The 144,179-nt window shown below is 40.3% G+C and overlaps 4 protein-coding genes across 6 annotated transcripts; 1 reads left to right on the top strand and 3 right to left on the bottom strand.

Annotated features, from left to right (window-relative positions):
• Nucleotides 1-490: 490 nt before the first annotated feature.
• abcb7 (ATP binding cassette subfamily B member 7) lies at nt 491-46,955 on the bottom strand. The gene is made up of 16 exons (XM_088343362.1): nt 46,760-46,955; nt 41,464-41,547; nt 41,328-41,405; nt 39,506-39,625; nt 35,012-35,144; nt 28,711-28,979; nt 27,998-28,086; nt 27,824-27,911; nt 23,425-23,599; nt 20,812-20,969; nt 13,645-13,808; nt 13,409-13,538; nt 11,847-12,018; nt 9,739-9,842; nt 8,181-8,288; nt 491-3,370 (listed from the first exon to the last, which is right to left on the bottom strand). The coding sequence occupies exons 1-16, from the start codon at nt 46,907-46,909 to the stop codon at nt 3,152-3,154; spliced, it is 2,241 nt and encodes a 746-aa protein (XP_088199488.1). The 5' UTR covers nt 46,910-46,955; the 3' UTR covers nt 491-3,151.
• A 503-nt stretch (nt 46,956-47,458) lies between these two features.
• On the top strand, nt 47,459-62,280 carry uprt (uracil phosphoribosyltransferase (FUR1) homolog (S. cerevisiae)). Of its 3 annotated transcripts, none has more exons than XM_088343366.1 (9): nt 47,459-47,674; nt 47,786-47,913; nt 51,152-51,260; nt 54,416-54,458; nt 54,533-54,602; nt 54,683-54,745; nt 56,441-56,602; nt 59,115-59,213; nt 61,833-62,280. In XM_088343366.1, the coding sequence occupies exons 2-9, from the start codon at nt 47,793-47,795 to the stop codon at nt 61,937-61,939; spliced, it is 774 nt and encodes a 257-aa protein (XP_088199492.1). In that variant the 5' UTR covers nt 47,459-47,674; nt 47,786-47,792; the 3' UTR covers nt 61,940-62,280. The 3 variants fall into 3 exon arrangements, with proteins under 3 accessions (XP_088199492.1, XP_088199490.1, XP_088199491.1); XM_088343364.1 differs by having other exon boundaries at nt 47,460-47,674; nt 47,760-47,913; XM_088343365.1 differs by having other exon boundaries at nt 47,460-47,674; nt 47,782-47,913.
• zdhhc15b (zDHHC palmitoyltransferase 15b) lies at nt 62,088-81,343 on the bottom strand. Its single transcript, XM_088343363.1, has 11 exons — nt 81,184-81,343; nt 80,813-80,839; nt 78,074-78,168; nt 77,887-78,007; nt 77,610-77,679; nt 71,909-71,941; nt 71,714-71,834; nt 71,518-71,650; nt 70,642-70,768; nt 68,283-68,398; nt 62,088-63,561 (listed from the first exon to the last, which is right to left on the bottom strand). Exons 1-11 carry the CDS (start codon nt 81,299-81,301, stop codon nt 63,518-63,520), a joined length of 1,005 nt encoding a protein of 334 aa, XP_088199489.1. The 5' UTR covers nt 81,302-81,343; the 3' UTR covers nt 62,088-63,517.
• Nucleotides 74,161-77,257, bottom strand: LOC148359929 (uncharacterized). The gene is made up of 2 exons (XM_088344284.1): nt 76,157-77,257; nt 74,161-75,575 (listed from the first exon to the last, which is right to left on the bottom strand). Exons 1-2 carry the CDS (start codon nt 76,959-76,961, stop codon nt 74,161-74,163), a joined length of 2,220 nt encoding a protein of 739 aa, XP_088200410.1. The 5' UTR covers nt 76,962-77,257.
• Nucleotides 81,344-144,179: the final 62,836 nt, after the last annotated feature.

Genomic DNA, 144,179 nt, shown 5'->3' on the forward strand with positions numbered 1-144,179 from the left:
CAAACTTGCTATTCACATTCATCTTTTTTGGCCAATTGCAGGCTTTGTTTTGCCCCTTTAGCCTATGCGAGCCTGTAAATAATAAAAAGGATCCGCCCCCTTTACCTCCGAATAACTTTAGCCAATAGTGATCGATTCAAATGATGATTGACACATTGGCTGGGAAATGAAACGCCGGCATATGTATCCCAGCATACACCACAGACCACATCGCCTACGAGGAAAAATCTAGTCGGCGGCTGCTTGCCTTTGTTGCGAGACCTTGCGACTTAATATTAATCCATATATAAGGCGCACTGTATTATAAGGCGCATGGTCAGTTTTAGAAAAAAATAAAGGCTTTTAGGGGCGCCTTATAGTGCGGAAAATACGGTAGTACCAAGACCCTAGTGTAAAAAAAAAAAAAGTTATTTCCTGAAAACCTTCCAGGGAGTACTTCCCCATCAGTCCCTTCATCACATTGCGAAAGAAATCAGACCCAAGATGAGTATACAGAAGACAATCTTTTTTCATTTTATTAATAAAAACAATACCAGCAGGGGTACAAACAAACTGCTTATCACAAACAAAGCAGTCCTCTGAAAACAAGGGCGCCTGTGTCACTTGTTAAATATTCATATTGACGCCAAAGTCTTCAATGCGCTCCGATCAATACGTCCAATTAGCTGCAGTTAAAACCACAAAGACGAGGAGATGTGCCTGGAAGCCCGGCGATATTACTGCAAAATGTTCCCAGCGGAGCCGTCGCCGCGTGGCTCGCGCTGTGGTGAAAACCATTCATCATTTATTAGACGCTTCGTGCGTTATTTTTACATACACGCGTCTTTGACATTCCGCTAATTCACTCTGGCGCAAGTTTTGTGTGTGCGCGACTCCGAACGCTGAGCTGTAATTGTTACCTTGATGGGGACAATCTGTACGATTTCATGTTTCACTCAAGCAGAAATGTACATAACGTCCAAAGCAAATGGTCACATGATATAAATATCTATATACACGTGCGCTTCATCAAAAAAAAAAAAAATGGATGCAAGTGTGAGTGCCTGTGGGTCAAGGGCGTAAGATAGTTAAGAATGACTGACGTTGACGCAGATAATGCAGAGGGGGTAAACCAGTGTATGCTGTCGGGCTGATGAAGGGATAATGTTCGGTGTCAGGGTGGGAAGAGCAAAGGGAAATTCATTTTGGGGGAGTTTGTGTGTGTTTTTGATTCTTGCCACCTCTCACTAGGGGATTATGGCATCGGTATATTACCAGACTCAAAAAACAGTTGGGGAAAGAACTATTTGGTTTCTCAGCTGATTAAAATGTCAAGAAGTGGATAAGTTCACTGTGTGGATTACTATCAATAAACAATCGACTACTTGGGTCTTTTTGTTAAAGCGACACCGTGTAACATTTGACCACTAGATGTAGCCGTATTGTGTTGTGCAACTGAAAACGAGTGCTACCGAGGACCAAGAAAATTGCAAACTAGAGACTCAACATGAAAAAAACGAACCCATTTTTATCTTCTGACCTTTTTGTCTTTTGTTTACATGGTAGTTCATGTTTTATTGTTTATTATTCAAATCAACATTGATTTTTAGGACCACTAGTAGGCACCAAATACTTCACACTGTTCCTTTAGGACTTTACTTTTTTCAACTCGTATTGTTATCAGGCATAGCTCGTAACTTACTTTCCAGTGAAAGGACGTGGATTTTCATTTTTTAACCACTTGAAGGTGATAAATAATTAACAATGTCACTTTAAAACATACTTTTTGGCGCAAGAAACCCCTCATATTTTCGGTGGTTTTATTTTCAAAAATGGGTCAAAATTACAGAATTTTGAATCATTTTGATAAAACCACCCTCACCCCAAAAATAATTGGGGTTTTGTATTTAAAATTACATTTAGAGAACCATATCATTTGTTGTAGCAAATAACCACCCAAAAGATGGGCCCATTGCATTAAAGAAAATGAAAAATGTATTTTTTTCAGGTGATTTTGTTTAAAACACCCAAAAAATGGTGTTTGTTGATAACACAAAAACTACATTGTATTACACACATCAACCAAGAATAACTAGGTGATACGTTTGTTAATATTGGACCCCTGCAAAGAAGATTGCATAGGATGTAGTTTGTCATTTTGACTGTTATGCACCGTTACATCATTGTCACTATCGGCCAATTAAGTTGCTGTGCTTTATTTTCTTCACACCGTTTACAGTAGATCTGCTTTTTGCAATCTAGTTTTTTTAAAAAGGGCTTAGGGAAGGGCTTTTAGAACGGTTTAGCAAATTGCTATTGTGAGGGTTTTTGTACAGTCTTTTCCTATTGTCCCTGCAAGTTCAAAATTCATTGACGTCTTCTTTTTTTAAGTGTCTACTTAGCAATTAACTAATCAGAAACCCAGATAACTGTGTCATATGTTCAGAGCCGATATCAGCCCAAAATGAGTCTATTGCACAGAATAACCCAAAAGAAAACCTGGAAAATGACACGATTTTTCCCGTAAACCCAACATAATTATATTGTTAGTTCATAACACACACTAAAACTCGTCGTCGTATTGCTCACAAAACAACTCGGAATAACTGGGTCCTTTTCCAAAATATAATTTATGTGAAACCCAATATAATTGATCCAATCTGAGTTCGTTTTGACCAGTGTTTAAGAGCGGAATCAAGTTATATTCATCTAAAAATAATCTTTCATATGGAGCTATATAACGAGTGTAGTATTCTCACATATGTACACGACAACGTTGGTGATCTCGTCTGTTTCCAGTGCAGAGGAAGACGTCAACAAAGCCCAAAGGAAGCAAAGCAAAGACGGGGAACGAAGATGTGACCATGTTGCCGAGCAGATGTCTCGCGTGATCCTCAAGGTCTCTTACACTTGGCTTCAGCTGAAGAGGCTGACATATAGAAGCTCTGGACGCCATCCAGTGTCTGTTCAGCTCCTCAACTTGGCCGTCGAGAGCCTATGAAAAAAAACAGGCGGGGAAGGGAGCGCAACCGCATCGTGTCGCTTGGTTAGGATGCTTAATGAGGGCCGAATCTCCCCCTTCTATTTCCCCCCGCCCATGATCAGGGGAGGGACTCCAGCACAGGCCATCTGCGGTGGGGATGGTGATGAGACTGGTAGGTGTCAGCTCCTCTCAGCAGGAGCAGTTCCCGCAGCCCTTCACACTGTTGAGGATCTCCTCCTGCAGCTTCTTCCTCTCCTCTTCCTTCTGGGAGAGGCGCTCGGGCGCCGGCTGGCCCGAGTTTTTGCTGTCGTTGAGGATTCGGCTGTTCTGAGTGTTCCACAGTTCAGCGTACAAGCTGCCCGCCGTGTCCAGGAGCGTTTGGTGGTTGCCGCGCTCTTTTACTTTACCCTGCCACCACAGAACACAAACCACAAAGCACGGGTGTCAAACTCATTTTAGATCGGGGGCAAGACTAGAGAATTAATGAAAGGTGTGCCTTGACTGGAAGGCTGGGGGTCTTTTCGGAGGCTCAAAATTATAATTTTATTGTAAAACAGCTACAGGAGGGTTTTTTTTCCCAATACAGTAATACCTCTACTAACAAATGTCTCTACAAAACAAAGTTTCTGGTTACAAAGTACCTGAATGGGAAAATATTGCCTCTAGTTAAAAAGGCATTTCAGGATACAAAGTCAAAAGTACAATATAATGCGGGCTTCCATTCGTCGCTCCAAGATTTCTACTTGGAAATCCGATGCGTACGCGTGTATCCCGACCTACTTTTTGTGTCCTCAATTAAAGTAAATGAATATTTTTATTACATTATGTGTAATAAATTATGTTTACGTTATGTGCAGTTATCTAATGTTGACAATTATGTGTTTCATGTTCTGATGCTCTTTTATGATTTATTCAAAAAAGAATCATACTTTTTGCAAGGCTTGCAACAGAATAGCGTATTTAGCATCAAAAGGTGTCTACTTCCAAATGTTTCAGGTTCCTCCCGGAGTGATTTGAAAAAAAAAAAAAATATATATATATATATATATATATATATATATATGTATGTAAATAAACAAATAAATGAAGCAAAACAAGCCATTACTTTTTTCCTACATTTTAAGCGCTGCGGCTTACAATATATTACGGCTTATCTTTTTTTTTTCCCCACAAGGCGGATGGTGGCAACAGTGTTGGCGGCAACTTCAATTGCGCGCCAGGCCCTTCCCTTGGACATCCCCCGGCTGTAAATAGTACAAACCATCGCAAGGACTCGCAGCTAGTTATTACGTGATGTGAATTCTGCCGAGTGCTCTGAATGTCAAAGTGAAGAAATTTAATGAAGCCCGAGACTGGGAGGTCGCTGGTTCGCGCCTCGGCCGAGTCATACCTAATTGGTAAAATGGCGGCGCCCTCTGTTGGCTGCGGCTGCATCGGCTCGCTACAACGGGTCAGGTGTATCGACATTTCGTTCTGTGTACATTGTTACAAAGAATGACAATACAAAGGAAATTATTATTATTATTATTATAAACTGTGAGCCAAACTATGACTCCCTTTGATAGCCAAATGCCTAGTCATCTAATTAGTGACATGCATGAATGGATGAACGAGATGCCCACTGTCCCTATTGAGTTAGATTGCAATCTTGGCAAAATGAGCAGGGGAATGTATAAAACAGAAAATTAGCACATGTCAATCAGCTAGCGCAGCAGTCAATATTAAATTACCATAACATATACGCAGGAATGAATAAAAAAATTCTCAAAACAAAACACAAAGTACTGTAAAATACTAAGTAAAATTCAGGAGCCCATACAATCACATCTGCCTGTACGATTGCTGTGCCATGGCTCTCCCAATCTTTGCACACATGACAAAATGGGGACAGAGAATTGCGATTACTGCATTAAAAAAGTGATACATGCCGACGTTAGTTACCAACTATTTATCAGGCTGACGGTTATCGAACTGATCCCAACCCAATATGATGTCTTGGTTTTCGCCCCCAATAGTAAAGATATACCTGATACACACCTGCTGCCACACTAAAAAATTCAATCAGCCAACGTCAATTTAATCAATATTGATTGCTGCGCTAGTTAATTGAGATTGACAGCTGCGGACAGTCTGCAAATGAGTTTCTTGATCGCGGCGCAATGTGTCAATTTATTGGACTAGACATTTCTCCGCTAATTGTTTTCAAACTTAAGAATTGGATGTGGATGATACAATATTTATACATTTTTAAGGCTGCGGCCTAAAATGCGGTGCTGCTCGTACAAAGTTGAGTTTCCTTTTAAATTTGTACATGCGACTTTTAATCAGGTGCGCTCCGTAGTCCGAAATTTACGGTTGTTTATTTAATTCGGGGGGGAACTCAAGCAGCCTGGAAAGTAGAAGTAAAATTCGGTCTAAAAAAATCCAGCCCAACCTGACCCAGGCCTGCTGGTATTAAAGCCCAACCAAGCCTGAGCCTGACCAATTAACTTAAATTGAGGGACTAAGCCCAGAATGAACCTGAATTTTCCTATTTTATTTGTGTGAACTCGGGAGGAGGATGTGTGTTTTTGACCGACTCCACGCAATAATAATTGAAAATGTTTTCTGCTTTTGATTTTTTAATGAAAATGTTAACCTACATGTGGGAACCTGGCTGTTGGATTCCATATCTTTTATAGAAAGGTGCTAAAGCTTCTTTAAACTTCTGCAAAGACACCCAGGATCTCTTTTTAAATTCCGCTTTTTGCCATAAGAGGAAGAAAAACAAGTTTGCCCAAATCAAAATGCCCGCAATGAGTTTTAATAATAATCTCTCCGCAGTGAGCCAGCTCCCCCCCAGTTGGATCCCTTACGCCTCCTGAACAACTGTTGCATTTCGCGCACAAAAACACTGACTCATAAACACACACACACGGGCGAGTACGCACACCTCCCACGCCGTCCAACACAAATGTAGCCCAGCACCCCCCCATCTCCCATGAGCATGCAGACGTGTCGGCATTATCTTTCGTGAGGCCGAGACGAGCGTTTTTTTTTTTAATGAGCACCCCAGTCGGTCCTCTGCCGGCGACACCTGCATATTCCACGGTGACATCATACGGCAAACGTGCCTCCTCCCCGCGACCCTCTGATCCTCGCCATCTGACTCCAGGAAGACTGAAAGGAAGTGCACGTGCTCAGTGGGAACGCATCAAAAAGAGCTTTTTACTTCGTCAGCGAAGGCAGCGCGGACAGAAAAATGTCACTAGACTGGGGATGGGTTTTACGTTGATGCGTTATAAGAGTGGGATTGATTCCAAGGGCCACCTTTGAGTAGCACAGTGGTTTCCTATCTCAATGCACTGACCACATCACAAAGACTTAATGTTTAGCTAACCCTGGGGTTGCAACCAAAAGTGTTGGAAGAGCCATATCCTACCCAAAAAAGAAAAAATATTTGGAGCGGCGAAAAACAAAACGTCTTATATGAGCCTCATTAGGAAGGCAACACATACAGTGTAAATCTGTATTTATTGAAAAACATGAATAATGTTGGTCCTACTACAGAAATCACATCCTTTTTCATTGTCAAACCATTTTAAAAATTGCCAGAGAGCCACATGCCGGAGCCGCTGTTGCCGACCCAAAGGGGTTTCAGGTGTCCTTAAAAAAGTTGGGAAGAACTCAGAGAGCCACTGCTCCTTTGCGTTGAGAAGAGGGAACTGAGGTGGCTCGGGTATCCTGGAAGGATGCCTCTTGGGCATCTCTCAGGATGTGTTCCTGTGTGTGTCCCACTAGCAGGAGGCCCAAGGAAAGACTCAGACAATGCTGGATAGACCAAACTAGCCTTGATTAGCTGGACTAAGTGGTTGGTGGGTTAGGGTTTACCTGCTAAGGCTGCTGCCCCCGCGACCCTCCCTTGGATAGGCCAAAAATAATGGATGGCTTTTCTCACATTTGAACTTTCAAGAGCTTTATTACTTGACAAAATTAGGGCTGCAACTATCTATTATTTTAATAATCCATGACAATTTTTTTTCGATTGATTAATCTTTTTTTTTTAAAAAACACATTATTTTTTTCCTCTCAATTCAAATTTTGAGGACAGATAACAAAATGGTGCACACAACGGAATATTCTACAATATTGAACAATATAAAAAATTGTGTTTATCAAATAACAAATTACATACCAATGGGTGTTATACACTAGCAAATAAGCTCTACTTTTTTATAAGATGTAAAAAATAGGATCTTGTTTGAGGGACATGAGCTTTTGGAACAAAAAATAATTGCAAATCTGAGACCCAGTGACACATATCAACATCAACATTCTAAGTGTTGGTTAAATAACCTAACAATTAACAAAAATACCTACAAATCAATGGCATACAAATCAATGTAAACGAAAAAAAAATAGGTATTTTTAGATTTCAGTTTCATGTAATCCGTATAAAATGCATGTGAATTCAGAAAAATTAATTTAGATGAGGCTCAATAATTAGGTTGGAAATTCAACAAAAAAAGCAAGATGTCATTTTAAAGTCCCACTTTTGCATTTTTCCCCCATTCTTCCTATAAATATACTGAGAAAAATATTTAAAACATGTGTTTATGGGAATATGAAATGAAATAATTTATGATTCCGCAATCAAAGCCTAGTGGCACAGTTGACGGGCATCATCAGGTCTTCAACAAACTGTTTAACTTACTTGTGATTTGTAATCTATGAGGTTTTGTCGAAACATGTTTAATTAATGTTACAAAATCTGAGGCAAAATAACAAAAAATAGTAACAACACATTTAGAAATGCAAGATCTTCCAATGAATACAATTATATTTGTACATAAATTACTCTTATGATACACTCAAAGTCATTTAGGTTAAGATGAAAAAAGTGCTAATTGGACTGGCCAATAATAGCTAAAATAAACACGTCTTTACATAAAAGATTTGCAATTAGCTGATAAGTTTGCTAAACAACGTATCCACTTTAAACACCAGTTCAAATAGCCACGCAAAGGCGAAAAAATTGCTTTTGCGCTATCTTATAGAATCCCTGTAATAAATACCAAAATTCACATTCAGTCTTTCTTGCCTGAGGACCAATCGGGTAATGATAAACCCTTTGGGACATAAATGACTAACAGTTTTTAAGACTGTGCCTGTGTATTAATGCCTTTTTACCCACATTGTTCATGGTCAAAGACAAAATTAAGACATGGGGGAAACATACCTCACTCAGCACGATAATCTCATCAGCATCCACGACGGTGGAAAGCCGGTGAGCGATGAAGACCGACGTCCTGTCTTTCACCATTTCCTTCATTGCGCTCAGGATGTTCTGAAAGGAAAAACAGCATCATTGCTTTGTTTTTAGCACTCAACTTGGTCCGCAGTGACTACAAATTTAGAATTAATGGCTCATACTGTCCTCATAGGATGTGATAACAATTACAATATCACTACAGGTATGTAAACCTTAGGATGTAATAGATATATGGTGAGGTTGGCAATATTTAAGAACCTTTCAATAATGCATACCGATACACCATAAATTCATATACAAAACAAAATAAAAACTATAGACTAAAATACTGAAGTCGGGGCATCGGCTTATATCTGTACATTTGGTTGTGCGTGACCGTTAGCAAACAACATACATGTTTTAGATTTTGAGTCAATGTGTAGCTTACATTTTCAGCTGCAGGACAATTTCCCAATTATAGTTAAGAACAAACGCTACCTTAAATTTTTACCTGACTTTTAATACATTTCAATAATTGAGGCGTAATTGAACTAATACACAAATGAGGTGATGACACTACATGTGACATTGCCATACAAACTAATGCCAGCTGCTGTTAATCACGAGGAAAGACAAAATGCAGTGGCAAAGTAAAGCCACCAGAGCAACCGTGTTAGTATCATGTTTGAGCAGACTTGTTTTACTTTTTTTCAAATAATGAATGGTCAATTGGGTCAAACTGCTGAGAAACATGGCAACAACTTCAATCAGTTACAAGTAGTTTGCCCAAAATGCCAGCACTTTTCAAACTTTAAAAACACAATTTTAAAATCTAAGGATTTTCAAGGATTTTAAGCACCCGTATGAAGCCTGAACTAAAGGAAAGTCTGGTTAATCGGGACGTCGTGCACTGGCTGTCTAGCTGGTGAAAAAGGGGATATTTCGGAGTGAGCACAGCTTAATTTTAGGGGTGGAACCGAATGTCATGTTAATTTGTGTTCTATGAATTAAATTATTTTCATCGGGTATTTCTTTTTTATGAAAACCAAGCTCTTACTGTAGTTTTAATTCTATGCGCCTTATCATCCTGTACGCCTTATATTTGAATAATATATCACAAACGACTTTCTTTGGGGTGCGCCTTTGTGGTGAGGAATAAATGTTAATTAAAATCAAAACCACTTAAAACCACCCCTGCATATGGTTCACCCAAAAGAATTCAGACAAATACTCACACGAACAAGAAATGATCATTAACACTGTTTACCTTGCCTCTTTTTAACTCCCAAAAGCGGAAATGGCGGGCTGAACTTTCTCATTAAATGTAACATTTACAAAGACTGAGGGGGTTTAAGCCAAGCTGGAGCTTAAGGAGGAGGAAACAGCGGCAGGTGGCAAGGGGGGAATATGTGCAGCGGTGTGTGAATAAGGAGGGTTGGCGAGTGGGGGGGAGAAGGCTGGGCTATGTCACAGTGATGCAGAATTATGTGCACCTTTGTCAGGTGAGCGAGTGGGTGTTTGTTCTGTTAAATATGTATGCAGACACCTCTTCCGTGATGGAGTCCAGAGAAGACGTGGCCTCGTCGTACAGCAGGATGGGCGGGTTCTTCAGTATGGCGCGGGCGATGGCGACACGCTGCTTCTCTCCGCCTGAAATGAAAGAATAGACGTCGCCAAACAATGCAAACAGACCTCAGCGGGTAGGTGTGGAATTATGAGCGAAAGGTCTCCCCCCGCTCTCATCGGATAATCACCTGAAGGCAGAGAGAAAATGTACCACGGCAACAATCCCGCATGACGGGTACAAGGGGACTTTTATTTAATTGTGGAGAAAAATCAGCAGGAGACTTTGGCTCGGAGTCTGACTCAGCCTTTGTTACATACAAGCTGTGTGTGGCCTTTTGAATGCAAGCGGCTTTTAGAGACATTATAAAACGGCGCCAGCAGCAGGGAATGTCAGAGAAGGAAGTTTAGAAACCAGACTGCCGCCAGCTTAATGATAACTTGACAAACTGATTAATGGAACCATTTTTTTGACGAGTGAAAAAAAGAAATGAAATATGGAACATGTGGAGTGCGGTTCAAGACGAGGTTGCAATCATTTATCGCCTCATATTGATCCAGACGCTCTGCTCGGACATCAGAGTGGTGTCCAAATTATGCCCCCGGGGCTTTTTGTTGCCAACAATTTTTCAGTAGCCCACCTAAAAAAACAAATTTTCTACTAAAGTTTTTTAAACACTGTGTACAGCCTTTTTCGTAATTTGCAAAAACAGTAATCTCAATGTATTTACTCTTCAAGGTTTCGATATTTGCGGATCTTTATCGTGCACCGTTTTCAGCAGCAGACAACACAGCAAATGCCATCATGGGGGGAGGCCGCACAGGGCTGTATGCGTGCCGGAATGTGATAGGCTGTTCTATGCTGGGCCGACGCACAAGTCAATGTGTCTACCAAAACAAACCGCGAAGCACGGCGACAGTTGGTATTTTATCGGCTCGTTACATTGAAAATAAATTCCTCAATTGAATCGGACTCTGAGGAAAGTCAGAAGAGCATAAAGAAATGCTGATCATTTTTTATTGGGTCCAGGAACGGACTGAGCCAGCTTCTGGAAAAAAGCAATAGCAGGCTGTAGGTCCAGCTTGCTGCGGCTAGGCCACGCAACAACTTTGACAAGCCACCCCTGCAGAGCCTGTATCTCACTAATGCCAGATCCATTACCCATAAAACGGATAACTTGGAGCTACACCTCATGAGAAGCCACTACATTTGTAACCCATGTATTTAAACAGAGACCAGGCTCAACCCGATAATCCTCGATACTAGTGTGCACCTTGCCGGGCGCTCTCTACATGATCTCTTACACTGAAAGGAGGAGCCCTACATTTCTAGTGACACTTTTAAACAAAGGCCTTTTTTAAAAAAAGACTGTACAAGTATTTGAAAAAACTGTTACGACAAAATCAAAGTGACTGCTGCACCCTCCAAACTTTCTGTATCTGATATGACCCATAACATATTTCTACCACTAGAGCTGGGAGCACTGTTTTGTCCTTTGACCAAAAAACCCATCCTGATCAAATGGGATGAAAGAGTGGCCACTGAAACATGTCCTCAAACTACATTTAAGGCTTTTGTGCATTAATAATACCTCACAGTAGCAATTTCAACTACCTGCTTGAGGAAATCAGTGGGAGCAGTTGCTAATTATGTTTGCCAATTAGAACATATGTTACCACAAAGATATCAATGATGACAGCTGGGAAGTAGAGTGGCTGACAAATAATTACTAAAACCCCGATTGTGAAGTAAAAAATATCTGCAGATTGTATACTGTTGCAGGAATTTATTGATTACCAAAGAATTCTGGGTAGACTGCAATTTATAGTAATTCTTTATGGACCTTGAATATATTCCAGAGAAGCACATTCTTGCTATATGTCGTAAAATGTTTCAAGCTCAAAATACTATTTAGTAGAAAATGTCTTGGAATCAATATTCAGAGATAACGATTGTGCTTTCGCCAACTAATGATTGATTAACTTTTTGATGAATCACGCTTCATTCAATGGGCGACTCTAGCCCGTCTCGCTCCGTGCATCATGTTTCTTTTTTTTTTTTTTTTCTATGATCATCAAAGCACAGCAAACCTGAAAGCTTTAGGCCTCTCTCCCCAACTTGGGTGTCGTAGCCATGCGGCATCTTGAGGATGGCGTCGTGGATGCCCGCGAGACGAGCGACACGGTAAACATCTTCCGCTGTGGCGTTGATGTTTCCGTACTGCAGGTTGTAGAAGATGGTGTTGTGGAACAGAACTGCATCCTGACAACAGAGGCGAAGGGGAAAAAAATAAAAAAGGCTTCAGAGAGAATATTGTTATTGCTGCAGTGACAGGAACAGAGTGCTTCAGATACAAAGACAAAAGTAGGAGGGAGAAAGCAGTATGTAAATGGAAAAAGCGTTGTACCATCTGTTCAGGTTGTATTGTAAGCCGATCGGAGGATAAGCTAAATTGAATTTCAAACATTGATCATGCCAGTATTAATCTAAACAAAGGAAACAAAGAAAACTTCCACCAGTGTGAGTAATGATTAAGTGTGGTGAATGCAGTCTTGGGAGTAATGCATTACAATGGAACGAGTTCCTGCAACGCATTTACTATTCTATTCTATTAATAACATTTTGAAAGTCGACTGTCGTTACAACATGATGCATTACACCGCTACCTTTTGAAAAGAGGCGATGGAACACAAAGTACACCCATATTTTGGCGTTTCTTTCCTACGCTGATTAAGTAACATACAACCCTCACTCCGCCCGCAACACAATGCTAAACACATCAACATGGTAAGGCTGGTAAATGCATTCTGATAATTGGAAAATTGCTTTAAATTAGCAAACGTATCTGATATGGCACATCTTATATAATTTTTAATCGCATCGTCTTTATTGTTAACTGCCTACAAAATACAACTGAATACAGTTACGGTGGCGCCGTCTTGAGCACAGTGTAAGCGGACGCTTAATTTCGCCCCACTGATATTTGATATTTCGACAACCGTATGTAATTGCATCTAAGCCGTATTTACAATTTTAAAATACTGAAATAAGGGGGTCAGTTTCCTTGCACATATTTGATTGGATGTCACCAGTATTGAATGGTAGGCAGCCTATGGGGAGGGAGTGTGGCTTATACAGGAACAATGAAAGCAATGGGGCAAACGTGAACTCAGAATTTACAGTAAAAGAGTGCTGAATTTTGTCTTATTTGTAAAATTATCTTTGCAATACACCATAACTGGGGAAACAACGTCATGGACATGACCCAAAAATCAAAAAGGGAATATTTGAATAGTTTGAAGACCAAAGACAGAACTAATATAGAATGTCTCAACTGTTTGTTTGCAATCTCTCAAGATTGCACAAGCAAAGAAATATGAAGGCTTTATCGCTTCCAAAGGTAGGTTAATACATGTTCTTCTATTTATATTATTACGTGGCCATTTTTAAGCAGTTTTAGTGGGTCGACTTCAATGTGGGTATATAGAGTGGTTTGCAACTAGACAGTTACTTTCAGAGTAACGTGCTACTTTTGGGATAACATAATTACTTTTTTAATGAAGTAACCACTAACTATTTTTATTCAGTGATGCGACTAACACTGGGTAGATGTGGGTGAATCATATTCAGTTTCTTGTCAGACATCTCAGACCTGCGGGACAACCCCCAAAGCCTTCCTCAAGCTCTCAAGGCTGACGTCTCGGATGTTTTGCCCTGCAATATAGATGTTCCCCCGCTGAGGCTCGTAGAAGCGGAACAACAGTCGCACAACTGTGCTCTTCCTGAAAGCAGAAATGGGACCAATCATTAGCGGCAACATTCTTACACTCAAGTGATGACAGCAGGAGGAGATTTCACTATTGCTGTCCTCTATTCCTGGAGACTCACCCCGAGCCGCTTCCACCAACTATGGCCACCTTCTTCCCAGCAGGTACCTCGAAGGACACCCCATTCAGGACTTTCTGGCCTTCCAGGTATTCAAAATGTACATCCTCAAATCTTATGGTGGACTCTTGCGGCGTGATGTTCAAAGGTGGGGCTAGATCCTTCTCCTATGGGCAAATCACAATTAACCAATGATTAAATGCAAAGAATATACACCATATTTTCTGCACTTATAATTCTATTCCGTCTTTCACATCGTCACTGGTTTGTGTGTGTGTCTGTGTTGAGCATAAATATGCAAAATTATTTTTCTTACAAATTACGTCTAAAGTATATGCAGTTACGGTGGAGGACTAACTTAATTTACTTTTTTGCATGCAAGATGGGTGTGTGTGTGTGTGCTCAAACTATTTTTTTTCCTTCTTAGTCAAATGGAACCCAGATCAAGTTTAGCACCACCAGAACATGTTAAGAGAGCGTCAGCTAAATTTATTCAAGAAAAAATGTTTTGGGGATTTTAAGCACATTTTTGCTTCACCTAATCAGGTACTAAACAAACAGGACATTAATTAATCAATTTATTTCACATTATGTTATAGATTTTATAAAATTGTATTATGTATAAAGAATATATATATATATATTACATTTGATAACATGCTTGTTTGTTAATATTCAAAAGAAAGCATTATATTAAAAAAATAATACACAGATATACATTATTGCATATATACACACACACACATAAATACACACACACAGTACCTCTACTTATATATGTCTCTACATACAAAAGTTTAAGGTTACAAAGTACCTGAACGGGAATATACTGCCTCTTGTCACTGAGGCGTTTCAGGAAACAAAGTCACAAATACACTACATTACGTGCTGCCATTCGGGGGCTCCCAAAGATCTACCTGGAAAGCCAGTGCGTATGAGTGAATCCCGACATGCTCTTTGTGTACCTTTCTCGTTCTGTAAACAGTCTACTGTATGGTACCGCTACGAAGAGCTATCATTCACAATGGACCCCATGAAAGACATGCCGAAAAGTGGACAAGAAGAAAAGAGGAAGATACTTTTTCTGCCCATCGAAACAATGGAAGAGATAATGGAAAGGTATGAAAACACACACCGCTGTGCGGGAGGATTTCAGAGATGACGAGGAGAAGGACGCAGCCATCATTCCATCAGCCCAAATCATTCTGGCAAAATTCCACTAAGTCTCGGAATTTGTGGAAAGGAATCACCCAGAAAATGTGTCGACAGTTCGGGCTAACGCTCATTATGATGATGTCTGCCTAGCACGTTTCCGACGGATTGTTAAAATTCGGCAAAAGAAGATGTCATTGGATCCGTTTTTCAAGAAACGCAAAGCAAAAGACACGGCTGAGGACCAGTAATTTTAAACACCTTTTCCACCACACAGTTTGGGCCTTCCTCGCCTCGCCCTGGGTACTTTTTTCCATTATAGGTCAGTGCTCCGTCTTGAACTCATTTCAACATATTTGGCGCGAATCTTCGGCTCAAATCTTCGGTGTGGAAGCCATAATTTCAAAATAGTGTTCTTGCGGCAAAATACAAACATGCGATGCCATTTTAAAAGTTGCACAGAGGACGAACTGAACCTTTTGTACTACCCTCTCTGAACAATCATTGTTAAGCAGTGCCCCAACGTAGCGCACCAATCAGTGGTCGTCAGAGACACACGCAACGTTTTGAGTCCCCGGTCCCGGGTATAGAACCGCAACAGAAAGATTACCTAAGGCGGGCTCCCAGGGACTAAGAATCGGTTACTTTTTCATAATGGAAAACCAAGAAAGGCGATGCAGGACAGAATCATGTAGTGGAAAAGGGGCAAAAGAGGCCAGTTAAAAGGTAATTCAATATTTGTATTATTTATGATTATTATTATTATTTTTTTTTTTTTACATCATGTGCCTCTTCTTTTATGTTTCTTGTGCTGAAATAAAAAAAATATATATATTCTTTTTCTGAGCTTGGACCAGATAAGCACATTTACATTCAAAAGGAGTCTTACAAATGGTTAATGTTACAGACAGACACACATAATATATGTATATATATATATATATATATATATATATATATATATATATATATATATATATATACACACACACATACACATGTATGTATATTTTATATATATATATATATATATATATATATACATACATCCATACACATACAGTGGCATGTGAAACTATTTACCCCCCTTGAACTTTGTGACATTTTGCCACATTTCAGACTTCAAACAGAAAGATATAAACCTGTAATGTCTTGTGAAGTATCAAAAATAAGTGGGACAAAATCATGAAGTGGAAAACACTTTATTGGATATTTTAAACTTTTTTAACAAATAAAAAACAAAAAAGTGGGTGCGCAAAATTATTCAGCCCCAGTGAGTTAATACTTTGCAGCACCACCTTTTGCTGCGATTACAGCTACAAGTCGCTCGGGGTATGTCTTTATCAGTTTTGCACATTGAGAAACTGATTTTTTTGCCCATTGCTCCTTGCAAAACAGCTCAAGTTCAGTAAGGTTGGATGGAAAGCGTTTGTGAACAGCAGTTTTCAGTTCTTTCCACTGATTCTCAATTGGATTGAGGTCTGGACTTTGATTTTGCACCTTGAGATGTTTTTTGGTGAATCATTCCATCGTAGCTTTTGCTTTACGTTTTGGATCATTGTCTTGTTGGAAGACAAATCTCCGTCCCAGTCTCAGGTCTTTTGCGGACCCCATCAGGTTTTTTTCCAGAATGGTCCTGTATTTGGCTCCATCCATCTTCCCATCAATTTTAACCCTCTTCCCTGTCCATGCTGAAGAGAAGCAGGCCCAAACCATGATGCTGCCACCACCATTTTTGACTGTGGGGATGGTGTGTTGAGGGTAATGAGCTGCGCTGCTTTTACGCCAAACATAACGTCTTGCATTGTTGCCAAAAAGTTAAGATTCTGGTCTCATCTGACCAGAGCACCTTCTTCCACATTTTAGGTGTTTCTCCCAGGTGGCTTGTGGCAAACTTTAAACGACATTTTTATGGATATCTTTAAGAAATGGCTTCCTTCTTGCCACTCTTCCACATAGGCCAAATTTGTGCAGTATACGACTGATTGTTGTCCTATGGACAGATTCTCCCACCTCAGCTGTAGACCTCTGCAGTTCATCCAGAGTGATCATGGGCCTCTTGGCTGCATCTCTGATCAGTTTTCACCTTGTATGAGCTGAAAGTTTAGGGGGACGGCCCGATCTTGGTAGATTTTCAGTGGTCTGATATTCCTTCCATTTCAATATTATTGCTTGCGCAGTGCTCCTTGGGATGTTTAAAGCTTAGGAAATCTTTTTGTATTCAAATGCAGATTTAAACTTCTCCACAACAGTATCTCGGACCTGCCTGGTGTGTTCCTCATTCTTCATGATGCTCTCTGCGCTTTAAACAAGCCCCTGAGACTATCACAGTGCAGGTGTATTTATACAGAGATTTGATTACAGACAGGTGGATTCCATTTATCATTGTTAATCATTTAGGTCAACGTTGAATCATTCAGAGCTCCTCATTGACCTTTGGGAGTTTTCTGCACTGAAAGTAAAGAGGCTGAATAATTTTGCACACCCACTTTTTCGTTTATTTGTTAAAAAAGTTTGAAATATCCAATAAAGTGTGTTCCACTTAATGATTGTGTCCCACTTATTGTTGATTCTTCACAAGAAATTACAGTTTTATATCTTTATGTTTAAAGTCTGAGATGTGGCAAATGGTCCCAAAGTTCAAGGGGGCCAAATAGTTTCACATGCCACTGTATGTGTATGGATGTATATATATATATATATATATATATATATATATATATATATATTTGATATAAAACATTTAAAATGAAGTATTTTGATCAGAATTAATGTCAGAATTGGATGGATATTAATCTAGATTAAAATTTGTTTTCAATTTTGTCATTATTTATTTTAGCATTGCCACTATTGCAAGGACACGAAAGAAAGATTGATATACTTTATGAAACATGACTCCAATGCAACACTTTGAAAAAGGTGGATAACAATACTGAAGAAAGGGAATCAAAAAGGGATTTAAGAGGTACTTAAAAAAAAAAAAAGACTGATTCCTCACTCTAGGTTATGAAGGACAGATCAATACACATGAAAACCTTCGGTACACACTGGGCTCGGCTCTCAACCATAGTGTGGCGATAAAGCCAAGGGCAGCAAGAGAAAGAAAAAAAATATTCCTCCGTCCGTACGCCAAGACTGAAAGCCAGTTTTGCACAAACTAATAGAAACATAATCGCTCAAAAGCTGCAGCACAGAGTGTCTAACAGTCATTCGGCTTCTTTTAAGTTGAAAAGCCTCCCCAAAAGTCAAGCCTGTTGGTCGCTAGATATTGAATACAATAAAGATGTGGGCACCATATCAGCACTGCCAATTAAGACAAACAATTCACAATCCATTAGAGCAACCAGAATAGAACATCAGAAGCAGACATGGCAAAATAATTGAATTGGTAGAGTAGTTAAAAGGGTGGTGTGGATTATTTTAAGTACATAATGCAAATGTTGAAAATAATGCATAATGGCCTGCTGGGATGGGCCATACTCATGGGTAAAACAGAAGAGTAGTGTGGATGAGTGTTAAAAAAAAGAAAATACGAATCATGATTACTGCTGCAATTACAGGCCGGACACCTCAATAGTTTTCAGAAGACCAGGCATCAGACACACATTTGCACTTAAGTAGACCCTTCTAGCGTGAGATGGGCTGTCAGGACATTCCATAAAAATAACTGGCAGCCACTTCCCTGGGAGAAACAAAAGGCCGGGCCTGTTAAAGTCAAATCTGCTTTGACAGTGGTTAAACAGTAAACATCTGAATATGTATTTAAGTGCACAAGCAGCAACGTGCCAGGCTTGCTAAAAGACGGGCAAGAAAAAAGGTTCTGAGAACTCCTGCAAGTATTTCTGAAGAACTTTAAAGACCAGATTGCAAAACATTGTAGTTTCTCTGGCAGATCATTTCTGAATATATGTTATTTTGTTTTACAACTTTTCAATTTGTTTCTCTAGTAAATACAAATCAAGGTGAGCACTATGTTTCTGACATATATTGTATAATAAAATTGGAACATTACTTCCAATAAGATAGAAATATTTTTAATTTAATTGTCTGAATTTCCATTCATAACAAATATAACAAAGAATCTCAGCATAAAAAGGCAAAATATTTACAAGGTACTGTTTGGAGACTGGCCTATAGGTTGGCCTAAATTGTGATGTTTGTAAAATAAAGCATCATAAAAGTAGTGCAATAACATTTAGAGCAACAAAAATTCCCAGACAAGGTATGGGAGCCCATTTTTCAATGCACTTTTAAAGATATAATTTGTTCACAGTTTTGCGCGCTTGTTTAGGGTTGTGATGGCCCTGATGAGTAAACTCATTTCAACAACTTTTTTTCCATAAAGATAATTCTTAAAATAAATATTTGTTGAAACAAAGCTTGGAAGTCTACAACAGTAATATTATATACATATATATAAAGAAAAGTCCAGCTACCGCAGCCTCCTCGTGTGGAGTCTGCATGTTCTCCCCATGCCTGCGGGGGTTTCCTCCGGGCATCCTGGTTTCCTTCCACTTTCCAAAAACATGCCTGTAAGGTTAATCGGCCGGTCCAAAATGTCCCTAGATGTGAATGAGCTAGCGAATTGTCTGTCCTGCGACTGACTGCCCACTGCCCGGGGACAGCCAAGATCAGCTCCAGCACCCTTGGGACACTACTGAGGATAAGCGGTGCAGATAATGGATGGATGGATGGATGGATATAGAAGAAAATGATCTCTCGTTGAAAAACACTTTTACTAGCTGAAAAGATCACCTCTTTTCATTTTCTAAATGGACTTTTGAACTTTAATGTGCTGACTGCTGTATTGCATTAATAGTTAACCAAAATGAAAATTAGGTACAGTAAGACCTCGGTTATAGCGGTTAATGGGGACCAAAACCATCTCCGGGCAGTGGGCAGGGGACACCCTGAACTGGTTGCCAGCCAATCGCAGCTGCAAATCACATTAGTTCTTGCAGCTGCTTCATCGACGCACGAGCCGAGTGATCCACCGCTAAGAGTCGTACAGCTGGGCGATTTTACGTCCGCCTGGGACGATCGGAGACAAATTCACGACATTGTTTTTACCGCGGGTACTTTCGGGCGCAATACGAGGTCACTAGTCACTGAAATAGGTCATGCCACATATCATTGGAAACCCTAAAACTCTTGGGATTCAAGATCGTCTCAACAAAGAAACATTACGATCAGCCTGAAACAAGATACCCGAAAACTATAAAGCCACGGTAACTCAGCATTCCGTCCGCTGGCCGTCTTCAACTTCTTTGACGGTCCACGAAAATGGCTTTGTTACATCAAGGACAATCCATAGAATCCAACAGTGTAAAATATTTACTCCGAAACACACGATAATGCCAACAGATAAATATGAATTCGCCTTTAACCTTTTTTCTTTGTTGGACGCTGCTTCTTGTAATCCGTTCGTTTCGCCAAATTATTTTCGTTTACAAATAAACAGACTCGTAAAATTATTCCCAATGTAGTAGTTAGCCCTCTTTTTTCGATTGACACCTATTCCATGATGAGGCTCTGTTCATGCTCATTAAATTAATGCAAAAAGAGTGAAGTTACATTAAACTTGCGTCTTCCTGAACACATTTATTCCAATACCTCGCGAAAAAATGCATAAATTATCCGCCTCGTTGTATAAGCCGCAGGGCTGGAAGCTTGGGGAAATGTCACGGCTTGTAGTCCAAAATTTAAGGTACGTAAATTCCCCCAAAATATGCACCATCTCTATTTTGCCTAGCCAAGCGCCGAGCTGCAAACCTGATGAAAATGAGCGCTACAGAAAACAAATTTATTTTCAATGGTCGTAAAACTGACTGTAGAGAAACAAATATTTCAAAAATGTTCTTTTCCGTCACAAAGCACCAAGGCTTTTCTGTAAAGCATTTAGTTTAATTGCATACAAACGGAGACTTTGCCAGAATGACACAAGTAAACACACAAAATCCTTTGGTGAATAAACTCAGCGACGCGATGAAATTAAAGTCGACCTGCTGCAGTGGTTACCTTGATCTTGGTGTCAATGCTGAGCAGCGTGAAAAGCGTGTTCATGTCTATGAGAGCCTGCCGTGTCTCTCTGTACACCGTCCCCAGGAAGTGTAGAGGGAGGGAGAGCTGAAACAGGAGTCCGTTCACCATCACCAGGTCACCCACCGTCATCGTACCTATATGCCGGGCGACGCCACAAAATAAATATATGATGGCACAAAAACAACTTAATTACTGTATTTTCTGGACTATAAGGACCCAAAATCCCAAATTGGCCAGAAATTTGAACGTGCGTCTTTAATCTGGTGCACCATATATGCGGACAAAATTGGAACGTTACCATTATTATATATTTATTGATCAGTCAATAGTTATTGTTGACATAATTAGATAACAAATGGAGGCAAAGGGAATCGAACTGAATGGCAATGGTAAGAGCACCAGGCAGCTAGGGACACTGATGGTTTTTCTCATTTGCATTACACTGAATGCAAGAGGAATCGATCCCGCATGGCAGGGGGGAGAGCCCAGTCTCCAAAACCACTAGGTATACAAACGACACAAGAAAAGGCATCCGGTCTTATCTTCCTGTCATACTACTTTAGTCACTGTACCAGATTTGATAAAGAAATGAGAAAACAAAGTGATTAAAAATAGGTATAACATTGTTTCCCTTTTTCTCAACTCAAACCAAGCATTTTAAGTGACATTTCAAAAACGTACAGCCATCCGTTTATATATTTCATGATGGCTTAATTACTTACCACAATTCCTTCATTCAGTTCAGTATCTCGTGCACTCCGTTATAATAGCCTTTTTGTACGGTATATTTTGTTTACATAAACCTTTATCAGTGTTCATCTTACCTCTCAAAAGTGATGGGTCCTGGGGACTCGCATGCTAAAAAAATCTATGGGTCCCAACAGAGATCTATGGCTCCCCAAAATTTTGTGTTATTGGGGTTGAAATTGTAAATCGGGGACAAATATATAAATAAATGTATATATCTATATATTCATTCAGTTTTAATCATCACAGTTAATTGGTAATACAAAGCAGTTATCACTTCAGATTATTCAGTTCACAAAAATATTGTACATTATACAAAATAATATTGCTGAAATATTAGTCTATATATTCATGCAGTTTTAATCACTTCAGATTTTTCAGTTCATATATTCTTCGTGCATTGCTGTCCTGCCACAGTTGTAATGCCTTCTCAATGTCCAATTGCAGCAACGGAATTTCCATAGCTAATTTGTGGTTTTCATGTCGTTGTGCCGATCCAATGTGCTTTTCTGAAAGTTCGTATTGCGAAATGATTTATGCAATCCAGTTTTGTTTGTCACGCTGGGTGCACGCATCACAGAACATGTAGCCTCCATTATCATCCTCCTCATAGCGTAACCAGGAATATAATAGTGTCCATTTTGGCAGAAAAGTCCTTTTCTTGTTAGGAGTATTCGTTTGTTTATTATCTTTCGTCGAATCGTTCGCTTCAAAACACATGTGTTCCTTGCCTTCACGGTCTTCTGAAGAATTCCTCCGCTGTTTTTTCGTGCCAAAATTATTGCCGTTATTACCACTTTCTGTATTATGTTTCGACTTATTATCGACACTGAAGAAATTACTAATTTTTTGTCGATTTGCACCCAATACCAACTGTTTTTTTCGGAGGCATACTTCCCATTCACTCGACAACCACCAAAACAATGAAATCATCTCAAAGCAACGAGATCTCGTTTGGGGAGATCGGCGCGAGACCAAAACAATAATGCCTGATGAAAAGTTGATTCTTTGTTCAAAAAAAAAGTAATCTGGTAATAATGACAATTTGGTGTCAAAAAAGTTGCGTCCCGGAGACGCACGTTGATTTGACACAATGCGTCCCCAGCAAAAATGATGCGTCTAGGAGGCAGGGACGTGGGCAAACGAGAAAACTGCTTTATGTTATGGTGATAGGAAGGAGAAAAAAAAAAAATCAGAGTCTGAAACCCCGCTCAAGCATAAGAGTAAATCACTGTTGTCCAAACTATGGCCCACATGCAATTTGTGACGTGCCATCCACTATAAAGTAGTTCAGAGGATCCACTGATTAAAACACTTCACCTGTGTATACATGGGTTTCCATACAGTGGAACATTTTTTAAAGAAAAAAAGATGAATATTTGTCATATGAAACCCTTGTGGAAAAGTGTTAGGGTAGGACCTCCCTGGGAAAAATGGTGAGGGAAAAGCATCCATATTTCTGGACAGGCGTTTCTGCCTACATTAAAAAACAAATCTGCGTCTCAATCCTGGCCCAATGTTTGCTTGCTTTATGTTATCTCCTTTTGTTTGTGTGGGTTTTGTCAGATATTTAAGATTCCACCCACTTTCTTATAAGTTAATGTCAAACCAGACCTACGGGTTGAGCTTGACTGGTAAACTATCTTTTTTAGACTGGATAAAGACATCGACTGAAAGAGTATTGGTGTACGATCTTGTGAGTAAACACTGCGATGGTGTACCATTCAAAAGGTTTTTTTGACACTAGAGGCTGAGTTAAACAGCTTTTTCAAAAGGCCGACGTTACTGTGCTGACAAATCGACCCATTATACCGACATGACGATCACCATGGTTTTACCCACCTGCTGCGATGCCTTTGCTTGCCAGTAACATGATGCCGGTGAGGCCGACACTGAAGATGGCGCTCTGGCCAAAGTTGAGCATGGCGAGCGAGGATGTGGTTTTTAGTGAGGACGACTCGTAGCTTTTAAGGAAACCATCGTATCTTTTTGCCTCATAATTCTCGTTGTTGAAGTACTGGAGTGGAAAACAGAGAGGGAGATAAGAATAACTCAGACCACCTGAGGCGTCATGATGAAAAAATGTGTATGTTGAGTGCAAACGTGGAGGTTTGTGTCTATCAAATCCACTCTAAAATTTGTTTTGTGAAGACAAACAAGCCATCCACTTTCTCTCACACATCATTAAAACGCATAGAAAACAACTATACAGAGACTGGGGATCGACGATTAGGGTTTTTCTGGGCTGATACTGATTATTAATATTAAGAGGCGGCCAATAATGGAGAGCGAGAAGCATAGCTCTGCCAGCTCCTCTTACCCAGTTTTAAATATATTTAATCGCCCGATTTAATAATGAAAACGCGGTCACCGATATCCGCAGAATTCCCAAATATCTGTGCCGATAATGGGCCAGGCCGATAATGAGCTCTAACAAAGACGCCTCTTGCTAGTTCGCGCTTCTGTTATCGCTGGTTCACTGCTTTGCGGAATTTGAATTGAATTGTCTATACTGTCATTGATATCAACGAATCGTGCATTGTGTTCAGCAGCAGACAGCAAATGTTATCACAGGGGCAGATTAGGGAAGGCGCAGTGTGTTGGGTTGGCGTGGCTGTCTGTCCGCGACTGTGATAGGCTGGTGTATGCTGTCAGTCAAAAAGCAGGGTGAGCGCACCAAACTCAACAGGCGCCAGATGGCTTTTGTTGGCTCATTACATTGAGAAGAAAGTCTGACTCTGACGAAAGACAGAGGAGTGCAAAGAAATGGTGATCACCAGCAGGTGCTCCGGAGATTATTATTGGGTTCAGGATGCGACAAAATAGGCGTCGTCAGAGAAGGCAATAATGAGGCCGGCCGGACCAGGCTGAAGGTCCGACCTACTACTACGGCTAGTCTAGGTCTCTTAAGCCACCCCTGCCGAGCCTATATTTCACAGACGCCAGATCCATTACCCATGAAACAGACGACCTGGAACTAGAGCTTGTGGGAAATTGTTATATTTGGTACCTTTATATTCTAATCATCAAATTGCTTTCTTACTCTGAAAGGAGGAGCACTCCAATTTCATTGTACTTTTCTATAATGACAATAAAGACCATTCATTCAACTGAAATTAGATGTTATTTATACGTCTCTAGTTATTATTTTATCACAGTAGAATAGTCACAGTAAGTAAGGACGCCATCTTTGACCCTTCGGGGCTTTTATGATGGTGCAACATTAGATTGCGGATTTTCACTTTGTGCGAGGGGTTCTGGTCCCCATTAACTGCGATAACTGAGGGATTATTGTCATTTACAAATTGTGGAAGAGTTATAACTGGACAAGCATCCATAGATGCTCCCCTAACTGCTCCCGAAAAATAATGTTTTTAATTGCTGAGTCTCAGCAGCAGCACTAATTTTCCTCAAAACATACAGCCATCATGTCAGGGAAAAGCTTGGCAAATCTGCTCCAATCGCTTTGCTTGAACGTAGGGAATAAAACTCCAACCATAACCAGCTCCCTCCTCCACTCCAGCGCCAATTACCCACTAACTGACAAACATTGCATTTGTTCAGTTGCAGTTTTTTTTTTCGCTCAGGCAAAGTGGGCGATTTGCTTTTTTAGCTACCGACTGTGTGAATGTGGACATGCCATAGAATGAAATGCAAGTGAAAGCAGGGGACCTACAAGGATGGGGGAAGCACATATTTAAGAAAATGTAGCACACCAAGAACAAAAAGAAACGGTGCAAGGAAGGCACTATGTTCAGGTTTCTCATGGAGCCCTTTGTGGAAGTGGAACGGATTCTGAGTGGGCGGAGATCTAATTACATATGCACTCACAGCTCAGAGTGATGCTAAATTCGGCCACATTGACACAGATGATACAAAATAACACAGAACAAAATGTAAAAAGAAAACAGCAAAGGAAATAAGAGGTGCAAAAATATATCCGGAGCAATGAAGAAAAATTCTGTTGGAGACATCTCGAAAAATGATTTGTTCTAGGGTGCGCAAACGTACAAACAACAAAAGAATGAGAGAATGAGGTATAGAATTGAGGTGCATCTTCCCAGAGGTCCTAAGGTATTCTACTTTTTTTTATAGAAATACATGTTCCTGTATTTTCACGCCCATATGTCTGATTTCATTCAAAATGTGAGCAGCGCCCTATCACACAGCGCGCCTTTTTTGGCGGACGTGACAGAAGACAGCAGTGTAGGATTCCCTGCGAAAATTTAAATCGTAGGCGTTGTCGTTAAACGTAAGCAATGTGTGTTTCGCCGCTATCGTTTGAATCGTGGGCATCACCGCTATTGTATACAAAGAAGCAAATGAAAAGGGCTGGAAGGACGAAAGCATGATGAAAGAATGGCTGAGGGATGTTTATGTCAGCAGACCAGGTGTTTGTTTCATGCCGGCCCTTCACTCTTGCTATGTGACTATGCGTACCCATCTGACAGCCGATGTGAAAAAAATAGTGAAGCAAATGAACTCCGTTCTTGCTATCATCCCGAGGAAGCTGATAAAGGAGCTTCAACCGCTAGATATTGATGTCAACAGGTGTTGCGCCGAGAATTGTCCCCCCTGGCTAGAGAGTACACATCACTGGCGCTATGTCACTTAGACCATAAAACCAATTCGGATCTCACTTTTTAGGAATGCCGTAGCGAAATGTCAAAAAACATTTCGTCTCGCATTTGTCGGGAATGTAATAGAACAGTAATGCACATCGTATAGAAATCACTTAGCGAAAATTACTACGTCTCTCATTTTTTTGGAAAATGTAATAAAATGTTTATACACATTTGAGCAAAGTAGCATGTTTATTTTGCCTTTCCATCCCAATATCACTGCTATTGAAAATGTTATATGCTCTACCATAAAGCTTTTCACGCTGAAGTGAACTGTCAAATTATCAACAGATAAAACAGGAGACGAACATTTCTGATTTCTTATCATCAAACAAGATGTAACATTAATAAATTGTTTTCTAATTGAACAAACAGAAGCCGTGTGCTCTCCCGCTAGGGGTACAATTCTCAGCAGGGAGACAATTCCCGGCACATCGACCGTTGAAGGTGTGGCGTGGAACGATGGATGACTGAAGGGGTGCACAGTTTCACAGAGTGGGAGGAAGCCCTGGGCGTGTTGAGCCACAATTTGTGAATAGATTGTGGACACTCGGGTTGGCGTTTCTGCTCGGACTGTCTTTCGATCATTCTCAAAAGCCGGCATAATTCCCGAAGGGCCACACGGCACGGAAAGTGACTCGGAAAATAAAGCTCTGGCGCAGCTTCCATGTCCGAGACGGAGGATAAATAGTCCGAGGGCTTTGAGTAAAATTATGACAGTTTTTTTGTTGTTGTTTTTTTTCCCCATTTTTTTGTAGTCTGGTGTTCTACTTTGTGATAAATAATTAATAATCCGCAATAAAACTCAGTCTTGTTCCCGGTGCTTTCTTTTTTTAGTACGTACACTTGTTGCTGTACTAAAGGCGGTCGCGTGAGACTCTCGTTTAATAGGCCAGTGTTCCATATGCGCCGACAAAAAATTAATTCAAACAAAGGAGAGTGTGCCCTTTAAAACAATGCACCTAATGGGTGTGAAAATATGGTAATTTCATATAATAGCTATAAGCATTAGATCATCTTTCTTATTTGTTGCTTTATTATGTACTAGAGTTTATCATAATATAGTTCAAAATACTAATAAAATAATTGACCATTGGCAGAAATGCCAAGTTAATTCTCTAAAGGGCAGACAGAAAAAACATGATTTAATCCTCTTTTGATAAATTTCTTTTGGATTTAAGAAACAGGATACATTACTAGGTATATTTTTTTATACAATCAGACGTATCGTGTTAAATTGGGATATTATGTTTTGAATTGTACCAATGTGCACCATCCATAAGCAACTCCTGTTGATAGACCTGGGATCGATAAATGTGGCCTATTAAAATGTTATTTGAGTATTCTAGTTTAGACAATGTTAGCAGGGTGCATCTTAATCTAACCAGCAGTCAATATAGCCCATTAATTCCCAAAAGTGCTTTAGGTTCTTGTTATCCCCCAACAGGCCATCTATGGAGAGCAATGTCCAACCGATATCATCTACAGCCCCGTCTCTTTTTTAACCCCATATTTACAAGTCAATTCATATTTTCGCAATTTCCTGTTGTCTTATGTTGGCCCAGGTGACCACCAGGTTGAACAAGTTTTCTGAGAGAAACAGTGTTATTTGATCTCACCTTGACAGTCTCATAGTTGAGGAGCGAGTCGATGGCCGTGTTGCCCGCTTCATTGTCTGCTTTATTCATTTCTATGCGGAAACGAGTCCTGTGCACAGAAAGAAATGGGAACATTTGTTTTCTTTCAAGTGGAAACTAAGAAGTCTTTGAATCAAGTGTACGCCTACATCCTACCTCCACTGCGTCATGAGAATAGTGAAAAGGGTGTATGCTGACAATGTACCCAAGGCCACGGCCGAAAATTCTACACCACACTTGTAGAACTGCAGAGGGATAAAAGAAGTCAGTAAAGAAAAATGTGTCAGCATAAGGAACTTAACAGCCCCAAGGAGAAAGTCAAACAAGCACATCAGACTAGCATGCTCCAGTGCTAGGGTCAAAAGCAGCTTGTGGCTACTTCACTACCAAATAGGGTGTTACAAATGAAGGGGAAAAGACAAAAACTAATGGTGCTAATGCTTTAGCGATGTACGCAAAGAAGTCTGCCCTCATATCATCCAACAGACATCAAATTCCATGGTGGAATAATAATAAGGGGAGCTACAGACGAGAAGGTATTTCAGTGTGTGTGTGAGAGAGAGAGAGAGAGAAGAAAGTTGAGGGGTGGTACACATACACCACAGAATGACATTAAGCAGCAACAAAGTTTCAGGAATCTATATCGACCCCAACAGGCTCAGAGTTTCACACTCAAAAATATATAAAAAAAAATGTAAAATCATCCACTGAAAATGAGACACCCCGACGTTCTGGTGCAAAGTGTGCCAAGGTAATGAAAGGTCCTGACACTGGGAATAATAATGAACGAACACTGTCAGCAGCTTTTTGCCTTTTCAGAGCATTCGATTCGTCACACAGCATGAGAACAATTTTAAAATGGATCTTACCAGGATAGCGCTCACTAGTCCCATCTCAAAAACGGTGGGGCCTAGATTGAAGATGAGGGCACTGAGGACAAATGAGATGCCTCGGGTGCCACGGTCGATGGCCTTGGAAAGTGCTCCTGTCTGGCGGCTGAGATGGAAGCCCAGGTCCAGATTGTGCAAGTGGAGAAAGACATTCCTGGCAATGCGTCGGATGGAGCTCTGGGCCACTTTACCGAACACCATGTTCCGAAGCTCATTGAAGAGGGCCGCGCAGGCCCGTGACAAACCATCTGGGACAGGGCAAGACACAGGCAATTGAACACACTGACACTATAAAGCAGCGAGTTTGACGAGGCTTAAAAAGAGTGTGAGCGAACAAATAACAACGATTAGTGGACATTTCTGACAAATAACGGTAATGGAAATAGTCGACGATGAATTCCATTGTCAACATTTTCCACAGGTAAAATAATCTCTGCTGAGAGTCAATCATGCGCAACAATGTCTTTCTCGAGCTGTAATGCAAACATACAGAAATGTCGGCGTCAACATCAATTTTGCAGTGCAAAACTTTTAAAGTACGGGAGCAGTTTACCCTGAATACAGCAAATAAAAAGACTGTTTGCAACGTTTCCAAAGCAGACCTGGCATATCATGGCAGCTCAGTGACACACGAACATTTAGAGAGCATGTCCGACAGTTGAGCGAAACAGTCAGAAATTTAAGTAACGCTCAAGCCAGCAAGAAAGTTTTGATGACTACCATTATACATTTTATATGCATGGTTCTCTAGAAAATAAACCTTGAGTCAGACGGTGCCTGACATACATATTTGGAATTACAGTAAATGCATGCAGTTCGAAGAACAAACATCCTTTGTTATACGTTAAAAAAGACTAACGTTACGTGTTAAATTCGTTTAGTTATTAACTGCAGAGATTGGTTCTTTTGTTGCAGACTGCAAACAGTTGACCACTGAATGTACTTAACAAAATGCACATATTGGTTTTATTTATTGTATTTTCATGGCCATAGGGCGCACATAAAAGTCTTAAATTGTCTTCAAATTGTGCGGGGCACCCGTTCGTGCAGTGTGCCCTGTGTGTGTTGCAAGGCGTACATGATTGAGGAAAGCATGAGACTGCTAAAGAGTGAACCGGCGGTTTTAAGTACGGCTGCCAGCGGCATGGGAACAATAGATGACTGATGGAGACCTCAGTTTTACCAAGAGTGGAAGGCAGCACCGGGCGGGTTACGCCATAATTTGCGAATGGCTTGTAGATGCTTGGGCAATAAGGATGCCGGTAAAAAATGTGAGTACCAAACACATTTATGCAACAGCTCTTTAAAAAAAAAAAAATAATAATCGGAGTTTAAAAAGTGTCAGGACTGTAATGCCCCTAACGTGTAGTCAAAGATGCACACAGTTGCCGAAAAGCCTGATTTTGTTGTGGAAAATAGACTTGCATTTGTAGAATAGAGTTGCATACATTTAGAAAGAAATGTAGAAAGACTTGCTTACAGTGTGACAGAATGTTGACATCATTTCGGGAAGGTCCTTGGGACCTTCAAGGACTCTCTGAGCAAACTGAGGCGAACAACATGTCCTAATAAGGGTACGACAGCATCTTCCTTGTTGTTACTGAGGACTAGGGCCGCCTTTTGGGTTGTACTCAAACTGAAGCTATAAAGCGTTGTTATGTCTGGAGTTCTCTGAGTTTCTTTGGGATGACGAAATAAAGAGCTCGCCCTCATGGCAAGCCCCGGTGTACTTTATTAAATCACGTAAGAAGACTTAAAAGATTATCGAACCTGCATTTTCTCCTACAATTTCTGATTTAATAAACAAATAACAAGCGTTAAAAACACATGACACAGAGCTACTGTTAGGCGCAAGTCACACTTATTCAATCTTCAAACAGACAGAGCTGAACTTCTCCACCAGCCACCTCTCTTTTCCTGACGTCACAACTACCTTCAAGGTTTCATACGTGAACATGAACAAAAGCAACAAACGTAGCAGACATTTCAGTACTTTTTAATCAATAAATAAGCCACAACCAAACTCAGTTTTGCTCCCGCTGTATTTTTAAATACACACACTTGTATGAATGTTGTTGTGAGGCGACAGCAGCAGAAGCCACCCGCGCCAAATAATAAGGTACGCTGTATAGAAATGGAACCAGCTACAGAGACAGTCTTTTAAAATGGTGCGCCCTACAGTGGTAAAAATCGTTTCTACTGCTGCTAATGAGCCTGTTCTTCGTTTGGTTAGTTGGTTATTTGGATCTCTTAACCGCAAGGGATTTAGGGGCACCATTTCCTGTGGTGTACCTTGGACAAGTACTTTACAGGGATAATTTATTTAGGTTTGTTAATGGATTTATAGCTCTACTGACCAAACACTGTGCCTAGTTGGTTTAAAATAGGCTCTTTTTATGTATTATTAATATGTTCACAAAAAGATGTATTTTTCATTGTACCCATTTTTGTGTTTATTATCATTAGCCACATAATTAAAATTAACTTCGTGCTAATTTCAGGAAATAAAATCTGAATATCATTTCAATAGTTGGTGACCAGTCAAATATTAAACGAGTCAAGAGTTGCAGCCAAACTAACAAGTTGTGACGAATTACATTTTGCCTAAACGTCAGCTTTTTTTAATCCAAAACATTTCCGACATGAGAATTTTTCAGCCTAAAATATTTTTTTATGTCCCAAATGTTTAGTGGTGCCACAACAAGTTATTTGCATAGTTTCCAGGCTTTCTTGAAAAGACTAGTTTGTGTGTACACTGGAATCGGTTATTCGAATCCAAGATGGTATGCGAAATTTTACAGCGTGTCTCACGAGATTTGACAAATGAAAAGTGGCATCGTGACCAATAGAGCAGATGTGGTATTTTGCTGCTGGTGATTTTTTTTTTTCTAAATCGTGTGAGGATCGAGCTCATTTTAACCACTGTATGAGAACAATCTAGTAGTCATCAGAAATCCAATCCAACAGTTGCAAAAGGGTCACTTACAAATTTGTATTACGCAAGCCAAATCTGAATGACACCAGTCTTCTCGAGGCAATTTTACAGCAAATACATGGCTTGTTTTATGGGACCAAGAGTCAGGTAGTAATTGTTCTGTCTACCTGTCTTCGTTGGGCCGTAATGTAGCGTTAAATAGGAATGCTCATCAAATGAACAATGTGTCCACATCTGACAAGGTAGGATAAGCACCCGGCTACCATTTCTGCCAGATTACACACCCTGCCACAGACACCAACGGGGCTCCAGAGCACTGCGGGAAAGGGTGCGAAGAATAAAACTCCATTCTAGAAGAGCGTCTTGTACATTCTTCCTTGTCATCCCGTTTCATCTTGTCTGGAGTCCTGTTCGTACACTCCAATTATTCGCCAAGCACTACTGAGCAAGATATAAGTGGGCTCATTAAAATAAGTGCCTACAGGGCTAAGTGTATCCAAGCTGATCTCACTCAAACACAGAGACTTGCAGTAGGTGTCAGGCCACTATTTTCACTATGTATTTATGCGTCCGCTACCACCAAGAGGGGAGGAAAAAAAAAACTAATCAGAAAAGAGCTTCCCTCAACAGCTGCACCTCACCTCCGAATCCTCTTTTGTGCAGAGACGATTAGAGCAACGACAGATGAGGAGCACAAAGAACATGCAGAGAAAAAACGTACCATACTTTCTGGACTACAGGGCACACCCTAAAATTGGCCAGAAATTTGAATGTACGACTTATAACCTGTTGCACCTTGTGTATGGAAGATATTGGAAGTGGTACCTGGTGCATTATGGATTTATTAAAAAGTCCACAGTTGCATGACAATGGTGACATTGGTGGCAACGGGGAAAAAACCCGGATAATGGGGATAAGGAGGACCAAATCCTGAGGACCAGGCCACTACAGACATAAATGGCATATGTAAAGGCAATGGGTGTCATATCATTACAACAGTATTTTTAGTCACTGTTCCAGACAAATGTTTTTCTTAGCTCAAATTAAGCATTGTAAGTGACAAAGGTTGTTTTCAGAGACAGCCAAAATCACACGTCCCCTCACAAATAAAACTCAGCGCCGTTCGAAGCATACGCTGTTCAGCAACGCTGTCGGACAGGACAAGGCAGGTACACGGCAGGGGAGGGAATGTGGAGTTGTTTTCAAAGACGACCGAAATCAACCTTCCTCCTCACAAAAAAAATATTAGTTTACTTCGGCTCGGTACCTCAATCCAAGTGGCTTTTTTAGGTCTGATCTTACCTCTACTTCACACAGTGCCTTACTCTACATTCACTTAAGAATATATATCAAGACTTTGCAAGTCGGCAATACAATACTGTATTGCAATGGTGCCCAACCTTTTCTGTACGGTTTGTCTGACATTTTTTCTCACGGCCAGGCCGAAAATTAACATCAACCAGGTCGTACCGCAATTAAAAAAAAGACATAAAACCGAATGTTTATTCGATTGTCGTTTGTATCCTAAATATTCCTTGCCGCATCCAATTTTTTCCACTGACCATTCAATGATCAAATATTGTATTTATATTTACTAATAGTGCAACCCAAACCCTTGTTCTAGATGCATTATTGCTCAAATAGGGTACTCATTATTGCAACCCTAACCCTTCTACGCGCATCATTGTCCAGGGCGCTCCATATATGGAATAAAATATCACAAAAGACCAATTTTTTTGGAATGTTGTCATAATACTATGCGCCTTATAGTGTCGAAAATAGGGTATTTTTTGTACATCAGAAACCTGTAAAAAGTCAAACAAGGGTTTGTACATCTTTTTCATGGGTATAGAACTTTTTAAAGATTTCTAAAGCCAATTTTCCAATTTCACCAGTTCATTAAAAGAAGAAATCTGATGTCTTTCATGTATTTTGAAGAGCCGCTTGTATATCTGCATTTAACATGTGTGTTTTTTAATCTTGCTTGTGGATTAATCAAGACGTATGAATTTTAGAAACACAAATATTTTATATATACTTTTTATATACTTTTTTCCCCAAAACAAATATCTCCCTGTATTGGTGTTGACAGTAATATGTAGCTTACATTTTCAGTTGCAGGAATTTATTCCCATTACGATTTACCAATGGGAAAGTCAGCCCATAATAAATATTCATAATTGATATGTAGCCCTTACATGAATACACATTTCAAAGTGCCCTGTTTAGGTGTAACATGCACCTTTCCTTTTTGGTGCGACAGTTGGGGTTTATGTGGCTTTATCGGACAAGTCCACAGAAATGCCAGCTGCCATTAATCATGGGGGTTCTGGAGCCCATCCCAGCCATCCTCACTCAGACAGTGGGCAGGGGACACCCTGAACTGGTTGTCAGCCAGTCGTAGGGCACACAGGGACAGACAATTCGCTTGCTCATTCACACCTAGGGACAATTTGGACCGGCCACTTAACCTGAAATGCATGTGGAGGAAACCCACGTAAGCACGGGGAGAACATGCAAACGCCACACAGGAGTTTCGATCTCATGACCTCTGAACTGTCCCACACACGTGCTAACCACTGTGTCGCAGTGCTGCACACCATTAATCATAAGAGAAGAAATGCAAAGGCAAAGTTAAGCCACTAGAGAGCAGTAACTGTCATTTTTAAGCAGACTTGCTCAGAAAAATGGTAAATGGTCTGCATTTATATAGCGCTTTTCAAGTCAATAAAGACTTCCCAAAGCTCTTTACAATGTGCTTCACACCCATTCACACACACACCAATAGCGGCCGTGCAGCCATGCAAGGTGCCTACCTGCTTATTGGGGGCATTAGGGATTCTGTGTCTTGCCCAAGGACACTTCGACATGTAACACAGAGGAGCCGGGAATCGAACCTGCGATCTCATGATCCCAAGACGAGCGCTCTACCTCCTGAGCTAATGGCAAACAATTTCAAGCATTTCCAAGCACTTCGCTCCAAATTCAAGCATTTTTCAATACCTGACATGACAACATTAAGATTCAAGCATTTAAGGATTTCGAACACTCAAACTATTTTTGAGTTCTTCCTTAGAAAGGTATAAATGTCTAGCGGTTCACCTTGAAGGAGACTGTTAACGCATTGAAAAGTTGTCAGCGTATGTGCGCAGATCAAAATAGGTCAGCTCAGATGCAAGCTGTAACAGTGCACATAATGTAAATACAACGATGATAAGGCAGGGCTTGGGCAACGGCGTTAATGTGTGCGTGCCTGGAAAGGTCAGCCTGGAGATAATAGGCAGTGCCACAGTCCCCTTCTGATGAGCGCGGCACCTGCTAGTGCAACTAAAGTCTCGAACTCACATCCAATCAGCATAGCCGTTGCCATGGTAGCCACAGTGCTTGCAGCATCGTTCAGGTTCAGCATGTGTCCCGACATCTGGTTAAGCTCGTCCACTGCATACTTAAACATGAAGGGCACCGTCACGTTGGTGAGCTGCAAAGGGAGAGGGTGGAGGATTGGTGAGGAAGTCTCAAAAAGTGCATCACACTAAAATACAAAACAATTCTGCGGTCATTTGTAAGATTTTTGATAATCCTGAAAAACTATTCCTGATGTAATCTCACCCAAAACGATTACAGTGGTATCTCTTTATACGATTTCGATATACAACTTTTATTTGGAAGAAAAATCTTGTTCAGCATACAATGGAAAATCCGGGTCACGAGCATTCCTAAAGGCTATCACTACAGACTGTTCACCGCCAGCATCAGCTCCTTCCAGTTTGAGCATGCAAACTACAAGAGGCAACCAAAATATATTCTTCTATACTTTTTTGGGGGGTGCATGTAGATTTTACGTGACAGTACCTTTAGTTTTAGGTATCATGCACTTTCCGGACAAATTTTCAACATGTTACATAGTGTTTACTATGTTTGTGCACTGTAATGCTAAATCTAATTCACCCTGGTCACCCTGAAAGGGGGATTACGACTTATGAGGTCCCTTCTCAAGGTTTCTCTTTTTCCTCACGCTGAGGTTTTTGAGTTGTTCCTTGCCCGCATGTTGGTTTAAGATCGGGTAATTGTGTAATTGTAATCCTGTGCAGTCCTTTGAGACATTTTTGTGATTAAGGGCTATATAAATAAATGTGACTTGACATGTACAATATGTGCTTATGTTTCATTAACAGTATCTAAATCTGATACCTGTCAACCTCAGCCAATTGCTCTACATGCGATTTATCTTAAGTGATAATAAACCTGAAAAACACAATGCAGCACCCATTTACTCACAGCAAGACTGACTATTTAAAATAACTCGACAATATAGGCTATCTGCAATGACATTGTTGTCTGCAACCAGAGACCAAGATGATCCGGATTAAAACAAATGGATAAGAAGAGATAATTCTTTTTCATTTTTTTTTCTGTTTAAAAATGGTTATACAGCAAACACAATTTTTAATGATTAAAAAAAACATCCAAAATACGGAGAAAACTCACAAGTTAACTGGTATGCGATCTCCATCACTCCTCCTTGCAACCCACGTCCCAAAACCGCTTCCTCTGTAACTCGCAGATGCCTTCATTTCGGCGATGGCCTCCATTGGAAGGGTTTATAATAAACTCGTATTTTATTTTATTAAAATCATCTTGTTCATCTCATGATTCTATTTTTTTTATGTTTAATTCATATTTGACTGTGTTTATAGTGATCAGAAAGATGTGTTTTATAGATATTTAGGGTTCATTTGGATACTTTTAGCTTTTAATTATTTCACTATGGGAAAATTCGCTCATTACACGAGCAATTCCAGCTGCGAGCGCGATCCAGGAAGGAATTAAACTCGTATGAAGATACACCACTGTGTTACAGTACTCGAGCTATTGTGTCATTGGACATCGCTTGAGCAGCCCATTATCACAAACTAAAACCGGTTTTAATCTCCAACGTGCGCATGGCAGTTTTACACGCAGTGTGTGCATGGCTGCAAACGCTCCCCGACTGTGCCGTGGTGCTGCCTGGTATTTGCGGCTAATGGAAGCGAATTAGGTATTAGGGCTAATTAAAAGCACAGGGACAGATGTGAGAGTCAACCTGAGCACTTTGTGACACATTAGGGCAGCTAGAGAACACAGGGGCAATGCAGCCAGCCACTTTCCTTTCTGACTTTTTCCCTAGTCAAATGTAGCATGATATAATTAAATATCAAGGAACGGAAATCGAGTACATGCAATTATGTATACATAATTTGCACAATGCATGGAGAGAGCTTTTAACTCACATGCCATAGTTCTCAATTGGTACACTTGATTTAAGAATTGTACTTTCTCAGTCCCAAAAAATAATACTGGTAATTGCTTTTACAAACAGGGATAATAGTCACAACTTTATAACACCCCCTTTATCTAATATAGTTCTTAATAGTAGGATTGGTAAATGTGGATATTTTCCTTACTCATGTCAATCTGTACATGTGATAGCTTACCAATTTATTTCAATTTTGTTGGATGAAATGTTACCCGAAAGGAGAAATCGGGAACCTTTCCTCAGATGTTTAAAAAGTCTACCTAAGACTAAATTACACAGATCTAGAAAATTAGAGTTTAAAAACACAAAAACACCCACGATTGTAGTACAAGCAATTTTCCACAGAACACACTTTTGAAAAAAATAACATGGCAAATACACAAACTAAAACAACATGCCAGATCCATGTTTTTATCGGGTCTGCACACCAGTAACACAGCAGCACTCAGCAAGGATGTAGGTGTGTCAGGTAGCACTTAAGCTCCAACCTTGGATTTTTGCCTGTGAAGCTTTTAATACCAGAAAGAAAGCTTTTACTGTAATTCACAATAATGAAACACTTTGGAGTTTGGAAAGACGATTCAAAATCTATGAAAAAATTCAATGTAATAGCGAAAATGTATGATTTGACTGCATCTTTTTTTGTTGTGTTTTGAAACTATGTACAATTACAGTGGATCACATTTTAGAGGTAAAGACTTGAAAATTTCTGATCTATATAGCCTAATTATTTTAACTAATTTTTTAACTGCCAAACTGTATGAACCGCCATTAAAGAGATTTTGTAACCTGCTGAAACTCAAGTTCTTGATCTAAAAGCTGCTTAAACTTAGTCAGATGCCCCCCGCCCCAACACAAGCCCCGGATTGAAAACACTGAAGATCGTAATGAAGTGAAGTGCCAAGGCTGCTGCGCTAGATGAGTTCCGACTGTGCCAAGCCCATCTAGCGGGTATGGTTGAGCATGGCAGAACACGCTTGGGGCTGTTCCCATCACCTTGGCGCAGCAAGAGCAGAGAGCCAGAATTACAAGGAGGTAAGGGGTGCAGCAGAAAACTGACTGGAATGAGGCAACATGGGATGTTGACAAGGTGAAAACAGTCAATGTCAATAGACTGAAAGTAAAAACACAGACCACCCAACCACATTTTCCAGAAAGGATATTTTGAAACACATCCTGTGCTATGACCCCAAAACATCTCTAGCTGAGAGCCAAGGTCATGAAACGCATTGTAAAAACCATCAGAGGGATTATTAGGATCGGCAGCTGAGAGTGAAACACCATCAGTGATGCAGATACAGTGAAAGGAGGAATGCAGCCAAGTTAGGTACAGAACCTCGAACAACAAAAAAAGAAGTCTAGCTTTGAAAATATTAAACTAAAGTTTGGAGCACACGTGTCAAAGTCATGGCCCCGCCACGTCATTTTGTGGCCTGCGAAACAATGCTGAGAGAAGCAAAAGAGTACAATGGAACACTATGACTTGCAGTTTTAAAAAATGTCCACTGGGTGTCACCAAAGCAAGACATCACTCGCAAAGCACGCGATGTAGCTGTATTTACTCACTACCATTAATCAACAAGGGAATATTGTAGAAACCCATCACGTTGTTATTTAACTTAAAATTAAAAGTCAGACGCGCTGTTTAAGGCAACATGAATAATACAAAAAAAATACCATCTGGTAATCTTTGCAGAAGTTTAAAGAAGGTTTATCTCTTTTCTATAATAGGTATGAAACAGCAAAGTTCCCATATTTAGGGAAACATTTTAAACAAAGATAAAAAGCATGAAGACTTCATTATCATGAGACAACTCATTCAATTCAGTGTTTATATGCCATTTATAGGGCAGCAAGGCGGCACAGTGGTTAGCGCGTGTGTGACACAGTTCTGGGGTCATGATATCGAACCCCCTGTGTGGAGTTTGCATGTTCTCCCCGTGCTTGCATGGGTTTCTTCAGTGCACTCCGGTTTCCTCCCACATTCCAAAAACATGCATGTTAGGTTAATTGGCCGGTCCAAATTGTCCCTAGGTGTGAATGAGCGAGTGAGTTGTCCGTCTCTGTGGCTGGCAACTGGTTCGGGGTGTCCCCCTGCTGGAAGATATGGGCTCCAACACCCCTGTGACCCTACTGAGGATAAGCAGTACAGATAATGGATGGATGGATGGCATTTATATGCTTTTCCAAAGTTAAATAAACTGTAGTGGAAATGAATTTGATTATCATTTTCCTTAATTTATTTTATTTTTTTACAAATGCACAGTTGATAGACTACAAGAGATTAAATCATAGGGAAGATAGATAATATTGAAGGGAAAAACACCTTCAATGATCCTTTTATCATCAAATCTTAAATGTCAGTATCATAATTTTTGTGAGCCTCCAAAAAGACCCACAGCCCTCCAGCAAAGGCACACTCTTTATGCCATTTATTTACTAGTATGGCCCTGTGATAAATTTTTTTCTACAATGTGCCCCCCGAGCTAAAATGAGTTTGAAACACCTGGTTTGGAAGGGAAATAATTAACGTTAGATTGTACCTTGGCTGCAGCCAGCAGGCCCAGGGAGACGGCGACACGGGCTCGTAGGTCAGGCCTGTCCTTTGGCCACACATAAGAAAGCATGGCAGACAGGATGGTAGTCGAATTTACTTCTTTCAGCTTTGGAATGGAGAACAAGAACATTTTTGAAATTTTAGTTACAAAAAATAAAAATGATACTCTTCAAAAAAACATAACATGACCCGACTTAAACATTGTCATAAAACCTGCAAAGTGTAAGTAATTGTTTCCCTTCACATCAGTTTTATTACGGTGTTGTTTGATTTTTATTCATTACCCTATTTTTCCCACTACAAGGTGCACCATATTATAAGGCGGACGCCTACAGATACTGTTTCAAATAAGGTGCGCCGAGTTATAAGGTGCATGAAATTAATGCTACAGTAAAAGAGAAGATTGCAAAAAAAAAAAAAAAAAAAGGTCAGTTTTTGTGCATTGATTGATCAGTCGGAAAATTAGACTGATCACATATGCATAACATTGGATGAAACAGGAATCAAATCCAGATTGCAGCAGGAAGCATGCTATCTACTAGACCACTAAGGATAAAGACAAAAAAATGAAAAGGCATCGAGTTTTATCTTATCTCACTATTTTTAGTTAAGGTACAAATTATTGATATTATCAAACCGGGATGCGTGATTATTGTCAGACACTGAAATACAATATTGTATTGCCGACTCGCAAAGTCTTTAAGACACGCACGAGATTCTGAATGAAGAGAAAGGCATTGTGGGAAGTAATTCAGTCAAAGATCTAAACGCATGACCGCACATATTCCAAACGTTTGTCGCTTACAATGCCTTGTTTGAGACAAGAAAAAAGTGAAACAAAATATTATACCCATTTTTCTTCACCTTGTTGTTTTCTCGGTTCTAACATATCGTGACTAAAAAATAGTATGATCATGAGATGAGACTGCCTTTTCATGAGACTTCTTTATTTCTAGTAGTGTAGTGCATAGGTCATAGCGCTCTTCCTGCAATTGTAACCAATCTGGTTTGACCTTTAATAAAATGCATTTATCAGTAATTGCACAAATTTAGCAACGTAATTCCAATTTTGCCCTTATATAAGGCACACACGTGTTCAAATTTCTGGTCAATGATGGATTTTTGGGTGCACCTTATAGCCCAGAATATATGATACTTATGAATTAGACATAGATTTATTGTCTTTGACTCTATCGCATTGAAAACAAAATGTCCATAGGGTCCTCTTTTGTTATCATCAAAAAGCACCAAACTGAGCTGAACATCAGGCCTGACACTACAAAACCCATGAGACACCTGGGCTGTCATCCCGTCTGATTGCAAGTGCCCAATGCCGCCAGCTTGTTTATTTACCAACACTCCAGTACACACCTGCCACAGGGACTCTCTGCGGGCCAAAGTTGATGCACTAATTCCTCTAATCCATTCAATATGGAAGCTCTGCGGTGCGGGATGGCCGCACGGCAGCAAATTATGTGACCTTGTTCTCAACATCTGCCTTTGATCAAATTCAATTAAGTAATATGCGACGCTGGGAAGAAAAGGATTAACATTTACTGCAATTGTGCTGGTTACAGTCACACTCGTGGGGCTCAGGTTGGGGTTTTAATTTGTAAATTGCAAATGTACCTTTTGGGTGTTGTTTTGGTGGTTTTCCTAATAATTAACATGTATTTGGGAGAGCCTTCCCTTACTTGGTACTAAACCTGTTCACTAATCGACTAATTCTACTTCACTCCAGCGCAAACAGTAGACATTTTCAAAGAATTTCATGTGCCAACACAAGTGGTGAAAACCAGAGCTCTTACCACATTTTTGGGGTCTGCACTGAGACCTTGTCCCGCATTTCCGTGCCAGCATGTTCGTTTCTCTGTCACTTGCAAATGCTGCAAAACATTTACAATTACTATATGCATGATATGGGTATTTTTCAAGTCAACTCACGTTTGCTGCCTCTAAAATGCGGCGACTGCCTTGAGCTATATTCGCATTCCATGTGGCTGTTTGCAGGTGTGGCAGGGTACTCAGCTGAAACATCAGATGTAAATGCACAAATCAAAAATTTGTATAACGCCCCACACCAAATTGTGTGCCTTCAACTTATTTCATGCCAACAGTTTGCCAAAAGCTTTGTACTGATCTTTAAAGTATTTCTGCACATTTTGTGGGCCCTTGAAATAGGGCTGCAACAATGAATCGATTAAGTCGATTAAAATCAACGATTAAAAGCGTTGACAACGAAAATAATCGATGCATTGTGTCCCGCAATTTTTGAGTCACTCAGCAAGTCGCCAAACAAGTGATGTCACATGCAGTGAGAGCCGACGGGTGAGGTGGAGTGCAAACTAAGTCACTATTTCCAAGGCTTTGGTCAATTCAACTAAAGAAACAGGGAGAAAACCTTTCAACCCAAGTCCACAAAAGTGTGGGAGCACTGAACATATCAAAAGACAAAAAAAGTGTGTCACTTGCAAACTAACCAAAAGTGATATTGCTTGGCATGGGAGCACCATGATGGTGAGGCGGCACTACCAAAAACATGGAGTCACTGACAAGGATGAGGGGAGCTCAGTGGCAGGGAAAAACCACTAAGGGCGCTCCCCTACTTACGACCATTCGACTTGCGTAAAACGATAGATGCGAACATTTTTTCAGAATGTCGCAATCCAGACTTAGCTGAAAGTTAGATTTTGTATCGTGTGCACCTTTTTCCGAATACAGGACAAACTGTAGTACTTATTTCCGTCGCGTGGTGGCGCTGTGAAAGCTCACCCAACATCAACCCCGAAGAAGAAATCCGGCTTCTACTTCCTAGTTTGTGTGTAAACATGCAGTACTGTATCTCCAGTGCGCTAAGGACTTTGACACTATTGTTTAATATCTCATGCATCCATTCAAAATGGTTGGTGTAAAGTGTAAATAAGAGGTGAGCCGTTCCTTTTGAAACTAAAATAGAATAAGAAAGCCTAAAACGGTTGAGAAAATGGTCTGAACACTTTTTACGGCTGAAGAGGACCTCTAGGAAGCCCATCTTCCAAAAGTAAGTTAAACTCTACTTTATTCATCTTTATAGAGCATATTATTATATGAAATGTTTATTTTTAGTACAAAACAATACAGGTTACTTATACAAGCCTTAAACATACTTACATAAACCTTAAACATACAAAATATAGCATTGAAGCAACTTATGAACAAATTCAATGATTGTCCGGAACCTATCTTGTCCGTGGGTTGGGCAGCGCCTGTACATCATTTGTTTTTATTAGTTTGTTGTATGTGTTTTTTAGGTGAGGGAACACTGATTAGTGACTGTGTGTGTGTGTGTGTGTGTGAGAGAGAGAGATAGAGGGAGAAAGAGGAGAGATATCTTTTGCTTACATATAATCTTAAGCAATGTTTAATTGTGCTTTATCAAAAAAAAATGACAAAAAAACAACTCAACTATGAAAACCCTTTAAGATTGTATCCCTAAACAACAAAGATCCCTCTTTAAGCACTTTAGACAAAAAAAAAAAAAATTATATATATATATATATATATATATATATATATATATATATATATTATATATACATGCACATACTTGCAAGAATCTAGATCTGTATGTATTTTTGTTTATTATTTGACAAACACTTTGATTTTTTTATTGATTAATACTGTCGAATATTCTTTTTTGTGAACTATTTTTTAAATCATCCAGAAATATTTGAATAAAGAGAAAAAATAATAGTGTTTTATTTAAATTGGATTCCTGATTATTCGAAAAAAATAATCGTCCAGCTTCATCCTTTATTAAAATGATTGTTAGTTGCAGCCCTAATGAAAACATTTTGTTGCATTTTCCCACGATGCCAACATGTTTTGAGTCCATATCAAAAAAGGAATTACGTACCGTGCAATGCACTCACCTTAGTATGTGCAAATAATTTGTTTCACGGTAGTACTTTAACAATAATTGCTAATGCATGCAAGAAACGTGTAAACATGTGAGATTCCGGAAAATACCAACAGTAATTTGGAAAATAAGAGTTATCTGGGTTTAACGTAAAATTTAACTAAAGATGTTAGCAAATCTTATTTTGAACTTCTCTTAGCATGTGAACACACATGAACAAGCATTCAGTGTTAACGTAAATTTCACAACTAATTAGTAATACATTGAGCTGCATTTTTTTCTCCATTTGCTCATTGTGCAGTGGTTACCACATTCGCCTAACACGCTAAAGGTGCCCAGTTCAAAACCAGGGGCAAACATATGTTGGCCTGGAGAAAAACGGGCAGCACCAAGCTGTATTTGCCAAGAAACACCACAGAAAATGGTTTCCTTACGACCCTAGTAGTTAAGGGAACCAACCAACCAACCAAAGAAGAGTATGTTGTGGAAAAAGTACTGATACATTTAAAAAAATGTGCATACATATGCAATAAAAAAAAAAAAGATAAAATTTACATCAACCATTGCGTCAACATCAAATTGATGATACTCAACTCTAAATATGGGGCATCTATATATTTGCCTGAAATGTCACCCGTTGGCTGAACATACAGTAAATTTGTAGTAATAAGTAGTGTATGATGCACTAGACTAGATTTTGCCCAGACCAATTACTACAATATTTTATTGCACCAATATTGATTGAGAATGATTAATATGTTTCACTTGTATAACTACATTTAGAATGTAATAAGAAACGTACATCTTAAAGTGATGAGTACTTCCGAGTAATTTAGTTGGGTCCCTTAAAAAGAAGATGAACAGGCTCGGACAAGGTTTCTTGCCCAGAGCCATTACCATCCTAAAGGCACACAAGACTGGAAAAAAGTAAATAAAATGTGACTGTGTATAAAAAATATTTTCATATTTTGGCACTACCTTTTAAATGTGATTTATCCTGATATTATTTTCATCTTCTAAGTCTTTTTGCGGCTTTATCCTGGAGTGAGATGACTAATCTAGTCATAAACTATGTATGTATATTGAATAAAGACAATTCTTTTCTATTTGAGTTTCACGGGCAATGCAATATAACACTCTGAACAAAAATGTGCACAAACTAAATGAGTGAAAATATATGCAAGCAGTCACAATAATTAAATCTGCAATAAATTGACATACTTTGCACTGGGTGTTGTCTGCACCTCTTTGTCATATCAGGCAATCCATATTTTCACTGTAAATCACCAACAATCTGTGTATAACTAATATTTCTCATTGATCGCTGCCATCGCTATTTGCTGTCTACTGGGTTTTCATTATGTGTTCTGTCTTGTGCTGTGGTAGTTTAGATATATATACATATTAGCATATTGGTAATTGCACAACTTTAAAATTTATGATACTTTTAATTTATATGTGTATAAGTCCACCATATGAGGCAGCTTTGAATTTCATGACACTCTGTAAATAAAGGCGTTCTGTTCTATTCCAAGTGACTTGATTTGGCAACCTTATCAGTAAATACATTAGAATTTCAACAGAACTAACATTACTTATCTTTCACTTCAACCAAAAAAACTAACCAACCAACCAACCAACTGCAGTGTGCGGTGCAGGACCACCAGGTTCTGCAATAGTTTTGCCCCCTGGCCATTAGATTGTTAAATGATCAATCACACACATAAGTAAGTCTACACTGCTGCTAATCTGTACATCTGTTGGTTGTTTTGTTTTTTTGCACGACTAGGAGTTCTTTATACCTAGCCACTCTTTTGCACACCTGCTCTCCTCTGCACTATTGTACTACAGTGTTATTGTTACTGTACAGTGACTTGTTTACCTGACTGCCCATTTGCACATCTGGTTAGCTGCTACTCTTGCACTAATGTATAATACTATACATAGCCATAATTATTTAGTATATTATTAGTACTTCAATACTCCAACTCAATACAACATTTTATTTATATCTGTAAAGTCAAGGAAACTGTGCGGGTCAGATGTACCGACATTTCGTTCTGTATACACGTGTACTAGAATGACAATAAAGTATATCTGAATCTGAAATACAATTAGGTTTAGCAGGAATTCTTATAAAAGGTACATAAAAAACTTTAATAGCTCCCTGAAACGTTACACAGTAAATTAGAACATCAATACAACTAACATGTTTAATCTTTGACTTAAACCAAAAACTCACAGTGCAGGAAATAAAATTATGAGTAGCAGGAACTCGTATAAAAAGGTACAGTAACATTTAAATAGCTCCCTAAAACTTTTTACAATAGATACATTTAAACAAAGCATATGAGGCAGCTTTGAATTTCATGACACTCTGTAAATAAAGGCGTTCTGTTCTATTCTATTTCAAGTGATTTGATTTGGCGACCCCTGATGGGTCAGGCCTCAAGTCGCAACAACAAAACTTCTAAACACGGAATTGCATTTTAGTACAAAGACCTCTCACTTTCGTTATTATGCTTCCTGAAATGAATGAGGTCTAAGAATCATTCTGAAACCTAAGTGCTTGTCATATCAAAACTGCAAGTGACCCAATTGAAGTTCCAGTTTCGAAATGAGTGAATTGTATTCTTGTCATTCATCTGACTGCAGCAAATGTTTCTATACAATGACATCAGCAAAAAGTCTAAAGAGCCTCTCACTTTCGTTATTATGCTTCCTGAAATGAATGAGGTCTAGGAATCATTCCGAAACCTAAGTGCATGTCATATCAAAACTGCAAGTGACCCTATTGAAGTTCCAGTTTCGAAATGAGTGAATTGCATTCTTGTCATTCATCTGACTGCAGCAAATGTTTCTCTACAATGACATCAGCAAAAAAAAAAAAGCCAATGTACACTCGGGGGGGTGGAACAAACATGCTTATCTAACGTTCACTGACTTTTCTGTGGCTCTGCAAACACGCGATCTAACGCCGCTGACAAACTATTCAGATTTGATCAATTGAAGAAACTGAATCCAATGCACACAGTATTGTCCTTTGATTGCAAAGACTCCCGAAAGTTAATGGGAAATATTTAAGTTGCGTGTCAACTTATTTAAAAACTTCGTGACAGCAAAGATAGCACATAGCTAGCGGTTACTGAAGCAAACTCTCATGGCATTTAGCTGACAACAGTCAAGCAGGAACGAGTACAAAAAGGAACATTTAAGACAGTTTTAAGAAATAAACAACAGAGGACATTTGTCAACATGTGACTGATAATTGCCCTTGTAAAGTGACTTGTCTCCCCCCTAAGAAGAAGCACCTTGTCCTCTTCAACCCTTAGTTCCACTTACCAAGTGAGAACTTCGCCGCAAATGCTTTGTCCTGTCCTCGCTTTGGCGTTTGCTCCAAGCGTGGTAAGAACTTGTCTTTTGCAGAAAAATGGTTACTTTTCGCCGGTGAAGGTGTAAGCAGCATTTTAGAGATACCAAGAGTGGCGCCATGTTGCAAGTGTGACCGAAGGGGAGGTGCGCGCGCCGGCTACCTCATTTCCGGTTACGTCATGATCACTCACCGGTGTCAGATAGTTATGAGATTTCTGGCTCTTTTAAGAGGATCGGCTCCTTCGGCTCAGCTCACTAAAAATGCGTTTTAGATTGTTTTTTTATGCTTTAATCCGGAAAGTAACATTTTTTATGTAATATTTTGCAAGAAATTACTTAAAAAGGGGAAGGGGGAATAAAGCAATCAAAAGAAAAAAATACAAAACAAAATAAGAAATCTATCTATCAAAACTAACATAAAATGCGACAGACACAAAATGAAAATAAATCCAGCTTGCCAACATCATTTTTGCCGTTCCATGTGTTCCGTTACTCCCCAAGCCTGCACAAAATTGAGTACTTTTATTCATATTTAGTTTCATTAATATTATTATTATTTGTCTTTTAAGTTCTTTAAGTTAAAGTAACCCTAACCAACCCTGTTTATGAGTGATGTTGACTCGAAGGGAGTCGGCTCCTGACTACTAAGGAGCCGGCTCCCGTCGTTGACTTATTATGCCGTTCCGTACGCGAACGACACACCACGAGTGTCAAAGCTAGCAAGCGGCAAATGTTGCTACTTCGATTCTTATCGCTAACACCGGGTTACTTTAACGTTTTCTAATCGCACTCCGTGTATTAAATATAATTAAATATGGCGCTATAGTAAAGCCGGATGTGGCAGCTGGATTAATTTCTGGACCATACCCTACACACACGGAAAAGGTAAAAGCACGTTGTGTAGCCGCTTTGTTCTTTGTTGAACAAGCTATGAAAACGTTCAATTCACTTTGATGCTCTTATCATAAAGCGAGTCTGCCCCCATCACTCAGGAAGGATCAGGATGCCATGTCACAATCAGCAAATGAGCAATGTAAACAGCGGTCAGGAACACCCGATGAAGCAAGTCCGTTTCGCCGCAAACAGCAACGTGGCGGCTGCTGTGGTGCCCGTTCAAGATGCAGGTGAAGATTCCCTCTCAAATAAAGTAAAAAAAAGTCTAGTACTCCTTCATAAAAGGTTAACGTATCACGTCTGTTAATCATATCCAACGATCCTTTCAGTTACATTTCCTTTAGTCTTTCATCTACCAGCCCTTCTTCACTTTCTCCCTCTACATTTCCTGCATTCTATTATCACATGTATCACTCATTCTTCCTCCTGACAGTCTTCACACAATTCGGTGTTATGTTTCCATATCTGTTTTGTTTAAGGCACTGTGTCCAACCGATCCTTAGTCAATTTATGTTTATTTGTGACGCCCTTAATCACAAGGCGTCTCAAAAGGCTGCACAGACCACAGATTATTGCAAACTACAGACAATTATTACACCATCCCCTGTTTTAAAACCTACATGAGGGCAAGGGAAAACTCAAAAACCTCAACATAAGGAAAATGAAGTAACTGTGAGAAAGGACCGCACATGAGGTTATTCCCCTTCCTGGTTGACCAGGCTGCAACGGATGTTGACATAACAAATATCACACAGATATTGTCAACATAAAATATAGGTCATTCACAAGCTGTAGAATAGAAGTGTTATAAGCCTAGATTTAAATAGTTTCACCGGATTTCCAGATTGAATCTCAGGGGGCAGAGCAATCCACAGCACCGGGGCCCGAATGGAGAACGCTCTTGAACCTGCGGTTCTCTTCTTGTCTTTTGGGATCTCTATTAGACCAGTATTTTCAGAGCGAAGGCTGCGGACTAGGGGGAAATTCAATCTGAAAGCTCTGAGAGAGCAAGTCCATGCATGATTTTGTATAATACCAACATAACCTTAAAATCACATCTAAAGCTAACAGGGAGCCAATGCAGGTTAGCTAAAATCAGGGTAATGTGATCAAACTTTCTTGTCTTTGTTAGAAGCCTCGCTGCAGCATTGTGTACCAGCTGCAAGCTCTTGATTTTGGACTTCGGGAGACCGGAGAGCATTACATTGCAGTACTCGAGACGCTAGTCTTGTCAATCACAGTGTCGTCGGCACAAGTCATATCTATATGTATAGCCCATCCATCCATTATCTGCACCGCTTATCCTCAGTAGGGTCGCGGGGGTGTTGGAGCCCATCCCAGCCATCTTTGGTCAGTGGGCATGGGACACCCTGAACTGGTTGCCAGCCAGTCGCAGGGCACACAGGGACAGACAATTCGCTCGCTCATTCACCCCTAGGGACAATTTGGACTTGCCAATCAACCTGACATGCATGTTTTTGGATTGTGGGAGGAAACCGGACTGCCTGGAGGAAACCCACGCAAGCACAGGGAGAAAATGCAAACTCCACACAGGAAGGTTGGTAGCTGGATTTCAACCCATGACCTCAGATCTGTGCCGCACACGCGCTAACCACCGCGTGCTTCATATGTATAGCCCTTAATCACAAAAAAGTTTTAAAGGACTGCACAGGCCACATTTACCACATCCCCTGATCTGGAACCAGCACGTGGGCAAAGAAAAACTCAAAAACCTCAAAATGAGGAAAATAAGAAACGTTGAGAAAGGGCCACGCAAAAGGCAATCCTGCTTCCAGGATGAACAAGCATTCAGTAACAATACACAAAATGTAGTCAATGTCATCAATAAACCAAGATCGACTGATATGAGTTTTTTAGGACCAATATGGTGTATTACTATCAAGAGGAGGCTTATCGATATTTGGAGCCAATATCCATTTGCTATAAAAGCTTAAAAACTGTCGTAAGACATTTTCATTAATTCAAAAAGAAACAAAAGATGTTATAAATTCAAATTAAACTTTAATAGCTGTCTTAAACCTTATCGGTAAATACATTAGAATTTCAACAGAACTAACATTACTAATCTTTCACTTCAACAAAAAAAAAAACTAACAGCACAGGAAATACAGTTAGGTTTAGCAGGAATTCTTATAAAGGTACATAAAAACTTAAATAGCTCCCTGAAACGTTACACAGTAAATTTTGAACATCAATACAACTAACATGTTTAATCTTTGACTTAAAGCAAAAACTCAGTGCAGGAAATAAAATTATGAGTAGCAGGAACTCGTATAAAGGTACAGTAACATTTAAATAGCTCCCTGAAACTTTTTACAATAGATACATTTCAACAAAGCTGGCGAATTACAAATTTTATGCATTCCAATTTTAGAGCCAGATTGACAAATTAATGTTAACAGCTAGTCACTCAGCCTTCCACTTTAGCCTGTTTTTGTATGCTCACTCTCAATTAAAAACACACACGCTTCATTGATCTACCTACCTACCTACCTACCTACGTTACAAAAATATACAGTTGCAAATACATATTATACATGGTTACACATATTTACAAAGAAAGACGATACACAGAGAGAGTTTTTAAAGCTTTAATAATAATAATATAACTTTCATCCCAAACGGTGCCTGACAGGGCAGTTAATGTTAGCAACACGCTCGCTCCGGGTCTGTTAAAAAAAACATACCGTACTTGTAAAAATCACGGTAAACCGTCCTTATCTTCCTCCTAGGAACTGAAGCCATCAAAGTCGTCTTCCTCAGTGTCTGAAAGAAACCGTTGTAATATAGACGTCGTCCCACGCTCCCGCAGCCGAACTCCCACTCTCATTGTCGCTGGAACTTTCATCCACACCAGAGTCTGTGCCCTCCTCTCCGGCACGCAGCAGACCGACTTTTCGGAACCCGTTGGTGATGGTGGATTTTTTTTATGCTGCCCCACACTGTCAGGATCCACTGGCAGACTTGCAAAAAAGTTGCCTTTCGCATGCGGCCAGTTTTAGTGAAGTTTCAGTTTTCCTCGGCGCATATATTCCACAGGTCTAAATCTTACCTTTTGTACTCGAGCGCCGCTGGCGGCCGTTAGAAAAATTACATAAATTGGCCGCATCATTGAATAAGCCGCAGGGCTGAAAGTTTGGGGGAAAAGTAGCAGCTTATAGTCCGGAATTTACGGTACATGTGTAGTTCCTGCTTTTCTAATGATTACTTGCTTTTCAACCCTATTAGCTCTCAGTGGCCTTTGCCAACTTGTGTGCTCTCTCATTCTCTTACATGTCCTGGCACCCAACAGAATGTGACCTGCCCCCCCTACCGGTGTATTCTTGTGTATGTGTTCAGAACCTGATATAAAATGTCCTGTATACTTTTGGAATGAAATAATTGAATACTTTCAAGAACTGATGGAGAATCTGAACATATTAATGTATCTTTATGTGCTTTTTGCAGGTGATGCTAGCAGCAGGCAGCCGGTAAACGAAGACTTGCTGGGACCGCAACTCAAACTGCTTCCTCTCAATGACCAGATACGAGAATTGCAGACGATTATTAGAGATAAGTGAGTCACTTTTTTGTTTTATGTTTTTTCTTAATGCTACATTTTCTAACTCTACATTTATAAAGTATTGTTTCCTACAGTGTGCCACAGGAAATCACCCAATTTCATCTAATGGGGGGGCGGTGTGAGTGTGTGTGTGAATTGGTAAGAGTGAAGCACATTGTAAAGCACTTTGGGAGGTCTTCATTGACTTAAAAAGCGCTATATAAATGCAGACCATTTACCATTCTCTAAAAGTTTGGAGTGTTAATGTCCGTTTTCTACGCTGTGCCTTTGAGTGATACCTCTCTGACGTCACTACTGCTCTAAAGACTTAAGCACTACATAGACGTCTGCATGACTTAATAAGTGTCCACCATTTTGGATGGAGATGTAAACACAAATCAATTCACATACTCAACAAGTTTAGACCGGTACTAAAGACCACATAATGGCAAATGTTAGTTCTCAACATTGACACATGCTTTATGAAAATTGACCAGTGGTCATTGGATCCTGGCATTTCACCTGCAATTTCAAATGTGGATCTTTTAAACTACAGTAAAATTTGGACTATTAGGCGCACCGGTTTAGGAGCCACACCCACTACATTAAAAAAAAAACATAATGTACATACTAAACCAAACCTGACTATAAGCCGCATATGCCCACATTGAAACTTGAGCTATATCAAAAGAAAGACAGTACACAGAAAGAGTTTCAATAATAAACTTGTGTCTTCCCCGACACACATATTCCTCGTGTCTCACTCCTACCTTTACTGCTTGGGTGCCCCTGGCCGCCGTTGGAAAAAAATGCACCAATTAGCAGCATCATTGCATAAGCCGCAGGGTTGAAAGCTTGGGAAAAAAGTTGCGGATTATAGTTTGGGTTTTACGGTACTTGACATGCCAAGTCAGTACACTAGGCATGTCAAATTTACAGCCCCTGGGCCAGATTTGGCTTGATGGATTATTTAATCCAGCCCGCCGCAAATTTTAGAGTATGTCAATGAAAAAAGTAAATTTGTTTTTTTTTCTATCAAAGCAATGCATTTTTCAACAAATGCAAACAAAATGATCTTTCAGGTCGTTATAGGGTCTTGTTGGATTGATATAGCATGATGAGTTGGTTCAGTTGTAAAACTGCATTAACTCAACTGTTAATACAAAAAAGTAATACCAAACATGAAAATCTTGTTTCCACATAATGTGTGAAGCAATGTGTCGTGTTTAGAAAACTTCTTTTGTCCTCCGTGGTAATCAGGTGTTGGGTAGGTTACTAATGTAGGCTGAATGATAAAACATAATACTGAAAAACAAAGCTAAAAAATTTGAGTTTACATTCTTTTACTTATCCAACCCGCCTCAGAGCAGGAAATCTGGATCCAGCCCCAGAGCCAAACTGAGTTTGACATCCCTGTCGTACACTCTCCCAAAAGTTTCAATGCAATAAAAGCACCGAAGCATCTAGTGGCTGGATGAAAGAAGTAAAATCAACTGAGATAAACGGTTATTTAAATATTTTGACGCGTAGTTTACAGATCAGACATGAGATTTCTACTTTTCAACACAAGTAAGACTATTTACTGCTTTTAAATACACACCAGATTGAATTTTCTACAAAATAAAACAATCACGGCATCAGTAAAACGTGTAAAAAAAAAATACCTAGAAATCCCTGCTTAATTTTCTCATTTCCCATAAACCCTTTCGCCCCCCAAAAAAACTCCAATGTGTGGTAACTTATTTTATTGATCAATTATTCTGTTGATGATGTTCTTCATTAATTGAATAGAATAAAACCTTTTCTGTTTCAATGTACAGCGTACTGTAGAGAACCAGTTTAATGTATCACTGTGGAAAACATACATTTGTGATATTTATGTTACTGATTTGCCCCATACAGTGTCAGAAAATGGCCCAAAATTATTATCAAGTAATTCCTGGACGCTGGCTATTTCAGCTGAAAATGAAAATCTCCATTCTGATCCCTGTATACATTTTAAGTAATTGAAGGAGGTCTAATCCAAAGGTTATCTTAACAGTCTTTTAAACCTTTACATCCAAAGCAGAAAAGGATGTTTTACGATCAGCCATTCTCAAAGTCGCATGGGAAAACCAAGGGGGAGGGGAGATCTGACACCTATTGTATTTTAGGAACTTTTTTTAGATGGATTTATATACCCGCCCGTGGCTTTAAGGATTTATTTTTCAAGAATTACACGGCAGAGCACAATAAATGCTCTTGCACTGACAGCCAATACAATATCCATTTAAATCTTGTTTAAAGGAAAAAAAAAGTCAATAAATGCTGTCATTATGAAGTCACTCTTTGTCGCAATCTGTATCGGCATGTGTATAATTTATGCATAAAGGATTGACGATCGGTGTTTGGCGATGATGAAATACGCTTCTTATTCTGGCCGTTTGAAGATCCCCGCAACAAATTGAACTAATCGACTGAACAGTTTAGATTAGAATTCCTAGTCTGACACCTGTACAATACTATTTATTTATTTGTATAGCCCTTAATCACAAGGAGTCTCAAGGCGCTGCACAGACCACAGATTATTGCAAACCACAGACTATTATTACACATCATCCCCTGATCTACAACCTACATGAGGGCAAGGAAAAGCTCAAAAACCGCACATGAGGTGATCCTTGTTCTAGGATGACCAGGCTGCAACGGATGTTGCCATAACAAAAAATACACCGATATTGTCAACATGAAATATAGGTCATTCATAAGCTATTGAATAGAAGTGTGTTTTAAGCCTAGATATGATAGAATATTGTTTTTTTTTTTGTTAGAACTGTAAACTTTTGTAACCAGTTGCAAGACCTGCCCCCAATCAGGATTAGAATTTGGCCAAGAGTGTACGTTTGTGATCTTTTTTAATGTACTGTAAATTGAAAAAAGTGTCATTCAGCCAGGATTGTTCACCTCTACCTTTATATCAAAAAACTATTTTCTGCACTTTGAATTTGCATTGCAGTTGTGCTTCTTGTTTGCTACCTCAATTGAAATTCAAATACAAGAACAAGAACTAGAATGTAATTGAGCTGTCGTTCTCAATGAAATCCTGAAATTTCCCAACCCTGCTGTCTATTAAGAGCAAACTTCAACGAAAAAAACCCAGTTTGAAGATGTTTTCCTCTTTGTCTTTGTAGGACAACCAGTAGAGGGGATTTTGTGTTCTGTGCTGACCGACTGGTAGGTCCACGCAGCACAATGATATATCCCCTGGCGAACTTTGCAATTGATGGAATTATATTGCTGTTCAACAGATCAGACTGGTTGTGGAAGAAGGCCTGAATCAATTGCCCTACTCTGAATGTACAGTCACAACACCAACAGGTGGGAACAGGATTTTATTTGATTGTATTCTTTTTTTTAAATGCTGTACATAAGTGACTCGTGCCGTATCGTGTCTTCAGGATATAAATATGAAGGAGTCAAGTTTGAGAGAGGCAACTGCGGCGTTAGCATCATGAGGAGCGGTGAGCCAAACCACTTTTCCAATGCGTACAGAAAGTCAGAATCAGTGGGATTGAAACGGTAGTTTGTCTGTGAGAATATTAATAACCTTGTGAAGCCTAAACTACTCATGCCATAGAAGATATAAACGACATGACTAATGAAATAGGGCTTCAGATTTCCAACACTATGATATTGAGATACAGACGCTGCCCTACTTATGAACGACGATCGATTGTAAGTTGCCTCAGTGCTATATTTTTTATAGCATGTATGTTCAAGGCTTGTATAAGTAACCTGTATTGTTTTGTACTTAAAATTAACATTTCATAACATAATATGCTCTATACAGATAAAGTTGAGTTTAACTTACTTTTGGAAGATGCACTTCAAGAGTTCCTCCTCCGTGGTAGAAAGTTGTCGAAAAAACACGATCCAACCATTTTCTCAACCGCATCAAGCTTTATTCCACTTTCATTTCAAATGAAACAGCTTGCCTCTTCTTTACACCAACCATATTGAATGATAGCACGAGATATTAAACAATAAAATTGTCAAAGTTCTTAGAGCGCTGGAGATACAGTATAGTATGTTTACCCACGGACTACGAAGGGGAAGCTTGATCTCTTCATCGGGGTGGATTCTGGGTGAGCTCTCACAGTGCAACTTATAGCAATGTACGGATATCTTTCGACATCCCAAATTTTTTTTTTCGTATCTACCATTTTTTGTAACCCGAATGTTCGTAAGTAGGGGAGCGTCTTTAGTTCTGTAGCCATATAGGCATTAGACGTATCAAAAGAAAGCTTCAACCCACATCGTTTCTAGCCTTTACCATTTGTATAGTAAACAACAGTTGAATGTGACAAGTTTCTTGAATTTATTGGCTTTCAAGAAAACAGGTTTTTGTGAAAGGATACAATTCAAAAATACATTTCTTTGTAGTACTTTTTTGGGTTGGATTTGGGATACCTCTCAGATCTAGACAATGCTTTCCATAAACACCAGTGCTCTTTGCTTGCAAAATAAGATTTCATTGCAAGAACACAGAACTTAGGAGTGAACGATGCATGAACCTTTCCAGTGGAGTGATCATATGATTTTGGTCACCGTAGCTATTGCAGACATGCACGAAACGCCATCTCTCACTGCCCTGACAATGATGAAGGGGCTTTGTCATCTTTTTGAGAAAGAATAAAGCTTTGAAGCATTAACTATCTGTCCTTAGATCATTGCTTTTTTCACCTCAATGCTTCACTGTGCTCACTTGCCTTTTGGGCTGCCTACACACTGTCATACGCAGGACACATGAAGCAAAACTAGGCTTGTCTAATCAAAGCCTGCTCCTCTTGTGTGGATTCATCATACTGGAATAATTCCCAGAGGCTTGATACTTGCTGATTAACAGCGCCAACGTTTTTGTAATAGTTTTTTTAAAACTTATTTTTATGTTTTGGCACTCAGGAACAATGCTTCTGAAAACACATTTATACATTATGGCACTAAATGAGTTTACAGTACAAGTTTATGAGACTCTAGCGGGACCGGGCGGCCAGCCAGAATCTTCACTATGGTATGGGAACACTGCATTGGGTTCTAAAATTGGCAGAGGGGTAAGGGTTGGAGGAAAAATGGATCGATAAATCGACATTAAGGGACACTGGGGACAAGAACGGGACAGAACCATAACTAAAGTCCCCCGTGTGTATCCGGCTCAGGCGAAGCCATGGAGCAAGGTCTGCGGGACTGCTGCCGCTCCATCCGGATCGGCAAAATCCTCATCCAAAGCGACGAGGAGACCCAGAAAGCCAAGGTCTACTACGCCAAGTTCCCGCCGGATATTTACAGAAGGAAAGTGCTGCTCATGTACCCCATCCTCAGTGAGTCCCTCCGCACTTCAACACAGCCCATATACGCCGGCACATATATGAGGCACGCTCTTTCACGGCTATATATATTTAGAGAGCTCCGTCTCCCCGACCTTTAGCGGCAAGTCTACATTTCCACATCACTCAGGCGCACTCACCCCGGACTGATAATTACAGCTCTCGCCGAGGAAATTATACACTGCCTCGGCGATGGCCACCAAGCTGCTGGACAGCATAATGAGGGCCGAGAAGAAAGGGAAAAAAAGATCTTATGCCTTTTCCCGCACTCAAAGGAGAACCAAATATATATGCTGTTGACCCCGTCAGGGCCGAGCTTTATTTTAATGACAGAATATCCAAAAGGTGGAAAGTGTGCAGGTCACTAGCAAAGACCTCTCAGAAATGATAACATAAGCAATTACATGCAAGCAGACCTTTGCTTCCTTTATTTTTAAATGCTCTAATAACCCAATTTGCACCGAAGATGTCACATTTTAAGTGAGTGCTGTTCCGGGAGTGTGTAACACACATTAAACCAGGGGTGTTGTGTTATTGTTAGCTTGGGGGCCACGTGGTAAAAAAATAATCATTCTTAAGGGGGTCAGACTTGTAAATTTTTGCATAAAAAGTGTGGCTTAGGGGTTGGGGATGTGATTCATAGATGTAAGATTTAATTATATCAACAAGCATAATGGCCCGGCATCGCCGGAATCGGCGTTGCTGGGCATTCTACATGGGCAAGGTTGTTGGGGCCGTGGTTTGTTGAAAAAACGGCAGGGGAGCCACCAGGGATACATGGTCTGCATTGACACATGCAGCTCCAGAGCCGCTTGTACATGAAAGAAAATGTTCATCGATTATTTTTGGCATTTATTAGGAGTGCCATGACATCAGACCTAGCTAAAAAAACTCCCAGAGGCTTAGAGTACATCTGTGTAAATCTTCACAAAAATTGGTTCAGCCGTTTCGGAGCCTATGAACCACATTCAAACATACACGCGTGCAAATTGGGATTTGCGGGGATTGTTGATATTCAATTTCGTTGTTGCCTTTCTGGGGAAAAGATGCTGAGTCAACAAAACCAAAAGTGCTGAGTCAGCTTTTTGGCGGCATTTTTCACATCTAGGGTAACCTACCTGAATGGTGGTGAAATGTGGTGGTCATCTATAAACCTCACATCTAGGCCAACCGTTCTAATATCTGTAGCACATTGTGTTTAAATTGAATGTTGTTCTGGCCTGGAAGAGGCGAGTCTGCAAAACCAAAAGTCCTGAGTCTGGTTTTGTTTTGTTTTTTTCATTTTCACCTATAGTGTGATCTACCTGTTTTATTGTGAATTGTGCTCCTAGCCAAACTTGTTATTGTCTGTGAGAGTATAATTTATTTCTGGGAAATCTGCTCAGACAAATCAAAAATGCCAAGTCAACTTATCACATCTGGGGTAACCTACTTGAATGGCTGTGAAATATGGTGGTCATATCTAAATTCCCTCTCTTTTCTCGGTTGGACAGACACACAGACAAAGAAACATGTATACAGTAATCCCTCGGTTTTAGCGGTTAATGGGGACCAAGACCACTCGCGAAAACTGAAAATCCGCAAAGTAGCGGCGCCCCTTCAAAAATGCTTAACAAACGTATACCGGTATACAGTATACCCCCCCTGTAATACAGTACACCATTAAGAATACGGGTAGAGAGAGAGAGAGTGAAATTCATGTTATAACAAAAAAAAAAAAAAAAAAAACTAAAATATGTTGTATGTACACGGAATAGGACTGCGGCGAAACCACTACGAACCATTCAGTATGATTGTATTAACCGCTCTCAACCACATGCAGCAATCGCAGTTTATTTCGCTTGTTAACACTACCGGTTACATATTGAAAATAAAAACAGTGAAAATGTGATGAGTGTTCGTGAAGCGTTTTGGGAAACAACAGTTGAAAAAATGGTCTGTGTTCATTTTAATGAAAGTGAAAGAGCTACCTTCTGACAATAACAATATACTTTAGCTAGCGGCATCGAACGGCTTTTACAACAAATACACAATTAGCCGTGTTGAGGTAGTACAAACAACCGCTTGCTTTTGGTATAATAAGTCAAACTTGAGATGAAATCTGACAGAAGAGATATACTTACGTCGTGTCGCCGAGTTCCTCCTTGATAAACTGTGTGCCACATAAGAAGGGGGTGAGGTGGGAGGAGTTGAAGGAAGGGGGGTGAGCGAAGCGGCAATGACCGCATTGTGTCTGGGCCTCCCCCTCCCCTTCACAATAAGCGTGTCCACACCGTGTCCTCAGTTGACATAAGCTCGCTCTCAATGGCGTCAAGTCAATAAATGCTTTTATTGAGAAGGTAAGGTATATTTTTTTAGACCTGCGTAGCTCTGAACCAGCAAAAGTGGAACCGCAAACTAGCGAGGTTGCACTACTTAGATCCCAAACGGAAACATTATCACCACCCTAGCCGTAATCTTTTGAAAAAGAGGTTTGTCACATGTGCCTTAAACGTTTGTGGTCAAGGTACGGGGAACACGGTGATCGAAGCGGTGAAGGTGCTGATCGAGCACGGTGTGCAGCCCCGACACATCATCCTGCTCAGCCTCTTCTCAACACCTCACGGTACGTTGCAGCAGATTTTCCATTTTGTTGACCTCACAAATCCCTCGCCAGCAATTTTATTGGACTGGTAACCGTGTCACAACTGGAAATAGATCTTATACATTTATTTTCAATATGAAATGATTTACCAGTCTGAGCTGAAAAAAGGAAAACTTAATATGTATGTTAGGCTTGAATTATTTAAAGCAGCGGTGTGTAATAGTTGACCACTAGATGGCACTGTTGTCTTATGCGATACAATAACATAGTAAAAATATCTGGTTACTGGTAACAATAATAAATTATTTTGGAAATGTATATAAAAATGGTAGCCCTTTGGACCAATCAGTAACGCATAGTCGCTCTCAGCTTCAAAAAGCTTGGTGACCCCTGATTTAGCACCTCCTGGTGGCAAAAAACATTAAAGGTGGTGTCTGCAACTATTGAAAATTTACTACTCTCTGCCGCCATCTCCTGGCTTAAAGTCATGATCACAGCCCCCGTCGGCTCATGCCTCAAGTACTAATAATAAACTGTTTTTTCCTTTTTTGGGGTGGAGGTTGGCGTTTGGACTTACTTTAACCAATTTCAGGCTACACTAACAAAAACACCTAAAAACGAGCATAAATCACTGGCATAAAGGCTCTTTGAACTCAGTTGGGCAATCTTAAAGGAAAATATTTGTCTTTCAAATTATTCAAGACACCCTAAATGACACATACCACATTTAGAAAGAAAAAAAATATTGATTGTAATAATTAGCAAAAATCCATGAAAGATATTTGTAGGTCAAGATATATGTATTTATTTTAATTATAATTAGCCACGCCAAGAGGGTGTTGAGATGATTGTCCGCCATATTGGTTCTACATGCGCCCTAAAAACTGAAATCCTTGTGAAAGGCTACACAAAAAAAAGTCACTTGAAGTTTCTGTGGTTTGCATTCTACCTTGTGCACTAATTTTCCGTTGCACTACACATTACACCGACATCTAGTGTTAAAATTACACATTGTGCTTTTGATGGATTTATTAAATAGCATGTATCAATTAGCTGTTAGTAACTAATGTTATTCAAGCGCTAATAAGTTTGTAATGCGAGTAGTTAAATCTGAAGGAAAAACACCTTTGAATGTTTTTAAGAAAAGTGCCACATAGATGATAAAAAAAAAAGTTAATGACAAAAAGGTTTTTGGCTCAATTACTTCCACTTTTACCTCCTGTTTGTCTTGTTCACTTTCTCTCCCTCCCCTTCTATTTCTTTGTTGAGGGCTCTTTAAGATTTGGGATCATATTTCCTGCTTCCTATGTCATCGCTTCGAGCTGTGTTTTTCATGACCTATTGGAATAGATAATTGTTCATTCCCTGTTTTTATTTTTACCACTTCAAAACACTAACATTTCAACTAGTTACAAAAATAAACTGTAGTTGTATGTCGCCAAACGAATACTGCGCTTCACTTGCATTATTCATCTTCGTCTTCACAGCGACCACCTTTTCTGTGTTTCCTTGTCTCGAAGCACCCTCTATACAGTGGAACCTCGGTTCTCGACCATAATCCGTTCCAGAACCCTGTTCGAGAACCGATTTGTTCAATCACCGGAATCATTTTTCCCATTAAAAATAATGTAAATCGTTTTAATCTGTTCCAACACCCTGAATGTTTACTATGAATGTTTAACGCAAACATGAAGCTAACCCAGGCTAATCGTACGTTCGTGTTATCGTAATCTTCCGTACGAAAGATTACGCTAACACGAACGTGTTAAAAAAAAAAAAAAAAAAAAAAGGATAAAGAATTAATAATAGGATTTCTTACCTTTGTAGTGGTCAGCAGAAGGTGCATGCTGTATTCCCTAGCAAGATCGGAAACTCGCACACCTCTTTCATATTTAGCTATTATGTCTTTCTTAAAGGCAATAGTTGTACGAACAACTTTTCTTTTTTCACCTGTCCTGCTTGCACAGACCTTCTTCGGAGGCATAGTTAGGGGCTAAAACACTCCGTTCACCGATATTAAAAGCGAAAGCAAAAAGAGGCAAGTGCGCACGTGATAACAGTTGGTCGCGAGGGGTGGGGGCGATCTACACGATCTACACCCGTACGCCGCTCAGCATCGCACTCTAGCGTACGCACTCATGCATTACCGGCGTTCGAACTCCGAAGTTTTGACCGAACAGCGAAGCAAGAATTTCTAAAAATTTTTGGTCGAACACCGATTTGTTCGAACTGAGAGGCGTTCGAAAACCGAGGTTCCACTGTATAATACATTTACGTTCCATACCACAAAATGGTTCGTTCCCTCCCACAATTGCTTCCAGGTGAATAGTATTGCCTAGAGGGCGTGTCTTTGGAGAAGCCAGGGTGCGCCGCACTTGACTTGGTGAAAATGAGCTCTAAACTAAACTCTAAATTTTGAAGATGATTCAGACTTTCTCACCCTCATCATAAACGCGCTTTGCAGGAGTATGGGGTATAATTGCAGAGATTGGGGAGTAAACCTAAACTCCATTGTTTGATAAAATTCAAAGACATGAAAAAACATTGCCCACAACGACCAGATTCTAAAACGACGACTATAACTTCATTCAGACTAATGAAGAGTGTACAATGGAGATAATTCGTAATGTGTTATTTTAGGGGTCAAATCAATCATCCAGGAGTTCCCAGACATCACAATCTTGGCAACAGAAGTTCACCCTGTGGCACCGACACATTTCGGACAAAGGTACTTTGGCACGGATTAAATCCAGACAACCTGCGCTATGGAATTATTTTAAATGTTTTTTTTTTTTTTTTGGGCTGCGTTATTTAAAAAATGTTTTCCTTGTTGTGCCAAATATTTTTGAAAGAATATGTATTTGTTTTTCCCTACAATGAATACAAACAACGCTGAGCCATATCAAGAGTTTTTTATTTGAGTGTTTGGGTGGTAAATAAAAAAAAAAGGATTTATATTTATCAGAAAGACCATGGAATAGGAAATAACAGTGTTGGCAAATGACAAAAATCATGTACAGAAAACCAAAGAGCACATCTGAAGATACTGCAATATGATCAAATAAAGGTTTTTTTTGTGTTTGTTGGATATCCAGGTCCTGATACATACAACGTGTGTCACTGTTATTTGATGTACATATGTGCTGTGTATATACATGACACATGCATACACCGTCCGCAGCAGTTCTGCCTCACTTGTTAATTTTAGTAATAAATAAACCATTATTTAAGAAAAACTGTATTTTCTGAAGTGTTTAACATGCACACACTTTGAAAATTAGGATCGACACTGATAGGAATGTTTGACAAATGCTCTCAAGAAAGTAGAAACACCCTGTAAACAAGTCCAAGAAGTACAAAACGAAATCAGAACATTGGCATAAAATATGTACAAAACCTCAAGAATGGGAATACAAAACGATGCAAACATCACAACGAGGAATGAAAAGCTTACGTACGAAAAATAAAAACTGTGCTCTCATTTCACAAACTTGTGCCAGTAATCCGTTTTAGATCCCGGAGGTAAATTCGTCGCGTTGTTGATATGAGAATTATCCCTCACTTTATAGCGCCTTTGATGTTTTTATACGCATTCATTGCCATTGACTGCTAAATACGTCCAACTTTTTGACTTTAGCTGGGCTGTGGACAAGATCTATTTAAATATAATAGGAGCGTAGCTGGAGGCATTGATTTATTCAACTGCAAAAAGTGCATCATTTGTAAAGATGTCTAAATAAGTTAAAAGACTTTCAGCTTTCCATCAAAGATATACATTTGCAACGCTGACTGCCACAAGGTGATAAAGATACGTGTTCATTACATCTTGGAAAATTATAATTCCAGTTTCTCAACATTCTTGCCAACAGTATTATAAAAGTCAGTGCCATTCGCGGCTATAGTGGTCACATCAATTATTTTATTCACTATTTAAAAGCAGACTGTCGTGAACACATCTGTACAAAATGTGCAAGAAGAGTTGAATCTTCAAGGAAAAAATAAGATCTGCTAACCAGGGCAAGAAAACTCAACCTGCATTCAATGAATCTGCCTCCAAGAGCATAAGTGAGAATGAGGTAACATTGTGCTACAAACAATAGACTGCGGTACAGCTTTTATAAAAGCCACACCTTGTAACGGTCTCACAGGAGGGGCAGTTAACTTTCATGCAGGACACACCAACATGTCCATTCCCTCCTGGTTGTCTTTGGAAGAAGCAAATCCAATCCAAATGCCGTTTAGGTCAGAGATTTTGGCAAAGATCCACATTTCGAGTGAGTGTTTCCCTCCTCCTCGTCTTCCACCTCGACACAAGTGCCTATTGTCTAGTCGTCAATCTCTATGGTAACAGAAGGGTCTGGATCTTCAACTGAAATTGGAAAGAGGAGAGAAAGGAAATGATTTCAGATTAGTTTGAAATAGGTTGTGATGTGAGCTATGGCCAGCTGAGGGCACTAAAGGGGAAAGAAACAGCAAATGATGAGTCAGGTTCCCGTTTTTGGAATTTGTGATAGATTATCACGTGGTTATGATCTCTGCAATCATGGGACCAGTTTATACATTCGAACGTTGAACAGGAAAGTTTGAAAGCAGTGATGAAACCAGAGAACGAACATAACACTCAGCTGGACTGACAACATCGCCACTTAGTGTTCGATGAGGTCACTTTTGGAGACAGCAGCTGTCTGAACGTGGGATGTGTCTATTAAAGGTTAAAGGAAAATCATAAACCTTTTATGAACACCATATTCAAGGTTACTGTAATCCCTCGTTTATCGCAGTTAATGGGGACCAGAACCCGCTGCGATTATGCAAAAATCTGCGAAGTAGTCACCATCGTTTTAAACATGCTCTCTGCTGGCCCTTGTTTGCGGCGATATTCAAACGGGAAGATTCGATCGCGGTCACACAGGTGCAGTTCATTTTAGGCTGAGAGAATGCAGGGGGAAAGAAGCCGTCAAGATGCTCTCTCGGCCCCCGCTCAGAAATAGTCGACTGGGGATAATGGATCACAGCCGAAACGGTGCAATTCATTTCAGGGAGGGCACAAAGGCATGTTTCAGCGGGCCGAACAGAAAAAAAATGTGCTCTGCTTGCCCCTGCTCTCAGCAATAGTAGACTGGACACAACCGTGCATTTTATTTTGAGCGGGCCCGATGTCACACCTGCCGAAAAAAGTGCAAATCCGCTCTCGCAGAAAAATGTTATTTTTGACAATGGATCGCGACCGCTCGAATGGAATTCATTCTAGGCAGAAAAGAGATGCCAAACCTGCCAAAAGCGCTCGCTGCCTCACCCGTTTGCAGCGATTGAGGATAATGGATGGCGGCGGCACCAGTGCAGTTCCCTTTTTGGTGGAAAGAACCGCAAAAAAGCTGCCAGGCCCGACAAAAATGCAATAGCATTTGTAAAGGTGACAGGGGACGTTGGATTGTGGCTGTATGGGTGGAGTTCATTACAGGCGGAAAGAACAGGAAAAAAGCCACCTCACGACACAAATTTGCTCTCTTGTCCCCCTGCTCTCAGCAATAGTCAATCTTTGCATCTACACCCAAGCTCAGTGCAGGGGTAAACACAGTGCAGTTCATTTTAGGCAGGAAAAAAATGGCACACTGATAGAGGCCGAACCGAAAAAATGCTCTCCGGAATTCTGCATCTAGTACACATTGGCGGGAAGGCTTTCATTTTTTATTTCATATTTTTGCAATTTATTATTTCAACCCACGATGCAATGCAGCCACACAGCACAAAGTTGCAAGGGATTACAGTTCACTGATGTGAAGAAGTACAAATGAGATGTTTTCCAGTTTGACCACTACAGGGGGAGACTGCAGGTAATGTGTAACAATTACTTCGACCCTTTCATTGCGTTCTGCAGTGGGTAACACAAATACCAATGGCCAGTTCAGAGGTCACAGCCAGAACAATGAACTCCCATTGTTTGTCTAAACGTAAAAAGAGGATGTGCTGATAGAGGGTGTTCATCAGAAAAAGTTGTCTATAAACTTGCTGAAACCAGCAGATTACCATATTTTCTGCACTATAAGGCGCACCCCCCCAAAAATAGTTTTTGTCATATATTTTCCATACATAAGGCACACCAGAGTATAAGGCGAACGTCAACAGAACAGTCAGATAGTTCAGTCAAACTTATTAAACCCTTAACATTCCGACGGCTCACAAAGAAGCAAATATGTGTCTCAGACACGTATGGACATGGTGTCTATACGATGTCACTAATCACTCAAATGCGTCAATACACATTTCATTAGGTAGGTTAAACTCTTGGGATTCAAGAAATGAAATGAAATGATCTGCATTTATATAGCGCTTTTCAAGTCAAGACTTCCCAAAGCGCTTTGCAGTGTGCTTCACATTTCCCAGTAGCGGCTGTGCAGCCATGTAAGGCGCTAACCTGCTTATTGGGGGCATTAGGGGTTCAGTGTCTTACCCAAGGACACTTCGAGTAGTAATGCTAAATGTAATTCACCCTGGTCAATCCTGGAAGGGGGATTACCACATGTGAGGTCCTTTCTCAAGGTTTCTCTTTTCTCCTCACGCTGAGGTTTTTGAGTTTTTCCTTGCCCGCATGCTGGTTTAAGATCAGGTAATTTTGTAACTGTAATCCTGTGCAATCCTTTGAGACATTTTTGTGATTAAGGGCTATATAAATAAATTTGACTTGACTTGACTTCGACATGTATCACGGAGGAGCCGGGATTCGAACTGCGATTCTTGATCCCAAGACGAGCGCTCTACATTCTGCCGCCCCATGCCAACCATTTATTGGTTTCTATTTTGTTTTTTGCTGACAACTGTGTGGACAGCATAGTGACAATTTCATTGTGCAGGGAAGCGTGGTTCTTAACTGTGCATATGACAAACACTTTGAATTGAATTTAAAAATAGACTCATCACAGAAACATCAAGATAGTCTGAAACAAGATACTGGAAAAATATAAAGCCGGGGTAGCTCACCAAAGTCGTCTTGCAGCCATCACATTCAATAATAATACGCAACCATGGTTTTGTGAGTGTAGTAAATACAACCGTGTAAATATTTACATACTATAAAACAAGCAATAATGCCGACAAATAAAAGAAAAAAATCCGCCGAGAAAAATCTCTGCAACGATGGCTGTTGCTTGTTGAGGCTGTGTTTTGCCCCATAATTCCTGTTTCCAAACAGGAATTTTAAAAAAAGTTTTTTTTCCAGGACGTAGAGCAACCTAACATGTGACTCGCAACTTTTTCGACCAATTGCAGGCTTTGTTTTACGCCGTTTTAGCAAGGAGCTGAAAATGCTAAAAAGGACCGGCCTCCTTTACCTCCGAATAACTTTAGCTAATAGTGACCGATTCAAATGATGATTGACACATTGGTTAGGAAATGAAACGCCGGTATATAAATCCCAGCATTCACCGCGGACTACTTCGCCTTCGGGGAAAATCGAGTCGGCGGCTGCTTGCCTTAGTTGCGAGACCTTGCGACTCAATATTGATCCATATATAAGGCAAACTGTGTTATAAGGCGCATAGTCAGCTTTTGAAAAAAATAAAGGCTTTTAGGTGAGCTTTATAGTGCGGAAAATACAGTACTTCAAGTTTCAGTCGAATTTCATCACAAGATTTTGCATGGAAAGAAGATAATGGTTCTACAAATGAACCAAGTTTTTCATCAAATTTAAATACGCTGAATCTTAAATTAGAGGACTTTTTGAAGGTAAACAAAAATTACCTTTATTATGTCCTATTAACTATATGTACGTAATTACCTGTGGTGCGAAATTTGTCGTAGCTCGTAATATTTGAAAAACTTGTAGTACTAAGGCGGGCTGGGTGTTTTAATTTAAAAAAAAGATTAATCAACATCCAAATGTAAACATGAATCAACAATTTAAAAAATATATATTGATGAGAAAATGTCATTTTAAAGGCAAATATCCATGTTTTTCCCTATTCTTGCAAGATACTATTAAAATAATTCTTAGTTTTGCACATTGAAACAAAAATAGAATTTTGTCCCAAAGGGCATCCATAATTTGGGGGGCATTTTTCTTATATTGGCATTTTTGCACCTTTTTCATCAATCCAGCCATCCATTATCCGCACCGCTTATCCTCAGTAGGGTCGCGGGGGTGCTGGAGCCCATCCCAGCTGTCTTCGGGCAGTGGGCAGGGGACATCCTGAACTGGTTGCCAGACAGTTGCAGGGCACATAGTGACAGACAACACACTCGCTCATTCACACCTAGGGACAATTTGGACCTGCCAATGAATCTGACATGCATGTTTTTGGGAATGTGGGAGGAAACTGGGAAAGAAAGCCACCCAGGAACAGGGAGAACATGCAAATTCCGCACGGGGAGGTTGCGGTAGCTGGACTTGAACCCTGAACCTCTGCACAGTGGGGCTTGCATGCTAACCACGCAGCCGCCGTGCCGCCCCCATAAGTATTCCATTCATGTAAAAAAAACATTTAAAAAAATGAAGATACGTCTTTGCAGAAGAGCAACGATTAATTTTCAAATTTACAGTATATTTAAATCATTGGTTTTCAATTATAAAAGCAGTACTTAGCACAATGACCCAGAGCTGCCGAACATTGAAAATCATATTTCAGAATGGATAAAGAGAACTTGAAGATTTGGAAAAACAAATTTTAGTAGCATTTAAAAGCACCATTTCAATGTTATCATTTGAAAAAAAACCTGCTGCGAATAGATCTGATTAATATTTGTAACAATCAACATAGTGATAACAAACAATTTTCGATTTTTGTAATTCTTAGTAAATGTATCTTTCGTAATTTGCTATAAATTGCTGTAGTAAAGTACGTAAGATTCTTACTCATAGGTAGATTTTTGACCTATAATCGAATTTAGAATAGAGTTTTGATCAAGTCCTTCATATTACAGAAGAAAGAATTTCCCCTGATTTGATGTTGAATCGAATTGGACGGAATTGAATTGTCCACTATGTCAAGTAGGACCGGAGAGCTAATGACTTCTTGAAATTTCGATCAACATCATGTTGCCAATGCACGTCATCTCCTAAAATTTGAGAAAGCCTCCAAAATAAAAGTGACTCACCCCAGCTTCCTTCTTCTGAAGCATCGTCTGATTCCTCCCACATCTCCTTGTTTGCCAGTAAAGGGTTCTGACACTCGCTCTGACCCTTTAAAGGGAAACAGTGTCCATTTCCTTGACTGTGGAAAAAAAACAGCACAGTAAAGGCGATTGGAACTTTCTGGAGGAAAACAGCAGGGTGCTAATGGCATCGAGTATCAAAAATGATAGATCATTTTGGCGCATGGTCGCCAAATTACCGGTACTCAAGTGTACAGGACTTGAGGAAAATGGCGAGCTGCGTTTTCACAATGTGTGCGCACTAAATACAAAACAACACGTCTGCAAACATTTATGATGCCCTTTGAGAGGATAAATGAGTTGGGGTTTTTTTGGGCCAACAAGATGATACACAACGAGCAACCGGGAAGTTTGACTGTACTGATTTCAATATTTACGACATGAATATTTACGACAGTTTTCAATGTGTACATGTCACAAATGGACTAAAATTCTCACAGAAAGCCAAGGGCAAGGTGGCCAAAGGGCTACTGTCATCATCTGGTAAAATAGTTTTGTTTTTTTGTATTATTTATTTTATCGCAGAGGCCACGGGCCAGAAAAGAATATGATCACACACTGTAACTGCCACCCCAGGCAATGCTTTGCACATGCCTGTCTAGGGCCTAGATCTAGTTCTTTTGTCCAGGGTCCAGTTCAGAGTCAGCATTTATCCTCTTCAAAAACGTATCCGTCAAATTCACCATTGTCCTGCAATCCACCTGTCGCTCAAGGCAATTAGCTGCCTTTTGCTGCCGCTTATGGTATGGAAGAGTACTACTAAAAATCATATATCTTGATAAATGAAGGTTTTGAGTTTTTTCTTTCCCTCATGTAGGTTTTAGATCAGGAGATGGTATAATAATATAGTTTGCAATAATCTGTGCAACCCTTTGAGACTAGTAGTGATAAAGGGCTATACAAATAAACATGACTTGACTACATCCGAATTGAACAACTGAGAACATTACACACTTGGGCTGCAATGATTAGATGACATTGTCCACAAAAATTAACAAAATAAATAGTCGACAATGAATTCCATTGTCCCATTCTTGGCCTACTCGTTTTTCCAACTGAGTAAGGCATCTCTACATAAATATCTTTGCTGAGAGTCACTCATGTGCAATAGCATCTCAGTCTCCAACGGTAACAACCAGAAAAGACGGCGTTAACATTAAGTAATCATAAAAAAAAAAAAAAAACGTTAAAGATTGGGAACATTTTATTCTGGACACAACAAATAAAAAGACAACCTACAAAGTTTGAAAAGCAGACCTTGCATATCATTGCATTACTTTAGTAATGCACCAACTTTTGAAGATTGAATTTAAAAAGGAGTCTTTCTCGACTCAGTAAGATTTAAGTAACATTTAAGCTAATGCTATTTTGATGACATACATTTTATGCGCATTTAAAAGGTGGAAACATATGTTGGCCTGAAAAGGGATGGCCACCACCGGGCCGTACTTGCCCAAAACACCACAGGAAATGGTGCCCCTGCGACCCTAGTGGTAAAGGGATCCAACCAACCAACCATATCCTGTTCTAAAAGAGTGCTTGAGCGTTACGCCAGACTGTGCCTGACAAACTTATTTGTAAACAAATGCATGCAGTCGGAAGAACAAACATCGGTTGTTATAAAGTTTAAAACAACAAACGTCAGCTGTTGAGAATGATTAAATCCGTTACTTCAAAATATTCCACTTTCTGATACCATCTACTGGCTGAAATCATCATTGCAGCCTCTGTCAAGCTGCTTGTATGGTGTGTGCACATAAGTGTCTGTTTTCGATGCGCTTGAATACATTCATTTCTTTTTTTTAAATCTTTTTAGAGGTTTGTGTTGGCATTTGAAACAGTCCTTTTCTTACTCACACCATTTTCATCCTGGAACAAAAGAGAACCGCGACCACGCATATCAAATCACTCTTCCATCCCCCAACCCTCTGTAGAATCTCCTTTTCTCAAGTTTGATGCGCTCCGTGGCCGGAAAACCAATGATAAAAGCAGATAGACGCGGTGAAAAAATATATACAAAGGCTCTTTGAACTCAGTTGGGCATTGTTAACATATAGTTAGTAGAGAAAAAAAAACTATGCACCCCACTATAATTTATTTTAATACACACAATTCCCTTTTAGTATCAGCGGAGTCACTGGAGTTTCCCTTAATCCCCACAAGCAAAAGCAGTTTCGACCAAGGCAACCTGGAGTGGAGCTGACAACAGCTTCAGGTAAGTAGCCAAAGGCGTCAACGCTAACAGCGTTAATTGTGCCAGGGCTTAGGAAAAATCACACAAAAACGTGAAGCTAAAACACACCTTGAGAAAACAGGAATGAACCACAGTCTTCTGTCTTTTCCAAACACTTGCTGCAGATTTTGCTGCATTCCCACATTGAAACCATGTTTGTCCAGCCCATTGACAAAGACTGGAGCTGAAAAGGCCTCTGTGAAAGTAAAAGTGGGACGGAGTCAAAATATGTCATGTAGATTGTTACTATAGACGCTCCCCTACTTACGAACATTCGAGTTATGAAAAATGGTAGATACGAACATTTTTTTCGGGATGTCGAAAATACTTTGACACTGCTGTAAGTTAATTTTGTATTGTGCACCTTTTTCCGAGTACAGGACATTACTGTAGTGCTTCTTTCCGCCGCTACCGGCGTGTGGCACTGTGAGAGGTCAACCAGCATCCACCCCAAAGAGGAAATTCAGCTTCCTCTTTCTAGTTCGTGTGTAAACATACTATACTGTGTCTCCAGCGCGCTAAGAACTTTGACAGTTTTATTGTTTAATATTTCGTGCATCCACTCAATATGGTTGGTATAGAGTGTAAAGAAGAGGCGAGCCATTTCTTTTTAAATGAAAGTGGAATAAGAAAGCTTGATGCGGTTGAGAAAATGGTTGGATCGCTTTTTTCGGCTACTTTTTACCACGGAGGAGGAAGTCACCTAACTCTTGAAGCTCATCTTCCAAAAGTAACTTAAACTTCACTTTATCTATATAGAGCATATTATTTTATTAAATCTTTATTCTTTAGTACAAATCAATACAGGTTACTTATATAAACCTCAAACATAGAAAATTTAGCACTGAAGCAACTTATGAACAAATTTAACTTAAGAACGATCGTCCGGAACATATCTCGTTCGTAAGTAGGGCAGCGTCTGTAATATTTCCTTTTCGAACATACCTAAAGTGGATCTGTTTTTGGCCACCAACCAACAGTGGTAACTGAAGAGAAACATGAGACTAACGAAAAACATGAGTGCTACAAACATGAGAAAAAGAACATGGAACTTTGATGGTCCGTTCGGCGAGTCCCCCTGGAGGAAAATCATTTTTCAGGAGGATCTATAGAACAACCTACAGCTCATCACAACACTTACCACCCAGAATTTAATGAAATATTGGAGAACTGTGACTGCGATGTACAGGCAGTACACCATCGAATAGCAGAGGAAAAGCAGGAAAAATTTGTAGTTGGAAAAGCCGACACAGTTGTTTACCCTAAAGGAAAATCAGATGAAGACATCAAAAGGACATAAATGTGGGTTATAAAAAGAATGGAAATTGAAACTCACCAAGGACAGTGGTGGTCCATTTTCAGGACACATCTAAAAAGAAGAAGAAAAAAAAAAGATATTAGAAACTATATACAGTTGGCTGAGGTGTATTTGGTTTGTATGAAGTGAAAACTAGAAAATGTGTGTTTAAAAAAAATTAGGGCTTCAGCAAATAACCTAAACCCGGGTATGCGGCATCTTTGGCGCTGGGTTTAAAGACATTTTTTGAATCATCCTATTTATCCGATTACAGTATTTATATGTTCAAGTCAAGTCATGTTTATTTGTATAGCCCTTTATCACAAAGAGTCTCAAAGGGCTGCACAGACTATTACACAATCCCCTGATCTAAAACCTACATGAGGGCAAGGAAAAACTCAAAAACCTCAACATGAGGAAAATGAAGAAACCTTGAGAAGGGACCGCACATGAGGTAATCCCCCTTCCAGGATGACCAGGCTGCAATGGATGTTACAATAACAAATAATACACAGATATTGTTAACATAAAATATAGGTTATTCATATGCTATAGAATAGAAGTGTGTTTTAACTTAGATTTAAACATTTCCACTGAAAAGTACTCTTTTAATGTGTTTTAGTCATTAGTAGGATGTGTTTTATAGCTATTAAGGGTTAACTTGGATGCATTTGTGAGGTCAGGTACAGATGAATTAGTTTTTAGTTATTTTGTATCAGGAAAATGTGCTTGAGATAGGAGCAATATCTGAAAACGGAATTATCTTGTATGTAGAGGTATCACTGTAATTAAAACAGAACCAAATATTATTAAAAATGGGCACCAAGGAAAACAACACCCTAACCCTAAACCTATCCCTAACCCCTAACCCTGCACAACATTATTTTCCAAAAATAAATGAAAATGAATTAGCCAGAAATGGACCTTAGACAAAATCGGTTCCACCATTACATTTTAATTCACTACGTTGGAATAAACATGCCCATACGGGTCTAAAAATACAGGAAATTCCATTAATTATGACCAAAATGTTCTTTTTCGATGTCAGAGAAATGTGTGGGGGTATTATCAATCCAAACCAGGGGTCACTTACCAGGGCTACCAGTTTTAAAAGCATTTGTAAGTTAACAAGTTATTATGTTATTACCATGTAAATACTGTGTTATTAATACATTTTTACAACGTTGTAATCATGAAAAGTAGGGTTAAAATCGGCTCCGTCAACTGGTAAAACATCTGCCACTCAGTGAGCTACTAAAATAAATGATGACATACCTGCCAACTTTTGAAAGTGAAAAAGCCTAGTAGCTAGGGTCCAGGGGCCGCAGGCCCTGGTCAGGTCCAGGACGATGTCCGGTGGGGGGTTCAGGGGGGTGAAGCCCCCCTGAAGTCAAAGGATTTTTAGCATTTTCAGGGCTTAAAATGCAGCTAAGAAGTAACAAATTTTACATTTTTTTCACAATCACAACCTCATGTTTACAGTCAATTTACCTAAACTGTACTGATGGAAATAATCAAAAGAAAGTTCTTTAAAGCTCAACAATGTATTTAATATAACAAAGTCATAGAAAACCCTCATAGTTTTCTTTTCTTTTCAATATTTGATACAATAAGAAACAAAACATTTAATTTTTTATCATTGAAGTAATATTATTCAGTGTTGGTTCTTGGGTTGGTTTTCAGGTTAGTTTGGAAACTTGTTATTTGAGATATTCCAATATATTTGTGAGTGAATAATTATATAATTGATTTTGATCAGTTTTTATATAAATAAAATAACAACCAGGCCCAACACTGACTAATACTTAAATTTTACATGCAATTTAACTATTGGAAGCAGTTGAAGATAAAACAAAATTTGGCAAACAATAATTAAACTAATTATCTAACTAAGAAAACATTTCACTGGCACATTTCCAAGTGTCACTGCACTGCATACAAGTGTATGTCCATTGAGGCAGTCACTTCTCATCTTAGAAATTCCCAATTTCACTTAACTGACTTCAGCACATATTTAAGCAATAAACAAACTAAAGGCTAAATCTATATATATCATGCAAACAATTTCACTGGCACATTTCTAAGTGTCACTGCTCCATTGAATCAGTCACTTCTCAAAGTGAAGCAAGGCACACCAGAGTCAATTGAACATGCGAGGCCAAAAGATTTTTCTCCGCTGAAAAGCAGATAATAAGAGACTGAAAAGCCATAAACATGCATGGGTTGATTCACTTTAGCAAAATTAATGATATCCAAATGTTCTCCATGTTATACAAGCTACAGCCTAAGCATTATTTGTTTTCCATTGTGCATCGTTTTGATTTTTTCAACTGGTCTTTCGAATGGGTCACACTGTGGCACTTGTATCCAGATGATGTCATCATCATTTTCCTAGTCATCAGGCTGCCAAGCACTTTGGTCGATAGACTTGCCCGGAACTCCGTCTTGTTCTTGTTGACATGACTGAAGATGCGTTCACAGTCTGCGTTGCTGTGATAAATCACCAACACAGACTTGGCCACTTTGAAGAGGGCTCCAAACTTGGCCTTGCCAGTGGCTGGGTCCTTGAGTTTTGAGAGCTCGTTCCACGCTGTGTCCACTCGCTCAGCTTCTGTGATGGCAGGGGTGAGTGGATCGCACTGGTATACGAGGAACTCCTCTTCCAGACTCCTCTTGTCATCCTTGGTCAGGAGGTGAGGGTACCTCTCAGCAAAGAATCTCACCTGGCTGAACTTGCAGTCCTGCCTGTAGCTGATATCCAGCATCCGGGCATTCACCAGAACTTCATCCCCAAAGGGAAATGCGCTGATCATGTAGCTGCATGTGCTGCTGTAGAATGCCCTGACACTGGAAAAGAAAGTGGTGAGGTCACATTCGTTTGCATGTTCAGCCACATAGTCCCTGCAGTTGGTTCCCATGAAGAGATCCTCGTCGTCCTTCTGGTTGGCCCGGTCCTTAAAGTTCACCTTTGTGATGTCACTGGCAGCGATGATGACCTTTGGCTTCATTAAGCACATGATGAGCTTGCTGAACTGAGTCGAGAGCACATGGTGCAAGAGATGCACGCAGGGTTCATCTTTTTGGAGGAAGGTGTTGGTCTCGTTGAAGATTGGCAAGACTGCCATCAAGAAATGGGCATACAACAAAGTGTTCTTGTCACTCATCTTGGTGAGGATAAGGCTGGCTTTGCTGCTGCTGGTCTTGGTGTCATCTTCTTTCTTCTTCTCCTTCACCTTCTTAGACTTGTCCGCCACTTCCTTCTCCTTGAACATGTACCTGGCCAAGTCGAAGGTCTTGGAGGAGTCTGCTTTCTCATCTGTTGCCTGAGGAGCGGCCGTGTCCAGCTTCCTTTTCTTCTCCTCCGACTTCTTCACATCAGGAGTGTAGGGCCTCTTTCTTCCTCTGCTGGATGGCATGCTGGACTTCTTCTCATGACCCACCTCTGCCTCAAAGAACTTGATGAGAGCCGTCCACTGCTGAAGGAGTCGGTCCAAGCAATGCTCCAGGGACAGCCATCTCGTTGACACATGCTTCAGGATCTTGGCCTTGGGTAGACCTTCCTCTTCTTGGAACTGTCGGAGTGCCTGCTTGCGTTTGCTGCTCTTCTCCAAGTAGTAGAACACGTCCACAAGCAGATCATCTAGCTTCACTGGCAATTGCTTCGCCCCTCTCTGAACAGCCAAGTGGATGAGATGGCAGGAACAACCTGCAAATTAATTGCAAAAATTGTAAATGTTCATGGATAAATAGATAATATCCCCAATTCTGGAACATAATCTAAATGCATAAAAACAAGGTTGTCATGGTGTAGTAAAAATTAATACTGTAGTCATAATGTCAAGAGATGTAATGTTGGTGGTAATGGTTAATGCAAGTCCTCATATACCTATGGCTGATGGATTGTAATTTGCTTTAAATCATGTAATTTTAGTAATATTTTATTAAAAACATTATCTGAAGTTTTGATATTTAAAAATTAGGAGTATAAGAAATAACATGACATTTCCTGAAACTACTTTGTAAAACATAACTAATTAATTACATCTATACAAACACACATCTCAAGGTGATTACTATGGGCACATAAAAATAATTAAATGACAAATTTTACTTGAATTAAAATATCTCAATATTATAATTGAAATCAGTACTGTAAAAGAATCTATGGAAAATTGTATTTTCAAGTGATATATTTGATACCATAAATTAATCAGCTTGCAGCGTTTTCGTAATAGGCACATCGATATGAAATAATAATAATTTTGAATAAATTGCATAGTCAATTACCTGCGATGTATGCCGATGGAGATTTTTCTGTGATGAAGGACGCGACTCCTTTCTTGGATCCAAGCATAACAGCGGCGTTGTCGGCAGCAAAACACACTAAATTATCCCAGGGAATGTTGTTCGAGTTCATTTCTTTTTCGATAATCTTAAAAATGTTCTCGCCCGTCGATGCCGTGTTGCATTCTCTCAACGAAAGAAGCACTGACAGAACTTTTCCTGTTTGGTTATCGAAGAATCGTACACAAATTGGATAAAGTTTTACATCGTCGTAGTCTGTACTTCCATCAGTAGACATGCTAAAAGGCGAAGATTTGATGACATCGACGATGCTTTGTGATGATTCTTCACCAAGGCACTGAACGATGTTCGAAGTTTTCGTTCTCCCACAACCATATTTTTTAGCGATCTTAGAATCGGGAAACATTCTCCTGAAAAGCGGTCCCATGTGGTCGGCCATAGCGATTGGAACACCATGTTCAATGATCGCTTCAGTAAATAACACTTCGGCATTTATGACGTCCAAAGAATCGGTTGGGGCGACAAAAAAAGTGGAGATTTTGCCGCTGGAATTACTGTCATTGGCATTTGATTTGTGTTTTTTCGTTCCAACGTGGTCTTTAACGTCGCTAATTCCTCCATGACCCACAGAAAAGTCTTGTCTACACAGTGTGCAGTTCGCGTAATTTTCACCTTTTCTCGATCTGATAATTACTCCAGGGAAAGCTTTGAAATATTCTTCACGAAAGCACTGTAATTTTCGTTTCGGTTTCACAATTTTCTGCACTTTTTCTCCGGTAGATTCCATGATCTATTCAAAGCACCGTGACCTACATCTCGGTTCCTTCTCGCTGCCGATTAAACAATGGCAGTGCTCCAATTGAGCTAAAAATAAACCTCCCGCATGCGCAGACGACTGGCAGTGCCGATAGCCTTTGTTTGAAATGGTACTTCGCGATCTCGCGGTGGAATGTTTTTCGTTCTTTATTTACGATTTTTTTTTTTTTTTTTTTAAGGGGAAAACCGTAGTTTTTGTAATGAAACCGAAACACCGTAGTGGGTTCAAGAAAACCGTACTCATTACGGCAGAACCGTAGTAGTTGGCAGGTATGTGATGAGCTAATTTTAAAAGAATTTTGGGAGAATCGTGAATGAAAAAAAACTCATCAATAAGTTCTCATGTCAGAAATCAAATTTCCATGAGAATGACAATGACCCAACACTGGTGAGTTATTTTCAGAACCGGTCCCCAAACTCATGTGTTACTCCAAGGCTACCAGCTAAAGATCTACAGTAGCTGACGATGTATAGTTATTCTTCAAAGTATATGTACATCTGTATTTACATTTATACCAGACAGTGTAAATTCCCTCTTGAACTCACACTTGGGAGCTTCACTACAATATCTGTTTTTGGAAAACCGGTACAGACGAATTGAATGTAAAGCGTAACTTACGTTTCACACACTGAGCAGTGGTGACAGCGGTCGGGCTTCAGCACCTGGCAGCGGTCGCAGAACCTGATAGCTAGCGACACAAGAAGAAGGCCGGATGAGTGCGGGACATTTGAGCTGCCGTATGCTTAGCTTCTAACTCGCCCATCAGTGCTAATGAAAAACTCCGCGTTTGCCTGCTTTCGTTATTGGCACAACTCCTCCTGCGAAAAGATCGACTGTCTCTAATCCACCTGCCTTTGTGTTAGAGCGTCTCATTAAAGCGGAATTGGAAGTTTACCTCCGGACTGAGCTCGAGTGTAAATGGGCAGCTTCTTGGCGATCTCCACTAAGATTTGTTTCTGGGCCTCCGGCCTTTCCTCCATCTCGTATCGTTCCTTGTCCGAGTATGAGAGCTGAAACTGTGAACCAAATATATCAAGTTTGCATCTTGTGTATGAGATCAGGAACCAGGATTTTGAAGATACCTTCTTGCATGGCGTTGCAGCTGGGGTGAAGATGGACTTCCAGTAGGTCCAGGAAAACATTCCAAAGAAAACATGGAATGCCAATAAATAAACCACTGCAAAGACAATAAATAACATGATTACGTCCTTAAATTATATACAAAAGAGAATGTATTCTTCTCCCATGGGTTTGTTTAACATCAGGGTTGTGACATGTAAAATAAACGCTAGAGTTGAGCAGTTCCGTTGAGGTCTTTATTACAGGAACAGAATATTTCAAGGAATGTGAGGTAAAGAAAAAGACTATGAGGCAGGGGTGTCCAAACCTTTCAGAAAGCGGGCCGGATTTGGTAAGCTAAAAAGGTGTGAGGGCCGACTATTCAGCCTGGCATTCTTTGAATAGTCTTTACTAAATTTCCCCTCAGTGAAAGGTTTGCAGTACTTGGCAATCAGCGTCACAACCTCGTAGCTCGCCTTGATAGCATTTTCATATGAAACGCAGGTTCTCGTGACAGCTTGCATTTGCTTCACCTATTCACAGAGTTTGTTTCCAGTTAGCTTGTTGTAGTCCGTATGTTTTGTCTGGCAGTGCCTCTTGATATATTATTTGAAAACAGCCGCAGTCCCTTAAAAAATTTAGCAGACGCAGTTGTTTCGGATATCGGTGAACAAATGTTACAATTTCCACTTGTCCTGGAAGCGGTGCCCCTCACAGTCAACTTTCCCTTTTTTTATTACAGTCGCCATGTTATAAATTGTGTGGACTAAAATTCTTACAGAAATCCAAGGGCAAGGTGGCCGAAGGGCTGCTTTTATCATCTAGTGAAATGGTGTGTTTTTGTTGTTTTTTTTTTTTGGTACAAAAGTATTTTATATTGTGGTAAACCTTACTGGCGGGCCACACAATATTAATTTCATGAAAGAGGCCGCAGGCCAGTAAAAATTTGATCACAGACCCTAACTGGCTCACAGGCCGGACTATGGAGTTGCCTGCTGTAAGGTTTCATCAGTGTGCCATCAAAATGTCCGACTATAACTTTTGTACAAAGAAGGCGGGCTGTGACAAAAAAAAATGTACTACTTCACAACAGTCCTGTGTCTAAACCAGGGGTCGGGAACCTTTTTGACCCTGAGCGCCATTAAAGCAAAAATATTTAGATTTTTTTTTTGAGAGAGCCACAACATATTTTTTGGGACATAATTCAACAAAACCATCACACCTGCTCTTCAGACAAAAGCTAATTCCTTAGCACATTCAATTTCACTGTTTGATGATTTAATAAAATATATGAACTAATAACAATGCCAGAGCCTGTGTCCCAAATCAATAAATACATACCACTTAAAATTTGTCTCCCTCCCGCAGTTACTTAATAGTGTTGAGGCTCATTTTGTCTTAAACAATGGTTTCAAAAGAGGGTGTGTGCAAGTTCTTTTGTAAAAATGTCACAAAATACTGCAAACGAGGATCTCAACAGCTTTACCTTCAATGTTGATGGCGCTGGGCGAGGAGTGTACGTGTCCTGTGTATAGCTCGCCCCATTCCTACCGCTCACCCAATCAAATTGCTCTAGGTGCCTTCTAGGTATTTTAAGATTGTTGTGTGGCTTTACATTATAAAGTGTCTAAACAATGACCATAGAATGCTTAGTGAGCTTTGCTATTTCCAGCCAAAATGGGGTCTGTTAGTGCGAAACCTTGACTTTAAATTGTAGTGAAAATTGTGTCCTTTATTTACTGGACTGAACCACAAGCAACATTTGGCGCAGCGTGTAACTGTACATTAAATCAGTGCACTTGTTTTTTTTAGCCATATGTATTCATGAAAAGAGCTATATATGACTAGCAAGCCACCGGTTCCCAACCTCTGGTCTAGACAAAACACAAGTCCTTTTTTATAACTGCAAACTAAAAACTCATCATCATCAATCAATCAATATTTATTTGTAGCACTTTTCAGGTACGGAATTGAAACTCACTATGCCTTATAAAAACATTCAATGCTCCCTGTGTCCTAGTCCTTTTGTATTTTGTTCAGTTAGAAGCAATTGGTATAACAACGTATCCTGCGTCTTCTCACTTTCATGTTTTGTTTATTTAGACAGATTGTAATCTAAAATTACGTGGCAGGGATGTGTTAGAGCAGGGATCTCCAACACTTTACAACTCAGTTTGCTTGCTAAATAGCTAAAAAGGTAACTTCATAGTTAGCTAGAAAAGTAAACAGGTAAGCAACTAAAAGAGAGCAAAATAGCTTGCTAAAAGAGTAAAAAGTAAACTAAATAGGCAGATAAAAAAGCTAGATAGCTAGCTAGAAAAGAGGCCAAAATTTAGCATAATTAGCAAAAAATAGATAAAATGTTAGCTGAGGTCATAAGAACGAACTTCCTGTGTGGAGTTTGCATGTTTTCCCCGTGCTAGAGTGGGTTGCCTCCCGGGGCACTGCGGTTTCTTCCCACATTCCAAAAACATGCATGTCAGGTTCATTGGCCGGTCCAAATTGTCTCTAGGTGTGAATGGGCGAGTGAGTTGTCCGTCTCTGTGTGCCCTGTGACTGGCTAGCAACCAGTTCAGGTTGTCCCCTGCCCACTGCCCAAAGATAGCTGGGATGGGCTCCAGTACCCTCGCGACCCTACTGAGGATAAGCGGTGCAGATAATGGATGGACCCCAAGTCTAATTTTGCTTAGGGCCCTATGAAGGCTTGTGACATATTTCAATATTACAACAATAAGGTAAGCCCCATTATAAACAGCACTCACCCTTTTCCACTGTGTTCGTCAGCGTGACTGCAAGAACAAAAAATTGTGACATTTTTAAACAAGAATAAGGCATTCACACTTTCACAGACCATCAACACAGCGACACTATGGCGATCTAAAACCAACCAGTATAGCATAACCAGCAAGCTCTTGATGATGAATAAAACAGACTTTCAGCGAATGCAAATGAAAACACTATCTAATTTAAATAAAAAACATAAAAAGGTAAAAAAACAAAAACACTTCCGCATAGTTTGCTAGTTCCTGCTCTGTTATTAAAACCTGTCAACAGAGCAGTGCGACAAACAGCGGTGCCGTCTTCGGTTTTAGAGAAGGTGAGAGAACGGCGGATAAAGACGAACAGTACTCACATAAACAAAGGTGGAATACGTAAGCGTAATACGACCATAGCACCACAGAAGTAATAATAAGCACGGGAATCCACGAAAAAACCCTTTGACAGCATCTCAAACCTCTGGAGAGCGCCATGCTACATTGAAAGGCGGCGCTCCTCTGTGCTCGATTAGCTGTCCTCGCGGAGATTTCTGAAGCGTCATCAAAAAGCGGGGATACAAAAGCGAATTTCTTTCGCAGATAATTTGTTTCCATTTAGAAATTCCTTGAAACGTATTCAAATCAAAGGATATTTAAACCTATTCCAATTATTGATACATATATGAATGAAAAAGCCTATCATTTTGCTTTGTATTTCCCCCCTCTTCCGATATATATATACTTTTATTTTCTTATGAAGTTTTATCCTGGTTGAATATGTTTGACACACAGGAAATATATTGCCACAAATTAATTAATTTTAAAAAGAGCACATCAATTTTCGCGAATGCCGTTTTCTCGCCGTAGGGAAGGTGAAGCCGGGACCGCCATCTTGTGTTGCCAATCTCTACCCGCCATTTGCCCAATAATTTGTTTTATGATCAACACAAAGCTGTCAGGAAGAAATACTGCATTTAAATTTACTCCTTTGTCTCTAATGAGTTTATGTATTGGTGTATCTTTATTGCCAGGTGAAGAGCATAAATTAAAAAGGTGAAGCCAACGCACAAGTGCCCTTGGGCAAGACACTGAACCCGTAATACGATAAGCAGATAGGCGCCTCGCATGACTGACGCCGCTATCGGTGTGTGTGCGTGTGTGAATGGGTAATTGTGATGCACACCTTAAAGCGCTTTGGGTGGTCTCCAGTGACTTAAAAAGCACTATAGAATTTCAGACCAGTCACCATTTATATAGGAAAAACATGTATGATGACCTCTACAAATATCTCAATTTTTTTGATGCAAAAAGTTACATTTGTCCTTGACAAAACTCCTTTGTAAGTCATTTCACCAGAAAGGATATTAGCTTCTAAAGATATTATTACCTTAGAAATCTGAACAAGTCAGTGGAAAAGGGGCAACAAAATAAGGCTTGTCACCGGCTTCAGCCAGGCGACACCAATTGTGACGTTAGAGTAACTCCTCGATTGTGCACTACTGTACAGTTTTGCAAATAAATAACAAATAAAATACTTCGTTTTATAAAAAAAAAAAAACACTTTTATTAGGTAATCATTGTTGGGTACACCTGAAAGAGAAAATTGGTGCGATTCAAGAGCATTACCAGAGGTGGACACGCTCAAGAATTAAAAAAAAGAGGCAAAAAAAAAAAATTGAAAAAGGGAAAATTAGAGAAAAAAGTAGAAAAATAATATAGTGAGAACAGGGAAGTAAACATCTGGGGGGAAACGAAAAAAGAACAAACGGAAAATAAATATAACAAAAAAAAGAATAAGGAGGGGGAAACAAAAAGAAAAAAAGAAAACAAAGAAAAGGACAGGATTTTTAGGTCACAGCACATTTGCCTAACACACGAACGGTCCCTGGTTCGAAACCGGGTGGAAACATTTGTTGGCCTCGAGATGGATGGGCACCACCAGGCTGTACTTGCCCAAGACACACCATAGGAAATGGTGCCCCTACGACCCGTGTGTTTAAGGATTACAAAAACCCAATCACCCACCATTCTGCAACAAATGAAATAATACGTTATTGGAAAAATCCATTCTTCTACTAAAGAATTTTTTTGCAGGGGGGTAATAAATCACCATTGTGGATTTCGACATAAATATGAGAAAATATATTAGTTTTATTCATGAAATGTTGATAATGCCATGGGGCCAAATTGCACGTTTCCAAAATCACCGATAGAGGACGCTAAAAGACTGTTATCCATCTTAAGCGAGGTTAGAGTTGGGAATTCAAGTCAAACTACAATATTTCTTGGAACATAACTGTGTGTTGGTATCTCTAAAAGTAGTTATCGATTAAAAATAGAATAAGATAAGATATAGAGTGAAATTTCAACCACTTGTCGGGACATTGAATTAAATTCCCTTTAGTCCTTACGGCGAGATAAGACGTGGCACTCTAGGGCAAACATGACTTATAATACAATCCAACATATACAGTAAATTATTTAAATTAAAATGAAAGTTTTTAATAGAATATAATAGAATAGAATTGCATACCTGTCAACTTAAATGTTTCCCTTATATATTATGCGCTGTTTTATCATTTCAAAATGTGTACGCCGTATACCAAATTGTAGTTATAATTGACAACACAACATTTGCTAAGAATGGAGAAAGAATTAAGAGAGATGTTGAACTAACTGTGTTCTTTATATAATAAACTTGTGAACAAAAAATATCTTTGTTTTTAATTCTACTTAGTCTGTCTTGCTGTGAATAAATAGGTGCCGCGTTGCGTTTGTCAGGTTTATTATTGTTTAGTAAGGGGAATTGCAATTATTAATAAGGGGAGCAATTGGCTGAGGTTGACGGTAATAGAAATGTCATTATTTTCACTGATTACAATATGGTGTACATGTAATAAAATACTTTAAAGGAAAAAAAAGATGAAAAGAATAATTGGATAAATAAGCATGTCACGACCAGAACGGAATCAGGACCCAAATGCGTAGCGTTGACCACAAGTTTATTGAATAGAAAGAGGAAAGGCAGTGCCCGCGATCCGGAGCTCGTTGGACGCGGGAAGAAAATCGCAATCGGATCGTGATCCGAATACAGAAGTGGATCTTCCATAGCAGGAGATGGCGTTGTTAGGGATGGAAAAAACAGGTCCATAGCCGGGACAGGAGATCAAAAATGCGGTCGGGATCAAAAACGGGTCGTAAGCCGGAACGGGAAAGCAGACGTGGTCGGGATCGAAAACAGGTCATAGCCAGAGACAAACGGGGAGATCAGGAACAGACAGGCGAAAAAACGGGTGCAAAAACGGGACAGGCGGGAGTCAGGGTCGAAAATGCTTGCCTTGTAACAACAGAGGTTTGCTGGCAGACTGACAACCGGAGAGTGACAGGACTGGGCTTAAAAAGGGACAGGGAACCAATCAAATAGCCCGCAGCGGCTGGCGCCAAATGAGCGGGCAAATCGTTTATCATGACAAAGCAATATTTGCAAGGTAGTGCCTGTAGACTGGCCCACAATGTATGTGCACATTTCTGTTCATAAAACAAAACAAAAAAGATTAAATTAATTTGAATTAATCTCCAATGACTGTTAATATTTGTAAAATGAAACATGACCACCGATGTATATGGCAGATTTTAAAATTAAGGGTCTCCGACGTGGTGCCCACAGGCATCAGGTAGCCCCCTAAGACCACTTGAGTAGCCAGTGTACTGCTTCTGAAAATATATCATGGGTTATCGTGATTTTCTAGGAAATTTGACTTCAAAGTGGCATGTTTAGTGGTAGACTGAGTCTATGTTCACCTCTAATAATTACAACCTGGTAATAACATGGTAATAACATAGTAATAATGTGTTTTTTTTAGAACTGCATAACAAACTGCTGGCCCTTCATGCTAATCAGTTACAAAAAAGTAGCTCTCCCTTCAAAAAGGTTGGTGACACCTGTTTTATATCCACCTGCTCTCTAGTTGTAGGCCATCTTGACCAGACATACACCCACCATGATGAAATAGACTTTTGGTATTGAGCAGGGTGTGATGTGATCTGCACCCCCGTCTCCAAGTCCAGGGCCTTCCGTGACAAGTTCCCATTCTCAACCTACAGTGCCTTGCAAAAGTATTGGTCCTCCAAGAACCTTTGGCCATATTGCCATATTTAAGGCTTCAAACTTGTAAATAAAAAACTCAAAGTAAGTTCTAGGATTCAACAACATGTGAGACACAATCTTGAAAAGGAACCAAAGTTATTCAACATTTTATATTGTTCTAACCGATAAAAAATAGAAAAGTAGACGATGCAAAAATAGTGCCCCCTTAGAGTTAATACTTTGCACAACCTCCTTGTGCTGTGATCACAGCCACAAGTCTTTTCGGGTAGGTCTACTGTGAAATTCGGTCTATAAGGCGCGACTTTTTTCCCATGGTTTCAACTCTGCGGCTTATGCAATGATGCGGCTAATTTATGCATTTTTTTTCTAACGGGCGCCAGGGGCACCAGAGCTGTATAAGTGGGAGGGAGACAGGTGGAATATTTGTGTTGAGGGAGACGCAAGTTTAATGTAACTTCACTCTGTGTGCATAAATAAAACTAGCATGAACAGACCCTCATCATGGAAAAAGTGTCAATCGAAAGGGGATAGCTAACTACCATATCAGGAATAATTTTACGAGTCTGTTTATTAGTAAATGGAAACAACGTGGCGAAACGAACAGATTACAAGAAGCAACGTCCAACAAAGCAGAAATGTTTAAGGAGGATTCCTATTAATCTGTCGGCATTATCGAGTAAATATTTTACACGGTTGGATTCTATGGAATGTCTTAGATGTAACAAAGCTTTTTTCACGCACATTAGAAGAAGTTGAAGACGGCCAGGGGACGTAACAGTGAGTTACGCCGGCTTTATAGTTTCCAGGTATCCGGTTTCAGACTGATCGGGATGATTCTCTAAAGAGTAAGTCAAATCATGTCATGTTTATTTGTATAGCCCTTAAGGAGTCTAAAACAGCTGCACAGACCACAGATTATTGCAAACCATTCCCTGATCTAAAACCTACATGAGTGCAAGGAAAAACTCAAAAACCTCAACATGAGGAAAATTGAGAACACTTTTGAATATTGAATATCTTTAATCCAAAGATCTTAATCTTTCCAATAATATGTTCCATGACATATTTCAGTGACTTTTAAGGGTTATTGTTCTATCTTCTTTATTCATTATCCATTATCCGTTATCGGTCAGTTCATAATACGCTACAAAGCCTAGGAGCCGGGACTCTTACTCTCAGCCAAAAGGCCAAGCTAAGGTCCTGGCCTTAAAGCCTTGCTGCGATCATTGCGGATGCACCGTTCCCGGAGGTACTGCAATACCGGCCCGATGCGTGGAGTGGACAGAGCAAGCTCTTGATACTTCAAGGATAATATACAAATGCAGAACCACAGTTGAAAGGGGTTGAGGTACAGGACATTAGAACTTTCTGTGTACCGTCTTTCTTTGTAATCAACTCATGTTTTATTGTGGGCACATGCGGCTTATGGTCAGGTGCGGCTTATGTATGTAAAAAAATGGGGTTGGTTTTTTTTTCGTTTAAAAGTGTACTGGGTGAGGCTTTTAATCAGTTGCGCACTGCTGTCTGAATTTTAAAAGTTTTATAAAAGTTTTGTACATCTTGAAACAGAAATATTTGCAGATTCTACCTTACAAAACAACTCAAGTTCTTTAAGGTTTGATGGTCTATAGAATTGAGGTCTGGACTTTGGCATGGGCATTCGAAAACCTTTATATTGTTAGTTTTACACCATTCCATTTTATATTATGCTTTATGTTTAGGGTCATAGTCCAGTTGGAAGGTAAACCTGCGCCCCATTCTCAGGTTTCTTGCAGATTCATTTTCTGTCAGAATTGCCCTGTATTTTGGCTCGAAAAAAATGATCTTCCCAATCCCTGTAGAAGTAAAGCAACCCCAAGCATGTTGCTGCCACCACCATGTTTGACAGAGATAAGTGTCTTCAGGGTGATTTCCAGTGTTTTTAGCTTTAAGTTTGAAGCCTGAAATGTAGCAGTACGATAAAAAAAAAAAATACAGAGGGGCCAATACTTTTGTTAGGCACAGTGTCATTTGTCACTGCTCCTTGCAGTTAACACAATCTCCAGCCAGGATAGGTCCTGGCCGACCACCTCGCTCTTACTTCAAACGACTGTGTCGGCTGCCGGGTGGTGAAAGCTCCTCTCTGGTTCCTCTGCACAAGTGGAGGCATCCATCCATCGACACGGCATCAACCTCTCCTCCTCCCCTGCAGTACAAAGCCATTGTGTCTAGCAAAACAGTAACGGCCATTTAATCAAAACACATGCCCCGAAGTTCACATAAAAGCTCACTGCAGCAGGTTGAGGCAGACTCCTTCACTTGTGTACGAGTGCACCGCCGTGGAGGTGCACAACGCATTCCATGCCACCTTGGTGGTAGTCTACATAAACAGACTGCAAAGTGCGAAAGGAGAGCCTGTTTGGGCAGAGTTAACACATGTCGGTGTGGTGAGTGCAAGAAAATAATAAGAAAAGGATATTGTGGTTTACCTCACCATAAAGTGCGGGCTCATTATTTGCAAGAATGACTTGTAGTTGTATAATTTTACTCTAGAGACTCACGTGGATAGAGTCAATGGGAAGATTTGGAATGTCTACTTTGTCGTAAGAAAAAAAAAACAGTACGACGTCTACTTAAGGGCGAGGACGGATGCGAGGGCCAATACCAGCCCTATTTAAAGGGACACTGTGTTTGACCACTAGATGTCGCTTTATATGTGATGCAACAACAGACAAGAGCTTAAAAGAACAAGGAAGAATACAAACTACAGAGACTCAAAGTGGCCGAACAGCACTATTTCATTTTCGTTTTTTTGGCCTAGTCTTAGGTATTTGTTTTTTGGGGTACCCTCAGCAGAAAGTTAGACAACCAATTCTGCTCCCTTTAAGTGAGCCTCATCCATCCATTATCTGCACCGCTTATCCTCAGTCGGGTCACTTTGGTGCTGGAGCAGTGGGCACGGGACACCCTGAACTGGTTGCCAGCCAGTCGCAGGGCACACAGAGACAGACAACTCACTCATTCATTCACAAATAGGAACAATTTGGACTGGCCGATTAACCTAACATGCATGTTTTTGGAATGTGGGAGGAAACCGGAGTGCCCGGAGGAAACCGGAGTGCCCGGAGGAAACCAACGCAAGCACGGGGAGAACATGCAAACTCCACACAGGAAGGTTCAATCTCATGACCTCAGAACTTTGTAGTTACTGTGTCTCAGCAAGTATTGCAGATTAGTCAATGTAATGAATCATTTTGTTGTAATTTGGGATTTTTCTATATTTTATATTATTTTGTATTTCAAGTTTTAGTATCTTTTATCTTATTTTTTGTAATAAGAAAAATATTCTGAGCTTATTTTAAGTATTATTTCCTGTCGGAATATTTCCTTGACAACATTCTACGTTAGTTGTGTTTTCTTGTATAAACAAGGTCAATCGTGTTTAAAATCAGCAAAGTAAACTCCAAGATTTCTAGTTAATTGATTCATTTTATTATTGAGTTATTTTATTACTTAGCCCAATGTTGTGCGTGTATATGTAGGATATTGAGTATTCTGATTTTATTTCTCAACTCCATTTTTTAAAATATGTTGCCGCTGATGTCATTGAACTAATTTCCATTGGACGATCGGACATACTGCAAGCATTGGTTGGTTGGTTGGTTGGATCCCTTACCCACTAGGGTTGTCGGGGCCCTTTTTCCCCTGGTGTGTCTTGGGCAAGTACAGCCTGGTGGCGGCCATCCCTCTCCAGACCAACACGTGTTTCCACATGGGGACCTTTCGATGTTAGGTGAATGTGCTTACCACTGCACCACAGAAACACTACCGAGTAAATATTTACCCGATTATTATTTTTCTTTTCTTTTTTTTAAGTCTTTTACTACTTTTAACCTATAGTGCCACATCTAATCTCGTTGTAAACAATATTGATTATGTTGTTGTGGCCGACAACTTTTTCAAGGGAAAAAAAAATAAGAATGTATTTTTTATTCATTTCAAATCAAACGCTTGTTTTATTCTGATTTCGAAATCTTCGTTAGGTTTGGAAATTTTTGAATTTCCGGTTCGTTTGGCAATTTGCATACTCTGCAGCCAATCAGAAGCTTGCATCGAATAACTTCGTGCTTCCGGACATTCCCGAGGGTTATAAGGTCGTGCATTTGCATATAATTTTCCAAAGTAGATGCACAGAGAACACAAGAAAAACGGATAAGTGGTTAGGAATCAAGCCAAAACCTCAGCCCCAGAAGAAATATTCAAAAGAAGCTAACAAAATTGATGACGTTCCAAAACGTAAACGTACATTGAAAGTATTGTGGAAGGAGGAGTTCACGTGGCTTGTAGCAAATGACGCAACGCAAACATTGCATGAATGAAGATGAGTAGATACAGGTACATACTGATGGCAGATGGAAAACAGCGATGTCGTATACATGCAAGGAATGTTATAAGTAGATTTATAATAAACTTAATTTTAAAGTGTTGTTCTGTTATATGTTCTGATTATACTTTTAAACATTGGGGGGTTTTGCGATTAGTCGTCTTGTAGTTTTTCAAGTTGTGAAAAATGGGGCAGGCAACTTTATGGCTGGGCAGGCAACTTTTCATAGTTGTCTGCCGGTAACTTTGTGTCATGAGTTTCAGACACTGCTTTGGCATTTAGTTTGCAAGCCTGTGTCGGTTATTAAATACATTTCCAGGTTCTACATTATGAACAGATAAATACCATAGAAAAGGGAAAAAACGAATCTGCTGCAACCTACTGATACGGATTAATTGTACAGTTACTCGATTGATCACTGCAGGGCCGTTGCCAGCGATTTGGGTGACCAAAGCACAAATGCTTTATGGCGCCCTTTAAAACAGTCCTCCAAATGGGGGTGAATATCTACCTACCTACCTACCTACCTACCTACCTACCTACCTACCTACCTACCTACCTACCTACCTACCTACCTACGCATGAGCTTCATCTTTTTTTCTTTTTTCTTTTCTCCGCTCCAGACTCTAGTTGCCGTTTCGAGGCCATGTTCGCACAGGTGTTCACCAAATTGCGAATGAGGCATAATCAAACATACCACTGGGAGGAGAGGGGGCAACATGAGACTGGAGATAGACCGTGGCACTAAGCAGGTCACCCCTTTTCTTGAGAAATTTGGTTTATGCTGCTTTTGTATTTTTTCACCATATTAGGGCATATTTTTAACACTTTACACGTTTTTTTTCACAACCCTAATTTCTTTTGGTGCCCTCCTCGGCACTTGATGTCCTACACCACATATGTCAGAGTCAAGGCCCGCGGGCCACATTAGGCCCGCGAGAGGGTTTTACCTGGCCCGCGTGACGATATCAATATATTCCTAAGACTTAAAAAGTGGTCGGCGGCGCCCTCTGTTGGCTGCGGCTGCATCGGCTCGCTACAACGGGTCAGGTGCAATCGACATTTCGTTCTGTGTACATTGTTACACAGAATGACAATACAAGGAAATTATTATTATTATTATTATTATTATATATTATTAGATCCGGCCCGCAGGCCGCTGCAAGCCAGCAGCCCACAGTACGCATGAATACTACATTTCCCACAATGCAACGGGGACGCGCCGAGCGGGAGCAAAGCGGGAGGCGGTTTGATTGATTCAGCAGTCGATCAGCAGCAGTCATTAGCATAACAGCAAAAATTAGCCCACATATACCCATCAACAATGATTGTTCTCAGCTCAGGGATGCTGCTGAACAAAGTATCTATCTATCTATCTATCTAAACGGAAGGTGGACACTGAAAACCGGGGCTTTCAAACAAGGTGGGAGTTGGAGTACATGTTCACGGAGGTAGCTGGAAAAGTATCAGCGTCAGCCTCAAACAAGTAATGTAGAGTTGTAGTAATACAGTACTGTATATAAATGTATGTAAATACAGTAATAATACAGTAATGTTTCCTGTGCAATTACACATTTGAAGTTTTTACTCCGTTCAAGTTTAAAAGTTAAATATGCACATAAAGAAGGTCTTGTTTTTTGTTGTTCCCCTCGGGAATTTTAAAGCTTTATTGTCTATGTTGACTATGTTGTTTTTGTTTGCCGACTCTGTCCTGGGAGTGTTTCTTGTTTTTCGGCTTTTCATGGAAAATAGATCTTGATGTGGACAACAGTCTTTTGATAAAATTGTCTCCTATTTAACAGAGAAAATGACTTTTGAATGTTATTATTTGTTAATCAGTAATTCCTTTTTTTTACACTAACCCAGAGAAAGCCCAGAAAAGAAAGTCAATGTACATTTGAGCAGGACAGATGAGGTCCAGTGTGTTGATTGCTATTGGTTTTAAGTAACAAGAGATTTTTGCACTTTATTTTATTGTATTTCGAGGCAATATTTCTTTTTAATAATTTCAGATGATTGAATGATAGAAAATGGTTATGAGTTGTTGTTATGAGATATGTTATTAGTTTTTTATATAAAGGACATTTGTATTTCGTGCCTGCTGAAATTAAAAATGACTGACAGAGTCATAAGAAAATATTGCTTTATTTATACAATCATATTGTAATATATTTGTTGTGTTTTCAGTAGGTTAAATCTTGGTTTCAGTAAAGATTGGACAGTCCGGCCCTCGGCTTGTAGCCAAATGTTTTATTTGGCCCTCCGTCCATTTGACTTTGACACCCCTGTCCTACACAGTGTGTGTTATGTGAGTTTGCGTGGCTACGGCCCAGTATCAAAGAAAGAAAGCAAAGATACTGAACTATGGTGTGCTTTCTGTAAAGATACAATTGGGCATTTTCCTTCTGCACTCTAGACAAGGTCTCATGGCACAGTAGTGTGTCTACGGCCCACTGGTTGAAAAATGCTACTTTAGTGGATCAAGTTTGCATAATGTGACAATTTTATCACGCCAAATTCAATTTACATTTCCGCATATCCCCCCCTTTAAACTTTTCTGTACCTTGGTGTCGCAATGTACTGTAGAACATGCAAAACCCAAAACGGTATTGTTTCTATCCAAAACAATAAATAAATCAATAAATAAAGTCGAGTGCGCTCTACTCATACGATGCCTTCAAGGACTGCGGCTTTGAGACCGTGTTTCGCAGCGTCGCTCGATTTGATAGGATTTCCATTCCATTCCCCGCGTGCTTGAGCGTCTGGACAAGGAATTCATCATGTCTGCATTTGTTTGAAGTCAATATGAGGCGCATATTGGAAAGTCTGCATTCATATTGACATTGGTACGCATCCAGGCCTGCAAAGCGCTCTGGGTTGCCCGCGAGACTTCATCAACACAAAAGGTAAGCGGGTGTTTACTTGAAATTACCTTAAAAAAGCAGAAAACCTGTAAGGGTTGACTTCTGAAAGGTTATTAGATTAACAGAGGAGAAAAAGTTTTTTTTTTAGCACTATACTCATTTAGCAGAACAAACAATGGCAATGTGGAGAAGGAATTGCAGACACCTCACCCATGTGTAAAAATAAATCTGCTGCAGGGCAGGGACCCGTGGGCTTTAAACAATCACAGAAATTGACGTAGTTGGCTAATTGAGTAAAAACGGCGTTTTTTGAAGTCAAGTCACACGCTCGCTTTGTATTCGTTGTGGTATGGCAATGAAAACCGAAATGGATATGTTTTGAGTTGAGTGCTGTGCCATTGAACGCCACATCTGAAGGTCTGGACAATCCTAATAATAAAATCCTACTTTATAGTAAGGCATTTAAAAAATAGGGGTGTGAGATGTTAATTATAACAATGCTCAACACTCACAACCATGATGATGGGTAAAATAATACTATTGAAAATTCTAGAATACATTACATATATCTAATTGTATTGGTCAAATCCATTAGACTGTGTATACTGGTTATTACTGTCAGACCCAAACGCGTAACGTTTCTCACAATGCTTTATTGGGGAATCAAGGAAGTCAGGTACAGTACAGTAACTATTAAGTGGTTGGTTGGTTGCTTGGTTCGATCCCTTAGCCACTACGGTTGTAGGGGCACCATTTCTCAACTATATTTTTTCATATATGTGGCAGCTAATGTCATTGCACTATTTTCCATTGCTCATATATGATAGGACATACTGAAGAAGAGAAGAAGAAGAAGAATTTACTTTTATTGTCATTCTTTGTAACCATGCACACAGAACGAAATGTCGATACACCTGACCCTTACAGTTAAACTGTAGCGAGCCGATGCAGCCACAGCCAAACAGGGCGCAGCCATTTCGGTCATTAGGTGACCAAACCCCCCAATTCCAACCCTTAATGCTGAGTGCCAAGCAGGGCGGCAATGAGTACCAATGTTGTAAGTCTTAGGTATGACTCGGCCGAGGCTTGAACCAGCGACCTCCCAGTCTCAGAGCGGGCGCCCTACCATCTAGGCTACCGAGCTGGTAACTGCAAGCATTGGTTGGTCGGTCAGTTGGTTGGTTGGTTGGTTGGTTGGATCCCTTAACCACGAGGGTCGAAGGTGCACGTTTTCCTGTGGTGTGTCTTGGGCAAGTACAGCCTGGTGGCTCGCATCCCTCTCCAGGCCAACATATGTTTCCACCCGGTCTCACTAGACCAAAAAAAAGACTGAAAAGGCCTCCACGTGTTTGCTCTGTTTTTCTTTCCCTTCTAAAACGTAGAATTCTGATTAACAGTTTTCCAAATTCTGCACGGAAAGGTTCCACAGTTACCCTTGCAGATGGCATTCCTGAGCAGATACTTAAGGGATGTTTCCATCGCTCACATTGGAATCATCAAGGCCAAAAAGTCAGACTGCGAGAGTGGAATTAATGGAAAAGAGACAGACTGATATGAGAAAGAGTTGTCAAGGCGAGGACGAATACGATGATCCGAGACGAGATTCTTGCGAGTGTCGAGGGACTTGCAAAATACCGAAAAAGTATCAGTTTCATCCAAACCCTGTTTGATATTGGTACTCAACGTTGTACTCTGGGTTACTAAAACAAACCTGCAGGAACATCACCAAGGATTTGGGCTCCTGACGAAAATTGTCCTCCACTAGTTCAATAATTGAATCAAATCTAAACTCATCTTTAAGTCTGCAGCATACATTCAATATTACATATCTTAGACACACAGGCATACACTTCATGAAAAGGTTGTTCTTTTTTCAGGCAAAAGGGTCCAAATACTTAAAATGCATCTGTTTTGATGTGGGTCATTTTGAAATTCCTTTCTAATTATAGCTGTTTTGTAAAACAAAACAAAAAACAAAACAGTGGTTCCTGAGATAGAAGGCTTCAAAGTTAACAAATGCACCCATGATGCGTTTTGTCAAAAATGTCAGAGTCACAGGGGATCATAGCTCCCAGGATGTTTTAGATTTATTGGTGTCCTGTTATATCAACAAGTACACCCAGTTTTATTAAAATTTGATTACTCAAACCCATTGGGTCTTAGGACATTTATTGTTAATCGCACCAATTAGAACTTTTTTTGACCTGAGGGAATTTAAGAGTTGAATAATAATAGCCACCCCCTTTGAATAGAGAACAGGATAATTCAGCAGTTTTTTGTCAAACGCCCTTTGCAACAATAGCTTTTTGAGGACGATTGAAATCAATTCTTTCAAACTTTTGACTTTCAAAGTTTTGACCAAAACACCAAGAATCAGCATATGCCATACCTTCCAACCGGATTTAAAAGGGATATTTTGTTTCCCCATCTCTATCAAAGAGTACACCAAGTTGGATAAAATTCTGCTTAGTTCAATCAATTTGCTGATTAAGCATGTCTTGTAAACAGAACCTTAGGACCTATCTAAAGATAAATTGTTGGGAAAATTAGTCATTTTTTGAGTCATTTTTATTTGTATAGCCCTTAATCACAAAGAGTCTCAAAGGGCTGAAAATTAGCACCCTGTTCCATTGAGTAGAGAATATGCAGTAGACCCCCGGGACATTACAGTAATCTGTTTTGAGGTGGGGATCGCAAAGTTTAATTGCAGTGTATCGGATAGATAACTAAGGTAATGCGTAGCTAATCCGTTCATATCCTCAGGTAACACAGATAAATCTATTGAAATAAAAAATACTACATAGTACAGTATGTGTAATATACGTGCATATGGTTAACATTAGAAATTAATACATATTTAGAGGAAACATGAAATCCTAAATATCTTTGGTGTGATCTGAGCTGGTACAGTGGAGTAGCAGGTGTAATATACGGCGGCAAGATGCCTCAACAGCGGGTTAGAAATGGAACTGGTTTAAAAACTGCTGGCGAGGATTGTCATACCCATAGAAGATTTTATTGCTCTAATGGCATCCCTATTTCTAATAATAATCCAGATCTTCAATTGATTATGGTCATGCAACTCAGCGAGGGTAACGATTCGTGAGCGTTCTTCGATATTCTTGAAAATGGCCAGCTTCGTTTCCTTAAACATCATGTTTTTGCTCCTCCCTTTAGCAAGTCTTGGACCGATAGCAAATAAAAAGAGTACAACAGTATTGTCTCGCTAACTCTCAAAGTTATGGGGAAGCACACAATCTTCTAAATTGAATAAAGGCTGAAAAAGGCATTGTGGGAGATATTTCAGCCAACAGCATATAGGCATTTTCACAAATTTGTGACGCTAACCAGTAGCAGACCCGGATTGTATATGACGTTGACCAATAACAGAGAGGTATCTTCAAGACATACAGTAACAAGATACACAAGAACATCGTAACTTTACGGTTTGGGAGGAAAAGTCTTCTTACATGATTGTGTTTCAGTTTTTATAGGTCATGGCGAGGGGATTTTTACAGTTTTGATCTGAAGGTTACACGATGCCAAACACCTTTAAACTAAAAATGGAGAAGTTTTTCCAACATATCTCTGCTGTAACTAAATGCAAGAAATACAATGCAGGACAGCAAGAATTTTGCTTGTATCTCATTTGGTTTAGCAGAAAATGTCTATTTACATAATTGCATTTTAGTTTTTTCAGCTCATGATTAGGACATTTTCTACAGTTATGGCATAAAGATTATACTATGTCAAAAACGTAAAAAAAACCTAAAAGTTCTTAGGCATGTAAAATATTTTGTTGTTAATGTCGTATAATTGGGAAAATGCAGTGAAAAAGGGCTGAAAATACATCCTATTCCACACCATAGAGTGAAAATGTCCTTAGAAAGGCTTGCTGTATCCTTGGGGTCTACGGGATTTGAATTTAAGATCTTTTGAAATAATAATCATTTAAAAGACATCAGACTTTTTCTCCTGGTATGCAAAGGCAAATTTGCGTTTTTTTGCACGCGGAATGTGTTTCATCAAAACCTGCTTTTATCAATAAGAGAAAAGTGAATCCCGATGAAGGTCTTTCCAATGATGTCTTTTCAAAGTTCCATCTTTCCACTGGCAGTGTCATGTAAAGCCTGGCAGTCAACTCCCTCACCCCCGCACTGGATCCAGAGTGAGTCGCCCTGCCGTCAGGGGCCGCTTGCCAGACCGACAGCTGCTTGGAAAAAGATTGTCGTGGCTTCAAAGAGAGCAATAGCGAGTCCCCGCGTGACAATAAAAACCGCCTCCAATCGGCCGCCGCTCAACATAAACGCGTGTGCATGCACGCCTACAGTGACCCTGCGGCTTAGCCAGGGGCTACGATAAATCTGGGAACTGGAATTGCTTCGTTAGTGCTGATGATGCAAGTGTGTGTTAATGGACGTGAATCATTAACAGAATGAGATACCAAGCTTTTTTTGGAGAGCCTTGTGAGATGAACGTAATGAACAACTGCTGTTCCTGGCGTCGCATTACAGGCATGGCGGTTTTATTCAGCGCCATCTGTAAATGATGAGCTACCTGCTCTAGTGCTACAAAAGCCAACATGTGTTGTTGGGAGCAACGTGTTAAGTCGCGCATTCCTGCAATGTAATTACCTTACTCTCTAACTAGGTTATTAATACAAATTTGTAACTCAAACAGCGTTACAACATGATGCTTTTATAAGACAAATTCACAAATTTCCACGGGCAGTGGCTCAGGAGGTAGAGTGCTCGTCTTGGGATCAAGAGATCGTAGTTCGAATCCCGGCTCCTCCGTGTTACATGTTACATGTTGAAGTGTCCTTGGGTAAGACACTGAACCCCTAATACCCCCAATAAGCAGGTCAGCGCCTTACATGGCTGCACGGCCGCTATTGGGAAATGTGAAGCACACTGTAAAGCGCTTTGGAAAGTCTTGACTTGAAAAGTGCTATATAAAGGCAGATCATTTAATTTCATTTCTCACCGCTACCTGTCCCCTTCTTCTCTCAGGACGAATTAATTGACCCCTATTCTGTCAGCATGACACTACTTCTTATGTCGACAAGACGGAGTTGGCATGTTTATATGGCCCTACAAATCACAACTCAATACAGTTACAGTGGTCTCAAGCAGAGAGTACGAGCATTTCCCCCGACTGATATTCTCCCTACCTTACGTACGCCCTGTGTCTCATGCAAAGTGGCGGACCAGGTCCGTCGCCCAGAACCCGGGAATTCACAGGTCCAAGCCTTGGCCGAGCCATACCTAAGACTTACACCCTTTTTGGGTGAAATCATATGTTTTTGTGAGATTATTTGCAATTTCAACTAAGTGCGACTTCTATGCATCTCCTGTGAGTTTTAAGCGTCTCTTGTTTGATTGCCATCAAATCCTGCTTGCGCTGAACAGGATGCGTGACATAACACACAATGGATTGTTATTGGAACTGCTAATAGATGCTAATGCCGTAGCGCAGGGGTCTCCGACATTTTTGAGCCAGAGAGCAACTTCAAGGGCACAGGGTAACACAAAGGGCACATTGATAATACACTTCTGAAACAAGAATTTTAATTAATTTAATTAATGTAATTTAAGATACGCATTCTTGTATACTTTAATGTGTTGTGCCAAAAATTCACCACCCCCTGCATGAGATGTCCCCCCCTCGTGCAAACGTTACTAAAACGTGTTCGTATCTAATTGTAATACAACAGTAAAACACTAAACATTTGCGCAAGTGGAAAACATTTCATACAAGCAGAGGGCACCCGCGCCCATTCCCGCAAGTGCGCCATCTGTAGTGTTAAAAACAGAAATAGAACCAGTTGCAGAGACTGCGCCCTTTCACACGGTGCGCCCTTTTGTTGTGAAATTACGGTAAATGCTCAATTTTGGGTTGTGTGTTGTAAGGTTTGACAGCCTGACAACAGTAGCTGAGAGGCAGGCACTGAAAAAGCTGCAGTCAATCATGGACAATTCATCACATCCACTACACAGCATCATCTCCAGACAGAAGAGCAGCTTCAGCGACAGACTGCTGTCACTGTCTTGTACCACGGACAAACTGAAGAGATCTTTTCTTCCTCATGCCATGAGGCTCTTTAACTCCACCCGGCGGAGTAAAGGCCCACATTAAACCACACCCCCTACATTGCATATTACCGTACTTTTATTGCAGTGTGTATTTTATGTAGCACTATTTAAATACTCTATACAACACGCTACAGTGGGTATTAGCACGTCACATTGGGTATTTGTATAATGTATTCCTTTTGCTTTATTATTGTATTGTTCTCAGCGAAGGGATGCTGTTAGAAATTTGAATTTCCCTGCAGGGATGAATATAGTATCTATCTATCTATCTATCTATCTATCTATCTATCTATCTATCTATCTATCTATCTATCTATCTATCTATCTATCTATCTATCTATCTATCTATCTATCTATCTATCTATCTATCTATCTATCTATCTATCTATCTATCTATCTATTTATTAGCCTCAAATCTGACTCCTTAGACACTTTATGTGTCTTGTCTAAACCCTTACAGTTGGAGCATGTTCAGACGCCGGAGAAATTATTGGGCCGAGCGACGAGTATAGTCCACATATTAATTTATTTAGCCTAATCAATGATTTGAACAGATCGGGTCTTTCTGCCGTGCCAAATTACAATCGTGTTTAGAAGACGAGGGGGGGTTTAGGGTTTTCCCATGTTATAACACTCCGGACAGAATGGGGCAAGACACAAACTCCAACCCCCCAGACAAGGTAATAAGTCATTTTTATCTTGCACAGATTTGAACAAAAGGCACATACAATACAAAGCGCGGTTTACGACACCCTTTTTCCAGAGTTTGCACTCGAACACTGAAGTCAGATTTTAGGAAAAGTATATTTGACTTTAAGTGAGATAAAACAGTGTATAAAATAGTATATAACTTCATTGTCAACAGTAGCGAATGCAAGGCAGAGTGAGGGGAGGAGATGTGGTTTATACAGGAAGAACAAACCAACGGGAAATAAACAGGGCAAAGATAAGTAAGGCACTAACGGTAAACTTTGGTTGTTTTATTTGTAAAAATATTTTTGCAATGCACCATGCCTGAAAAAAAGAAAATGTCTTGTATAGTACTCAGCAATAGAGGTAGACATTTTAAAGTGGTTTGAAGCCCATAGACAAAATGGATATGGAGTTTCTTGGCTAAGTGTTTTTTCTCGAGCTCTCAAGATTACACAAGAAATACGAGGGCTTTACCGCTTCGACAGGTTGGTGTACACGTTTCTTCTATTTTTTTTTAGTAGGTGGCTATTTTTAAACAGTTTTAATTTGTCGGCTTAAATGTGAGGGTTTACAGTAATGGTAACTAAATAGTTACTTTCAGTGGAATGTAAGATGCTACTTTTGGGTGTCTGGAGGGTAACGTGATTACTTTAAAAATGAAGTAACGAGTAACTAATTACTACTTTTGTGTAACGCGGCCAACAATAGCTACCTGCTATCAAACTAAAACAGCCTCTGAGGGACAATCGCATGAAGCGGGACGTGAAATTGTTGTTTGCCCGTGTGTTTCTGTATCCATGACAATAAATTCAACCTGTCCACATGTCATCAGGTAACTGATAATGAAGTTGTCTGGCGGTGATGATGTCACCGCATTCGTACTATAGAGCTAGGGCATTAAACGGAGACGTTTGCAGGCGATCTCTGTGTTGAGTTAAGGATTATGGGGGAATTAAAGTGCCAGTGTCACCTCCAAAGAGCTACTCCATCTTTTAAAGTCACATAAAGGAGTTGAATCTATACGCTCGAGCGGCAGCAAGTGTTTTGTTGCACGGTATTTTCCATATTCAAAAGCCAAGTAAAATACAGAAAAAAACAGCGGCGCTAAATCAAAGTATGGCCTTTAAAGGGAAGTGAAAGGAAGAGAAAGCTCAAGAAATGAAGGAGGGGTACACTCTTAGTTTACTGGGGATCCATGTATGGACCCCATTTCTATTGTAACCACGACAAGCGGTGGTGGGCCTCCAGGTTTTTGTGCCAATGGGACACTTACCCAGCACCTTTCAGTTTTCCAATTTCCAGCAACGTGTGGTAGTCCTGGGTGATATTACTTTGACTTATAGGGTGTACATGAAGACATCCAACTCAGCTTTCCTTTCTAATTTAAGTGTCTGACAACAATCGTCCATGGCTAGCTTCAGATGAACCAGTGCTTCTCAATTATTTTTAGTCTTAACCCCCTAAGAAGAAGAAAACCTCTCGCTCTGACCATGGTCAGTCGCAGTGCAGGGAAGGGCTACTTAAGCTTCGTCAAACTTCCTTGTCTTAACTTTGAGGAGACTTGCGTTTTTCTTTACATCCTGGTCCCTATCTGATTGTTAAACATTTTGTTTATGGGGTCTGTTGAAGTTCTGCTATACTTCGTGTCAACACTTCATATTCATACTCTGTGCATATGCAACCAAACACTGAAAGCACCATTGCCACCTATTGTAGTGGAGGTGCAATTGCACTTTTTTCTAGAACAGTAAAAAAGAAAATGTTTTCCCCGAGGTCAAAGGCTCCCCCATTGATGGAGCCTTGCACCCCCTGTTTGAGAACCAATGGTATAAACCGCTTGTAGGTAACAGCATATACAGTCGTATGCAAAGGTTTGGGCACCCCTGATCATTTTCAAGATTTTCCTTTAAAAATCATTGGTTGTTCGGATAAGCAATTTCAATTAAATATATCAAATAGCAGACAAACACAGTTATATCTGTGAAGTGAAATGAACTTTTTTTTTACAAAAACTATGCAATAATTACTCGAACGAAAGTAGACAGGTGCATAAATTTCACGCTTGTTGTTTTATTGATTTGAATAACTTTAGCACTAATTATTGGAACAAAAAATTAGTTTGGTAATCTCACTGCCCCTAGACCTGCATACACATGTGATGCCAATCATGAGGGGCCAGTTGCAAGTTGTTCTCCTCTTTGCATCTTCTCTGAAGAGTGGCAACATGGGAGCCTCAGAAAAACAGTCAAATGACATGAAAACAAAGATTGTTCAACATCAGGGTTCAGGGGAAGGATATAAAAAGCTATCGCGGGGATTTCAGCTGTCAGTTTCCACTATGAGGAACATAGTGAGTAAATGGAAGAACACAGGCGCAGTTCTAGTTAAGGCTCAGAGTGGCAGGCCAAGAAAAATCTCAGATAAGCAGGCGAAGGATGGACCAGCTCCAGAGACCTACAACATGATCTTGCTGCAGATGGTGTCACTGTGCATCGTTCAACTATTTAGCGCACTTTGCACATGGAGATTCTGTATGGAACAGTAAAGCGGCAGAAGCCTTTTGTTGCGCACATGCCACAAACAGAGTCGCTTGAGGTATGCTAAAGCACAGTTGGACAAGCCAGCTTTGTTTTGGAATAAGTTGCTGTGGACTGATGAAACTGAAATTGAGTTATTTGGACATAACAAGGGGCTTTATGCGTGGCGTAAGAAGAACACAGCATTCCAAGACAAACACTTGCTACCCACAGTGAAATTTGGTGGTGGTTCCATCATGCTGTGGGGCTGTGTGGCCAGTGCAGGTACTGGCAATCTTGTTAAAGTTAATGGTCGCATGGATTCCAGTCAGTCTCAGCAGATTCTTGTGAACATAGTTCTAGAATCAGTGACAAAGCTGAAGTTGCGTAGGGGCTGGATTATTTAACAAGACAACGACCCCAAACACTGCTCCAATTCTACTAAGGCATTCATGCAGAAGAACAAGTACAATGTTCTGGAATGGCCATCTCAGTCCCCAGACCAGAATATTATTGAAAATCTGTGGTGTGAATGCTCGGAAACCATCAAACCTGAGTGAAATGGAGATGTTTTGTAAAGAAAAATGGTCAAAAATACCTTCAACCAGAATCCGGACCCTCATTGGAAGCTATCGGAAGCTTTTAGAGGCTATTATTTCTGCAAAAGGAGGATCTACAAAATATTGATGGAATTTTTCTGTTGGGGTGCCCAAATTTATGCACCTGCCTATTTTTGTCTAAGCAATTATTGCAAACTTTCTGTCACTCCTATGAACTTCATTTCACTTCTCTGATATCACTGTGTCTGTCTGCTATTTGATATATTTAACTGAAATTGCTGATCCGAACAACAAATGATTTATAAAGGAAAATCTTGAAAATGATCAGGGGTGCCCAAACTTTTGCATACCACTGTACATTTTCAGGTCAGCAAAGCTCAAGTGTACATGGATGGATAAGTCACAAGTTTACTGACCTGTTATGTCTCAAGGAACAAAGAAGCAAAAGTGTGCCCAAAAAAAGAGTTTGAAAAAAGAGTACCAGGAAGTCAAAAATAAGTCCAAGAGTGGGAATAATGTAAGGACCACATGGAAGGACTAAGACAAAAACTGGGCTTGAAAATTATAGTGACCGCTAAAAGGATCAAAAGAAAATTGAGAACTAAATCGATACTTACTAACAAGACAACAAGAGACAACGTGGCTGAGGGAGCCTTTTGGCCTAAACAAAGGACCTGAATGACAAGAAGTGAGAAAATGCCTGACAAGTGAATTCCAAGAAAACAAAAGCCAAACAAAGAGAACAAAGAAAACCTATTCTTCGTGCAAAAATAATGTGACTTGACGTCTGATGGGTTTGAATTTGCAAACTGGCTAGACACAGCAACTCACTTTAAGACACAAGGTATGTGCTTTCTTGTGCCAAATTCCTTAAACATAACCAAAGTTAGGGTGCCAATGCAACGTTCTACCAACTTTGATCTCTTGCTTTAACATTTCTAGGGATCAGCCTTGTTCATGGGTTCCTGCATCCTACTGATGCGTTGAGATTTCATTGACAGGACCTAACAATCCCATTATGTATAACATTACTACAATTGTGCTCGATCTCTTCGTTAGGTTTATATACCTTCAAATTAAGCCATCGTGGAAGTTACATCCGACAAAAAAACTGAAATCCATGCCACACAAATTTTGGACCTTTTGGGTAGAAGCCAAAGTAGACATAGAGCGCAACAGTGCCAACTATTTGTCACTCCGCTACCAATCTAAACTTCCAAAATCTGTTCTGTCAAGTTTACAAGACCATTCTTGTAAATGTTGGTCTTGAGAAAGAGCCAGAATGACAGTACCTGTTTGGAATCCGATTGCTGATGATGCAAACACGTCTCCACAGTTCAACCTCGGAATAAGTTAACCGAGTTCCTTTTAGGTCTAAAGCTGCAACCATCTACACATATCTAAGGGGTCTTGATAGGAGCGCAACACACTTTGCTGTGAACTCTATTTGTTGGTCATGATGAGGACAGTGAGGTCAGAGCAGCGGCCAGATTATTCCTATCCATGCACATTCACCACGCCTACCTTTAATAGAAAGCAGACATAATCGCAGATTCCTATCTGTGATTAAACTTATTGATTTTATCCTTGTAAAATGTTTCACTTGTGCTCCCATTGACTATGAGTCTGATTGCTCTGCATTTACATTATAGAGCAAGCTTAAAAAGTTCTAAAGACTCAAGGGTTCAACAGGTATTGTGGACACCTCCCCAAGAGGTGTACAGGATGTAACCCAACCGGCAAGAGGCTCTAGTGAAAACTGAGAACTTGGTGAAATAAAATATCATGCCTATCCTGTTTGCACTTTAGGATGCATCTAAATAGAACTGAAAATAGTGGCTAGCAAGAGGAAAGTCTAGACTTCTTTGCTAGAGCCGATGCCACCGCCACCACACCCCTGATAAGTGGTCAAACACAAGTGGGTTGAAAGGTCAAACTAGGCAGGCAAAGTGTGTAACACCACTTTTAGACAGCTGAAATGTAGATTTTGTCATATCATTTATGCGGCTGTAAAGAAATATTATCCACGAAGCAAATGTCATTTGAGTGCTGCAATAAAAGGTCACTGAATCACTCAACTTATTAACCAGGGCTATGCTTGCTATGCTATGCCTTGTTCTGGTCTACCGGCCTTTGATTAAAGAACTGTGTTTTGTTGTGGAGCCATCTTGGCAGATGGTTGGTCGGGTGCATGCGTCACCTTCTCTGTTCCTCGACTTTCACTTTTCAGCAATGTTTTAGATGTTTCCCTCCTCCTGATTCAGTGTCCTTGGGTAAGGCACTGAACCCCTAATGCCTCCAACAAGCAGGTTGGCGCCTTGCATGGGTGCACGGCCGCTATTGGTGTGTGAGTGTGGGTGAATGGGTAAATGTGAAGCACATTGTAAAGCGCTTTGGGAAAGGTCCGATGATATGACTGCAAAGTCGATTATCGAACTACGGCCTACGATGTCCTGGTGCCAAGTGCGCGAATATACACCCTTATGTCTGAAAAGGGTCTTCGTTATGGACAAACCATGACAAGTCCGATAACCACTCGGGTTTAGGTCAGGGCACCGTTCTTCCCAATAACAAACCTCCAGGTCTTACTACCATTGCACACGTGAGCGTTGAAGTCTCCCAGCAGTACGAGAGATTCCCCAGTGGGCACGCTCTCCAAGGACTCCAAGAAGAGTGGGTACTCTGAACTGCTATTTGGTGCATAAGCACAAAAAGCGGTCAGGACCCGTCACCCCACTCAAAGGCGGAGGGAGGCTACCCTCTCGTCTACCGGGGTGAACCCCAAAGTACAGACGCTGAGACGTGGAGCAACTAGTATGCCCACACCGGCTCTGCGCCTCTCACCAAGGGCAACTCCAGAGTAGAAGAGATTCCAACTCCTCTCGAGAGGACTGGTGCCAGAGCCCAAGCTGTGTGTGGAGGTGGGTGCGACTATATCTAGTCAGAACTTCTCAACCTCAGTCACCAAGTCGGGCCCCTTCCCTGCCAGAGAGGTAACATTCCATGTCCCAAAAGCCAGTTTCTGTAGCCGGGGATCGGCGCGCCAACGACCCCTCCCTTGGCTGCTACCCACCTCTCTATGCACCCGACCTCGTTGGCCCCTCCCACAGGTGGTAAGTCGATGGTAAGAGGGGCCCACGTTGTCCCTCAGGGCCGTGCCGGGTCGGACCCCGTGAGCAAAGGCCCAGCCACCAGCCGCCTGCAGCGGACCCCACCTCCAGGCCTCGCTCCAGTAAGGGGCCCGGGCGAGTTTTTTCTTTTCATATGGGGTCTTCTGATCTGTGTTTTGTCTGGCCTCTCACCTAGAACCTGTTTGCCATGGGTGACCCAACAGGAGCTGAAAGGATCATTGGGACACACAAACTCCTCCACCACGATAAGGCAGCAGATCATCGAGGAGAATGTTTAACCCATCCCTTTGTCCTTGACCTGGAGAGTTTCTCAGAAGGGATTTGGATGCTGACATGATATTTAAAAATATCCTGTTTAGTCTATCCAGGTTATCATTTATTGATAAATTCTGCACAGAATACTATTTATTTATTATATATCTATTTATATATTGACTAAAAAAGCACAGTGGTGTGTTAGCACACACCTCACCGTTAGAATATTCAAGTTTGAACTTCTGATAGAGCATCCGTAGATCTGAAATGTATTAACAAAGCAGCTTTAGTTACCATCATGGAATTTTTATTCGGTAATCTGCACTTGTAAACCCTTTAAGAAGTGTACCAGTGCTTAGATATTGTATAACAACAAGTTCCTGTAAGAGTGTACAGAAAGAAGCCAATCAAATCAAAATGGGATTAATGTGGTACGTCGTCATTGCTTCAGCACAGCACCAAGCGTTCTGAGATGCACAATCAAGCGTTTGTTGCTCCCCATCACCCCAAAAGCGTTAATGAAACCGTATCGATTCAGACATGTCATTCCTGTCGGTTCTATCTCCACAGGGTGCACCCTAACTCAGTCCAGATGAGCTTCATCAAGTCATACTTGGAGGAGAACCAGTCTTACATGACAGAAGTGGGTGGGAATTTCTAGACTTCTGATAAAAATGGGGAGAGTTGGAAAAACATTTCTAAAGGGACACTGCCTTAAAGAAAAGCCGTGAGGCCTTTTCCACAGCTGTTTTGCACATTGGCCTGAGTCAAACAGCGCGGCTGCTAATGGAGTGATAGGCAGAATAGAGACCTGCTCCACTGAGAGCCATTTTGTGCTTCTCAGGGTGTTGAAGAAGTGCATTAGCAGGACCGCACACACACAGTTTGCAGTTCATTTCGAGCACAAACACAGACTCTGTCGAAGCTCATAAAGTCACAGCTGACATGACGCTGCCCGCAGTGCCGAACAAACAGGAATCCTCCGTTCGGTTCCCCCAAATGCTTGGACGGCTCGCGCATTTGCTGAACTTTTTCTCAGAGAACGACCGTCTGCCGTTGACTGCGTCCAAAGACGACAAGGATGAGAACACTAAAACGGAAAAAAGGCTGCGAAAACAATTAGCCGAGAGATAATAAAAACGCCGTATATAGCTGACGGGAACCGCTTAAACCCTCTGCCAAGGCGGTTATGCTCAAAATTTGTTTGTTATCTTTCCAAGGCGCGAAACGAGACAAGATGCACTGCTTCTTGCCTTGTCTACAACTGCTTCTCAATCTTCCATTCGCAGGCCTAAGCAAAGAAAAATTTTGATTATATTTACGCTGTCTAGGGTCAATGGAAAATGGAGCCTATCCCAGCTGCACCCTGGGCTACACCCTGAAGTGGTCGCCAGTCAATCACATTATCAATAGACGAAGACAGGAATTCCCATTGACACTGGGTTGGGACTGAACCTACTGTGTGCTTGCACAGAAGTCTGTTGTGTAAACCAAGTTTTATTTTAAAACATTTACATAAAATCTTACTTTACTTACTTACCTTACCTTTTACGGACAATCTGATTTTGGATCGCAGAATATGAAAAATAAACCACACTGTCACACAATGCTAACAACACCAAACTTTAATTATTATAGCTAAGGGCGTAGTTTTGGCAGGGACAGAGGGGGACACGTCCCAACCAATATTGATTAATCACTGTTTTGTCATCACCAAATTTATGTGATCACTTAAAAAGAATGTGCTACGTCCCCACCAATATCAAGATAGACCAAACCAAGCCCTTGAATTTAGCTTTCTTTTGTACACCAAAATTTGAGAGAAAAAGTGACATGATGTAGTCTACTTCCATAGAATGGTGTAATGATCAATTTTACCACAAAGGAAAAAAACTAAACATCAGATACTTACTGTAGACATAATTTACAGGATGACAGAAAATCTGTCTGAATCAAGGACTTGTCATTCATGATTTATGCTCAAGTATATACTGCAAAAAATACATTCTTACCCTATTGATGTCACGATTTGTCAATTGCCCTCACCTGCGCTCACTCTTTTAGCCCCAGCTGCCACTCGTTCCCTAATTAGCCCCTCTCCTATTTAAGCAAGTCATTCTCATTCACTCCTGGACAGTCCGTCAGCGAACCTCAGCGCATGCAAGGCAAGCACTTTTGACTCTGGCTCCCGTTTTGATCCCGACCTGTTTCCGGTATCGATCCCCGATCCAAGCTCTGTTCTCCTGTCCCGGCTACCCATATCCTGCCTGATTCAGTTACCTATATCGATCCCCGATCACTGGCTCCCCGCTTGTCCCGGCTTCCGGACTTGTTCCGATCTCCGACCCGCTTCGTCTCCCTTCCCGGCTACCCGACTTGTCCCGATCTCCGACCCGCTCCCATCTCACGTCCCGGCTGCCCGACTTGCTTTCAATCTCCAAACACGCTCCGAAAACGAGCTCTGTCTTCTCCTCTGCCAAAAACAAGCTTTGTTTGTCACGGTTGCCATGGCGCCCAATTGGCCCCGCCCGTGTGGCGCCAGCTGTGGCTCGTTGACGGATTGGCTTCCCTTCTATTTAAGCTGAGTGCTCTCACTCTCCCTTTGTCAGTCCGTCAAAAAATCTCTGCCCCGCAAGATAGTTTTTTTTGTCCTGTTTATCATTCTCTCCAGTTTTCGTTCCTGTCTAGTTTGTCCTGTTTAATTTCGATACCCTGTTTCAATATCAATCCTGTCTGTCCCATCCTGTCCGGTATTGACCCCATCTGTCCGATATCTGCTTGGGCAATTGGTATTGATCTCGTCTGTCTCTGGCTTCCTGTCATTCCATGCAAGACTGATGCCTAACATGCATGATTCCCCATTTCCCGTGAATTAAAAGGCTTGTGTGAGAAACGTCACACATTTGGGTTCTCGCCCTGTTCCGGTTCTGGACATTGTCTTCCATGTCACAAATTTGCGTTGTATTCTTTACATCCTAAAATTGAGGTTCTTTGTGGAGGACATAGTGACTAGCGATTTTTATTGCGGCATCACACTTAGCGCTGCATTTCCAGACCACGCAAAGAAGCTCTTGTGCTTTCCTTCTTTCCACAATTGAGGTGCCTAGCAAGAAAAGTAATTTCATGAAAGATTCCCGTCAAAGTTAATTGTTTTGTAGCCGCTTCACATGCGAATCATCAGAGAAGATTTGTGCGTTTTTTGCGCACAGTAGAAATTAAGATTTTCTGTCTCTGCAGCCAACGCTTCTTTCAGTCCACACATCAGTGATTCCTTTGCTTTCACACTCAATTGCCCAAACAACACCATTCCAATTTCGATTTTTGTGAGCAATTTGATATATGTCACCTTGCAGCAAAGGTGGTGCTAAGACGAAAGCTCAATCAATTTCAAACGAAAGGGACCCGGTACGGGCCCTTGGAGGCCAACAAGGATTTTTTCTGTAGCAGGGTTTGCCAATTTTTGAAACTCTACAGATTGCGGTTTGACCTTTTATAATTTGCTCAAAGTGTAATACTGGAAAAATAATTTGCACCTGCTAAACTGTTAATGGATTCCATTCAACGTAACGCACATTGAAAGGAACCCTCAACTATCAAATACGTAATCCCCGAAAATGGAGTAGTGTGCGTGTTTTTCATGACCTAAGCAGCTCCCTGGTGCCCCATCTCGAGGATTAAGACTTTCTTGCCATTGTTGAAAGGGCGGATGTGTCTGGATGCATTGAGCTAGGTACTAGACTTATTGATGCAACTTTTTTGGGAAAATGACAAACAGGTGAGACATAAATATTAACAAAAAATGTTTTATCAATTTGCAGTATTTTGTATTTTTGCATTTTCCAATTAAATTCAGCTTGTTTTGCTTTTGTCAATTTATTAGGCCTCTTTTACCAGATCAAACACATTTTGAAGAATTTTGGGGTTTGGAAAAAAAAGAAATTGAATAATGATTATTTCAATGATCAATCCCTCCCACTGCCAGAAAATATTGTTCGAACGCAATTCTTTACTAATTTTTCACTTCTTAGCTGGTAAAAAAGGAACTGTTTATAATAACGAATTTGCACATTGCAGGTGTATTTTTTCTCATTTTACTATATTTTTACGTTTACCAATGTCATTGGGTCCGTTTTGTGGATGTGTTTATAAATTTTTCCCTGAATGTGCCTCCTTTTCCAGATAATCTGTATATTTAAATTTGGTCAACACCCAAAAGATCATAGGGTTTGTTACAGTGCCTAAAGATATCTAACCCAATTGGCAGGAATAAAATTAAGAAAAAATACTCTGGAAATCTCTTCGCATATGTAAGCAGTGTTCATTTTACCTCTGAAAAGTGATGGGTCCTGCGGACTCGCATGCTCAAAAATCTATGGGTCGCAACAGAGATCTATGGGTCCCCAAAATTTAGTGTGCTCTATGCCCTTACAAACTGTCATATTTTCCCTTACAAAATACAAAAAATCTTTTTTTTTTCAAACATGTTTATTTATGTAGTTTAACATGTTATATTGTACATATATCATATATATTGTTAATGAACATTTTATTGTGAGTCACTGAGTTGCTCGACATGAATGAAGTTTATTACAAAAAAAGTTCAAAAATTAAGTAGAATAATACATTTTCTTTTTCCAATTATTAATTCATTTTCTGAATTAAATTATTGTTGGTAATATACTGATTAAAAGGGATCACCACAAACCTGTCTTTTTTCATTTTCTCCTTTTATACTTCTTTATACAACATAATCATTTGTAATATAATGCATCAAAGCAAGTGAGCCGTATGAGAGCCGGCTCTTTAATGAGTTGAGCCGAAAAAGCCGGTTCCCCAAAAAGAGATGGACTTTCACTACACAACTCGAACTCGAGATCGGCGAGCAGACGAAAACTCGAACCGCGAGACCAAAACAACAATGGCAGATCTGCCTGACGAAAAGTTTGGAGTGCGGTAAATCTTTGTTAAAAAATGATCATAACAATTTCGTGTCAAAAAAGTTGCGTCCCGGGGACGCACGTTGATTTGACACGATGCGTCCCCAGCAAAAATAATGCGTCTAGGATGCAGGGACGCGGGCAAACAAGAACACTGTGTAAGTGATTTTTTTTTTTTTTTAATTGCGGTTTAGTTTGTTCTGTCGGTCTTTTTTATTGACAATGTTTTTTTGTTAAATTGTCATGAAGACTGATTCATTTCACCTGTGCCGACACGTTTGGCGCCAGCTGCTGCTGGCTTCCTCATTGGTTCCCAGTCCTACTTAAGCTCAGTCCTTTCACTCGCCTGTTGTCAGTCCGTGTGCGAACATCTGTTTCTACAAGGAAAGCACTTTGACTCTGACTCCTGTCGGTCCCATTTTTTGTACCTGTTTTCCACCCGTCCGTTCCTGATATCCCCGTTTGTCTCCTGCTACAACCTGTTTTTTGGCCCCGACCACATTTTGCTCTCCCGTCCCGGCTTACGACCCGTTTTTTTTATCCTGACCACGTTTTGCTTTCCTGTCCCGGCTATCGACATGTTTTTCCATCCTCAACACCACGATCTCACGCTCCGGAACATCCATTTCCGCATTAGGAACACGCTCCAATCCCGTGAGCGGCTTGCTTCTTGGGTCCAGTGAGCACCGGATTGCTGGCGCTGACTTTCCTCTATATTTCAATAAATTCTGAGTAAACTCTACGCGATCGGATCTACCTTCTGTTCAGGAGGTGACAAAATTGCTACATATTTACTATTCTTCAACTGCAATCAAGACAATGTGTTATAAAAATCTCTTTGCACATTTAAAGTTTTTTTTTTAATTATTTTTATTATATTTGAACCTGTTTTTCTAACAAAATAAGAGAAAATAACCTCAAAATAAGAAAATTGTCGACAAGCGTTTGGCAGATCATTTTGCTCATTTTAAGTGTCATTTTTTGATCTTTATAGAAAATCAACTATAAAATGATAACATTATCTACTATATCAATATCAATCACACCACATTAAGTACATTTTTCAAGGAAATAAGCTTTTTTTTTTCGCCGTGAGTAACGTCAACAAATAATATGCAAATGAGAAAACCTTCAATCAAACCCGAACGATAAGCTATTAAAACACCCATTTGAGATAAGGCTTTGTATTTCTTTTTCTTCAACTCACCAGTAAAGGCGTATCTTCCCCTTGTCAAAAGAAAATAACATTGACTTTCTCAGAGTATTGACTTGCACGGAAACCCCGACTCCATTCCTTCACACCTTGTACTACAATGAACTCCCTTTAGGTGTTTTGGCCAAAGATTCTATACAGTCTAAACTGACCAGTAAAAAGTGCAAAAGCTTAGTGGGAAATAAAAACAGTCAGCCCATGTGTGTAATCGAACAACAGCATCAGGATGGGCGAGACAAAGCTCAGCAAAGGCTCAAAGTCTTTGGAGGAATGAATCCATGGAAAAGGCGCATGATCCTTATGACAAAACGGGGCTTGCCGACCCCTTTTATGACACATGTGAGCAGTTGAACAATTATATTTTTTCTAATCCCATCAAGAGGTTTATAGGCAGTTTAACCTTTGAAGCTCTCATGGTATCCAAACAGGAAAAAGACTTGTTTCTGAGAACTCCTGGTCCCGACGCTGTTGAGTAAACGGGAACACACTTGAGCATCTTCCCTGTTGCAACTGTTTTCCGTCTGATGTTGATTGTACGTATTATTGTGAGCATTATCTCTGCTGTTATGGTAACAGAACAAATGACACTTCTTGCCAAGTGTTTTTCGGTTACTGTACATTGTTACGAACCAGGGCAGGAAACACAATTGAGAACCCAATAACGTAACGTACTCACAATTTATTTGGGAGAGGAGGAAGGCGCGCACACACTAAGCAAAAGAGTGGTCAAAATCAAACAAATCAGGCCAAAAATAAAACAGGATCAAACACAGGCAGATTCATAGAGCTAGGCATTTAACACAGAGTTTAACAGGAGTCTTGCAGAAGTCTCACAGACGGTCAGACAACTAACGGCTCAAAGGTCCGCGTTTAAGTACTCCCAAGGAGCAATCAGTCAACGCGTCTCAGCCGGTGTCCATGGGCGGGGCCAATTGGGCGCTGTGGCAACTGGAACAGAACCCAGCGCCACCCTGCTGGGACCAACTGGGCGCCATTGTAACCGTGACATACATAGAGGGTGAGGAGTGTCCTTGGAAGGCATAATAGTACAAGTGACGGACGTAGAGAAGAAGTTGGAAGCTCTTCAGGCTAATTAAATAAAAAACACTATCATGTTTGCCACTTGGTGGCACAGCAGCTGGGTGGTTAGCACGCAGGTCCAGGGTTCGGTTCTTGTTCTCCCCGTGCAAGCGTGTTCGTGCACTCCGTTTTCTCCCCACATTCCAAAAACATGCATGTCATGTTAATCGGCTGGTCCGAACTGTCCTTAGGTTAGGGTTAGTGAGTGAATTGTATGTCATTGTGTGCTGAAAACAAGCGTCATTTTTCCTGTTCAACATAATCAGCCCTTGCGGTCCCTGAGGTCCTCTGGCAGCGGCTTGTTGACTGTTCCCAGGGTGAAGACCAAAACCTACAGTGAAGCAGCATTCAGCCACTTCGGTCCTCATTTATGGAACAAAAAATATGGTCTACGATTATTTTGTATTTTGTATGGGACAATACGTCAGTTTGTATGGGCATGGAGCCGTGGAGGTTGACAGGTATGATATTACTTTACTATTATTCCATACTCTTATGTTTTGTTCTGCAGTTGTTTGTATTTTTCATTTCTATTTTTTTATTTCGGTGTTTCCTCAATTCGGGCTACTACACTGGTAGGGTGTGGTTCAATGGCCGAAAATCCGGAGGCCATTGGCTGCCATCCCTATCAGTGTGGATAAGCCTCCCTTTCTTCACATGGATAGTCTGTGCCTTGCCATTATCGTATCATATTTCATCTCTATCACAGCGCCACATGCCGCTAGTGGCTGAAAGAAGCACTACAGTACTGTCCTGTACTCTGAAAAAGGTTCACAATACAAAATCTAACTTACAGCAATGTGCAATGTTCGTACCTACCGTTTTTCGTAACTCGAATGTTTGTAAATAGGGGAGCGTCTGTACACGAAAATTAGGGTTACATCACTTGTGTAGGGACGGAACTTAATTCTTAAATCAAGGATTTTCCATACATTAATAAACAACAGTCAGTTTTTTATGTTTTATTTAGACTCTCAAAGCATTCTCGACAGAGGACAGCACATATAAAGACATTCCCGCTAATGCTTTATCCACAGGAACCTCCAACTCGCTAATCCAAAATGCAGTCTCACATATGAAATAAAGAACCCTTGGGAGTCATTACAGTGAGTGGATAAACCTCACACCGACAGTGCGTCACAAACTCCATCTCCAAACTTTCATGCGTGAATTTTTTTTATTTTATCCTTCCAATTTTACCATTGAGAATTGTCTCTATTGTTACTTCCTTGTCCTGCCCCACCCCTTGTTTTGTTATTCTGTTACTCACACTCGATTTCTATGGTGACGGCGTGCTTTCCCGCAATAATAGAGGCTGAGGGATTAGGGGAGATATTTGGCTTCCTCATAAATAGGTAAGAAAATACTAACGCAGGGTGAATGGCATTGCCAGATGTGAGACAGGAGCTCAAGGTCTATTTATGGAAAGATTTGCAACTGTATGTTGTACATCCATTGAAATAGAAGCAGTACATGGCATTAAAAACCCCAGGAGGATATCAGTGTGTTTGAGTCGCAAACTTGGCAACTGGCAATGCAAGATGGCCGCGAATGGCTTCACATGAAAGCCACCAGGAAGCATCAGGGGGGAATTTACAGGGTTTGTTAGTGTTTGCTGTTGAAATGAGTATGTATAAATGCCGTTTTAGAGCAATGCCCCTGAGTGCCAAGACGTAAAAGTTCATGTTTTTTGTTTTATTTTAAAATATGTTATAAAGCTTTGGCGCTGCTAATCAGTGAGTATCAAGCCTCTGGTAGTGATTTCAGTATGATAAATCACAACTACATGGGAGAAATGGCTTTGATCTTTGTCAAGAAACCAACTGCCAAGTTTTGTTTCCTGTACTCACTGTATGACACCAGATGGCGGTGCGTAGGCATCCCATATGAGGAGTGCGTGCAGTGTGGTGAGAAAAGTGAAGATATAAGTTCACGGATCCCTTAACCGCATGGGTCATCGGGGCACCACTGAGGACTCTGGACAGCTTTCTTAACTGTTGACGGGAGATACAAGTACAGACACTGAACACTTCAATCGTCTTTCAAAAATAAAAAAAGACGACGAAGTCCCCCGCATCATTCATGTGTTCTTGGAACAAAATGTTATATTTCAAGCAAAGTGCCCTTGTGTTAAGGAAAAGCACCGTTTAAATATTAAAAGTGTCACAAATAATAGAAAAAGCAGCAGTGAAAGTTCCTTTCACAAAAAGTCTTTTTTTTCAGAAGTTTCCTTGGAAACAAGTATTTTCAAGAAAGTTGGCAATGTTCAACTGTTTTTTACTAGACAATGGTAAAAGCTAGAAACATATATATTTTTCTCTAATAAAAGATGAGGGTTCAAGCTTTCTTTTGATATGTGCTATTCCTATATACTGTAGCTACAGAACAAATGTTTTTGTCGGCCTTCAAACATGAGTCAAACTGGCAAAATTTGTCTGGAACTGGCATTTCCCATTTGAGAGAAATCTGGCAGTAAATGAGTTTAAATTTAACAACAAAACTCAATTTTGTGTTTGTAAAAGCCGCAGGTTTAAACAGCCAAAAAACGAACGATTCGCGTCTATTTCTTACATTTTAAGCCCGGCGCACACCTAGCGCCGATTAATAGATCCGACAGCACTTGTTCTCAGCCAATCAGAACGTGAGGATCAAGACAGCTGATGGCTGCAGATTTAGGTCGTCCATCTTTGTATCACATGTGATCCACACGCTTGTACAGTGGTACCTATACTTTTATTTCGGTTTTTAACTTTGTAACCTGAAACATTTGTATCAAAAATTGTTCGACGATGTGCGCACGTCAGTCAGAGGTATCCGGATTGATTGGTAGGGGTGAGGTTCGACCCTTTTCCTCAGCCAAAAACTAATTTGGAGAACTGTTTGAAGTGGATAAAGGCAGGCTCAACGTGAAGATGATGGGAACCAGAACAAAGTTATTTGTTCTACAATAAGTGTTTTATTTGTATTAACTTGAACTGTAAGCTGCTGTTGGGTCAGTTATAACAAAGCACCTTATCACCCCCATGCATGACGTGTAGCTTCTCTCTGCCACGTCAATTCATATTACCATGAAATAAAAACCTGGACACGCCTTAAAACATTCTGGAACGGGTTTGTCTGTCATAGGTTATGAACTTATAGTTATCTGCAAAGAAAGCCTAAAAAAACTTTGCTTCTTTTATAGCATTAGCTGCGCCAAGAAATGAGACATAACTAAAACTCATTGGGGTATATTAGAAGGTAAAACAATCAAACGTGTACAGTACATACCCTGCTTTACATTTGCAGTAAGAAATGTATTTCTATTTGAAGTTGGTACGAGGCTGACAACTTCTTCATAGATCACCAACATTACAGGGTTATTTGTTGTCTTTGGGCACCTTAATGCCATAAATATAACTTTTCTAATTTCTTTCGAGATACATTTATATATTAAGGAAGAAATGATACGACTCCGCTATCAGGAATGGCGAATAAAGAGTCGCTAACTGTTGTTCGGCTGCCCATTTTTCTCTGGGGCAGCAGTGGCTCAGGAGGTAGAGATCAAGAGATCGCAGGTTCGATTCCCGGCTCCTCCGTGTTACATGTCGAAGTGTCCTTGGGTAAGACACTGAACCCCTAATGCCCCCAATAAGCAGGTTAGCGCCTTACATGGCTGCACGGCCGCTATTGGGAAATGTGAAGCACACTGTAAAGCGCTTTAAGAAGTCTTGACTTGAAAAGCGCTATATAAATGCAGATCATTTAATTTAATTTCATTTCATTTCATTTCTGGGTGTACATGGATACTGTAACAATGGTAGCGCTCTCTGTTGGATCTATAACTTGAGGGGATTTGGCGTGGATACCTTTGGCTGCAGAACACCAACAGTGCCGAGCCCCTTGACATTGGTTTAGGCTGCATGGTTTTCAGTTCTGCTCCGAATTGTTTATGTCACAAATTTTCCGATCATGTGATCATTCAATAAGGCAAGTACTAAGATGAGCACATATTTACTACTGCGCCGAAAGAAAACATGAATGTGGGCTGCTTCGTATAAAATGTGATCCATATATTTCTGGACGAAAGCACCCGGGCTACTATACTGTGGAGAATAGTGCCAGATTGCAACACAGACGTGTCTTTTTGTGTTGTTGTCGTTGGAGATTGCCGTGACCAAATTTAATTTGCTTGTTACTCGAGGATTAAAGGAAATTTCAGTGATCTGACGTCAGCGCTAATTAAAATAGAAGTGTTTTTGTTAGACAACTTCCATTGCTGTTCAATTCAGAAATACAAATTAAAGGCCATGATTTGTTTAGGAAAGGTTGAAATATTGTGAGTTCGTTGTAAACATTTAAGAAAGTACTTTGAGACCTCCTGTGCTGCTCCTGTTATGTATTATACAAATTATGTTGGCAAAAACATGGCATAATATTTTCTTGAAGGACATTATAAATGTTTCCAGATGTTGCAGCAGTGTTTTATATTTAGAGCACATGCGTTTTGGAAAAGAGCAGTTCGCCGTTTTCCTCATTGTCGCCACAAAAAAAAAATTAAGCCACAGCCTATTTAAAGCTGCAGTGTTTAAAATGTAGCAAAAAATGAGCCGCTTGTAATCTGGCATTTTTGGTACCATTGGTGTAGAACAGAGAAAAAATCCTGAGAGCATAACCTATCAACACGAGATGACTTAATCCGAAGAAGATTTTGCAGCATTTTGCGGTTCATGTTTAACTGCATTTTTGTTGTCATTCGAAAAAAAAATTAACGGAGGAGACGGATTTCGTCAAGTGGTTACAAGGATAGGAAACGCCGACCGCTGTGGCGTTGTAATGGTGGAAGTGCTTCTCCAAGAGAGCTTGTGTGTTTAAAAAGTGGAAACCATCCGGAGGCTGCTCCGCTGTGCGCCGGGCTGACCGCGCTAACCACAGGAGCCGCAGCAAAGCCACTAAAGCCAATTAAAACGTTATGATGTGGAGTTCTCTTATTTATTTATTTATTCCCCTTCTGGCAGGCCCAGGCGGTGAGTTCTTCTAAGTGTTTGCTTCCTCAAGGAAAAGATGGGGGCTCCACCGAGGCCTGGCAGAGTGACCCAAAGGATTACATTAGTATTTTTTTAGAAGCTAACACCAAGGGAGCTATTACCAAGTTTTATCCAGTGACATTGCAACTTAACCTGACTTCTTGGCTCGAATTCAGAAACCAGGAGAACTGTCATTGGTCTAGTAACTTTGATTTTGATTCTAGTGGACAACAAATTGGAAAATGGTTCCAATTAAAATAAAAACTGATGTTCAAGATTTTTCGACAGGAATTTTAAGAACGACTTGAATTTTGGTACAAATGGTTTACAAAGTTTTGTTGTACCTTTCTTTTGGATGTTGTATTTTGGCCGGATTTTAGACATGATTTTGTAAGAAATATACAAGTGTAAAATTGGATTGTATTAAGCACCTACAACTCTTATCAAATTTAGTCTAAAATATTTTGTTTACCTCATCAAAATTTAATACGCAAGTTTCACAATTCAAACAACTAAAAATGGATCCTTGGCGTCTTTTCAGCGTCTTTTCAACGTCTTTTCAACGTCTTTTCAACTTCTTTTCAACGTCTTTTCAACGTCTTTTCAACGTCTTTTCAACGTCTTTTCAATGTATATTTAACCAGTTTTGAAGGGACAGTGTATATTATTTAGCTCTAACTAGTGATAAAAAACGTACTTCATCTAAAAAATATATACAGTGGAACCTCGCTAGTTTGCGGTTCCACTTTGTGGGTTCAGAGCTTCGCGGGTCTAAAAAATATACCTTACCTTCTCAATAAAAGCATTTATTGACTTGACGCCATTAAGCAAGAGCTTATGTCAACTGAGGACACGGTGTGGACACTCTTACTGTGAAGGGGAGGGGGAGGCATGAATTTCGTGAATTTCACTCTCTCTCTCTACCCGTATTCTATATGGTGTACTGTATACAGGGGGGTATACTGTATACATGTATACGTTTTTTTAAGGATTTTTGAAGGGGCGCCGCTACTTCGCGGATTTTCAGATTTTGAGGGTGGTCTTGGTCCCCATTAACCATGATAACCGAGGGATTCTAGTATATTAATTTAAATAACGAGCCAAAAGACTTAAAATATTCTATTGACGTGCATGTTCTAAAATACTTGTATGTTGACCAATTTATTTAGCATAATATGGGCCTTATCTAAGGGAGCTGACAAGATGGTCCACTATCTTGCTGCTACAAGTACCTGGAATTCAAAATAAGTCACAAAGGGATGACCAAAAAATGAGAAGACAAATGTTGCAAATTGGTCCATTTGAGTGTCTGTAGTTTGCATTTAGCACTCGTTTTTGGTTGCACTACACACTACAGCAACATAGTGTCCCTTGTAACCTGTTCATTCAAGGTGTAATATTTGCAGGCTCGAATGCATTTGCAGGCTCATTGTGTCATGATCCATCACGCCACAGTTTCCCCAGAGGGCGCCAAAGGACAAATGGACTGGAGAACCCCAACACCTGCCTCAAATCACCCACACCTGATGCTCATTAACAACCCTGTATAAAATGACTGCGCTGACAGTGTCCTCCGTCGGGTTATTGCGTTATTTATTGATGCAGTTCCTGCCTGCCCCTGCCTGAGTCCTGGCTCTTTGACATCCATACGGTGTCTCCCAAAAACTTACATTATTCTACCAGCTGTAAATTTTGGTGTGTATTTGTGTTGCCTTATTAATTGCCCGTCTTCCCCATGTGAAGCGCTTTTTGTTACTTCCCTCTACCCCCAATGAAGCTATCAACTTGGCTCACATGTCTAAGTTTGGATCTTTTTAGCCAATCCATCGCACACAGTTAATGACAGTTTCTCAAACTACAACCCATGGCACAGACATCACACACTTATACATTTAGCTCTGCCCCTCCTGAACAATACCAGAGCATCCCCACTTTCCTTTTTCCATACCCCCAATTTTATTTTTTGACATGCCCATGAGGTGATCTTTTGTGTCTCATTGCTTCCCTTCCTACAATGACGCAAAGCCTTTCCGTCAATAGAGCGCATCTTTGTACTGAAATCCTGCCGTCACCTGTAAGTAAGAACAAGAAACCCTGCAAGTCCACTTTAACACACTCAAGCATTCTGCGTAGTAGTCAAAGACCAGGGTTGGGTAGGGTTACTTTAACTTGATTACTTTCAATTACTTTTGGATTACTCCAATACCAAATATGCTAATAAAAGACAAAAGAAACTAAATATGAATAAAATTATGACTCACAACACGTGGTAAGCTTTCTCTCCTGGCTTTGATCTCTTTGATCTCCGGCAAAACTAACATAAAATGCGACAGAAACAAAATGAAAATAAATCCAAACAGCTTACTCCCCAAGCCTGCACAAAATTTAGTAATTTTATTCAGATTTAGTTTATTTTGTCTTTTGTTAGCATATTTGGTATTGGAGTAATGCAAAAGTAATTGAAAGGAATCAAGTTAAAGAAACCCTACCCAACCCTGTCAAAGACGCAAACACCCGTCACACGCATGCCTGCTGACACCTCGGCCCAAACGGCAGACACATCTGCCCCCTCACCCTCCTTTCTGAGGGAACCACAAGCATGCTTTTCCCAGGCCCCGCTCATATTGTGTGTCGCAGGTGTTTAAGCGCAGAAACAGCAGCGGCGGCTTTGGAAACGATCTCGCTGCCAGTCTCGGGCGTGAGGGAACACGCTGGATATTGCCTTGACAACATGTTTATTTTCTTGGCTGTTATGCTTCCATACGATCTACCACACTCACCCCCGCCGCCACCAACAACCAGCTTGCTGCGGCTGCTGCTGCAACATCAACACCGCACATGACAAGGCATCACCTCAAGTGATACTCCAGGCATGATGTCATCCGCCTGGATTGACTCCGTGGCACCCACTAGGCTTTCAGTGTAAGCGTGTGTGTTTGTGTGTGTGTGTGTGGTACAACAAGAGGAATTATTATACAGCATTTCAAATGCACCTTATCGACTTATTGCACACACAAAAAGAGACTAAGGCATTAAAGCTTCAGGGCACCTTCTCCCCTAAGGAATGTTTCTCTGTCTTAACCATCAACATTACATCGTGTGTGTGTGTTTGTGTGTGTGTGCGTGTGTGAGATGGGGCACGTAGAATACCTGCGAGAAGGAAGACGTTATCACCTCAAGTCTTTGCAAGTTGAGAGTTTAGAGTAAGCACGTAATGTGGAGTACCGTAAATTCCGGACTACGGATTCAAAGCGCAACTTTAAGGAGGAAACTTTATTTTGTACAAGCAGCACAGGATTTTTAACCTAATACGAAAACCTCCATCACGTCCATTGCTTACTTTTTTTAAAAAATCAGCGAGGAAATGTCTAGTTCAGAAAAGAAAGACATTGTGCCACGATTAAGATACTCGTTTTGCAGACTGTGTCTGCAACTGAGAATCTTACTCTACTAGTGCAGCAATCAATTTAAATTAAATTTGTGGCATTATAGTAAAATTAGAGTTATCCCTCCCTCAATCCTGTGACTGAACCGTTTGCAATTAAGAAAGGAAGCTGTTGAGGTTTAGGTGTCACAGTTGACATGGCGCCCAATTGGCCCCGCCCGTGTGGCACCAACTGCTGCTCGTTGACAGATTGGCTTCCCTCCTGTTTAAGCTCAGTGCTCTCACTCACCCTTTGTCAGTCCGTCAACGAACCTCTGCCCCGCAAGACGTGGGTTTTGACTCTGTCCGGTTCCCTGCCTGTGTTTCCGGTCCGGTATTGTTCCCATCTATTTTGTCCCGTTTAATATCGATATCCAGTTTTGATATCAATCCTGTGTGTCCCGTCCTGTCCGGTATCGCTCTATCTGTCTGATATATGCTCGAGCATTTGGTATCAATCTCGTCGGCCTCTGGCTTCCTGTCATTCCACGCCAGACTGCTGCCTTACATCTTCCGCCCAATGATCACCGTATTACTGGCGTTTGAGTTAACATGAATGACTGCCCAATTTCCCGTAAAATAAAAGCTTGTGTGAGAAACGTCACACATTTGGGTTCTACTCCTGTTCCGGTTCATGACATCAGGTCAGACGAGGATCAGAAATTAAGCTGATCGCATCTCCTCACAAGCTGAAATTGATGTCTCTTGACTCTCATTGTGTGTTTTATTCATAGATGTAACATTATAAACCGAACAAACATGAATGAGTGCAACAAAAATCATTACACATAAATGCTTGAAAACTTTTCAACAAGTACCGTTGACTGATTGAATATTTCCGTGTGACAGCAGGTGACTAAATATCGGGTATATTTTTCCTAGCAGGCCAAAAACTGTGACGTCATATTAGGCTGTTATCAGTCAGATAACTGTCAGTCCGGGCTCTCCACTGAATCTCTCTGGCGAACCTACTCGTGGTTCAACACTGCCGACCTGATCAGAAAGGGGCGGAACTGGATCTCGTGCTCGTGTTGCCGGGGAAGCTTCGAGCCCATTATTATCATGCACCCCTCCTTGGTGGCATGTATAATGATTTTTATGTTATAGTAGCAATACTAGGTCTCTTCTCCTTCACTTTGTCAAGTGTGTGAGGAATGGGAGAGCTTAAGATGCATGGCACAGCAAGTGATTGAATGGCCTTTATTGTCATACGAGTTTAACAAAATTGGATGGCTTCTCCTTTCAGTGCAAGTAAAGTTAAATGGCGGACAATCTAGGTGAGCCTTATGTCATGTGAAATAAACACAAATGACTCGATCTACGACTAATTAAAAAAAATCACGTTTATTTATTTTTTCTTATTATTCAAATCAAAATTGTTTTTTAATGTCATGATTACTGATGTGAATCACTTGTGCCCACTCATTTGGCACCAGCCGCTGGGGGCTCTGATTGGCTCCCTGTCCCTTTTTAAACACTGTCCTGTCACTCTCCGGTTGTCAGTCCGTCTGCGAACCTCTGTTGATACAAGGCAAGTCTTTTTTTTACCCTGACTCCCGCCTGTCCCGTTTTTGCTCCCGTTTTTCCACCTGTCCGTTCCTGATCTCTCCGTCTGTCTCAGGCTATGGCCTGTTTCTGACCCTGACGTTTTTGCTCTCCTGTCCCGGTTTTCGACCTGTTCTTCCGTCCCTGACACCGCCATCGCCTGTTACGGAAGATCCACTTCCGTATTCAGATCACAGTCCGAGTGTGAGAGCGACTTGCTTCCCGCGTCCAGCGAACACCGGATCTTGGGCGCAGCCCTTCTTCTCTCTTTCAATAAAACTTGTGGTAAACGTTTCGCGATTGGGTCCTGATTCCGTTCCGGTCGTGACATTTAATGTTTTTTTACCACTAGGAGGCCCTAACTAATGCACAATGTCCCTATAAGGGCAACAAACACCCACAGTTTGGACACCTCCTACTAAAATTAAATTAATGTGATTGAGTTTGAAATAATAATAATAACTTAAGATAAAGTATTAGCCATAACTTATCCAAGTGTAAAACAAAATTGACACATTTTCCCAATCTCGGCTCTCCTACCCGAAGAAACGAGTCTCGGTAGCAAACGTGTGGCGTCAAACAATCAAAATGACGAGCATGATTCAAACAAAGAGCGCTTGTGTCAAGATAAAAATGCAGCTGATGAAAAGAACAAATCCAACAAATCCTGACGGATTGTAAAAGTGTCTAAAGGAGGAGGCGCTTTGGGAGGAATTTCAAACGGAATCAAGTCCTCCAAAAACAGCTGACACGAGCCAGGAAATACCACAAGATATGCTCGGGGGCTCATCGGCTCTCCTGGTAAGCAGCAAGTGGATTTTAAGATGAGATTTTAATTCCTAAAAAATGAACAATGGCGACTTTGCTTATGGAGTAAAAAAAGTCAACCAAACAACAAATTTTGAGGACATAAAATCAGACTCAGAAAAATGATTTTAAAATGTCCAAAATTGGGACTTAAAATAAGCCTGACTCAAGGTGTGGTAATATTGTCATTGCAGCAATATTAAAACCGGTCTGCCCGGATGCCCGGGGCATGCATCTTTTACGTCGGGCGTACAAATTACAAAACGTCTCCGCCCGGGTGACCGACAAATCAAACGTTTGCTTTTTCCGATTTCGAAATCTTCATTCGGTTTGGAAATTTCAGAATTTTGTTTGGCAACTTGCATACTCGACAGCCAATCAGAAGCCTGCATCGAGTAACTTTGTGCTTCCGGACGTTATAAGGTCGTGCATTTGCATATCATTATCCAAAGTAGATGCACAGAAAAAATGAGACACGAAATGACACAAAATATGTGCTTAGGAATCGAGCCAAAACCTCAGTCTCAGAAAAAGGTAACAAAATGTATGACGCCAAAAAACATAAACGTTCATTAAAAGCATCGTGGAAAGAGGAGTTCACGTGGCTTGTAGCCGACGACGCAACGCAAACATTGCATGAATGAAGATGAGTAAATAAAGGTACATACTGATGGCAGATGGAAAACAGGGTCATATACATGCAAGGAATATTATAAGTCGATTTATGATAGACTTAATTTTGAAATGTTGTTATGTCATATATTCTGATTATCACTCCTTAATACTTTGCAACATTTTTTGCGATTAGTCGTCTTATTGTGTTTCAAGTTGTGAAAAATGGGGCAGGCAACTTTATGGCTGGTGTACGCTAACTTTTTGAGTTTCAGACACTGTTAATACCAGTAATGTATCATAGAGGTTTTGAACCAATCCCTGAGATTTGTCTGGTGTGCCACGGGATATTTTCCAATGTTATCGTTGCAAAAAAGCATGCCATTATTCAGGATCTTTGCTTTCTCCCTATAGTCAGCCGGGAACTGTAACATTGATCCATAACAGTAGGTGGCAGCAGATTCATTTTTGTATACTAATTTTCTAGTCATAACGTAGTAAAGGCAAATGAATCTAGTAACTTATTTTGTTTAATGAAGGTGTTTTACGATTGCGCAGCAAAAATGTTAAAAATAGATCATGTCGAGTAAAAGTCTTACATCTAATTTGTTGATTTGATTATCATTTTCGTAATTTACTAAAATACATTTCTTCCACTGGTACGTAAATTATTTTTGATAATTTGAATTCATATTGTTGATATTTTTCAAGAGAAACAAGATCTTAATATTGTTCAACTTGAAAAACACATTAAAAGTATTGTAAAATACAAACTTACAGTAAATATACTAGCCTAAATCATAGGTCTGCAACGTGGTGACGGAAGGCTCCAGGTTGCACCCTAAGGACAGTCGGAAGACCTGTTCTAAAATAACTCACCGGGGTCAATTGTGATTTTAAAATTTTTTTGGGGTGGTTTACTTCCAATAATTACCCTGGTACTAATATAGTAACAACATAGTAATAACATGATAAGTTGTTATTTTAGAATTGCATATCCAACTGGGTGCCCTTTGCGCAAATCAGTAACAAAAAGTAGCTCTTGGCTTGAAAAAGGTTGAAGACCCTGACCACAATAAATGAGCAAAAGTGACCACAAATGATACGAAAAACTTTATGCTGTCAAAAAATATGAAAGTGATGCTGTGAATTAATTTTGAGATTTTTTTATGAAAAAAGGTGTTCCGTGGCTCAAAAAAGGTTGAGAAACACAGATGTAACATATAACTGGTATACAGTATTTCTTTATTTGTAGTTCAGGATTTTTTTTTTTTTACTAATAGATTTGGCGTATAAAAGCGTACTTTACGAGCGCCTTTGTACAGTAAAGCAATCGGAAAACTTCCTTTTGTTTCTCGGTGTTGAAAGCAGCAATCTGAATTAATTGTTTACAAGTCTGGTAACAAAAGAATAACCCCATATGCGTGCCGTTTGCAAGAAATCCGATCACGAGGGTGGAACAAAGTCATTACGCAAATATACATCGTTTATGCATTCAATTTTTGACAGTAACAAAAGGATAATTTCCTTTATGTCAATCACTAAAATCAACAAAGTATAGTGCTTCAAAAGTGTGCTCCATTGGGGTGTCCCGTGTGTTTACAAGCTGTGTTTGTACGCAGAGTTGGGTAGGGTTACTTTAACTTGATTACTTTCAATTACTTTTGGATTACTCCAATACCAAATATGCTAATAAAAGACAAAAGAAACTAAATATGAAGAAAATTACAAAATTTTGTGCAGGCTTGGGGAGTAACGGAATACATGGAAGGGCAAAAATGATTTTGGCAAGCTGTTTGGATTTATTTTAATTTTGTTCCTGTCGCATTTTATGTTAGTTTTTCCGGAGATCAAAGAGATCAAAGCCAGGAGAGAAAGCTTACCACGTGTTGTGAGTCCTAATTGTATTCATATTTAGTTTATTTTGTCTTTTATTAGCATATTTGGTATTGGAGTAATCCAAAAGTAATTGAAAGTAATCAAGTTAAAGTAACCCTGCCCAACCCTGCATGTACGTGAAATTCTAGAAAGATTGACTTACATTATATACGGATAGAGACAATCATGACATTCACTAAATATGAATGGCTATCACAGTGTATTGTCTCTCACTCAAAAATTGGAATATTGTATTCATAGTAATGTTTGTGACTGTGATCATATAAAGGTGAAAAATACACAATTTAAGAGATACCAAAAAAGGTACGTCATGTATGTTGGACGAGAGGTATAAAACACTTTTACATTTTAGGAAACACTTCCACATATGCCCTGCGACTGGCTGGCAACCAGTTCAGGGTGTCCCCTGCCCACTGCCCAACGATAGCTGGGATTGGCTCCAGCACCCCCGCAAACACATAAGCCGCTTAACGCGGTTTTGATTTTCATGTGGTCGGTCCTTGGAGCTTTAAAATACTGTCGCAGATCATTAGCTCCATCAACATTAGCTTCCCGTCTCAGTTGTTTTTCGCCATCACTTCCGGTTGAGCCCTAGAGTTGGGACATTCCCTTTTGGGTAAAATTAGAAATGTAAAAGTGTTTTGGCATTTGTGTTTTGTCTCTCATCAAGTTGATCTCTGAAATGTACCTTTGTTCAAAAACTTTAATTACCGTATTTTCCGCACTATAAGGCGCACCTAAAATCTTTTTTTTTTTTTTTTTTAAGCTGACTATGCGCCTTATATATGGATCAATATTGAGCCGCGACAGGTCTCGCAACTTACATTAAGCAGCCACCGACTCTATTTTCCGCGTAGAAGAAGTGCGCTGTGCATACTGGGAAATATTAAACAACGATTCTCTTTTATTTGTGCGTTTGTATAAAGACCCTGAAATGGCTTGTTTATTATCTATTAATAAAGTTTGACTGACCTATCTGACTGTTTTGTTGACATTCCCTTTAGCCCGGCACCATCTAATGGTTGCATAACGTAACTACAGCCTCTACTGTCGCGCCTTATAATGCGGTGCGCCTTATGTATGGAAAAAGTTTTAAAATATATCATTCATTGAAGATGCGCCTTATAACACGGTGCGTCTTATAGTGCGGAAAATACGGTAATTTGGTTTTATACAATGTAAAAGTGCTTTGCACCTTTTGGCCACCGTAGTCATGTCCCGCGATTGAAAAAGTCGAACTTTTTCTCTAACTTGAGACAACAACCAGCAGCATTCTTTCCAGTGGAATCGACTTTACTGTACGTGCCGTCACATTGTTGTTTTCCCGCCTGCCATTTTCCCTCCAATCGATTCCTGATGGAATTACGGCATAATTCCATGGAAAGTGCCAAATATGAGCAGGTGTTTCAAGCCGATGGCCATACGCCCCAGACTTAAGCGCTAATGTGAAGCGACAGGGCCTCTAGAGTGAGAAAAAATCGAGAGTCCTTCTGCTTCTCAGTGGCGCTCTATGACTTAGCGGGTTAATCAAAGGTTACACACAAATCACACAACCCAGAACGCTCGCTTGTACGTTAATACTCAGTCGGACAAGCGTGGGCAGAGTTTAATAAGCGGGAATGCTTAATCACATTGCCTGGAAAATGTGTACTTACTGTGTAACAGGATAACCTTAGAATGGGACAGCTACATCATGTTTAGGCTATGTCGCTTAACTTAGATGTTAGCTTAGCTGCTAAAATGGCATTAGGCTTAACCGAAATAACAAATCATTATCAAAATCAGCTATCTTTGTTACATTTTTCTTGACTGTTTTTAGTTTGGAAATTGGAGAATATACGTGCAAAAATTCTGACTTCTTGAATTTAGCGTTCAGATTAATGAATGGATGGACACTTTGGCCAGCAAGGGCAGAACATTCACACTTGTTAAATGACACCAATGGATTTTGAACTTGCAAGGAAAACTGGGAAAGGACTCTTCAGATGAAAGAATTCCATCCTGTCCTAAAGCCCACCACTGAGACCCCTCTTTTTATCAAATCTTTATGGTTACAAAAAAACGAATGGGCCTGGAAATCAGAGAACAGCAACATGATTTGCTGATAGTGACAACGACGTAGTAGTCAAAACAAGGAACAATAGTGGACAATCTGTTTTTGTAGAAGGCCACATTTTGTTTAAACAGTGGCTAATAATCTAAAATGTTGAAAGAGCCATATTGCACCCTCCCAAAAAAACGTGTTTGGAGCCCCAGAAAATTAAAAGTTTTATATAAGCCTTATAAGGAAGGCAACACATACTGTGTATGTGTATATATATATATATATATATATATATATATATATATATATATATATATATATATATATATATATATATATATATATATATATATATACATATCTCACGGGGGAGGAGCGGACCAGAACGGAGGCAGGAGGTAGGAAGGGAGAACTCAATTGCGTTGACAATCATAACTTTTATTTAACAAAATAAAAGTCGTCCAAAACTCCAGGACAAAACAGAACAAAAACATTCTTACACTCAAAATGGGCAAGTACAGGTTTCCTCCGACTCAAACTAAACAGGACAGGGCATAACAGAACGGAAAAGGTGTAATGAGCCAGCACCCCCAAAACCCACAACCCAGCCTTAAGTAGCACACACGCAATTAGCTGATCTGCTTCAGCTGGTGCCCAGGGGGCGGGGCCAGCCGGTCGCCAAGGCGACCATGCTGGCCATGACAATATATATATATATATATATACATATACATATATATACATATATATATATATATATATATATATATATATATATATATATATATATATATATATATATATGTATATATATGTCCTGCGTGGGTTAAAATCCAGCTCCAGACTTCCTGTGCGGAGTTTGTATGTTCTCCCCGTGCTTGGGTGGGTTTCCTCCGGGCACTCCGGTTTCCTCCCACATTCCAAAAACATGCATGTCAGGTGAATTGGCCGGTCCAAATTGTCCCTAGGTGTGAATGAATGAGTGAGTTGTCTGTCCCCGTGTGCCCTGTGATTGGCTGGCAACCAGTTCAGGGTGTCCCCTGCCTACTGCCCGGAGATGGCTGGGATGGGCTCCAGCATTACGCATTACAAAACTAAATATGACTTTTAATGAATATCTTGATAACTAAAATAAATACATGATGATCTAATGATACAGATATATGTACAAAATAAAGCTTTGTGAAAATACGTTTTCATAGAGTTCGGAGGGGCCACACAGGGAAACCGGGCACCAAACAACTGTTATTTGTAGAACTTTTTAAAACTTTTTGTCTGACGGGCCGGATCAAAAAGCCTCACAGGCAGCAAGTGACCCGTGGGCCATAGTTTGCCCATCTCTGCTCTAGTGCTATCTTTATTTTATTTCACCTTCCTCTTTTCTAGCTCACAGGATTATAGTCCACTTTGTCCAACTGCTATCTGCATTATTGGTGAAGCCTCATATCCTTCTTTTGTGATGCATCACATTTACAAGACATTTATTCTTGCTTTCCATGACTTGTCTTTAAATCTTGCTTCAATGTCCATTTCACGGCACTTATTTATGTTGAATGCTGTTTCACTTTTTTCTAAAGGTAACAGAAGTATCAATTTCTGGTGTGACGAATGGAGTTGGAGTGGGGAACTCTGGAAGACAGTCCATAAATCCAATCAGAAATATGTTCACAGGCAAGCAAAATGTCATCAGCTTGACGACGGACCAACTTTTCAATCAAAAGCAGAAAGCAGTAAGAGTCTCACTCACATCTGTTTCTGGTGACGCAAGTGCACAAAGTCACCAGAGAGAACCGATACTCAAAGGTGCTTCCAATTAGAGCGCTATAGATAACCCGTTATTTATTGGAGCCTTGGCCCTCATGTTAGAGACACGCTGATGATTAATTGCGGTCTTTAAGAAATGCAAATGTGACTGACTAGACGAGACAACTGAATGTTGGCCACGGAAGAACATCTGTTCGTCTCATGATGAGAGGGTCTGTTCACGTCTACTTTGCTCATCGACAGCAGCGAAAAAAGTTCTGGAACCAGTTTTTCACCTCACCCTCTTTCATGGGTCACTGTATTGCGGCACACAACAGCCTGCAAAGAGATGACACAACCATTCCACTTGTTGTCACCGTTTCATTTTTCCAGTGCGAGGGACAGGCGAGTGAAACCAGGTGCAAAAGCAGGGCACCATGGAGGGCTTCTTCGATTGACAAAAGACATTGAAGACCTCAAGAGTTTTTGCAGGCATTTCTAAAGCCTAGGGTCAAATATAGTGACAAAAACAAAAAGTGCTGTGCTACCTGGAAAAAGACGCTCATTTTGTTGATTAATCCTAAATGTGCATGTCATGATGACAGATTAGTTTCACTTGTTTTTGAGGTTTGAGTTTTTCCTTGCCCTCAAGTTGGTTCCAGATCAGCGGATGGTGTAATAATAGTCTGAAAAATAGTCTGTGTAATAACCTGCGAAGCCCTTTGAGACTCTTTGTGGTTAAGGGCTATACAAATAAAAATGACTTGACTTGACTTGACTTGTGCCCGCTCGTTTGGCGCCAGCCGCTGCGGGCTTTCTGATTGGTTCCCCGTCCTACTTAAGCTCAGTCCTTTCACTCGCCTGTTGTCAGTCCATCAGCGAACCTCTGTTTCTACAAGGCAAGCACTTTGACTCTGACTCCCGTCGGTCCCGCTTTTTCACCCGTTTTCCACCCGTCCGTTCCTAGTTTCCCCGTTTGTCTCTGGCTACGACCTGTTTTTTGACCCCGACCACGTTTTGCTCTCCCGTCCCGACTTACGACCCTTTTTTGACCCCGACCACGTTTTGCTGTCCTCTCCCGGCTATCGACCTGTTTTGCTCCGTCTTCGACACCACGATCTCCCACTCTGTAAGATCCACTTCCGCATTCTGAACACGTTCCGATTCTGTGAGCGGCTTGCTTCCCGCGTCCAGCGAGCACCGGATTGCGGGCACTGTCTTTCCTCTTTATCTCAATAAACTTGTGGTTACATCGTTTGGGTCTACCCTTTGTGCTGGTCATGACGGTGCGGACGAAAATGAGAACCAGTTTCAAGATTTATTCAATGTTAGGCTTAGGGTTAATTGTCTTCTACACTCGGTCCTTCTATTGTAAATTTTCAGTTATTTAAAAGATGATGCGAAAGCAAAGTGCAGGAACACTGATTCATTCAAAAGAAGGTGGTCTTTTATCCAGGTAGGGTTTGGTACACGAGAAGTTAAGTGGCGAGGCAACAATCTTGGTTCAAGATGCAAGCGAGGCATCGGTGTTCCGCTGAATAAAAACCGCAAAGGCTGCAATCCGAGGGTTCGATCCTAAAGCGCAGGCAAGGGTTTGGTACACCGGAATAACAGGAGACTGAGAAAATTGCTTGGTATGGATTGTAACATGGAAGACAACAAACTTGCACAGAGCAAAGATGACGGAATGTTTAAAGAGTGTAGAGGGAAAGTCATGATAGGAGGAAAATCAAAACAAGTGACCGTAGATGTGAGGAAGGAATATGAACCTGAAACCGATTGACTGAATAAGGTATGGTCAACAGAGATAGGATAGAGTGACAGATAGAGAGTAAACCTAAAGAAAAACAGGAACCTAAGTGCAGGATTGTGACAGTTTTATGACTTATGTAGCCACAGACAGCATTGTAATTTTCCAATATTGTCTATTGATTGGCCTTTTGATCTTCTCCTTTTATAAATCACAGACTTTTCGATCTTTTTTACAGGATTAAAATCACAAAGGTGGTTTGAAAATTCTTTGTCGTATACGCCTCAGAGCTCCGACCAAATGTATTAAACATGTTGTGGGGATGTCCGGCTGTTCTACAAAATTTGCATAGAAATTGGTGATAGTAGCTCTAGGGTGGTGGCTCTCAATTTAAAGAAGCAGTATGATGCTCTCATCACAGAAATCACAGCAGTAGCTGTTAGGTGGCTAAGACAGTTGGACTGTGACAGCGGGTCCCTGCATACTTCAGAAAATCAAGTTTCCTGTTCCATTGGGTGCTAAAAGACGGTGTGGAGTCAAGTCAGCTACTGACACAAAGCAGAATATAAAATGTATTCTGACCTACACTTGTCAAGGCCATTCAGGGGCAATGGAAAGAAGTGTCATTTGGGAAGAAAGTAAAGGCAGTTTGTGTGACAACATGTTCAGTAACTTAAGGAAGGTGTTCAATGCAACGTCCATATTCAAACATGTCCATATTGGAGTTATGTAAGTGATGCTTTAGGTTTCTGTGGAACCGAAATCCAAAATACATTTGCAGCAGTAAATCTCATTATTTTTCAGTGAGTGTTGGAGCCTTGGTAGCCCGTAACTGATCAAAACAAAATATGTTTAACATTACATAGTTCTATTAGCTGTTCATTGTGATTTTTTTATCACATTTACTGTCATTGACTACACTTACATGCATGGATTATTTAGACTGGGGTACGATGTCGGATTGTTGAAGCAGGGTCGTAAGCCAAGATGGAAGAACAGACATGGTCGGCTCAAAAACGGGTCGTAAGCCGGGACGAGAGAGCAGACGTGGTCGGGAACAAAAATGGGTCGTAAGCCGGGACGGGAGAGCATACATCGTCGGGATCAAAAAACAGGTCGTAGTCAGAGACAGACGGGAAGATCAGGAACAGAGAGGTGGAATGACGGGAGCAAAAACGGGACAGGTGGGAGTCAGGGTCAAAAAAGGTTTGCCTTGTATCAACAGAGGTTTGCAGACAGACTGACAACAGGAGAGTGACAGGACTGGGTTTAAATAGGGACAGGGAGCCAATCAGATAGCCCGCAGTGGCTGGTGCCAAATGAGCGGGCACAGGTGATTCAAATCAGTAATCATGACAGCCTGCATGTAAATATACTCATTGATATCAATGGCCGTCAACGGCAATAAATGAGTTAATGCCAATGGCTATACCCTTCTATCGCGGTGAATGAGTTTAAAAAATGTCTCAAAAGCTTAAAAGCCTCTTTGGAATTGGCCAAAAAACCCCACAGCTTTTAATGGAAATTAAACTATATTGTCAATACCTAATTAATAATTGTTATCTCAGCCCCTCAAGAATGGAGAAATATAACTCCAGAATATAACAAATGCTTTCCAGTGTCTAAAACTAGAAATAAGCAACAGTGCTCCTAACGTCAATGGTGGGAACACGAATAGGCGTTAATAGGATAAAAAGCCACAAAAAATGTCTCAAGTTGTTTAGTGCCTTTACTGTAATAATACAGTAACTTTTCAGAGATGTGAAATGATGTCATCAAAGGCTGTCAGGTCTGAATTTCAGAAAATGACGTACAGTAGATAAAACTTGGAGAACGCAAGCAGGGAGAAAATACAACTATCATACGTCATATGTCTCATTGTAGCGGTAATGTATTTAGCAATAAGATAGAGAGTGATTTAAGAGGAATATTGACTGGATTTCAGAATATGACGGCAGCATGGAAACACATGTATATGAGGTTGCTGCTTTCAAGCGTCCACGCACATAAAAATGCACCAGGGAACAAATGCAATACCAACAGCCTTACTTCCCTTTCAACGACTCAAACGCCGTTGTCTTTTTACATTACAAGTCCGACGGTCCAGTAACGCCCATTTGTTCTACTGCACTTGTAACACATGTTGACGGGCGCTTTCATCAACTGCAGTTGGCTGCACTGCTAACTTGCATTATAGGATTAGCGAGTGCGTGTTCTCACGATAGTCAAAATACATTGACCACGTTGTTTTAGGATAGCTTGATGATGATGCCATGCAAGCACCCTTCGCAGTAAAAGTAATTTAAGATGAGCTGTTGGGGAAATGGATTGATGCAGAAAAGAAATATGTAAAAAAGTCTCACGTGTACGATACTGTATTTGCATTTCAGAGCGTGCTTACAGTTTTGTTACATTCAATGTAATAAAAGTAAACAAAAGTATGTCTGGTTACTTGAGTTATTACTCGGCTCACGTATTTCCTCTCCTAATCCCGTCCATGTATGCTCAGACAAGGAAATGAAAACTTGAATTTGATTCCATAAATCCTTCTGGCACACCAACAAAGCCTCCACTCACAGTGCTTGATCCCAGAGAGTGCCGGCACCTCATCGAATTACCCTCGCCGTTCACATTGAACCGGAGAGATTTAGGTGGTCAGGGGGCTTTCCCTCCTTTGCGGATTAATTCTATAAGCGTTTGTTTGATTGCGCTTGTGTTTCGTTGAGAAAATATCAATGTAATGTAACAAAAAAAATAACAGAAGTGGGTGCATGTACATGCAAGCAATAATCCGATTGGAAACTGACGATTGCGATTATTCCGATAATGTAAAGCCATGTAAACTTGCACAGTAATCCGATTAAAGTCTCAGTCCAACTGTGGGTGCTCCAATTGCAATGGTTTAGTTAATCCTTTTCTTTTCCAATTATTTGTGATGAATCTATCTATCTACCTTGGTCATATCCCTCAAGAGGGGTGACCGACAGCAAGACCACCACATACAATAACAAAGAAAATAAAAGGGAAAAAATAGCAAAAAACACACACAAATATTTTTGGACCATGGCCCTCCAGATGAAACGGGACACAAGAAAGTGGCCATGTCACTCGGGTCAGGGTGACACAACACACTCTTTTGCAGGGCTCGACAGCTTTCACTGGTTTACCCCTGCCGCATCATACAGGTGCCCTGCCCATCCCTTAGAATGCACCCAAACATCCCACAATCCTTTTACAAAAATTACTTGTAGATGTATTTAAAATACATTTAAGTGTTCTTATGCTTGTGCTTACCATCAGTTTCCCACTTCCGGGATATTTTAAAGCCAAGAAGCACCATGGGACTTTTAATAAATCGACAAATGATACACTCAAACTCACTTACTCACTTAAAAAAAAGCCTTTGGTTGTATCCTTCGAGATTTCGTTTTTATACCTCCACGGTGAAAAATACTACAGTTCGTACAAAGTGATTGTCACATTTGCATCCATCCATATGCCACCCCTACCCCTACAGGATTCCTTAACCGCCTGGGTTGTCAGGGCACAACTGATGGCGCAACTCTGGACAGTTTTCTAATGCTGATGGTTCCTGGCCTATTTTTAGGTTGTGACAAAGTTGGCACCAGTCAATTCCTTTGTGTTGATGACACAACTATTTTTTGGTCTTCCTGTAGCTGATGCCTAGAAGTTTCCTGTAGCATCACATCTCCATGGCCTGGATTTTTCTTACAAGCTTTGCTGTGAGAGTCCATGTATTGCAAGCTTAGAGGAAGATGTAAGAAACCAGCGCCCTCATGAGTCTGATCTTTGATTTCGCTGTGATGTTCTTGCCTCTCCAGATGGGTTCAAATCTGGCAAAAGTGGCTGTGGTTGGAGCTATCCTGGCCATGATTTATGGTTCTGACCCATTTTCTGATATGACAGCTCCAAGATATTTAAATTTGGTGACAGGTTCAAGCTCTATGTGGTTCATGGTGATGGTAATACCTTGGGTGTTGTTGGCAATCACTTTTTTTTCTATGATGATTTCCATCCCATACTGGGTTGATAGTTAGTCCAAGCAATTGATGAGATCTTTGAGGTCCTGTTGTTCTCCTGCCAGTAATGGCAATATATTCAGCAAAACGGATGTTAGTGACGATGTGTCCCTCATTGCTGACTGTACTTTCATGTTGGTCCAGGGCTTAGGTCATGATCTACTCTAAGTTTAATATATTATATTCATTCACTGCTAAAGTTTTTTCTCATTTTACTTCACAGTTTAGGGATTTTCTTTTTTGAAATCACCTAATTTTCACATTTACCGTTCAAATACTAAAAGCAAGTATTGCCAGCTTCATTATCGCCCTCAAGAGAGGTGATAGGAGAACAGCGTGCCTCATGTCAATTTGAGGAAAAACAAGTAGGAAGCAAGCTATCAATGCTTTTATTCAAATTTAACGGCGAAGGGACTTCATTTATTAGTATTGAGAAGTCAACAATGTTTTAAAAGTTAGTATATCTATGCAGTAGTTTGTATATTCTGGGTTCATTTACATAGAGATCTGACTCGTATCTCACCAGACAAGAACCTCATTGCATGTCACTTCTTATATAGTGGATGCCACAGTTGTAGCCATTCATATATAGTGTAAGTCCTTGCTTTTGGTAAGACATGTATGAGTACGTCTTGTAAATACACGGATGCAGCAACAGAGCTCTCATTTAGAGTGCAGAGAAAACAAACCTGGTCCTTTGTTTATTTTGTTGAGCTATATAAATGAAATCATCATTTATTTAATATCAAAAGGTAAATGCCGAAACAACATCTATTTGGGTAATCGCATCGCTCCTACTTTGCCTTTGAAATCTAAATATTTCCATGCGTGTCTACGAGGTTATTTGTTTATTTGTAGGCATGCAAACTTCTGATTGCTCAAAAATCTGACTACGAATCCGAGCCTGTCTTTTTCCTACATGTAAACAAGACCAATGATTTTCGCACTTGGGAGAAAAATTAGAAACTAAGGTGACAAGTGACAGGTGGAAATTGAACGGCTCACAAAAACAACGAGGCTAACTAGAACATGACGGTTACTTTGCATCTCAAAACACTCAACGCTTTAACATTCACATTTCTCCGCGGATCAAAATTCTCCATGAAATGCAGTCAGCGTTTCAACTCGGTTTTAAACGACCGTCTTTTTCTGTTTTCTATTTGCCGCAATTAGCGCTCTTGTGTAGCTAAAGTGTCTGGCCTTTGAAAGGCGTCGACGCCCATTTTCTGCGCCCCCGAGTAGGAACGCAATAAAGCCGCAGTGTCCAAAAACAAATCAATGAAATTGCCGCATGTGTCATTTCTCATTAAAAGTACAGAGAGACTCAACTCAGCTTGGCTTCTCGTAATGATATCGACACTAATGAACAGAGGGTTGGCATAATGCAAACCTTCTTGATGATCACAAGGCTGTAATTTGCATTTTCAAAACAAGGGAGGGAAATAAAGTTCTGGATTAATTGTTTTTGTGGTCGCAAAAGGCCCAGACAAAGAAAATATGTGTTTAACGACATCAGGGGAGCATGTGTTTAGGTCTTGAGAACCGCTTTAGGACATTTTTTTCCAGCATCTTCTTTCACTTTCAATGTCATGGTGTGTTACTGATGTGTAATAAATGTTATTTATTCTAACCTGCGAGCAAAGCAAGGGTGATAATGTTGTCATCTTGGACCTAAAAATATTCATATCATTGTTTGTCCATCCAATTAAAGTAACAAGGAGGTTAGATATAACTTCCATCTTTCACAGGCAGTCAGATAGGTTAACCTGAATGTGGAAAAATGCAACAAAAAAAGCTAACTCAGCACCTTTGGTTTTGTTCACTCAGCATTTTTTCCCAGAAAGACATTCCACCCTCCCAGACCTAAACGACAGTGAATATCAAGACCATATTTACAGGCAGTCAGATGGGTTACCCTAAATGTGAAAATGCACCAAAAACTGACCAAACACTTTTTTATTTTGCTGACTCAGCCGTTTTTTCCCCCCACAAAGACATTCCCTTTTTCCAGGCCGGAACAAGTTTGACCAGGATAACAATCTTTTACTAGCAATCAGGTTGGTCACTCTAGAAGTAAATGGCACCCAAAAATAGTTTTGCGTCTTAACGCAGAGGATACTCTTATGGTGTACATTTGGGGTACTAGGCATAATTAATTTTATGACTTGTTTTGGAGTGTCTGTCTTGTTTTGGGCTTTGGGTTTCAACTGTGAAAATTGCATTAGCCAGAGACCAGAGAGCAGAGAAACCATTTGATTCAGTTACGGTCAGTTAGGATTCTGAGTCGTCACGATACGACTCAGTTGAAGGCGCTATGAAGCAATGAACATTTCAAATATATTCTCAATTGATGAATTGATTGATTGACGATTTTAGTTTTTCCCACTGGTCATTATAAGCAAGGTAACAAAAGTTGAAAATCAGCAGCTTTTATTAACAATTGACAGAGCTGAAGGAAAAAAGGGAAGTCAGGAAAAAGCCAGAGCTTATCTGGGTCCTGTCCTCTTAACAACCAAAATTACTTAGTCATTTTACTTCTACACAAAAAAAAATGCAACCCTCCATGCTTTTATACATATATGCACATTTACGTAAGTTCAAAATACACAATTAGTTTTGCTGAACTTGCACCCTTAAAAATAACATAATTATATTAAAACTCGGGCCAGTCTCCAAGGAATAACTTACTACTATTTATCTTAACATTCTTTTTTATAACTTTTGTCTTTTAAGTCTCTATTGCGTGTTTATCCTGGAGTTTCATGTCTAATCCCGTTGAAAACAATTTTCACTACGTTGTTATCAATGACAATTAAAACAATTTTCCTATTTTTTGTGTTTCGAACACAAAATATTCCGAACTGAATGGAACTTTTTGCACATACATAAGCATCAAATCAGACTGAATCGATTTGGTCCACTTTAGCTATATCGTACAAGGTACTGGCAAATTTAGAGCAGTGACAAGTTCATCTGATTCTATGTAGCATAAAAAACAAACAAAACGCCATTGATGGCATTGGGAACTGAGTCGTTTTCTATTGAATACAATCGTAATCCCACTCTTCATTTTACACCTGGATCTAACCTCCAACCCAAATAGACCATGAAACATTTTTCTGGCTTATAACCATGTTGTTGGACTCATTTGGAAGAACCAATTTTCACATCCGGCTGCAAAATCACAAAGCAAAAAGGTGAAGCTATATCAATTCACTGGTCAACTACGTTCCTACCTTCATGGTGAGAGACTGCTCAAAAATAGAGGAACACGACAATGCCCAACTTCATTTGGGTATAAGTATGAGGGTAGTTTGTGGGTTTGTGTGTGACACCATTGACTAGCCCCATGTTTACCAGATCGATAGCCATTAGAACACCCCTGGGACATGTTTAGGCCCATCTGCTTCTGCTAGGTTGCTCCTGAGACTGCCCAGGATCTCAGTGATATCCTAGGTCAGAAATGGGAGGAGATCACCCATAATCTACTGTTGTCAGGCTTGCCATCTCCTCTGAGAAGACACCAACCTAGGGGAGTGGCTGGAGGGCACCCACCTGAGCGGGATCAGTCTCCACATATGCACTTCATCGTTCCATCTGTTAATATTGACTGTACCAACTGCAGAGGTGGTCAAGTCTTTTTCACGGTTATGCCATTGCTATTGTCATGTCTATTCTGTTTAATTGTTTCCTATTTGGACACTTTCTTTGGTGTGGTGAGAGACCTTATTGTTCTTTTTTTACTTTCCAACATGGATTTTTGTTATTAAAAAAACTTTTTTTCCAGGATTTCAGTGATTCCCAAGTTCAGATTTGGGAGTATTTCTTTCTTCAACTGCCAGAGTGATCGCTTTTAACTTTAATGCCGCATCATATGCTTTTCTTCTGGTATTTTCCATGTTGATGAGGGTTAGTACAAGAGACTGCATTACAATAATGTAAGTTGCAATGAATCATACAATTTAATTGGACCTATGTGAACTGCTCATTGATTTTATTGGTCTAATGTTGCTGGGCAAAAATCTTTTTTTGTCACGAAAAAAAAAGAATAAGCCTCACCGTTTAAAATCTAGTGAGAAAGTAGGGGCTTGTAGTGTGGAATTTACGGTATATAAACCACTCCTCATCAGCTGGATCTAGAGTGGTACTAAACCCAGACGACGCTGAAAGAATGTCAAATTGTGTGGGTTTTTTTTCGAGAGTTGGGCATTTCCTTATGTTCAAAGCCGTTTTTGACACAGCGTGGTTTCCAACACCACACTTACTGTCTCACGCGCAACCCAACCGAGCGAAAACAAGATGGCATGACTGCGAACACCTCCGAGGATCAAGTCCCGCTATGGAGGCCGAACAACAGGTGTCTTTGTGCACACGAAGCCTCGGCAGCCTGCACCGAGCAGCCGCTGCTTTGGGTTTCACCCTTTGAAAGTGATACGTCCCAAGATCTCCCGGCTACTCAACTAGTTACTCGTCAAACGCTTTTCATTCAGCCCAAAAAGTTTAATTTTGGTCTCACCTGACCAAGGAACCATGTTTCAGCATTTATTTTTTTAAGGCCTCGCCGGCCTAGGCCGCCTGGGGACAATGGCGACCAACAAGGCCGAAAGCCACAGCCTCGTCTTGTCAACACGATAACACGGCAAAACCAAGCCATGGTTCTCCTTTTCCCTATCCCTTGGCAGAGGGATGCGGCGAAAGGAATTAATAGAGTTGTCTGAGGAAGGGTTTTTTGTATAGGGGCCCACCCTATACACTCCCCACACATACACACAACATTTTCCTTTCCCCCCACGTACCGCTTTGTCCGACCCGAAGAAAGGCAAAAAGGATTTCACAACAAACTTTTTTGGGCGCAAGGGGAAATAATATTTAATTTCTGACACGCTATGGAGGTAAATCCTGGTCATTTAAATTAGTTTTTTATCTTAACCGGTTTTATGAATCAGTAATTTCATTATTACCACCGAATCTTTTTCCCCGTTCCCCTTTTTTAAGGCTGCTAGGGCCAGTGTCAACAAGGCCCATTGTTTGATTCAGTTTTCCTTGTCAGGTAAATAAACATAGTTTATTAATACAAAACAAGTGAATTATTGATGTTTGTGTCTCTAATATTTTGCTTCTGGACTGACCAATCATTATATATATTAATGAACTGAAAAATGGATCATTTAAAGCTGAAATTATAATATGTTTAGAGTTTTGCTTCCTTCATGATAAATGCTAGACACAATATGAGGCTATGTTGAATTAATTCTGGGTGGGAAACCGTGAGCACTACCTGCTGACCGAATAGGTAACCACCAAATTAGATTCTGAATTAAATAAATATTATATAAATCAATGTATCTACAGTTGTCATATGCACAGATTATCCCACCTCTGCTGTGTCTTCTTGCAGGTCATCCAATGTGATAAAGGTCATCTTGGTTGCTGCACTGATTAGTTTTCTTCTTGTTTGGGTCAAAGATTTTGAAGGACGGCCAGGTGTTTGTGGGTTTGCAGTGGTTTGGTTGTCTTTTGGTTTTGATATTAACAGGTGCGCTCTTTTTGTCATTGTTAGTCATTTAGGTTGATATTTTATCATTCAGAAGTCATTTGAGAACTTCTGGAGTCAGTTGGCTGAGCTGAGAGAAGAAGGGTTCAATATTTTTACAACACCGACTTTTCAGTTTTTTCATCTTGAATATACAATAAAACGATGCAATAACTTGGTTCCACTTCACTAGGGTGTCTCACATGTTGTTGATTCTTGGAAAATATTTTCAGTTTTGTGGCTATAAATTTGAAGCCTGAAATGGGGTAAAATGACAAAAAGTTCTTGGGACCAATACTTTTGTTGGCAACTGTGCACTCTTCGTTGCAGTTCACGGTTTCAAACACACCGAAGATGTTGCACCTTTCTGAAGTCAGCCGCATAAATTCAAACACACATTTGGAGTGAAAATTAAGCCCGAGATTAATATTTTCTCCCCCGTTTTTCTTCAAGTTGAAACGCTGACTTCATACTCCGCTTTGCTCATTACTCAAACACATCTGGCTGACAGGTGCTCGTCCTTTACACGCTGACTAATTCCATTCCGGCAAAGAAGAACGGAGAAGAAATGTCCTCCCGTCCTGCATCGACAGTGACATCAGTGGCGGGCGACTTTGCTCCCTTTTTGCCGCCACGGCGCTAGCTGTCAGCTCAATCCCGAAACGCTGATTACTCCATTTCCAAAGGCCTAATCTCTGTAAACAATCTCTGTTTTCATTATCTTTTAAACTGATTAGCCGTATGAATATAAGTTTCCAGCGCTGGACGGAGGAAGACGTCTGGCATATTGATGCCAGCTGTGCTGCTGCGTGACCTTACAAGAGAAATAAAGCTACGACACAAACACAGAAGATGATGTGCGTGTGTTCCGATGTAGTTTTGGGGGGCACGTGACTGACGAATTCCAGAAAATAGGCCGCACGTTGGACAGAAAAACACATTGTGGAAAATTGCTAGCACGTTACAACTAAATCGCTCTGTGACGACACATTATGCATTTTCAAAGGCAATTGGAATTCAGAATACTGTAAATTCCGGACTACAAACCGCTTCTTTTTTGCTTCATTTTAAACACTGTGGTTTTGAATACCGTGTGGCTTATTCTTTTGTCTTTCGTGGCGACCCAGAGGAAAACGGCAAGTCGCTCTTTTGCACAACACTAGCGCTCTAAATACGAAATACCACAGTGACGTCTAAAAACAAAAACAAAAAAAGAAACATTTATGATGATCTTTAGAGGTAAGATCATAAGCCCGAGTCAGACCAGACCCTGAACCGAAATTCGGGTTGTAGGAGGATTTCTGATTGTTGGGGATTCGGCTGAAATCACCACCTCTCCTCACAAATAACATTCAACTAATTGGTTGAGCTTTGATACCCACGGGCCTGGGTCGGGTTAAGCTGGATTTTTTCGGCCTAATTACCTCTGATACCTTTCGAGAGAAATCGGTCCATTGTTTTGCAAACAATATATATATCAGCACAAAAACAAAACAAAAGTAATGACCAACAATCCCCAAAGTTTCCCACAAACATCACCATAAACTACAGAGAGCTATAACCCGTCCCCAAATTTAGAATGATTGGAGCTGTCATTTTAGAACCAGAAATCACGGCCAACATAGCTCGAACCACAGCGGCACTTGCCAGACTAAAATCCATCTGGAGGGACAAAAACAGAGCAGTGAAATCAAAGATCAGACTCATACAAGCGAAGGTTACTTACATTTCTTCTACGGTTGCGAGACATGGGCTCTAACAGCAAAACTGGAAAAGAAACCCAGGTGCGAAACACCAAAACACCAAAGGGCACAGTGGACCTTACGAAGAACTGTTGTCAACTGTTCCCACACAGAAACATCATCAGGACTGGCCAAGGTAATTCTACAGGGCACAGTTTAAGGGGCAGGAAGACCGAAAGAGTACTGGGCCATCAACATTGAGGAACAGACTGGTGCCAACTTTGCCACGACCCAAAAACAGGCTAGGAACCATCAATAGTGGACAAAGCTGTCCAGAGTTGCGTCCTCATTGGTGCCCCGACGACCTATGCACTTAAGGGTTCCGTGAACCATGATTCATATAACAAATAACAGGAGCAAAACGGAAGTGTTGCCAAAACTTTACTCAATACTTACAACGGACTCATAATAGCACCATTTTTTCACCCACAACTCCTCAATTTGTACATCCATATTGAACAGCAGCAGAAGAAAAATGCTACATTCCTATTTCCTTATCGTCTGTGTAAATGTCAGTTCGCCGAAGTTTCCTTTAATCCTTGAGGAACGAATGCAATTTGGTCCATTATCGCAGCAACCACCAATAACAACAACACAAAAAGACACATCTGTGTTGCAATTAAATACGTGCTTGCGTTTGTAATCTTGAATAGTCACATGATCTGTAAAGACGTGACATTAATACTTAAAAAAAACTCTTTCACGTCCATTATTTACATTTTTTTTAAATAAGCGGGGAAATGTATAGTACAGAAAAGTAACACATTCTGCCACAATTAAGACACTCTGTCAATCTTATTTAACTAGCGCAGCAGTCATCATTAAATAATTTGTGACAAAACACTCTTAAAAGAAAAAACAATGTACTGTCTTCACTAAAATTGAGAAGCTCATACAATCACAATAGCCTGTATACATTCTGAGCCATGCGACCCATCTTAAGCTCTCCCATCCCTTTCACACATGACAACATGATGGAGAGGAGACCATTGCTACTACTACATAAAAACCATCATACATAAATGCACGGAATATTTTTATTAAGTGTCGGCTGATTGAATATGTTATTGTGTCAGCCAAAAACTGTGATTTCATATTGGGCTGTTATCAGAAAATTATCATGTACGCCTCCTTAGTTAGTAACGAGTGTCAGCATGTATAATGATATTTTATGTAGTAGTAGCATTACTTGGTCTTGTCACGATTTGGTATGCTACCTTCCCCCAGAGGGCGCCAACGGGGTTTGAAATACAGAGGAATCTTCTCCTCGCTACCGGGAGAAATAAGGCACATTGGGAACATCTGTTCTTGTCACTGTCACATTGGTGATAAGTGTTTGAAAAATATTGGGTTACTTAGACCTAGAGGTAAGATCGGGCCTAAAAAAATTCAACCCGACCCGGGTATAAAAGC

The sequence above is a fragment of the Urocampus carinirostris genome, chromosome 9 (genome assembly GCF_059441175.1).
Source record: "Urocampus carinirostris isolate Australia breed hairy pipefish chromosome 9, RoL_Ucar_1.0, whole genome shotgun sequence".
In the NCBI taxonomy this organism is placed as follows: Eukaryota; Metazoa; Chordata; class Actinopteri; order Syngnathiformes; family Syngnathidae; genus Urocampus; species Urocampus carinirostris.

Excerpts from the sequence above, each read along its gene's own strand:
- abcb7 (XM_088343362.1), bottom strand. The coding sequence starts at position 46,909 with ATGGCGCCACTCTTGGTATCTCTAAAATGCTGCTTACACCTTCACCGG. Across the intron at positions 35,145-39,505 it reads GCCTGCTGGCTGCAGCCAAG|CTCACCAACGTGACGGTGCC; the intron begins GTACAATCTAAC and ends CTCCCTTTGCAG. Across the intron at positions 9,843-11,846 it reads GAGAGGCCTAAAGCTTTCAG|GCGGAGAGAAGCAGCGTGTC; the intron begins GTTTGCTGTGCT and ends CTTTCATTTCAG.
- uprt (XM_088343366.1), top strand. The coding sequence starts at position 47,793 with ATGCCATGTCACAATCAGCAAATGAGCAATGTAAACAGCGGTCAGGAA. Across the intron at positions 47,914-51,151 it reads GGTGCCCGTTCAAGATGCAG|GTGATGCTAGCAGCAGGCAG; the intron begins GTGAAGATTCCC and ends TGCTTTTTGCAG. Across the intron at positions 54,746-56,440 it reads CGTTAGCATCATGAGGAGCG|GCGAAGCCATGGAGCAAGGT; the intron begins GTGAGCCAAACC and ends TATCCGGCTCAG.
- LOC148359929 (XM_088344284.1), bottom strand. The coding sequence starts at position 76,961 with ATGGAATCTACCGGAGAAAAAGTGCAGAAAATTGTGAAACCGAAACGA. Across the intron at positions 75,576-76,156 it reads TCCATCGGCATACATCGCAG|GTTGTTCCTGCCATCTCATC; the intron begins GTAATTGACTAT and ends ATTAATTTGCAG.
- zdhhc15b (XM_088343363.1), bottom strand. The coding sequence starts at position 81,301 with ATGGCGCTCTCCAGAGGTTTGAGATGCTGTCAAAGGGTTTTTTCGTGG. Across the intron at positions 68,399-70,641 it reads TTCATTCCTGTTTTCTCAAG|TCAAGGAAATGGACACTGTT; the intron begins GTGTGTTTTAGC and ends TTTTTTCCACAG. Across the intron at positions 63,562-68,282 it reads TTCAGAAGAAGGAAGCTGGG|TTGAAGATCCAGACCCTTCT; the intron begins GTGAGTCACTTT and ends TTCCAATTTCAG.